Below are 144,179 nucleotides of genomic sequence, written 5' to 3' on the forward strand. Positions count from 1 at the left end.
CTATTAAAGCTACATCGTCCAGTTTTATGTGGCCAGCTGCTTTTATCAGGATGATAATATGCAAATATACATAGCTATATGTCCGTGGTAACAGCAAATACATATTGGACCTTTTTGAAAGGTCTTTTTGAAACTTTATTGTGCCATTTTCAGTCCCATGGTCTGTAGTGTTCTCGCATCCGTTCCTTGTGGATTTAGTTGCTTCAGCAGTCTCATCACTGTGTGTCGTTTAATACGTAGATTGTGTTTTTGCTGTACTTGCCACATAGTCCGATAGCGGAATAGTTGCCCTGGTCCATGCAGCTCTGTAAGGATGGCACGTCTCACCTCATCCAGTTGTGAATAGTTGTTCCTTCTGTACAACCGTGCTTCTCTCAAACGTGACTTCAAAGTGCGTATACTCATCCTGATGTTGTGATTGGTTGACAACATATCAACTACCACGTCGTATGTATGCCCTGCATCAAAATAATTCATTATAATAGCGAAAGTATCTTCGGGAGTACTCATGTTTTGAAAATAGGCGCTTTTCCGTGTTTTTCACCCCTCCTTCCTGTTAAAAGACAGGCGGTCTTTCTGTCCAATCAGGAGGTTCCGTCCTCTGCTAGATAGGCCCTACCTTTTCCGTTAGAAGTTAATGTCGTTGTGTTTCATGATTTGTTGAAGTGTTTTCGTATTTGCCGTTGTGTTTTCCTATTTGCCGTTGTGTTTTCCTATTTGCCGTTGTGTTTTCCTATTTGCAGTTGTGTTTTCCTATTTGCCGTTGTGTTTTCCTATTTGCCGTTGTGTTTTCCTATTTGCCGTTGTGTTTTCGTATTTGCCGTTGTGTTTTCCTATTTGCCGTTGTGTTTTCCTATTTGCCGTTGTGTTTTCGTATTTGCCGTTGTGTTTTCCTATTTGCCGTTGTGTTTTCCTATTTGCCGTTGTGTTTTCGTATTTGCCGTTGTGTTTTCCTATTTGCCGTTGTGTTTTTCTATTTGTTGTTGTGTTTTGCACTTCAGGGCCACCGTATACTAAGTTTACCTCCACCACAAATAGCGTCTTTGTATGGCGTTTGCCACTGTCCGTTTTAACCATAGACATAATAAAGAATAGACGCCGCATCGACCGCTACTGCCTACTGGCGTTGACGAGCCGTGGGACCGCCATCTTGGACCGGTCAGCTGCTCCACTCAATGTAATCTGTTTTGGCAGGTGAAACGACCTGTCAGCGCATTTCATTAATCATACCTCAGTGAATACCTTACTGATTTTCACGCGGGTTTTTTTGCTGCAAAGGTCATACATGTAGCTATGATACAGGACACATGGTTCAGCGTATTTTAATATTCATAGTTTTATATTCATCAAAACTGTGAACATAATCCCCAAAAAGGGAGAAAAACAGGAACATTTCCAGTTTGACTATCATTCTGATTGAAACACCTAATGTGTAAATAGTGGCAGTAAAGTCAGAAATATATATTTCTCTCTCTCTCATTTCACAGCCCCCATCCCAACATACTCACATGGGTCCCAGTCTAAAATAGCAGGATGAAATGAAAAGTGACTGTTTTTATTTAAACTACACATTTACTTTGTTGGGTGATCCGCCAAGCTTCACCAATGCCAGCTCCTAAGGTGTCGACAGTCACAGACATCGTCCGGGAGGAGATTGGAACGGAGGATGTTTTTCTGCTTGGGGAACACATTGAGGAGACTCAGTTTGGCATCGACAACCATCATTCTGACTTGTTGTCATTGGTTGTGTCTGTGTTTCTCAAAATAAGGCTGCACCACATTACCAAACTCACCACTCTTGAACTGCAGAAAGGGAGCACGAGGAAGAACTGTCCTCTTTCAGGGGTTTTAGAGCGTGTGCATGTGTGTGGTTCCACAACAATTCAAGACTTTAATCCTAAATTCCAGCATCCCAAAACTAATTCTAAGCTTTATCTGTACTTTAACCTTATCACACATAGTATCTTTATGTCATATCTGTCATCATTCTGACAAGATTAACACTGAATCTGAAAGCAATGGCTTAAAACTGCCTGAAAACAATGGTCTGTCACATTTTATGTGAATACTGCGGTAAGTGTTGTTGGGTCTGTAAATACCTGTTTGTTTGTGTTTCATGAACTCTAGCCTCATGGTGTGTGTCTCCAGGAATCCAAATGTTGGTCTCCTTTACCTTACACTAAGTTTGTGAGCTTGTGTATAATGAAGTTTATCTTTACATTATGTCCTTGTTATTGTCTTAGCCCTGATCCCTTTCCCTCTGGGTTCTAAAAAGCACTTGTAACTGTGTTTTGAAAATTGCTACATTAATTAAGTTTGCAAACTTTTCAAGGGAGTTTCAACAAAGTAAATGTGTAGTTTAAATAAAAACAGTCACTTTTCATTTCATCCTGCTATTTTAGACTGGGACCCATGTGAGTATGTTGGGATGGGGGCTGTGAAATGAGAGAGAGAGAAATATATATTTCTGACTTTACTGCCACTATTTACACATTAGGTGTTTCAATCAGAATGATAGTCAAACTGGAAATGTTCCTGTTTTTCTCCCCTTTTGGGGATTATGTTCACAGTTTTGATGAATATAAAACTATGAATATTAAAATACGCCGAACCATGTGTCCTGTATCATAGCTACATGTATGACCTTTGCAGCAAAAAAACCCGATGGAAAATCAGTAAGGTATTCACTGAGGTATGATTAATGAAATGCGCTGACAGGTCGTTTCACCTGCCAAAACAGATTACATTGAGTGGAGCAGCTGACCGGTCCAAGATGGCGGTCCCACGGCTCGTCAGCGCCAGTAGGCAGTAGCGGTCGATGCAGCGTCTATTCTTTATTATGTCTATGGTTTTAACAGCGTATTAGCCTGTAACAAGTATCTACTTGGTCTTATCCAAAAAAAACTGTAAAAAACCTTGGCGTTACCCTTGACCCTGACCTCTCATTTGAAGAACATATAAAATATGTCTCAAGAGTTGCTTATTTTCATCTTCGAAACATTGCAAAAATTTGAAACTTTCTATCAAAAACTGATGCAGGAAACTTAATCCATGCTTTCGATACTTCTAGACTAGATTACTGCAATGCTCTTCTCTCTGGTTATCCAGACAAATTAATAAATAAACTTAAATTAGTGCTGCACACAGTACCCCTTGATTTATTTGCATATAATCACTGTATAGAGTCTCCTTAACATTTCCTACAATACATTCACTGCGGCATATAGAACAGATTTTTTTTTATAGAGCAATATATACATGTGCTGGTCATAAAATTTGAATATCATCAAAAAGTTGATTTATTTCAGTAATTCGATTTAAAAAGTGAAACTTGTATAATGTATACATTCATTCCACACAGACTGATATATTTCAAGTGTTTATTTCTTTTAATTCTTATGATTATAACTGACAACTAATGAAAAACCCAAATTCAGTATCTCAGAAGATTTGAATATTGTGAAAAGGTTCAATATTGAAGACACCTGGTGCCACACTGTAATGAGCTAATTAACCCAAAACACCTGCAAAGGCCTTTAAAAGGTCTCTCTGTATAGTTCTGTAGGCAACACAATCATGGGGAAGACTGCTTGACAGAAGACTTGACAGCTGTCCAAAAGACGACCATTGACACTTTGCACAAGGAGGGCAAAACACAAAAGGTCATTGCTAAAGAGGCTGGCTGTTCACAGAGCTGTGTCCAAGCACATTAATAGAGAGGCGAAGGGAAGGAAAAGATGTGGTAGAAAAAAGTGTACAAGCAATAGGGATAACCGCACCCTGGAGAGGATTGTGAAACAAAACCCATTCAACAATGTGGGGGAGACTCACAAAGAGTGGACTGCAGCTGGAGTCAGTGCTTCAAGAACCACCACGCACAGACGTATGCAAGACATGGGTTTCAGCTGTCGCATTCTTTGTGTCAAGCCACTCTTGAACAAGACATAGCGTCAGAAGCGTCTTGCCTGGGCTAAATACAAAAATGACTGGACTGCTGCTGAGTTATGTTCTCTGATGAAAGTAAAATTTGCATTTCCTTTGGAAATCAAGGTCCCAGAGTCTGGAGGAAGAGAAGAGAGGCACAGAATCCATGTTGCTTGAAGTCCAGTGTAAAGTTTCCACAGTCAGTGATGGTTTGGGGTGCCATGTCATCTGCTGGTGTTGGTCCACTATGTTTTATGAGGTCCAAGGTCAACGCGGCCATCTACCAGGAAGTTTTAGAGCACTTCATGCTTCCTGCTGCTGACCAACTTTATGGAGATGCAGATTTCATTTTCCAACAGGACTTGGCACCTGCACACAGTGCCAAAGTTACCAGTACCTGGTTTAACCCTATAGATAATCTATGGGTTATTGTGAAGAGGAAGAGGCGATACGCCAAACCCAACAATGCAGAAGAGCTGAAGGCCACTATCAGAGCAACCTGGGCTCTCTTAACACCTGAGCAGTGCCACAGACTGATCGACTCCATGCCACGCCGCATTGCTGCTGTAATTCAGGCAAAAGGAGCCCCAACTAAGTATTGAGTGCTGTACATGCTCATACTTTTCATGTTCATACTTTTCAGTTGGCCAACATTTCTAAAAATATTTTTTTTGTATTGGTTTTAAGTAATATTCTAATTTTCCAAGATACTGAATTTGGGATTTTCATTAGTTGTCAGTTATAATCATCACAATTAAAATAAATAAACATTTGAAATATATCAGTATATGTGTAATGAATGAATATAATGTACAAGTTTCCCTTTTTGAATGGAATTACTGACATAAATCAACTTTTTGATGATATTCTAATTATATGACCAGCACCTGTATTTCATATCCATTGAGTTACATTGTGGCCAATGGGGTGGGCGGAGTAAAACACCAGCAACAATTGCAAATACACAGTGCCCTTTGATTTTTTTTGTATATAATTACTCTATCCACTCTCCTGAACATTTCCTTCAATACATTTACTGCGGCATATAGAATCTTTTTTTCTGTATGCATAAGTTATGTATTTCATATCCATTGAGTTGCATGGGATGAGCGAAGTAAAATGCCAGCAACAATTGCAAATACACAGTGCCCCTTGATTCTTTTGCACATAAACACTCTATATAGTGTCCTAAAAATGTCCTACATTACATTCACTGCGGCGTATAGAATCGTTTTTTCTGTATGAGTCAATATGTATTTCATATCCATTATTGTGGAAAAAGAGGGTGTGGAAATATTGTGTTGCTAGATGTAGCACACCATTCCCCATGATTAGAGAGGTTTGTCTTACTCTACACATTCTCCTGGACATTTCCTACACTGCTTTCTCTGTGGAATATTCAATAGTTTATGAGCTATGAGGCAATATGTATTCCACATTCTGTCATTGTCTGAATTTTACCCTTGGAACGTGTTTTAACACCCACTTTTTATCGAAATTACTCTTAAATATGAGCATATTTGAATTGATGTCAATGTTTTGAGAGGTAAATGTTCTCAAAAAATTAATAAACTCAATTTATCTCAGTTTTTAAGTAATTCGTTGGTCTCTTTTATTTTGAAAAATTCCAGATTTCCGTGACCCGGAAGTGTTTCTTTAATGTTGCTCACAAGACGCAGATCGCAGATTGATTACTTCAACAGCATGAAATAGAAAATAGCATCTAGGTTTACATCAAGCGTTTCTTCAAATGAGCGTTTTTGATTTGTTTCGTGGATTTTTTCGGGTACCTGGAGGTCACTATCGTGGAGAGGGTAGAAGGTACGAGATACTTGAAGACAGACAGGATTCAAAGAACTTTCAATAGCTGTGTGTTTGCTAAGCTACCTTGCTAAATGACATGTCACACCTGCTACATAAACGGTGTCTTGAAACCAATTAATCACATTCTTAGCTATACAGCTTCCCTCTACAAGTATTGTACTACCATAGAAGTTTGGTTAGAAACCTGTTATTTGCTTAAGGTCAATAGTTATCTCCTTACTCCTGGCTAGCTACTATTCAAATATTTACTTGAGAAGTTTGTTGATAGCCAGAGACACTGAACCATTGTCTGGTATTTTACTGTTGCCCGCATAAGGATTACACATGCCTTTGGCGTATCGGGGTTTTTGCTACAACTACTTTTCATAAATTGTATGTTTAATCTCCGTCTATATAGTGTGGAACTGTGCACAACTACGGTACCGGTGTCGAAAAATAGCCTAAACATCCAGTAACCAGTGAAGAGACAACTCCGTGGTTGGAATGTTAGCTATGGCTAGTTTAGGTAAATCAGAGTCGCAACCTGAAAAAAAAAAAAACGCTTCATTGTAAATACATTGCCACTTGAACGCATGATAGTGATGTCTCCTAATTTTCTCCTGCGTCACATTTCATGATCTCGCCCAGGGACCCCTTCTTCGATGGCATGACCCATGATGATGATGATGAAGAAGACGACGACGGAATGTACTTTGATCGTTTCCAGGGTGGCGTTGGCCAGACGGACCAGTTTGACGATCAGTGGAGGTTTGGGTTCAGTTTTGGCCCAAACGGAGTAAGGGTTCAGGAGCCAGAGGTCTTTGGTCATGTCTTCAGAGGGATGGAAGAAATCTTCTCACAGTTAGGCCGCTTGGATGGCCAGTTTGGACCAGGCCATTTTGGTAGGTGCACTTAAGTCAAATAAATCAATGTAGGTGGAGAATAGCCAGGGCAGGCTGACCTTATTTGAAATAGTTGTCAATGTCCAGTTATACTTGAATGTAAAATAGTTGGAAAATCAATCAATTTCTTAATTCCCTACAAATATAAACTCTTGATTTTAGATGGTTCAACCAATGCATTTAGATGTTGACCAATGCATTGTCAATTACCAATACACAACTGAGCACCATCTCTTTAATAGACTGATTATCTGATTACACACGTAATTCTTCTTGTTTCATATTGTGTTCAACCCTGTATTCATTTCTTATGACCTCTCAATCACGCCAGGTGTCCCTAGTGTTGAGGAGCCCATGGAAAGACCAGATGGAGGTGGGAGAGGATCCAGTGGAAATCCACTGAGGGACTTCATGTTAAAAAGCCCAGATGACTCCCACCGCATGCCGACTGGGCCCCCCTATGGACCATCAGGGGGTCCCAGGAATTATGACAGTCCTCCATCTGGTGGCTCTTGTTTCCCTAAAACCTGGACGCCCTTCTCCAAGGTTTTATTTCTTTTCATCCTAGCCCTGACTTTGCTGATGGCTGCTTCATTAAGATGTACTTAACTATTGCAAGGTCTTGAAGTTGAATGGTACAGATCACAAATGATATTGTCATTTGTATATAAATAATTCTGTTAATACATTAATTTACTGTATTTTGTTTAATTCTGAAGGAAAATGTGTATTAAGACATAAATTTGTCAATGTTTTATACCAACTGCCAATTTTTTTGCAGGACGGTGTAAGCGGAGCCCGGCCTAGAAGAGCAAATGTCTCTTACTGACTGAGGGATTGATTGACTGAGTGACTACCGCTTGTTAAATAGCGTAGTGGTTAGATATGCGGACTACAGATGAATAGGTCCCGTGTTTGACTCCCATCACAGTCAAAACACATTATGCCTTAGGGTTTGTTCAGGACAGACAAAAACTTTGCTATGCCCTGAACAAACCCTAGATTGTACCTTCAGTAGCTACATTATAAGAAGCCTAAAATAAAACCGTTCTCGTCTTTTCACTTGACGAAAAAGTCAGTTATCGTAACCTATTTTGATAGATTAGCTGATAATTAGCTGTTAAAACGGCCAGTGGCATTAGAGGATTTGTTCACAATAGACAAAAACTTCGCTGGTTACAACCTTCAGTAGCTACGTTAAAGGAAGCCTAAAATAAAACAGTTCTGGTGGATATTAGGATTTGTTCAAGATAGACAAACACTTTGCTGGCTACATGATTCTCTCTTTTCACTGGATGAAAAAGTCAGTTATCATCACCTACAGTGGAGAGAACAAGTATTTGATACACTGCCGATTTTGCAGGTTTTCCTACTTACAAAGCATGTAGAGGTCTGTAATTTCAGAAAACCACATTGTATGATTTAAAAAAAATTAATTAGCATTTTATTGCTTGACATATTTGATCGCCTACCAACCAGTAAGAATTCCGGCTCTCACAGACCTGTTCGTTTTTCTTTAAGAAGCCCTCCTGTTCTTGACTCATTACCTGTATTAACTGCACCTGTTTGAACTCATTACCTTTATAAAAGACACCTGTCCACACACTCAAACAGACCCCAACCTCTCCACAATGGCCAAGACCGGAGAGCTGTGTAAGGACATCAGGGATAAAAGGCTGGGACAACATTCTCAAAGAATACCATTAGTAACACACACTGCACGCAAGGTCCCCCTGCTCAAGCTAGCGCATGTCCAGACCCGTCTGAAGTTTGCCAATGACCATCTGGATGATCCAGAGGAGTAATGGGAGAAGGTCATGTGGTCTGATGAGACAAAAATAGAGCTTTTTGGTCTAAACTCCACTCGCCGTGTTTGGAGGAAGAAGAATGAGTACAACCCCAAGAACACCATCCCAACCGTGATGCATGGAGGTGGAAACATCATTCTTTGGGGATGCTTTTCTGCAAAGGGGACAGGATGACTGCACCGTATTGAGGGGAGGATGGATGGGGCCATGTATCGCGAGATCTTGGCCAACAACCTCCTTCACTCAGTATGAGCATTGAAGACGGGTCGTGGCTGGGTTTTCCAACATGACAACGACCTGAAACACACAGCCAGGGCAACTAAAGAGTGGCTCCATAAGAAGCATCTCAAGGTCCTGGAGGGGCCTAACCAGTCTCCAAACCTGAACCCAATAGAAAATCTTTGGAGGGAGCTGAGAGTCCATATTGCCCAGCGACAGCCCCGAAACCTGAAGGATCTGGAGAACGTCTGTATGGAGCAGTGGGCTAAAATCCCTGCTACAGTGTGTGCAAACCTGGTCAAAGACTACAGGAAACGTATGATCTCTGTAATTCCAAACAAAGGTATCTGTACCAAATATTAAGTTCTGCTATTCTGATGTATCAAATACTTATGTCATGCAATAAAATGCAAATTAATTACTTAATCATACAATGTGATTTTTTGGATTTTTGTTTTAGATTTCGTCACAAACAGTTGAAGAGTACCTATGATAAAAATTACAGACTTCTACATGCTTCGTAAGAGGGAAAACCAACAAAATCGGCAGTGTATCAAATATTTGTTCTCCCCACTGTATATTGATAGTTATTGTATAAATGTCATGGCTAATAAGCTGTTCAAACATAGATGATATTTGTGGTGGAGGTAAACTTAATAAGAAACGTTAGTCAGTTTAACACAAAGCTTAGTTGTGTCTAGTGAAATATTGAACCTCAGCGTGATGTTTGTGATCTAATATTGAAATGCTATACCAACTTTCGACAGATTTATAACTCTGTGGCGTAATGGTTAAAGACAGTCTCGTACATGGGAGACCTGGGTTCGAATTCAGGGAGGCCATCGACGATTATCGCTTTTTATTGCAGGCCGGCTGAACCAGGCTTGCCCGGTTTCTTGTTTTTAAACTTGGGTGAATGTCTTTCAATTTGTATTATATACAGTGCCTTGCGAATGTATTCGGCCCCCTTGAACTCTTCGACCTTTTGCCACATTTCAGGCTTCAAACATAAAGATATAAAACTGTAATTTTTGTGAAGAATCAACAACAAGTGGGACACAATCATGAAGTGGAACGAAATTTATTGTATATTTCAAACCTTTTTAACAAATAAAAAACTGAAAAATTGGGCGTGCAAAATTATTCAGCCCCCTTAAGTTAATACTTTGTAGCGCCACCTTTTGCTGCGATTACAGCTGTAAGTCGCTTGGGGTATGTCTCTATCAGTTTTGCACATCGAGAGACTGAAATCTTTGCCCATTCCTCCTGGCAAAACAGCTCGAGCTCAGTGAGGTTGGATGGAGAGCGTTTGTGAACAGCAGTTTTCAGTTCTTTCCACAGATTCTCGATTGGATTCAGGTCTGGACTTTGACTTGGCCATTCTAACACCTGGATATGTTTATTTGTGAACCATTCCATTGTAGATTTTGCTTTATGTTTTGGATCATTGTCTTGTTGGAAGACAAATCTCCGTCCCAGTCTTAGGTCTTTTGCAGACTCCATCAGGTTTTCTTCCAGAATGGTCCTGTATTTGGCTCCATCCATCTTCCCATCAATTTTAACCATCTTCCCTGTCCCTGCTGAAGAAAAGCAGGCCCAAACCATGATGCTGCCACCACCATGTTTGACAGTGGGGATGGTGTGTTCAGGGTGATGAGCTGTGTTGCTTTTACGCCAAAGATAGCGTTTTGCATTGTTGCCAAAAAGTTCGATTTTGGTTTCATCTGACCAGAACACCTTCTTCCACATGTTTGGTGTGTCTCCCAGGAGGCTTGTGGCAAACTTTAAACGACACTTTTTATGGATATCTTTAAGAAAAGGCTTTCTTCTTGCCACTCTTCCATAAAGGCCAGATTTGTGCAGTATACGACTGATTGTTGTCCTATGGACAGAGTCTCTCACCTCAGCTGTAGATCTCTGCAGTTCATCCAGAGTGATCATGGGCCTCTTGGCTGCATCTCTGATCAGTCTTCTCCTTGTATGAGCTGAAAGTTTAGAGGGACGGCCGGGTCTTCGTAGATTTGCAGTGGTCTGATACTCCTTCCATTTCAATATTATCGCTTGCACAGTGCTCCTTGGGATGTTTAAGGCTTGGGAAATCTTTTTGTATCCAAATCCGACTTTAAACTTCTCAACAACAGTATCTCGGACAGTTGCCTTGTTATTTCATGTGATTCTCCATTCTTTTCTCCAGTTCAGTGATATTTGGAAAGGAGGGCTACGAGGTGGTCAAGAGCAGGAGCCCAAAGCAGACCGAGGTACAGCCATGTTATTGTCAAATACCTAAATTGTATTTAGACCCACTATCCATAAATTGCTTTTTCGAGTTTGGCTCAGGTACAAGACTCATATTTTTAAGGAATTTAGCAGCAGGGGCTTGTTATCTTAGTAACTGTGACTTTAACAGTTAGTTGTCTTGTTTTCATAATTAATATTTTCCCAAACACTATATCCCAAGATATGGATTCGCAAGTCTCCTCTGAAGGGCTAGATCAGATTCTTACTCCACCTTCTACCACTCAGCCAAAGACTCGGTCCTTCTTCCAGTCGATCACTGTCACAAAAGTGGTGAAGCCTGATGGGGTAAGAGACATGTCTCCTTCAGACTGTAGAGTGCTTTTCTTTTTGTGTATATTGTTTGTGATTCTGGATTTTTTTAATATTATATGTGGTGCAGCTGTACATGTACTCACACCTGACTGCAAGATGGGACATGTTGGTTCAGTTTGTGCTATTTACCCGAAAATATACAAATAGACACATTACGAGCGATTTGTAAGTTTTTAGTGCATGTAGGAAATAGTTTGTAGGCTCGAGCTACTTTAAAAAAGTGTATACCAACTACACACCAACTGTCAAACAAGTGTGACGTAGGGAGAGTTATTTTTACTAAATAAAACATTTTAGTTTCAAAATGTTTCCTTTAAACAAGCAAAACAGAACCAAATTTGTACTTCATATTTGTGAGTATTTGTTTTTCACAGTGCAAACCTGGTTGTCTCATACTGCATTTTAGTAATAGAAAAACAACTTTGATTATTCTGTGTACTAAGACAGAATCAAAGGTCATATTGATGTGTGCTGTTGAGTTTTAACAGAAAAGTATGACCATCTGCAAGTCTTAAAATCTCTTAAGAAATTAAGTAGTGACTTATGTCAATAGTGACATTATAATGTAGAATACAATAATTGATAGAAACTCTACATTTATTGCAAAGCCAGTGATTGAGTAGAGAGACTGGCTACAGAAAAAAAATGCTTCCTCATCTCTTTGCTACACCAAAGGATTTGCAAGCAAACATTACTTTGGTTTTGTGGGGCAGTGCTTTAGTAAAACATTGATCATGATTAGTTCAATTTGAAAAGAGGATATCCAATCAGCAATGTGAATCGCCTGTATTATTTTGTCTCTTGCTGACCACTTCTGGACTCTGCTGTCAGCCAGGCTAGAAAAAGTAGTGTACTAGAGTCTGTGTATGACATAATTGGATGTCCTATTTGGATATTTTTGTTTAGAGTGTTGAGGAGAGGCGCACAGTCCGAGATGGCCAGGGGAACGAGGAGACCACTGTGACTCGTACAGGGGGGAGGGAGGAGGTACAGGATCAAGCTGTATCTTTACTACAGCCAGGTCAGTGTCCTTCTGTAAGGTTGACAACTTCAAATGGATGCCTCATTGACTATTGAATTCAGGATAAAAATCATATTAATTTACATACAGACTATGATTCAAATGTGAGAATGCCTTGACACTGAGGAGAACCGTACCGTATCTTGTGATTAAATGCAAAACCATATCAATGTCACATCCAACTTATTTTTTGAATCATTTTTAAATACTCCTTTTCCCCCAGGTGGCACTTCCCCCTCTCTGGACATGCAGGATGATCTTTCCTTGTTTTCCAAATTCTTTGGAGGCAAGATGTGAAAAAAAGCTGTGGATTAGGGGCTCAGGAACAGAATACAAAACTTGTATACATGTTATCTGTATTAGCATCTTGGTACATGAAAATAAAGTGATCCCTAGGTGGTTACGTGCTGTATATTTAGCGAGACATTCACTGTCAAGCCAAACCTAGCAAATAGTTGGAATGATGGAACAAAAAGACTGACATTCAGGCTAGGATGGACTAATATTGCCAAAAATCATGTGAGGATTCCTGTACGGTAGTGTGATTCTTAATTGACCAATTACTTTTAAGTTAGCACAGTGGGACATACTAAGTAGTTTGTCCCACTGTGAAAGCACTCAACTTGTAAGCGTTCAGGACATTGGGCCTCAGAAGATTCTCACTTCTCAATATGCATATTTAATTTTTGTAGTCCTTTTCAGTTTCTGAAATGTATATGTATGACTGAATAATAAAAAGGCTAATATTTACTGATATTACGCTGATAATACACTATACTGTTTTTTGGTTTAAATTATTTCTTACGCTTTATTGACGGGGTGATGATTTTCTGCTGAAAAAGCACTGGGCCACCTTTGAACCATTGTGGCAGCGGTACTTGGTGACAACTGCTGACGTAAAATGACCTTTATAAAATGTGACCAGAGGCAGCCCCTTTAGACCAACCCTATGCCACACAATTTGTTTTTCTTACCCCTGAGAAATATGGATGTAGCAGGCATACTGTTTTATAGTACTCCACTGCAAGGTTATTATAGTTTCTGATGTTTTATTAGTTTTTAATTTAATTTTGTTTTGACTTTTTGTTTTCAAATTCAGTTTAGTTTTAATTAGTTTTTAAAGTGGGTTTGCTAGTTTAGTTTATTTATTTTTGAAAATGCTTAGTTTTAGTTTAGTTTTTATTAGTTTTAGTGTTAGTTTTAGTCTTTTTTTTGTAATATGGGCTATTTGTCAGGGGCAATATTCAAAAAGGTCAGAAAAAGTATTGTGTAATAATAATTCAACAAAAACTATGTTGTTTAGGGGCAAAGTGTTATGATTTGTATATTTGGAGCAAGGCACAGATTCACAGATGTTAGCACTCAAAACCTGTGATAACCATGAATCATCATACATTTATGTCTAGCACTAGTTTTGTTATGGCCTTTGCCAAGAGCATAAATAGAACTAAAAATGCAGATGAAGTTTTTAGCCATCTGATCGCTATTTAGTAGATTTGCTTTAATGTTTAGAAAAAAGTATCTGAAAGGGATAGTTAAAAAAATTCCTTTGTTCATAATGTTACACAGAACTTTATTATATTAAATATGATTCACACCTTCACAAAATAAACACATTTAACACCCTAGAGGCCTACCAAATTCACACCCCATGGAAATTCCTTTAACGTTAACGTTACCTCTTACAAAATCCACTTTTCGAAAGTCTGTTTTCACATTGTAGAACAGACACTTTGCTTTTATAATTCCTTTATATTTGCAGTTTAGTCTCATTCCAGTAAAAAATCAATTTACAATGATAGACAGTAAGAGTAAAATACAGTATACAGTTAAAAACATGAAGTAACATAGAAAAAACAAGAGATACAATGGGATGGGGTGAAGCAATATAATACAGCCCCAGACATCATTGTCCAACTCTAGATTTGAACTTATTCAGAGATAAGTTGCTGAAATGTCATTTTGGTTTTGATACTGGGTGAGAGTTGAAGAGAAGTGAAGGGCAAGAGAACTGGAATGATATTTTTCTTCCCTATGTGCGTAGCTTAGGCACAGTCAACAAAATAAAATTGTAGGAGATAGTTTCCATCTGAAAGCTGGAGTGAGATCCAGAAACTTGTTCAAATAGTATTTTCTCTCTCTGTAAGAATATCGCTTCCTCTATTAGAAGGTACTTATCACACTACTAGTAGCCTCCTATGGAATTCAAATTTAATTTAAAGCAGTGTGAATGTTTTTATATGTAACTCTCATGGAATTCTACTGATAACCTGACCCTAAATAACTCTGAATAATAATAAAAAATATACAGTTGTATATCATTGTCACTATCAACCTTTTACCCTCAGATCACGGTAGTACAAAGGATGCTTTAACATCTTAAAGTTATTCTGTTTCCCCTTTCCAGTTTTCTTCAATAGTTCCCCCAATATGCCTGTTTTACCCTCTCTGTTCTATTTTCCCAAACAGGAATTGTTATTTGAGAAGAACTTGAAGCTTATCCATACCATTCCGTTGTTTCCTTCAGTTGGTGTTCACAGGCATGATCATGCTGTGCTTCATGCCCCTGGTTGACCACCTCTATATCAATTTTAGCATCTGTCCTCGAACAACCAGTGGACACGTAGAAGCTGCTTTGGCTGCAATCACAACTTTGATCTTGGGTATACTGTACATCTGGATTTGGAATTTTCTCATAATGTTTCTTATAGATCCTTTACAGAATTGTCGGATTGGATGTGGCACGTCGGTGAACTGACATCTTTAGGTCTCCCAACAGATATACAATGGGGTTAGGCTTTGGCCGGACCACTCAGGGACAGTCACAGACTTGTCTAGAGCTAGCAATGTGCGGTTTGTGAACGATTCATTCATTTTGAATGACTCATTGACTTGAGAGTAACAAGTATTTCTGGAAGTTGTTAAACTGAATCCGTCACGTGGCTGTCGGGGACAGTGCCTCTGGGATGGCAGACCGGGGTGGTGGTCCCTCTTTTTAAGAAGGGGGACCGGAGGGTGTGTTCCAACTATAGGGGGATCACACTTCTCAGCCTCCCTGGGAAAGTCTATGCCAGGGTACTGGAGAGGAGAATACGGCCGATAGTAGAACCTCGGATTCAGGAGGAACAGTGTGGTTTTCGTCCGGGCCGTGGAACACTGGACCAGCTCTATACCCTCTACGGGGTGCTGGAGGGTTCATGGGAGTTTGCCCAACCAATCCACAAGTGTGTTTTGTGGATTTGGAGAAGGCATTCGACTGTGTCCCTCGCGGCATCCTGTGGAGAGTGGTTCGGGAATATGGGGTCCTGGGTCCTTTGCTAAGGGCTGTCAGGTTCCTGTACGACCGAAGCAGGAGCTTGGTCCGCATTGCCGGCAGTAAGTCAGACTTGTTCCCAGTGCATGTTGGACTCGCCAGATCTGTTTGTAATTTTTATGGACAGAATTTCTAGGCGCAGCCAGGGGCCGGAGGGTGTCAGGTTTGGGGACCACACGATTTCGTGTCTGCTCTTTGCGGATTATGTTGTGGTTTTGGTCCCTTCAAGCCAGGACCTTCAGCATGCACTGGGACGGTTTGCAGCCGAGTGTGAAGCGGTGGGGATGAGAATCAGTACCTCCAATTTCGAGGCCATGGTCCTCAGTTGGAAAAGGGTGGCTTGCCCACTTCAGGTTGGTGGAGAGTGCTTGCCTCAAGTGGAGGAGTTTAAGTATCTAGGGGTCTTGTTCACGAGTGAGGGAAGGATGGAACGGGAGATTGACAGATCGGTGCAGCTTCTGCATTAATGCGGTCGATGTACCGGTCTGTCGTGGTGAAGAAAGAGCTGAGCCGCAAGGCTGAATCATTAGTTTGAACATCCGGCAGTGTAAATCTACATTATCACTGGTAACGTATACGGTCCCATAGCCCCAGGAAGACTTTTGATTAGAGGACGCTGATGATGGCTGAGCAGGGAGGGTTGTGTGGGCTATGCTGAACATACATTATACGGCCAAAAGTATGTGGACACCCCTATTAATTATTGAGTTCAGGTGTTTTAGCCACACCCATTGCTCACTGACATTTTGATGGACGAATCTGGGTGTGGTGGATCCCAGAAGAAAGCTATCTACTGGAATGCATATTGCCTACTGTAAAGTTTGGTGGAGGAGGGACAATGGTCTAGGGCTGTGTTTCAGGGTTTGGGCTAGGCCCCTTAGTTCCAGTGAAGGGTACATAGACATTTGAGACAATTGGATGCTTCTGAATTTGTGGCAACATTTTGGGGAAGGCCCTTTCCCATTGCAGCATGACAGTGCCCCTGTGCACAAAGCAGTGTCCATAAAAACATGGTTTGACAAAGTTGTTGCAGAGGAACTTGAGTGGCCTGCACAGAGCCCCGACTCCAACCCCATTGAACATTTTTGGGATGACTTGAAACGGTGATTGTGAGCCAGGCCTCCTCTTCCAAAATCAGGGCCTGACCTCACAAAAGTTCCCACAGAGACACTCTTTTCACAAAATCTTGTGAAAAGCCTTCCCAGAAGAGTGGCAGTTGTTACAACTGCAAAGGGGGGGCCAACCCCATATTAATGCCCATGGCTTTGGATATCAAACAAGCTCATATAGGTGTGATGGTCGAGTGTCTACATTCTTTTGTGTACAATCATTGATTGTATTGACGCTATGATGTGTGTGAAATATTGAGTGATTCATTCCATCCATCACATATTAACAAAATCCAACCCCCCAGTATCAGTATCATCCTTCCCTCAATCCTGACCCTGCCACTGAAAAATATCCCCACAGCATGATGCTTCCACCACTAAGCTTAAACGTAGTCATGTTATTAGCCAGGAAATGAGCAGGTACGCTGTTTTTGCCAGAGTACTGCTTTGGGTATTCAGCCCAAATAGCTAAATTCTCATCAGACCAGAAAATACTTTTCCTCATGCTCTTTGAGTCCTTCAGACCCTGTCATATTCCTTTAACTAAGGAGTGGCTTCCGACTAGCCACACTACCAAGGCCTGATTGATGAAGTGCAGCAGAGATGGTTGTCCTTCAGTCAGGTTATCCTATCTCTGCAGATAAACTCTGAAGTTCACCTGCCTGACCAAGGCCCTTCTTGTCCAGTTACTTTATTTGGCTGGACGGAAGAGTCTTGGTGATTCCAAATGTCTTCCATTACACAATGAAGCGCACTGAACTTTCAATGCTATAGCATTTTTTTAAATAACCTTATGTGCCTTGACAAAATTCTATCTTGAAAGTGAAGAATCATTAGATTTCATGGCATGGTTTTTTTAATAACCTCATGTGCCTCAACAAAATTCTATCTTGAAGGTGAAAAATCATTAGATTTCATGGCATGGTTTTTGCTTTGACATGCACTGTGAAGTTTAGGACCTTACTTAGCCAGGTATGTGCCCTCCTAAATCATTTTAACCTATTTAATTTGCCATAAATGGACTCCATCACAAAGATGATCATATGATACAATATATTCAGAATTTGGAGTGTCATGGCAAAGGGTCTGAATACTTATGTACATGACATTTTCTATTTTTCATATTCAATTGGGAAACATCTCGCTTTATCTTCATGGTGTACTGTATGTAGACTTATGGAAATTAATAATAATTATAAATGAAGTCTATAACAACAAAATATAGAGAAAGGGAAGGGGTTTGAATACTTTCTGAAGGCACTGTATACAGTATACATTTGTGCTCATAAGTTTGCATACGCTGGCAGAAATTGTGAAATTTTGGCATTGATTTTAAAATATGACTGATCATATTTAAGGATAGTGATCATAGTGCTCATATGAAGCCATTTATTATCACATCATTGTTTGGCTCCTTTTTAAATCATAATGATAAAACTGTGGCTTTTTAAATTGCAATTAGTGTCTGTGTATAAATAGTCAATGAGTTTGTTAGCTCTCACGTGGATGCACTGAGCAGGCTAGATACTGAGCCATGGGGATCAGAAAATAACTGTCAAAAGACCTGTGTAACAACATAATGGAACTTTATAAAGATGGAAAAGGAAATAAAAATATATCCAAAGCCTTGCAAATGCCAGTCAGTACTGTTCAACCACTAATTAAGAAGTGGAAAATTCTGGGATCTCTTGATACCAAGCCATGGTCAGGTAGACCAAGAAAGATTTCAGCCAATACTGCCAGAAGAATTGTTTAGATACAAAGAAAAACCCACAGATATCCTCTGGACAAACACAGTCTGCTCTGGAAAAAGACATTGTGATTGTTTCAAGGACCACAATACGATGATACTTAAAAAAAAAAGAGCTGCATAGTCGAGATGTCAGAAAGAATCTTTTACTGTGCCAGTGCCACAAAAATGGCCAGTTACAATATGGCCGACAACACCTTGACACGCCTCACACCTTCTGTCACACTGTAATTTGGAGTGATAGACCAAAATAGAGCATTATGGTCACAACCATAAGCGCTATGTTTGGAGAGTGGTCATAAAGGCCTATAGTGAACAGGATACCATCCCCACTATGAAGCATGGTGGTTGCTTACTGATGTTTTGAGGTGGTGTGACCTCTAAAAACATGGAGAATCGTGTGAAAATTTATGGCAAGATGAATGCAGCATGTTATCAAAAAATACTGGCAGACAATTTGCATTATTTTGAATGAAAGCTGTGCATGGGACGCTATTGGACTTTCCAGCACAACAATGACCCTAAGCACAAAGGCCAAGTTGACCCTCCAGTGGTTACAGCAGAAAAAGTTGAAGGTTCTGGAGTAGCCATCACAGTCTCCTGACCTTAATATCATCAAGCCATTCTGGAGAGATCTCAAACGTGCGGTTCAGGCAAGATGACCAAAGACTGCATGACCTGGAGGCATTTTGCCAAGACGAATGGGCAGCTATACCACCTGCAAGAATTCAGGGCCTCATAGACCACTATTACACAAGACTTAACACTGTCATTGATGCTAAAGGGGGCAATACACAGTATTAAGAACTAAGGGTATGCAGACTTTTGAACAGGGGTCATTTCATCTTTTTCTAAGTTGATATGTTTTGTTTTATAATTGTGCCATTCTGTTATGACCTACAGTTGAATGTGAATCTCACTCATGTTTTCTTTACAAATGGTACATATATTACCTATTCCCCAAGGATATGCAAACTTTTGAGCACAACTTTATGTAGATACAGTAACAATGGATAGGATGGGAAAAATTGATATGGCACCTCCATTTCCTTGAAATTCTATTGTTTGTATCACTTATCACATTCTTCACCTTCTAGCATTGATGAACCAGCAATTGGCATTCATGAGTTATCATACAGTAGTAACCACACAAAGAAACCCCAGTCATGCCATAAAACGAGTGACGCAGAGGATTGCCGTATGAAAGTGCAAACTTAGTCTTTGTGAACCTGTTAATAGTCAGCCGGAAAGCACAAGTTCCCTGTCTGAGTTTAGTAGTAATACTGATGAGTGAACACCACTGATTCGAAACACCTTCTTTCTAACATCAGAAACGCTGCAAGGATGGATCAACTGCTGAAGAAATGTCAGATAAGGAGCAATCTTCTCAGAGAATGTTTGGCTGAATGCCTTGGCGTCTACATCATGATAGTGAGTGCATGTTCAATATGAGGTAGCCTCATGTCTTATGTTGAGATTTTTAAAGGTAGGCCTATATTCGCCTACATTTGTCTCTATCGGAATGGTTAGAGACAGTTTATTTTTCCATAGTCCCTGCTGACTGTGCAGGAATAAATTATATTTCAAAGATGTGTTATTGTTAATGTGCATTTTTCTGATTTTTGTTAGTCTTATACTTTACCTCAGACGGATGGATTTGAAAAACACATGTTCAATCTAAGACTAACTTGAAATGCCAACATGACCTTAAATAGCCTGTTCTAATGGATTTATTTTGTCCTAAAGCATGCTCTGGGTTCTGTTTTGAATTCTAAGTGCTTGACAAAACCCATAACAGTGTAATTAGTTGATCATCACAATGGTTAACCAAAGACTTTGACCCCAAAGGAAGACAGAAACGGACAAGGAGTAAGCGAGTGTGTGGGAGGTCCTAGTAGATTAGATTGATGTGCGCAATCTGGATAAGAGATCCTTCATTATGAACAGAAAAGACATGGATGAATTCATTTCAACTGGAGTTTGATACAGGCCTACTAGATTACTTGGTTCATCCATGACAGTCTAAACTGTGAAAATATTGGACATTATAGTTCGAGCATTTTTGCCATAGTTTTGAAAACAGGGATGTGCACTGCTTCATATAGGTATAATTCCATGATATCAGCCTTGTTTTCTGTAATGTGATTGCAGCTGCTTGGATGTGGCTCTGTTGCCCAAGTAACAACCTCCAAGAACAGTAAAGGTCACTACCTGTCAATCAATCTGGGTTTCGCTCTTGGAACTACCTTTGGAATCTATGTTTCCCGTGGGGTGTCAGGTAAAGTCTCTGAATAAACATCTACGCATATGGATGAGGCCTAAAAGAGGCCAACGCCTGACAAAATATTCCATAATCAAATTACGATTAATTCTAATGAAATTCCAAAAGGTGAAAGTATAGCTGTGATGGGACTGTCCTGGTAGTAATTATAGATTTTTATACAGTACCCCAGACCAGTCTGTGAGGTGATTTGACCTCTGGAAAAAGAGCTACTGTATAAATATTGCAATGAGGGTTTCATTGATTTGACATGCCATGTTTCTATTACTCTCTTGAAGGGGCTCATCTGAACCCTGCAGTGTCTCTCAGCCTTTGCTTCCTGGGTAGGCATCCTTGGACACGTCTGCCGTTTTATGCTGTCTCTCAGATAATGGGGGCCTTCTTGGCTGCAGCTACCATAGGCCTGCAGTACCATGGTAACACAAAACAGAGAAAATAAGTAGAATACCAACATACAGAGTACCAATACTATCTAACTGTTCAGGTTGTTCCAGAAACAAACAATCCCATAAAACCCATGTGTTGGGGTACAGCTAGAATAACATGTACAAAAGCTTTCATTAGTTTCATACTCTGATTATATAGAGATGATCAGATTGCTGAGGACTTTGTTCTGTTCAATACTAAAAAAAAATTTATCACCCAATCAACTGCAAGGGAAGTTAAAGATTTCTATTTGAATCATCAAGCAAGTAGCATAATATGTTGTCTTTCCATTTACAGATGCTATACGGTACTACAGTGGTGGTCACCTGAGCGTAACCGGCCCCACTGCCACAGCAGGTATCTTTTCCACATACCCTGCTGACTACCTGAGCCTCTGGGGAGGCATCTTGGACCAGGTCAGGAACATGAAAATGTTCTAACTTATTCAAATACAGGATATACATTTATAACGGGAGGAATTGTTTAACTCATTTACTTAAGAATAATTAAAAAAAATACAAGTTGAATGACAACGCACTGGATACCACAAAATTACAGGCGGCCTGTGGCATCCATGAAGGAGAGGACAGGCTAATGTTAATGGCTGGAATTGTATTTCTAGAATGGTTTGAAACATCAACACATCTACAATGTGTTAATGTGTTGATCACATTCCATTCACTCCATTCTAATGAGCATTCCATCCAGCCATTCTAACCAATCCTATTCTCACCAGCCTCCTGTCGACAAAACTGAAATAAATTAAGTGGAAATTTGTATGAGTGCGAAAACATGCAAATTGAAATGCCTCAGACTTTAACAGTCAGTTCTTACTGATTGTTTCTCCATTGTGATTTTGCTTTGTTCTGTGATGGATAACCTGTTCACTTTCTCAAGGTGGTAGGTACAGCTGTTCTCATGGTTTGTATCCTGGCTCTGGGGGACAGCAGAAACAGTCCTGCACCGGCAGGTCTGGAGCCAGTTCTGGTGGGGGCAGTGGTGCTGGTGATTGGAATCTCCATGGGCTCAAACAGTGGTTACTCGCTCAACCCAGCCAGAGACATCGGGCCTAGGCTGTTCACGTACATCGCTGGCTGGGGGGACGAGGTGTTCAGGTAAACCAGTCCTGTTACACATTCTGCTGTACTTATTGAGCTAAAACTGATAGGATGTGAAGCTGGGAGATCTTGACTCGTAGAGAGTACTAAGACTCATTAATGATTGTAACTGTGATAATAGTGGAGTCTGAACTTTAGATATCAACAATAACTCCCGGGTTGCACTTCCTTTGTGTTTGTCTCTAAGGGCTGGATGTAATTGGTGGTGGGTGCCGTTGGTAGCTACTTGTGTTGGCGCTCTCGTGGGGACACTGATCTATGAGCTCCTCATTGAGGTCCACCACCCAGAGAACAGATTCATATCAGAGTCCTCGACCCAGGGAAAGGCCACTGTGAGCAACCAGGCAGTGGAGCTGAGCACAGTAAATGCAGAAAATAATTATCACAAGGACAGACCGGATGGCATCAAACTGTGAAAGAGAGAATGTTGGATTTTTAACAGATATATAGATCGTTTTCGTCCTCTGCCAGTCTGTAGATTTGTTGTCCCCAATGTCTATTGCTTGACCTCGTTCTTATGAACTGCCGTCTTTGTAAGTTTCAGGATGGAAGCAACCGGACGCTCACTGTATCCCTCTGCCAGTAAAGTCAGTATTGAACCCTTCTTTTCCTCACAAAGCTTTTCTTTTCAAGTCTTTTGTCATGCTGAATAGTTATTTCTTTATTCAACTTACCTTTGAGGTACTACTTGCACTGTTTTTGCCATCCAGCTGGTCCTATTGCAAGAGGATAGTGATGACCACAGCAGTGGTGTTTATACTTTTCCTCGTTAAATTAGATTTGGTTCAGGTAATCACCACCTCATTAAGTAAATGACGTGTGCCTGTGTTGGAATTTAACAGACACTAGAATGGAATGGCAGCCATACGTGAAGAAATGCTGATTTAAGCAAAATTAGGAGTGGTCTCTTAATATTTACCAGAGCTGTATGCATGCATGCATGCATATATATATATATATATACATATATGTAACTCCTCTTTTTGAGACACATTATGAATGACTGCTATGTCTATACATTTGTTTTACATAATGGAAACTTCCTTTGATACATTATTTTAAATAGGACAATAGTATAGACAAAGTTGTCCTTCACGCATTTATTTTGAAACGGCACAAAAAGTGTATGGCAATTCCGCAAGCAGACAACAATCATGATGTAGAATAAAACGTGGGTTCATTGTTTCGCTATATAAATATCAGCCAACCAAAAATAAAATAACATCCATACAAAAAGTCTTCATTCAAGTGAGAAAATGTTACTGAAACAGAAAAACAAAGGGGGATACAGCAAGCACTGATTCTGCAGTTAGAAAATAATCATATCAAAGAGAGAAATGTTCATACTCGTACACATTATTAAAACACAATACAACTCATTAAAATCTCCCCCTCTGCTTTTGTGAGTGACAATGTATAGCTAGCTACCTCCGATAAAAATGAAATGCTTAAAATTGGTTGGAAAAAGAACAACAAGCAGAAAAACATTTACAAGTACAAATACTATACTTATATTCACATTTTCATTACAAGTAACAAAACCCAAAAGCCTTCTTTTAGTGTATATTATACTATATTTACAGAGCAACATACACTAATAAACCGCATTTTCGACACTGGCAAGCATCTCGGAAGTCTCTCCTCCCATCCCGAGCTATAATGTCGGTGACAAAACCCTCCATTCAAAACAACACGGGTTACGATAACATAATTATGCAACCTTTTCTCCTACAGAAATGTGTAATGTAGAGAGATCAAAATCTCACCAGCCTGGGGTATCCATTACAAACTACTTTTACCATTTCATCTTTCTATAAGATTGGTGGCAAAATACTCACACAAACAACACCAATAATGTGTTTCATATAAATAAATAGGACAAAGTCATTATTACTTAAAATCAGTGTTATCAACTCTCCAAATACTCCCTTTTACTGCTTGTTTGAAGTGAAACCGGACAATGATTTGAAAACAGTACCTTCCCAGCCCGCCCTGAACAAGGGAAATAAACTAGGTCCAACAGGAAGAGAACTGTCGTTGTACAATCAGGTCTCTTTGTTGATGTATTTGGCGATGTATGAAGGATGTGAACAAGCACAAATAACAGATGGATACAAAAGGAAATGGATGTCGATGAGATAGTGTGGTTCACCCACAACGAACAATGATATTCGTGGCGGAAAAACACAAAGTCACTGAGAATTCTATGACAAACGTAGTGTTACAGCCGGAAACCAACAGCGACGCTGTGATCAGGTGACCTTCATGATTCCAGTCCTTTTTAACTGTTGGGCACGGCGATAATGAATGCGTGAATATTAAGGACGAATGTGGTCTCATCCGTCGGCATTCAGCCCCCCAAGAACGATCACCCCGAGGCCCCGCTCTGCTCTTTTATGACCGGGGTTCGGTGGCCCTGGTGTGATGTTTCCCGCGAGCTTCAGATATACTATCAACTCCGCTATCCCCCAAGTTTGAACTATTACTGGGTGTGGTGGGGCAATGCGTAAACCAATCCAGGATTACTGGGGCTTGTCTGTCTTTTGGGCGGCAATGAAGGCCATACCGTGGGTCCTCAGATGGGTGCTGAGGTCAGAGGCCCGGTCGAAGTGTCGGCTGCACACCCGGCAGCAAAGGCTCCCCTCCCCTTCCTCCCCCTTTTGGGGTGAAGAGGAGGGCGAGCCATCCACAGAGGAGGGAGGCGCGCGGGCCGGCCTACGCTCTGAATCCCCCTGGGGGTCCCTCACGCGGTGGGTGATGAAGCGGTGGCGTCCCAGCGAGCCAGCCGAGGCGAAGCACACGCCACACTGCAGGCACTGAAAGGAGGCGGCATCAGCACGGTGCTGCGGGATGTGGCGCTGGAATTCTGCGCCGTCCTCTGTGGCGAAGCCGCAGGGCACGCAGCGGAACACGCTGTCCTCCTCCTCGGTCTCGGCAAGCGCCGAAGCTCCTCGTGTTCTCTTTGAGGGGCCGGCACCGTCCTCCTCCTCCCGAGCCTCACCGCTCTCTGAGCCAGCCTTCTCCTCAATTCCAGCCACGGGGGGACCCACCTCTCCGTCCTGTTCAGAAGAGCTGCCTGGCCCTTCCCCCTGGGCTGACCGCTTCCTGGTCTGAGGAGGGCCCTGCTGGGGGGCCGAGGGGTGATGCGGAGGCAGAGAAAGTCAAAACTGTGATTTTTGGTAGTAAAACTTTTATAGGAAAATATTACTGAACAAAATTACAGCTAAAGCACGTTATGACTGAGGCTAAAGCGCATCACCAAAATTAGCACTTAAAGAAATGGATTCTAACAGACCTTTCCATCATTAGCTCTGACCCGGTGATGGACACGAATGTGTTTCTCCAGGATGAGTTGACTGCTGAAAGTCCGCTTGCCCTCTGTGCAATATCTGCATTTAAAAAACACTTACATTTACATTTAAATAGGAATCAAACATGAAGTTTATGTTCTCAGCACATAGCAAGGACCAGGAAGGTTGAATTGGACCCATACCTTGCTGGCTATTTTGTTGATAGGCTGTTCATTTATTTATTGTTTATTTATATGCTTTATTGGACAGGAAAATGATGAAAGAGTGAACAGGGAGTGTTTGTTTAAAGAGCAGTAGGTTGGATTTGAACCCAAGCTACAGCAGTTAATGTGTGCCTGAAATCATGGCTTAGACTGCTGAACAACCAGGTCAAGCAGTCCACTTCTATTTCATTCAGAGACACTTTTCTTATTTTGGCTTGTATCGTTTATTGCAGAGGCCACAAGTCTGTCACTCCAAACCAGTGGTTCTCAAAACTGGGGAATCAGCTGTTTTAAAGGGGTCATTCACAAGTAAAGTTTGAATTTAATTTAAAAGGCAACCAATAGCTTTATTAGACATATGTTATGTAAATGCATCACACTTTATCGCAACCTAATCACAGGCTACATCTGAACAGCAATTGTGGGTTTCCATTTTAAAAATAAGGCGTAGGGTAAAACATACAACTGGTGTTAGTGTTAGAATTGGGGTTACTTTTAGACTTTAGGGATTAGAGCTAGGTTAGGTTTAGTAACACAGCTCCGGAAAAAATTAAGAGACCACTGCACCTTTTACTTTCCTTTCCAAAAAAGTCAAAAGGGAAGGTTTTGAGCGAGGAACAGAAGGGTTAAAATGAAGAGACCCCCTACAAATTGAACGCTTCTGTTCCTCACTCAAAACTTTCCTTTTCAACTTTTTTGGAACGGAAAGAAAAAGGTGCAGTGGTCTCAATTATTTCTGGAGCTGTATATTTTAGGTTACTGAGGTTAAGGTTAAGATAAGGATTAGGGTCAAAATGGGATTTATTTTCTTCTGTGGTCCACACAAGGATATAAATAGAATCCTGTATTTGCTTGCCTGTGACAAACTGCAACTTAAGGAACGTAATGGCAGAATCTGAAAGATCAGGATAGGTTGTCATCTTGATCTCTTGCTCCTAAATATAATAAAACAAAATGACTCATTGAGTCATCCGTGTTATTTAGTCCGTTAGTGCCCTCAAAAAAAATAAAAATAAAAACAATCAGACAAGCTATAGTTGATTTTAAAATGACAGCAATTTTAATTGTGAACTACTATATGAATCAAATTTGACACTCTATTCTCACAATTGTGTGGTGTCGACCAAAGTCGAGTCAGCTTGCAACCGACCCCGACACGCCTAAAAAGCCTTTTCACAAGAAATGCCCTGGGACATGCACAGTCCATTGGAGACTCCTGTTCCAGATCTGCTGTGACACCCAGGGTCAGAATCCTGGTTTGGCGGTGCCTTGACACTACAACGAACAGCTATATATACCTGTTGTTCGTAGAGAGGCTGAATCTACATTTTTTATTGTTTTGTCACATGAACTATAAAAGCATTTGTAGTTTCACTCACTGGCAATGGAAGACTCTCTTGTTGCCCTCGTGGATGACTCGTACATGCCGCCGGAGGCTGGAAGAGGTGGAGAAGGAGCTCTGGCACAAGCGACACGGGAACTTCTTCAGAGCCTACAAACGTGGACAGAAAAGAGAATTGCTATGGACAGTCAGTGAGCCGTTAACTAACTCCTTCTAGTTCAATTCAAGAAGTGAATTTCAAAATGTTCCTCCTTGAAAAGTTCTGAAGCTTTTTGAACTGAATGGAATTGACTCCAGCACTGTTGTACACAGCCTCAATGTACCTTTCCATGTTCTGTCTTCATGTGAGAGGTGTAGTCGTCACTCTGCGCAAAGCTCTTCTGACATTGCTGGCAGCTCCATTCGGAAGGAGCTCCACGGTTGTTTTCGGTGGCGCTAGGCTGACTCTCAGGTTGCTCATAGTCTTCATCATCCTCTTCCTCGCCTCCCTCCTCCTCCTCATCGTCCTCTTCTTGGTCTCGGCCCCAGTCCTCCCCGTCTGAGTTCTCTGTTTTAGCAGAGGGCTTGGGTTTCGGGAGGGACGGCGTGGAGGGGTTGGTTGGGGCAGGGGTGGAGGCATCTAATTGGCCCTCCTGTCTGACTGACTGCCCTCTGTGAGCAGTCTGGATAAGAAGGTGAGAAGAAATCAAATCATATTACAAAGAGGTGAGAATGAAAGACCACATTGAGAAATGAGTAGATAGACATGAGGATTTTGGCTTACTTGTCATTTAGAGATGCTTTGATCCAGAGCTACTTACAAGAGAAATTAGTGTTTTATATCACCTACCTTTTAGTTACTGACTCAATGTTCTAACCCCAAAGCTACTGAAGTGCAATCATATATTTAATGAGTATAAACACAGATTACTTTATCAAAGCTAATGTGCAACCCAATTCATACTTTTAGAAAACCTAACCCTAACCCTAATGAGTATAAACACAGATTACTTTATCATAGCTAATGAGCAACCCTATTCATACTTTTAGAGTGTTATAGAATGTCATTCATTCATTAGGGACTTTTTATCGCACATTAATGCATACTTTTAAATGTGAGTGAAACCTATGAATAAAAGATAAATAATACATTAAAAAAATGTCTTGAAACACTAACTATTCCATTCATTCCGATGGGGGACAGACACCCAAAATGGCCGACCAATGGAGTCAAAGTAGTAATCTAGGGTTTGTATACACCAAATATTAGAAAGAATGTAACTAAACAAACCTTTATGTGTTCCATCATGGAACCTTTCTGCGCATATAGTTTGGTGCAGTCAGGACACTTGAAAACATGCACTTTCTGCTTGGCCAGGTGAGTGTCAAAGTGCATGTACAGTAAGGGTTTCTGAGTAAAAACTGTATCACACATCACACATTTGTAGATCATTCTGCAAATACAGAAGAGAGAAACAGTGGAAACATTTTAAATGTGCCAAAAACACCATTCAAAAATCCCCTAAACCAGTGTTTCCCATTCCAGGTCCTGTGGACACAAAGAAGGGCAAATGTTTTATTTGAAAAAACTAATAATAAGTAAGTGCCTTTGGCCAGGACCCATAAGACGTAACTCGGTACGTTCACTGTGCATCACTTACTTGGCCTGTCCATCGTTGAGGGCTGGGTGCTGGGTGTTGATATGTCCCTGTGCACTGGGGGCCGACTTGAAAGCCATAGGGCAGCTTGGACACTTGTGGAACACCTCGCAGTGGGCTGTCTGGATATGGGATTTGATAGAATTTAGACCCCCGAACACCACCTGACAACTGGAGCACCTGGGGAACAGTATTTAGAAAAAAATTACATTGTATTCACAAAGTCAAAGTTCAAACTTTATGAGGAAATCTGTGAATTCGACTAAATGATTTGTACCGAAAATATATTTTTTCACATGAGAGAAATAAGCTTTTTAAGAATAAGGAACGTTTCTGGGATCTTTTATCAAACTTTACATGTTGTGTTTATATTTTTGCTCAGTATAAAATTGGTTGGCTTAATTGGGGCGATGAATCTAACCCAGATGTATACTTCCTGTAAAAAGTTTTACATTTTGCATTTAGTGAGAGGAATTTTAATTAATTTGCACTGTTTTTGAAAGAGGCCAACCTGAAACTTGGCTAACTGAGTTATGACAGCGATTCTACTAACAGATCACGTACATATAAACAACAGAGTGCCAGGCTGCATCTTTAACCACATGAAAATACATTCACTAAAAGTGTTAGAAGAATATATAATGCCATTTGTGCTACTTTATGGTATTCAGACCTTGCATATTTGTTGCATGTTTACCGATCACTGAAGATGACACACATGATAAAATAAGCTACTAAGCTTTGCTAAGCTATCCCTTGGAAAGAGAAAAAAGATATTAGCATCGTCCTTTTGTTTGAAGATCTAACACTTTGTTGACATATTTCTAGGCACAGATACTGTTGACTCTTCACCTGTATCCAATGCGGCGAGCAAAATGCAGACAGGCCTCCTCCAGGTGGGTCTGGAAGCTGGCCTGTCGGGCAATGCCACCGCACTCTGGGCAAACATGGGGAGCCCTGTGCTTATGGATCCTCTGGTGAGCCAACACGCTGCATGAGTTGGGCAGCATCATGGGTGGCGAACACAGGGTACAGGTCTGGCCGGAATGAAAAGAGTGGTGACAAATTGCTGAACAGTTGACTAAAACATAAACAAGGCAGACAATTAAACACCAGGAGGAGGTTTAATCTCCATTTAGTGTACTCTTTAGTCCGGGAACTAGCTTAAATTAGGTCTGCCTCACTTGGTTGAACAGTACAGTTAGATCCAGAAATAATTGGACACTGATACAAGTTGTGTTATTTTGGCTGTTTACCAAAATATATTCAAGTTACAGTTTAATAATGAATATGTAGCCCCCTATTTTTCAAGGAACAAAAAGTATTTGTTCAATTACTCAAAAGCTGTTTCATGGACATGTGTGGGCTATTCCTTTGTTATTACTTAAACGATTAAGCAGGTAAAAGGTCTGGAGTTGATTCCAGGTGTGACATTCGCATTTGGAAGCTGTTGCAGTGAACCCAAAACATGCAGTCAAAGAAGCTCTCAATGCAAGTGAAACAGGCCATCCTTGAGCAGCAAAAACAAAAATCCATCAGAGAGATCGCAGGAACATTAGGAGTGAACAAATCAACAGTTTGGTACTTTCCAAGAAAAGAAGAATGCACTGGTGAGCTCTGCAACAAAAAAAAGGCCTGACTTCCATGGAAGACCACAGTGGTGGATGATCGTAGGATCCTTTCCATGGTAAAGAAAAACCCCTTCACAACATCCAAGAACACTCTCCAGGAGGTAGGCATATCATTATCCAAGTCTACCATAAAGAGAATACTTCCCCAGAGCAAATACAGAGGGTTCACCACTCATTCATAAACCTCAAGAATAGAAAGGCCAGATTAGACTTTGCCAAAAAACATCTAAAAAAGCCAGCCCAGTTCTAGAACAGCATTCTATGGAAGATTAACCTGTACCAGAATGACGGGAAGAAAAAAAGTATGGAGAAGGCTTGGAACGGCTCATGATCCGAAGCAAACCACATAATCTGTAAAACACAGTGGAGGCAATGGCCAAATCAATCATCCCATTTCAACCCGATCGAGAATGCATTTCACTTGCCAAAGACAAAACTTAAGGCAGAAAGATCCACAAACAAACAACAACAGAAGGCAGCTGCAGTAAAGGCCTGGCAAAGCATCACAAAGCAGGAAACCCAGCGTTTGGTGATGTCTATGTGTTCAAGCTGTCATTGCCTGCAAAGGATTCTCTACAAAGTATTAAAAAAATTAAATTAAATTTATGATTTTTTAAATTTGTCCAATTACATTTGAGCCCCTGAAATAAGGCGACTGTGTATGAAAATGGTTGCAATTCCTAACCGTTTCATACAATATTTTTGTTCAACCCCTTGAATTAAAGCTGAAAGTCTGCACTTCAATTGCACCTCGGTTGTTTCATTTCAAATTCATTGTGGTGGCATACAGAGCCAAACATTTTTAAATTGTGTCAGTGTCCAAATATTTCCAGATCAAACTTTATGTGCCTCTGTTGGTTGAACACTATGTAGCTCAGCTGGTTGAACACTATGTAGCTCAGCTGGTAGAACACTATGTAGCTCAGCTGGTAGAGCATTGCACTTGAAATGTCAGGGATGTGTGTTAGTTTCCCACAGGGAATTTATTTTTGAAAGTATTAAAATGAATACATTTGCAAATCCCTAGATAAGACTGTTTATTTAATTATGTAAATGTAATCACTGTTCAGGCACACAATCAAGGGACTCACTGAGTTAGGAGTAGCTCTGATCTGCTGGAAGTGGGCGACCAGCTCGGCCTTGCCAGAGAACTGGGCTTGGCACTCCGGACACTTGAAGTTTTGGTACTGCAGCACCTCACCCTTCTTGCAGGGGAGGGGCATCAGTGCCTGGGGACTTTGGGGGACCCGGCGGACAGATCTGGGCTGGGTTGTGGAGGGAGACTGGGTGTCCTTCAGTAGGGAGGATCCAGTTGACAGGGCAGGTGCCCCTGATGTGGTGGAGGGGGAAGAGGCTGGAGGAAGAGAGGAGATTGAAGGAGAGAGCATGCCTGGTCAACAAAGCGAAGCAAGAAAACAAAGCAAAGAAGACTGAAGTCAGTTGAACTTAGTTATAGGTGCCTTATACGTTTCAAATCATAAGTTGTGTCACATCAACAAGTAAGTACACCCCCTGGAAGTTATTTTTAAATACTTGGACACACATTTTTGAGCTAAATTCTAACCACATGCATTAAGATAATCTTATTTAACAAATCACATAAAAAAGGTTAACTTTGAAACCATTTATGCAATTAAAATAAACAAAAATCCAGTAGCCTCCAGTGTAGATAAAAACCCGGGGTGGTTTGATCTTAACCATATGGGTGTGCGTGGTAAAATCTTGGCAAGATCACAAGACCTTCTTGAGGCCCCCAGAAGAAAGATTATTGAAGTTTGATGAGACTGGGAAGGGTTAAAAAGCCATTTTCAACCAATACAAAGTAAATTATTCCACTGTCTGAATGATCTACAAATGTAGATTTTTAGAATTACAGTTCATCGACAATCTACATAGAACAGGTTATCATCATATAAGTTCCATATAGTATAAGAGAATTCCTTACGAGAATGTGAGGCCATCAGTCAAAAGGCGGAAGCAAACATGGAACTTGCAGCAAGACACACAAGAAAAACTAAAACAGAATGGCTCAACAAAAACAAATGGAGGGTATGTAATGTCTGAGTCAAAGCCTAGATTCTCAACACTATCGAAATGCTGTGAGAAGTGGCTAGTCCACGCAAGATAGTCCTTGAATATGACATAGATGAAGCAGTACTGTAACACAAGGCAAAACTCCCATCCAGTCCCGTCTGATAGACAGTAACAAAAAAAGGCTACATGAAATAATAGAAGAGAAACACCAGCTATCAAAGCTAGGTGTGTGCTTATTTTCTGTTGACTATAGATGAATAAATGATTGCCAAGTATAATCTTGCACTTAAATTTGGTAAATTATGTGAGATTTATCTATCAATAGTTAAAGTGAAGATTGGATATCCATATTTTCAAACATGTAAAAGAAAAAGGTTCCTGGATTCACTTACTCTTTCCCACATAACTGTAGGCCTTTTGTTAAAAGTAATGCACTATATAGTTAAAGCTTTTTTCAAAAACAATGCACTATATACAGTGGGGAGAACAAGTATTTGATACACTGCCGATTTTGCAGGTTTTCCCACTTACATGTAGAAGTCTGTAATTTTTATCATAGGTACACATCAGCTGTGAGTGATGGAGTCTAAAACATAAATCCAGAAAATCACATTGTATTGTTAAATAATTTATTAGCATTTTATTACAAGTATTTGATCACCTACCAACCAGCAAGAATTCCAGCTCTCACAGACCTGTTAGTTATTCCTTTAGAAGCCCTCCTGTTCTCCACTCATTACCTGTATTAACTGCACCTGTTTGAACCTCTCCACAATGGCCAAGACCAGAGAGCTGTGTAAGGACATCAGGGATAAAATTGTAGACCTGCACAAGGCTGGGATGGGCTACAGGACAATAGACAAGCAGCTTGGTGAGAAGGCAACAACTGTTGGCGCAATTATTTAAAAAATTCAAGATGACGGTCAATCTCCCTTGGTCTGGGGCTCCATGCAAGATCTCACCTCGTGGGGCATCAATGATCATGAGGAAGGTGAGGGATCAGCCCAGAACTACACGGCAGGACCTGGTCAATGACCTGAAGAGAGCTGGGACCACAGTCTCAAAGAAAGCCATTAGTAACACACTACACCATCATGGATTAAAATCCTGCAGCGCACGCAAGGTCCGCCTGCTCATGCCAACGCATGTCCAGGTCCGTCTGAAGTTTGCCAATGACCATCTGGATGATCCAGAGGAGGAATGGGAGAAGGACATGTGGTCAGATGAGACAAAAATAGAGCTTTTTGGTCAAAACTCCACTCGCCATGTTTGGAGGAAGAAGGATGATTACAACCCCAAGAACACCATCCCAACCGTGAAGCATGGAGGTAGAAACATCATTCTTTGGGGATGTTTTTCTGCAAAGGGGACAGGACGACTGCACCGTATTGAGAGGAGGATGGATGGGGCCATGTATTGCGAGATCTTGGCCAACAACCTCCTTCCCTCAGTTAAAGCATTGAAATGGGTCAGGGCTGGGTCTTCCAGCATGACAACGACCCGAAACACACAGCCAGGGCAACTAAGGAGTGGCTCCGTAAGAAGCATCTTAAGGTCCTGGAGTGGCATAGCCAGTCTCCAGACCTGAACCCAATAGAAAATCTATGGAGGGAGCTGAAAGTCTGTATTGCCCCGAAACCTGCGACAGCCCCGAAACCTGAAGGATCTGGAGAAGGTCTGCATGGAGGAGTGGGCCAAAATCCCTGCTGCAGTGTGTGCAAACCTGGTCAAGAACTACAGGAAACTTATGATCTCTGTAATTGCAAACAAAGGCTTCTGTAACAAATATTAAGTTCTGATTTTCTGATGTATCAAATACTTGTGTCATGCAATAAAATGCAAATTAATTACTTAATCTTACAATGTGATTTTCTGGATTTCTGTTTTAGATTCCGTCACTCACAGTTGAAGAGTACCTATGATAACAATTACAGACTTCTTCATGCTTTGTAAGTGGGAAAACCGGCAAAATCGGCAGTGTATCAAATACTTGTTCTCCCCACTGTATGTAGGGCTCTGGTCAAAACTATTAAAATATAAAGGGAACCAAGTGCCATTTAGGAAGAAGCGATAACCAGGTATCCAACTATTTTACGTAATAAGTAAATAAATGTTGGATAAAAGCTGTCACGACAGGCCAAACTGAAATGGCTAATTTGTCTGTAATTGTTCAAAACACAAAAAAACACTAAACAAGGTGGACACTTTTTGTGTAATGAAAATATTTATGCAAGTAATGAAGTAGCTTAGAAATTCCTTTAATAAGCAAATATTATAACAATATAATGTCGATCATATATCTAAGTCAACTTGGAGTCACAGAATGGCAATATGTTTTGTGATCCTCCAGCTATGACTTGGGAAAGCAAGCAGTTCATGAGGCAAAAGAACATGGTGATTAGTTTCCAATAAAATAATAATAATATTCTGGTGATATGTGTCCTGATTCTTTAAACTTGGTGCATATCCCAACTCACTACTTTCCAAGTGATTATTGATGCTTAAATGCCATTCACAATAATAATAATGAATACGTCTCAGACTGTTCCATAATAATGTGGATGGAAATATAGCCACTTCACAAAGAACGTTTCCGGAAGCGATGCCTTACCGGAAGTGCTGTCCTGCTGGCCAATCATCTGTTCCACAGTGACTGGTCTCATGACAAGGTGGGAGCACTGCATGACCAGCCCGCGTTCCTTGTGCTCCCTGGCATGGAGCAGCAAGCTGCACTTGTTGAAGAAGGCCAGCCGCTTGGCACAATGGTTGCAGGTTACCTCTATACGCAGTGAGCGCCGGTCATAGTGGCGAGCCAGGCTGCGCTCCAGGGCGAAGGCATCGCCACATTCCAGACAGCGATAGCCAGTGGCGGGCAAAGGGAGCCCCCACTCTGGGGGTGGAGGAGTTGATAGGTCAGGCTTATAGCTGGGTAGTAGATTTTTGCTGTTAAGGATTTTGTTGAAGGCCTCCACCAGGCTGGACTGGCTCCGGGAGATGACGGCACCCGTGTTGTTAACGATGGAGGCTGGCTTGTTTGGCTGGTGAGTGCCTGCTAGGACACTTGTGCTGCCTCCATTTGCTGTTTTAGCACCAACAGGACGTACGCTAATCCCACCAGTGGCTACTGAGAATTTAGGAGAAGAGGCTACAGAGGGAGTGGCAGGCAAGGCGGCTGATTTAGTGATGCTAACAGCAGTGGCAGATACCTTGGCCTTGTCCGAGGAGGCAGCCATCTTGTTCTGAGCCTTGGTTGCGGCAGCAAGCATAGCACTACTGGCTGCGAGCGTAGACACAGGAAGAGCATTGAGGCTCTTTGATTTCTGTGGCTGGGAGGCTGTCGTACGACCAGAAGGAGGGTCAGGTTTCCGGGCCCTGTTTGCTGGGACCTTGCGCACCCCTGTTGGAACTTTGCTTGGATCCAAACCCTTGACTCCAGCAGCACTAGGTTTAGGTGCGACCCTGGTAACCATTCTGGTGATTCCACCAGTGGAGGTCTTGATGGTCTTTATCCGCACTTTGAGGGGCCTTGACGGAGTCGCAGGCCCTCCTGGAGTTGAAGCACCACCTTCAGTGCTTGTAAGTTTAGACTTCCCATCATCCACCTCCATTTTGTCTTCTTCTGATCTAGCACCCTCTTCCTTTCCTGAATCGGCCTTGCCATCCGAAGCCATTTCAATTCCATTCCCAACTTCCATCTCTTCCTCCTCCTCCTTAGGCTCCTGTAAGGCTGAGGGGGGTGGTGTGGAAGCTACTGCTGGGCTGGAACACCTCTTGGTGGTTTGTGGTGCTGCCGACTTGGGCATCTCTGACACTGGGCTTTCAGGCGAGTCCCGCTCCTCTATAACGTGTTCTGGGTGTTTGTCGTCCCGTGGCGGACTCTTGCTTGAGCCATACGGGGGGTTTGAGCAGGTCACTTTAGTGCCCAAGGTACTGTCCCCTGGTTTTGGGTGGGCTGTCGATGAGGCAGTGGGATGGGTGGGGTCCGAGCTGGAAGCTGGGGACCTGAAACGACGGGTTAGTTTGGGTGGGGTGCGGGAAGGGGACTCTGGGGGTTCCTGAATCATCAACGGAGGCCCTATGTCTGGGTCTGAATCCTCATCCTCTGAGTCTTGGGGACTAAATGCTGCCGGGCCGGCATTAGGTGCCCCGTTAAAAGCCTGAGAGGAGTGTAGCGGTAGTGAGGACAGGATGGTTGTTGGTGATGTTAGAAGTGGCTTGGAAGTTGCAAGAAAAGAAGTGGGAAGCCCTGCTGACCCTCCTGGGACAGATGTAGAGGACGTAATTGACAAAGATAATGAAGGTTTGCCCTCGTCTCCATCTTCATGGCCTGCATCTTGTGGTGTGTGCTGCTGCTGGTGCTGCTGCTGTAGGAGCTGCATCTTTCTTGCCCTTCCTACTGGGTCTCCGGACCCCTGCACCATGAGAGGCTTCAGTCTTTTGAATATATTGCCACCCTGCTTGGCAGATTTAGTGGATCCAGCACTACCTCCTCCGCCCTCTGATGCTGTTTTTGGGGTGCAGGCGGACCATGGCTCCCCATTAGATTGGGTCTGGGTTAGGGGTGTGGAAACACTGGAGGCTCCAAACCCATTGTGGTTCTGTGGTTCAGATTCAGCCATGCCTGGGGCGCAGGCACCCAGTCGTGGGCCCACAGCAACCCCAGAAATGCCATCCATATTGTCCTGGTCTGCATCCGAATCCCCATCCCCTCCATCTAGGGTCTCGGGTCGCACACGGTTCTTTACAATAACACTGACAATAGGCGTGTCAGCATGGGGGTCCGGGGGACTAGGTGGTCTCAGAGATGTCCCTACACCCAGCCCACCTTCCGGCTTTCCTAGAGAAGCACCACCTGGTCCGTGTGGGCCCTCAGCCTCATCAGGAGCAGACTGGATGGCCTCTTTTGCATCAATGTCAGGAATGTCAAATGCTGCCAACAGGTCATCGAAATCTGGGGTCTTCATGTCCCCCATGCCGGGTCCAAATCCTATAGAGGGTTATAGGGTCACATTATAGTGCATTTTATTTGTGAAATTATAGTTAAATGATTACAATTTAAATTAAAAGCATTTAAGGCACACACATCTTGGCTTACAAACCTGCACAAATAATGAAGCAGTAACATTGCTGATGATGCTGATAACCACTATCCTTGCATACTGCTGTCAAGGTAGTGTAGCGAGTTAGCTAGCAAAACAGACCAATGAATGTCGGTGAACAGGATTTTTTTTTTCAGCAAGTTACGAATATCAAACCGACACGAACGTCTATTAACAGCGTACCAAAGCACTACAATATAGTAAACGTTGATAGGATCTAGCCTGCACGAACACAATGAAGTTTGACAGACAACCAGTTTTTGCTCCCATTATGCCAACTAGCTTATAATGCTAGTTAGCTACATTAGCTAGCAACAATAAAGCTAGCAGCGAAGGTTAGCTAAAAAATAGCTAATTTTGTTCACATCCATGTGAACTTCAAACTCAACTTTTGAGTCACATATGTATTAACCTGCAATAGATATAAAACTATGAAAAATGTAAGACCACAAACATCGCGAAGCTGTGCGTTTAGTCTCGGCTTCCCCTGGCATCATCACATTCAGAAAGGCTAGCTGACTGGTACTACTGTACTGAGACCAAGCCAAGGCATCGCGAGGGGTCATTTAGCGGAGGCCACTGCATATATTCATACGGGTTACCAAGGAAGAACCATACTATTCTCAATACAATGGTATTGTGTTGTTCACTGTCACCAAATAAATACTGTGACACCCGGTATAGCTTTTCTATTACCTATTTTGATTGTTACCTGGATCTGTGATTCCCGACTACCGTCGCTCGCTCCAGATGAAGTATTTGCTTCCCGTCACATGATGAATAGAGGTCCTATCAGATCATTTGAGTCAATTAAATTTTTATTACAGACTCTAAAAAAACAAATTGTAAAGGGATTTCGCCAAATACAAAACATACAATTTCTAAACGTGAACACTATTGTATAGCACTAGTAGACAAGGTTAATCAGAAAAACGAATTCTTACCACAATGTACCACAAATCCGTAAAGACAGCCTTCCTTTTCTAGCTGTATCGAGGACTGGGCAATCAATGACTCAGGAATACCAACAAGCTTCATCCATCTTTTTATTGCAATAGAAAAACAAAGGAGGATTCTCTAGTTTACAAGCTTGGGGACATGTCTTTAAATACCACTTAATACCAGTCAGTCAGTTAAGATGAATTAAATCAGAGTGAAAGAGAAACCAAAATAGACGCATATTCCATTTTGAGATCCTACGCTGATATAACAATCTTAACCAATGCCATTACATTTAAAGGCCAGTGGCATTTCAGTTTGGTCTTATGGGGTCCATTTGTGTGTGCCTGCGGGGTTTTTGTGGATGTTACCGACTGTCTCGTCATTTTTTACGTCATGTCATTATAGTGCCCCCTCAACCAGGTTCTTGTATGTAACCTTGGATAAGTCTGTCAATAGTTGTATCAGAAATGGCCCCCCTTCCCCAAAACAATGCTCAACTGTTTACCAAAGCCCTTTTCTGACAGCAGTACACTACTTCGTGTAGGTAATAGGGCACCATTTGGGACACATCCCTTGTGTGGTCAGTTTTATTTCTTCTTCTCTTCATCCTTCTTGCTGTCAGGCTTTGGTTGGCCAGTCTGTGAGGCCAGGGAGCCCATGGCATTTCGAATGGCCTCGTTGTTGGGGTCGACACCTGGCAGGTTCTCCAGGACACTTTGGAGGAACTCTGGGTCCTGCATCACATCGTAGTCATCCTCCTCCTAAGGAAGAGCCACAAGGCATGTCTTTCAAAGTGGTACTGATTATATATTCCCTTAATTGCTGTCAGCACCATTTCATAGGCAAACACTACTGGTATGCACAAGCACCTGACGATTATCTGAACGTCACTTTTAGCTCTGTATTGTCCATGATTCGCACTACCGACATATGTTCAGCACACACCCCGTCCACTCATATTTGAGCACACCCTGATCAAAAAGTCATCATGCTTCTATGCTGGTAGGTAGCAAATAAAGGTGAATCTGACTAATAGGGAGATCGAAAACATAAAACGAAATGAAATATTTAAATCAGGATAAATTGTTTTTGCATAACTCTAATCTTAACTGATTGAAACCACACATTGAATTGAACTATGGTTCCTAATTTGATTGATAATTCAAGTTACCTACTTTGGCTGTTTCTGTGTCCATGGGGGCACCTGTGTCCATTGCCATCCCATCTCCATACTCTGACCAAAGGGATGATATGTGGAGTGAAGGAGGATTCAAAATCAAATAATGCACAAGTGTGCGCTGTTCAGAAAACATTGTGTGGATAGTGACAACAGCTCACCTCCTCCTGCCAGAGACATCTGCATGGCGTAGGCAATCTGCTCCTCCTCAGTCATGTTGCTGAAGTCAGGCAGCACGGCAGTGCCACCCGTCTCAGGCTGAGACACTGACATCTTAAGTAGGGCCTCTTCAGATTCTGAGAGACAAATAAAAAACACACTGAATGATCTGGTCTCCTTTTGTATCCTATAAACTGAATCAAATATAGTCATATGCTATACCCCACACGACTGCATTTAACAGACCTTGTATGTGAAAAAGTGCAGGCACAGAAATAGTTGATCTAATAAAGAGTCCATAATTTTCCCAGACTCACTAAATGAAAATGTTCAGGTCGCAAAGAAAATATTGAAGTGCACATAAATTATGTGGGGGCAGTGAAGAAATGGTGTAGTCCAAAATTGTGACAGTTATAATGCTAGTAAGTAGTTATTTTAACAGTTCGATCATGGGGTATTACAAGGGAGAATCGTGCAAGATTACCACCCCACCAATAACTACTTGTTTTAACAACACATGGCCCACAACATACAGCCTCTGTAATTGTAGTTCAGAATGATACAGTAGGAACTGTATCATTCCTCTGCTGCGTTGTGGCAGAGAAAAACAACTAGTATTGGTGTATTGTATATATACCACAACCTCACTAGCATTATGCTTGAGTGTAATGCGTTTTAGGCAAAGTGACTTTCAAAGTTTCCTATATTTAGTGGGTTACTCAGTGGCTATTGTGAAATCTATGATCAATTTGAGCTGTGGACAATAATCTCATTGCCAGCCTCACCAAAAGTCAAGGATATTATTTGAACACAAAAGTGTACATACATGTTATGTAAAGAAATTCCATTATCTGTGGGTCTTTATGGTTGTTGAAGACTTATTAAAGGGGCAATATGTTACTGTACTACTAGCAGAAATCCAAGCAGAAATGACCAGTAGACATCTGCATTTTATCGCCGGTCTGTCTATCAGTTTACAGAGACTTGTTATCTCCTTATACTTGCTTTAGACACTCAGTATTTTCCTTCCCACCCAGGGTTTACGTTAGCCGGCAAATACCGGTATCAGGTGTAGTTGTCCAGCAGATGATGTCGACAACTATTTGTTCTCACCCCTAAATGAAATTTAGAAGCAAACGAGTTTCAGTAAATGATCGGTGCCTATAACTTTCCGCAGAGCTGTTAAACGGACATCATTCGCATGGTATTTGTTGACAACATTGGCCTCAAAATCCCTTATTCCAATTGGAAACATGATTTCGGAATCAAAATATTGTGTAATCGTTGTTTATAAAAATAATTTCGATCTGGCACATACTATTGCAATCAGGCAATCATGTAATAATTGCGACAGCCCTAGTTGTAGCCTATATGCTCAGTTTGGAAAGATTGGGAAGAGTTCATTCTGCTGCCTAATTTAAATAAAAAACGTTTGTTGGAACACAGTTTGTGTTTTGCTGTTTAAATATAGGCTATTATATGGCTATTTAAGTCCGGTAGCAGTTATATATAGCCGGAATTCAGGAATTTTAACAGCCATATTGTCCGTCAAAAAGTCCAGAGTAAACTCGGTTCCCACTCCAAACCATGCTGGACTAACAAATACAATTCCGGTTTTGTTTGGTAAGGGAAGACGAGGAGACTAGTTGTGTTATTGTTAAGAGGCAGGATTCTACACAGTGCCTATTAAAGCTTTGGTATAACTTTACAAGCCTTGAATACACTCACCTAAAGGATTATTAGGAACACCATACTAATACTGTGTTAGACCCCCTTTCGCCTTCAGAACTGCCTTAATTCTACGTGGCATTGATTCAACAAGGTGCTGAAAGCATTCTTTAGAAATGTTGGCCAATAGGATAGGATAGCATCTTGCAGTTGATGGAGATTCGTGGGATGCACATCCAGGGCACGAAGCTCCCGTTCCACCACATCCCAAAGACGCTCCGTTGGGTTGAGATCTGGTGACTGTGGGGGCCATTTCAGTAGTGAACTCATTGTCATGTTCAAGAAACCAATTTGAAATGATTTGAGCTTTGTGACATGGTGCATTATCCTGCTGGAAGTAGCCACCAGAGGATGGGTACATGGTGGTCATAAAGGGATGGACATGGTCAGAAACAATGCTCAGGTAGGCTGTGGCATTTAAACGATGCCCAATTGGCACTAAGGGGCCTAAAGTGTGCCAAGAAAACATCCCCCACACCATTACACCACCACCACCAGCCTGCACAGTGGTAACAAGGCATGATGGATCCATGTTCTCATTCTGTTTACGCCAAATTCTGACTCTACCATCTGAATGTCTCAACAGAAATCGAGACTCATCAGACCAGGCAACATTCTTCCAGTCTTCAACTGTCCAATTTTGGTGAGCTCGTGCAAATTCTAGCCTCTTTTTCCTATTTGTAGTGGAGATGAGTGGTACCCGATGGGATCTTCTGCTGTTGTAGCCCATCCGCCTCAAGGTTGTGCGTGTTGTGGCTTCACAAATGCTTTGCTGCATACCTCGGTTGTAACGAGTGGTTATTTCAGTCAAAGTTGCTCTTCTATCAGCTTGAATCAGTCGGCCCATTCTCCTCTGACATCAACAAGGCATTTTCGCCCACAGGACTGCCGCATACTGGATGTTTTTCCCTTTTCACACCATTCTTTGTAAACCCTAGAAATGGTTGTGCGTGAAAATTCCAGAAACTGAGCAGATTGTGAAATTCTCAGACCGGCCCGTCTGGCACCAACAACCATGCCCCGCTCAAAACTGCTTAAATCACCTTTCTTTCCCATTCTGACATTCAGTTTGGAGTTCAGGAGATTGTCTTGACCAGGACCACACCCCTAAATGCATTGAAGCAACTGCCATGTGATTGGTTGATTAGATAATTGCATTAATGAGAAATTGAACAGGTGTTCCTAATAATCCTTTAGGTGAGTGTATATACACTTATTGCTGACGGTTTGGAATAGAGTGCCTTTTACTTTAAGTTGAACAAAAGTTGATTCAAAAAAATAAAGACAGTGAATCAGCCATAACTATAAACATTTTTTAAATAAATTTAGCCAGTGTCGCAAAATCATACCCATCAAGTAATATGAGACTAGCCCGGCATGAACTTACCATCAGCTGTGGGTGTGGTGACATCGGCTGCTGAAGCAACAGCCACCCGACGAGCCTCCTCCTCCTGCCTTTGTCTCTGCTCCTCCATGGACACACGCAGAGCCTTAGTACAGAGGAACACAAGTTTAGAGTCTGAAGCAAGGGCGTGAATATGACCGGGACTTTGAGTTCACAAGAAGCAATTTATGAATTACATGTATGAAGAGCTCAATGTGTGAGAAAGAGTAAGATTCATCAAAATTAATGTTTGTAAATTCAGGCACATCCTTGACCATGCGAAAACACAGGGCCAAGTTGTGTCTGTCAAAAGTAGACAAAATTATTATTTATATATATTTAAAAAATGTGTGATTAAAAATATTTTATGGCATCCCATAAATATTCTCCCCCCAGTGTGAATTCATGCTCCATTTACTAAGTAAAGTAAATTATAGCCACTTAAGAGATAATAGAAAATAAAATTATGGCTGATAGTAAATTTGCCTGTCGTAGAGATATTTCTGCAGAAAGTACCAACTGGCTCAGCAGATATACTTTTGGAAATCGTATTTTAGGCAAAGAGAATACATAATTGCAAATGGATTATTTTCTGTTCTGTATTTGTAATTAATTTAGAACAATTTGTATATTTTATTTTCACTTTTACATTACGGACGGTAACAATAAAATGTCCGTGGCATGTGAAATGTCTTTTGAGAGCCTTGCATGTGAACAGAACAGCCTTCTACTCACTTCCTTCACATGTGAAATGTAATGCCCAAGCGTGCCGCACAAGCCCTGAAAAGTGAAGCCAAAACGTCTCGATCGCCCCCTGGTGAGTGGTCCCAGTATAGGTCATAAACCCCGCCCTCCCCATGTTATTCAATGGGACGCGAGACCAACTAAACAATTAAATTACCCTTCAAATATCTTTTTTCCGAAGCTGGTTTCTGTCATTTACTGTAGTTTGTATCATGCTAATGTAAATTCAAGAGTTTGTTTTTAAAATAAGTTTGTTTTTAGTTAGTTATTTAATGCTCTAAAAACGGTGGTGTGACTTCGTGATTCACAGCTGTGATTGACAGCTATCTGAGCCGAGGAGCCACTGAATCTTCGGAGGACTGAGGAGATTGGAACTTTACATTTAATCTCTAAATTTCTATAATTGATATAATTTCACACGGACATAACGGGTTGTTCTGCAGTACATTATGCTAACCGATCTGGCATTTCCAATCGATCTTTGAATTTTTTTCGGTAAGTTAAATTTATAAGCTATTTAATTAGTAAATAAATGTAATGGTCTAGCTAACGTTAGCTAAAAGACAACAAGCCTCGTTAATAGCCATGTTAATAGCTAGCAGGTGATCGTTAGCTATAAGTTACCAATTATTTTTGTATTAGGCCTATTCTAAATTAAGGTTAAACATGATGTAAGTTAGGCTATAACATATCGTCTAGGTTTAACAAGCAAAGTTTGTACTGTACTTGGACTTGCGATTGATTACGGTATGCGCATTCTGCGAGGGAGAGTGAGGGCGGGGCACAGGGGTGGGGCCGTTGATTTCGCGGCTTTACTTCCTTGTCGCTACTGCGCATAACTACTGCGCAGAACTGGTCCCAAGATCGCTATCTGCGCAGACGCAAGGCCAAGATGTCAGCGCCGTATCAGGACACTGGTGGCTTCATTTTTCACCAATGGAAAAGAGCGAAAGGGCGTCGTCCATTTATTTTACAGTCTATGGTAATGCCTAAGAGATGCTACTGAATTCGGTGGCAAGGTGCCAGGTGGACAACACGACTTGTTCATTCTGCAGAACAACATCCGTGACATGAGGTTACACAAGGTAGTTGTTGAGGATGGGTGGCCAATTGGTGATTGTTGACTATACTAAATCGAAGGACAAAAAATATTGCTAATGCTAAAAACAGTAATATCTTTATTGCAATGTTTTCATTTGAACTGGTTAAGCATGCAACAATGGTGTGTGCCAAAATCATTTTGGTATGGACTTAAATGTGACACTATAGACCCTGTATGTATGTTAATCTCAGAAAATGTTTGGGTTGTTATATGTCAAGCTACAACATTGTTTACTCCCTACAGGTTTTAAAGGAATTACTTTGACCATAAATGATTAATTGGGACATCATCATGTACACCCCTGCTTTAGGAAATCAAGTGAATTCTCACCAGGGCAAGCTCTGGATCAGCACTGGGATCCACGCCAAATTCAAAGTCGCTGGCACCCAGGCCCATCATGGAGCCTCCTTCTCCAGCCAGGATTGGAGAGGAGAGCAGGGCGTCAGCCAGACTGGGCCCCGGGGGAACAGTCACCAGGTGGGAGCCTGTCCCTTCCTTCCCATTCAAAGTGTTGATAAAGGCGGTCAGCTTCTCTGTGTTGACCTCCTGGAAAATGGGAGAGAGAGCATTCGAAAATATTGGACTTAGTATGTAGGGCCCAATCATTTCTGTGTTGCAAAGATCACAGACAATCACTGAATCCAGATAAATACAGAATTCAGTAACAAAAATAGAAGCCGGGTTTAGGGTCATAAAATATTGTTTGGATAAAGGGCGGGTGGGTTCCATGTTGAATGACATAGCTAGGCATAAGATTTCTTAATATAGGGACCTAAGTATGGTGTAACCATGGACTAAATGTGTATAGCTTGTAGTCAGTGGTTCACCCTTGGACTTGATTAGATTCTTAAAAGTCACTAGATACACTGCTCAAAAAAATAAGGGGAACTCCTAAATCACACATCGGATATCGATGAAGGAAATATATTAAAGATCAAAATCTTCACTGTACATTGTGTCATTTGTTGAGAACAAAATGAAGTAACAACGGTCAATTGAAACCAACATCACCAACCGATTGAAGGCTGGATTCAAACTCACACTGAAAATCAAAGTAAACAATTGATATCACAGGCTGTACCAACTTGTGTGAATTTGGATTCAATCTAGGCTCCCATCTAGATTCAACTTTAGGGTCATTGAACATTATGAATGCAATACAACAAAATGTAGTTAGCATCTAACCAGAAGTGCAAATTGTCAAGGGCAGGAAAGTATTAAGTAAAGTGTAGTGTAAGTGGAATGTATAGATATACAATAAAGGCAAATATGGTGCAAGTGGCAATTCTAAATGAGCAATGGAGGCAAACTGGGGAAATTAAGTATATGTACGTGCAAGTGGGAATTAACAGTTGTGCGATGTCAATGTCAACTTTATTTATAAAGCACATTTAAAACAACTTTCGTTGACCAAAGTGCTGTACAGGACAAAATAACAAAGTATACAAAATATATGAAATGTACAAGTAAAAAATTACATAGATACACATAAGACAGACAAAAATCGCAGCACAGACATTTAATGCCAACTCAGCTAAGATTAAAAGCCAGAGTAAAAAGGTGCGTCTTTAGCAATGACTTAAGTGTGTACAGTCTGGGCATTTTGAATATGTAGTGGTAGGCTTTTCCTGAGGATGGAACCACCCACCGGGAAAGCTCGATCCCCTCTAGTTTTCAGCCTGGCTTTTGGGACAACTAGAAGTAACTGGTTAGCTGACCTCAGTGCTCGGGCTGGAGAATGACGATGTAAAAGTTCAAGCATTCAAATCTTAAAATTAATCTTAAAACGAACAGGAAGCCAATGGAGGGAGGCCAAAATTGGCGTTACGAGCTCCCGTTTTATTATACCGGTTAAAAGTCAAGCTGCAGCATTTTGTAGTAACTGAAATCGATTTAGAGTTCTGATCTACCCCCAGGTACAAGGAATAACAGTAATCCAGCCGAGACATAATAAATGCATTGATAACTTTCTCAAAATCCCTTGGAGGAAGATAGACTCACCTTTGCCAAAAGTCTTGGCTGAAAGAAGATAGATTTCACAACTAGACTAATTTACTTATTGAGTTTGAAGGAGCTATCAAAGATAAAGCCAAGATTCTTAACAAACGGTCTACTATAAGAGGCTAGAGGGCCTAGGGTACCAAGAGGATCACCAAGCAAGTTACCTCATCCACACATAAGAATCTCTGTCTTACTTTCATTTAAAGTAAGAAAGTTTAGCTCCCACCAGATTTTGATGTCCATTAAGCAGTCTAAGATAGTCTTTAAATGTTGTTTTTAAATTGGCATATAAATTGGTACATCGTCGGCAAAACAATGAAAGGAGATAGTGTTTCTTAAAAATGGACACCAAGGGCAGCATATAAAGTGAAAAAAGGATGGGGCCTAAAATGGAGCCTTGGGGGACCCCACAGGTAAGAGGTGCCGTGGTTGATTAAAATTCGGCTAGGTGGGCCGAAAAACTTCTATCAGTCAGGTATGCCTCAAACCATTCCAGGACAGTTCCTTTGATGCCAATGGACTGTTCAAGGCGTTTCAAGAGAATCCTATGATCCACCGTGTCAAAGGTTGCAGACAGGTCCAGAAGCACCAGAAAAGCGGGCTCCCTGAGTCAACAGTTTCCAGAAGTTCATAAAAAACTCTTAAGAGTTCCGTTTCAGAACTATGGCATGGCTTGAAGCCAGACTGAAACTTTTCCTGGATATCATGATTTAAAAAAAAAAAAAAAAAAATTGGTTAAGAACTACTCTCTAGTATTTTAGAGAGAAATGGTAGCTTAGAGATGGGCCTAAAATTTTATCCAGGTTTCTTTTTTTTTTTTTTTCAGGTTTCTCTCTGGTCTTGGCCATTGTGGAGAGGTTGGACACTGTTTGATTGAGTGTGTGGACAGGTGTCTTATATACAGGTAACGAGTTCAAACAGGTGCAGTTAATACAGGTAATGAGTGGAGAACAGGAGGGCTTCTTAAAGAAAAACTAACAGGTCTGTGAGAGCCGGAATTCTTACTGGTTGGTAGGAGATCAAATACTTATGTCATGCAATAAAATGTTAATTAATTATTTAAAAATCATAATGTGATTTTCTGGATTTTTGTTTTAGATTCTGTCTCTCACAGTTGAAGTGTACCTATGATAAAAATTACAGACCTCTACATCCTTTGTAAGTAGGAAAACCTGCAAAATCGGCAGTGTATCAAATACTTGTTCTTCCCACTGTACATTCGCTGATCCATTTTTGCTAATAAAGTCAAATACCTTGTTTAGTATATTTTTATCCAGGCACTGCATTATTGTGATAGTGTTTTATTCTTAAAATATATAGCCTAAGAAATTACTGTGTATGACTGAATTTCCATTTGTTGAAAGAAGCATTATAAAAAGTGATGTTCTGACCACCCACAGGAGGGACCATAAGGGGCTGGTGCGAAGAGGATCGGGCGGCAGTCGAAGGCAGGGGCCTAGACAACCCGATCTCTGGACACGGAAACTAGCTCTAGGGACGTGGAATGTCACCTCGCTGGCGGGGAAGGAGCCTGAGCTAGTGCGTGAGGTTGAGAGGTTCCGATTAGAGGTAGTCGGGATCACCTCTACGCACGGCTTGGGCTCTGGAACCACACTCCTTGAGAGAGGATGGACTCTTCACCACTCTGGAGTTGCCCATGGTGAGAGGCGGCGGGCTGGTGTGGGTTTGCTTATAGCTCCCCAGCTCTGCCGCCATGTGTTGGAGTTTACCCCGGTGAACGAGAGGGTCGTTTCCCTGCGCCTACGGGTCGGGGATAGGTCTCTCACTGTTGTTTGTGCCTACGGGCCGAACGGCAGTGCAGAGTACCCAACCTTCTTGGAGTCTCTGGGAGGGGTGCTGGAAAGTGCTCCGACTGGGGACTCTATTGTTCTACTGGGGGACTTCAACGCCCACGTGGGCAACGACAGTGACACCTGGAGGGGCGTGATTGGGAGGAACGGCCCCCCTGATCTGAACCCGAGTGGTGTTCAGTTATTGGACTTCTGTGCTAGTCACAGTTTGTCCATAACGAACACCATGTTCAAGCATAAGGGTGTCCATCAGTGCACGTGGCACCAGGACACCCTAGGCCGCAGGTCGATGATCGACTTTGTTGTCGTCTCATCTGACCTGCGGCCGTATGTCTTGGACACTCGGGTGAAGAGAGGGGCGGAGCTGTCAACTGATCACCACCTGGTGGTGAGTTGGATCCGATGGCGGGGGAGAAAGCTGGACAGACTCGGCAGGCCCAAGCGTACTGTAAGGGTCTGCTGGGAACGTCTGGCCGAGTCTCCTGTCAGAGAGATCTTTAACTCCCACCTCCGGCAGAGCTTCGACTGGATCCCGAGGGAGGTTGGAGATATTGAGTCCGAGTGGACCATGTTCTCCACCGCCATTGTCGAAGCGGCCGCTCGGAGCTGTGGCCGTAAGGTCTCCGGTGCCTGTCGAGGCGGCAATCCCCGAACCCGGTGGTGGACACCGGAAGTAAGGGATGCCGTCAAGCTGAAGAAGGAGTCCTATCAGGCCTGGTTGGCTTGTGGGACTCCTGACGCAGCTGACGGGTACCGACAGGCCAAGCGGGCTGCAGCCCGGGTGGTTGTGGAGGCAAAAACTCGGGCCTGGGAGGAGTTCGGTGAGGCCATGGAGAAGGACTATCGGCTGGCCTCGAAGAGATTCTGGCAAACCATCCGGCGCCTCAGGAGAGGGAAACAGTGCCCTACCAACGCTGTTTACAGTAGAGGTGGGCAGCTGTTGACCTCAACTGAGGATGTCGTCGGGCGGTGGAAGGAATACTTCGAGGATCTCCTCAATCCCGCCGTCACGTCTTCCATTGAGGAAGCAGAGGATGAGGGCTCAGAGGTGGACTCGTCCATCACCCGGGCTGAAGTCACCGAGGTGGTTAAGAAACTCCTCGGTGGCAAGGCACCGGGGGTGGATGAGATCCGCCCTGAGTACCTCAAGTCTCTGGATGTTGTGGGGCTGTCTTGGCTGACACGCCTGTGCAACATCGCGTGGCAGTCGGGGACAGTGCCTCTGGGATGGCAGACCGGGGTGGTGGTCCCTCTTTATAAGAAGGGGGACCGGAGGGTGTGTTCCAACTATAGGGGGATCACACTTCTCAGCCTCCCCGGGAAAGTCTATGCCAGGGTTCTGGAGAGGAGAATATGGCCGATAGTAGAACCTCGGATTCAGGAGGAACAGTGTGGTTTTCGTCCAGGCCGCGGAACACTGGACCAGCTCTATACCCTCTACAGGGTCCCTCGACTGTGTCCCTCGTGGCATCCTGTGGAGGGTGCTTCGGGAATATGGGGTCCTGGGTCCTTTGCTAAGGGCTGTCAGGTCCCTGTACGACCGAAGCAGGAGCTTGGTCCGCATTGCCGGCAGTAAGTCAGACTTGTTCCCTGTGCATGTTGGACTCCGGCAGGGCTGCCCTTTGTCACCGGTTCTGTTCGTAATTTTTATGGACAGAATTTCTAGGCGCAGCCAGGGGCCGGAGGGTGTCAGGTTTGGGGACCACACGATTTCGTCTCTGCTCTTTGCGGATGATGTTGTCGTGTTGGCCCCTTCAAGCCAGGACCTTCAGCATGCACTTGGACGGTTTGCAGCCGAGTGTGAAGCGGTGGGGATGAAAATCAGTACCTCCAAATCCGAGGCCATGGTCATCAGTCGGAAAAGGGTGGCTTGCCCACTTCAGGTTGGTGGAGAGTGCCTGCCTCAAGTGGAGGAGTTTAAGTATCTAGGGGTCTTGTTCACGAGTGAGGGAAGGATGGAACGGGAGATTGACAGACGGATCGGTGCAGCTTCTGCAGTAATGCGGTCGATGTATCGGTCTGTCGTGGTGAAGAAAGAGCTGAGCCGTAAGGCGAAGCTCTCGATTTACCGGTCAATCTACGTTCCTACTCTCACCTATGGTCATGAGCTTTGGGTCATGACCGAAAGGACAAGATCCCGGATACAGGCGGCCGAAATGAGCTTTCTCCGCAGGGTGGCTGGGCGATCCCTTAGAGATAGGGTGAGAAGCTCGGTCACCCGGGAGGAGCTCAGAGTAGAGCCGCTGCTCCTCCACATCGAGAGGGGTCAGCTGAGGTGGCTTGGGCATCTGTTTCGGATGCCTCCAGGACGCCTTCCTGGGAAGGTGTTCCGGTCCCGTCCCACCGGGAAGAGACCCCGGGGAAGACCTAGGACACGCTGGAGGGACTATGTCTCCCGGCTGGCCTGGGAACGCCTCGGTGTCCCCCCGGAAGAGCTGGAGGAAGTGTCTGGGGAGAGGGAAGTCTGGGCATCCCTGCTTAGACTGCTGCCCCCGCGACCCGGCCCCGGATTAAGCGGAAGATGATGCGATGCGATGCGATGTTCTGACAAATTATATGCCAGGTTATGCAGTAAGAAATATGTCAAAGCATCGGTATTGTCATCGACCGACTGTGTTTACAAAAATCAGTAAAGTATTTTCTTATCGGTGTTCCTTCTACAGATAGGTAGGTCGCCATGATGAAATGAGGGCCATGGTCTTACGATAGGTGCAATTTTTTACTTCAAACATTACTCAAAACAACTGAAGATGTCTACTGGTCGTTTTGCTTTATGCTAGTTGCAGAGTAAAAAAAAGTATCTATGGCCCCTTCAACATGCAAAACAACAGTATGACAGGCAGAAGCCTCAATAATAACATTGTGGTACTAAATACACAGGACTGCTTACTTTTGCTGGGCTCATCAAAGTACTAGCATATTGAAACAATTCTTACCTCTTCCCCAAAATTTATAATATCCACATTGACCTTCTCTTTCTTCAAGCGCTTGGCCATTTTGACAAGCTGTGAGGAGAATGATGAAGACGGAAGGCAAGACAGAAACATCAGTATCCATGTTGACAAGTGTCATGTGTATTGTAAGCAATATACATATTATTTATATATAAATATTACATATACATACACATATATTGTGTATATATAGTAAACAATCTAAGCAAGTTGATTCAGCCCAGACCAATTCTCTAATACAAATTATATTAGTACTTAGAAATTTTGGTCATTTGGATATTTTATTTTGAATTAAAAATCTATGTTTAAGGTGACATTGGTTTGTCTTGGTAATTTGTGCAAATTTTCTTTTAAATAAGTTGCTTGCATACTTATACATCCCAATATAATATTTGGAAGAGCAACCTTTCACTACAACAGCCTTAAGTCTTGTGGGATATGTTTGCACCTGCTTTGCACACAGTTTGGCCCATTATTCTTGACTGATTTGCTCCCGATTGTTCACTATGGTCACATAATTCTTGTGGACTGCTATTTTTAAATAGTGCCAAAGATTCTAAATCCGATATAGATTGTGTGTACTGAGACATGCAAAGTGCTCGCTTTGTGCCACACGTGGAACTTTCTGTCCAAGACTCAAAGCGCTTTCTTGGTCTCATCGGTTCACCAAACCCTTTCCCACATCACAGCTAGGTCATTCTCAAACTTTCAGGCAAACTCCAAATGTGCTTTTAGACGGTAGATTTTAAGTGAAGGCTTCTTTTTCATATTTTACAGCAATGTTATATTTTATTTAAAACATTAAAGAGAACATGTGAAAGTACTAATTATAATTCAGTAATGAGTGGGGGTCTGAATAATTTTGCAATACAGTGTATGTTTATATTCAAATAAAAAACCTTTTGACAGTTCCTGAGCTATATTTTACATGCATTTTAAATTACTGTATGTGTGAATATTACTATTAAGAGAAAAAAATGAAAATACTTTGTTAGGCTAGTATCTCCAATAATCAGAACACAAAAAGGGGAAAAACTCACATCCTTGTCACTGTCCTCCACAGGGCTGCCCACAAAGGCAATGATCCTCATCTTGTGGTTTTTCCCTTGCCTGTGCTTTAGGGCCAGCTACATAAGACAAATGGAAAGAAACCCACTCTGCATAAAACTTGAATATTTACAATCAGAATACTAGACTGATCTGTTGTACATTCCTTACCACAGAACATTATTATATTATTTTGTTGAGTTTACATGACATTCAACAAGAGACAGACACTTACATGGGCTACCCGGATCCCAGTGCAGAAGCAGATCTTTCCTTTTGGCTGGATAGCGTGTAGTTTGGACAAGATGCGGCCTGTGTCCGGGGTCAATGTGGTCAAGACCTCACAGTTACTGCAGTCAAACATAAAGAGTCCAACCAAACAGCATTAAAACATGGACTGTCTGTCAGTTAAGGTGCAATTTGGCAACTTGTAATTTTACAGACCACCCAGTTCAAATCGTTTTAAAAACTGATTGTTCATTTGAAACAATAGCTTATACATAACACACAAAAACACAAGCTTACTTAGCCATCGAAATGAGGCCCACGTTGTTCTCGGGGTTTGCTCGAGTTTTTGAGTGGCATACGATATTGACAGCATCTTGCTGTGCTTGTAGTCTGGTGGGCAAGAAGTCTCCATTGCGCATATATTCACTATTGTCCACACTAGAGATGAGATAGGTAAAAATGAGTCTGATTGAATAACAGGATTATGTTCCAACCACCCCTTCTCAGTGGTGAATGTGTAAAATATTAAAAGGGTAATACGAAATTGATAAAACAATTATGTAAACCTCAAGCTAACATTAGCTAAATCGAATTCCATGTCAGGCCTATCTCGATAGATGGTGGAAGAGGACAGTTTGGATGGCTGTTGAAATATATGTATGATAAGCAGCCCAACGGTACGGTAATGAATCAAACAAACAGGACCGTCTGTAGCGAGTGATAACTATTCACAGGGCCAAGGCACGGGCACCGACTAACCAAGCACTCACCGTTAGAATTGTGTACACCCAGTAATATAAAGAAGAAATGTGAATAACTTACAATCTAAGAATGTTAGCTGAGGTAGCTAACTATAACGAATGTCAGTTTATTGTCGTCGGTTTCTAGCCAGCTACGATATCACAGAAAGCGGTGTTGTATTTAGCGTTGAAGCTAAGATATACTGTACATGAGATGCATAGCTAATTCCATTGTCTACCAATTGTTAAATGAGTACCATTCGAGTGTTACTAATTTAAACTAAATTACAGGTGTTATAATGAAAGGTGTTAACGAATTTTGCCCTTGGTTTTGCGGGTCACAGACGTCGTTAGCCTAAGCAGCTACCGTACCGTAGCTAATGACTCAGCCAGGACTGCTAGTGAGCTCGAGCTGGTCAGTAAAACAATCTCCCTATTACACTGGATCAATGTACAAAATACCCAAGTAGCTACACTACTGCGTGGAATTATTCTACCCTTAACTGTACAACAAAATATATTAATCATAAATCAATGTGTGTAATTCTTACCAGACCATAGTACTTTCGAGACCCATTTTGTAAACTTTCTGGTCGCTCTCTAACGACAACGTAAGAAAGTTGCTGTCTATTGGACAGAAGATGTCAACAACAGGAAATATGATTGGCTGATATAACCTCATATGAAACTGGTGTTTTCTGCTGACACAAATTGGTTATCACTGAACAAAGCATATTCATCTTAACATATCCAGTATTAACGACAACCAAATTACATAACGGAAGTACAAGGCAAAACTGTTTCATTATTTCTCTTTAATGAATTCAAGTAGGAATAAAAACAGGACCTCCAAAACATGGTGAAAAATAGGCAACTGAGACCAGATGAAAGGCATATCTGTGATAGCTATATACACACGCACACAGTTCATACAAAGTAAAAAAGCAATTATACCAGATTGTAGAACGTGGACAATAAAAAAAATGGAAGATGTTACAGATGTAACAATCTGTATAAAAAAGCACAGAAATAAACAGAGAAAAGGTCTGACAGTTTGAATGTTAGTTACAGTTACATTAAGAGAAATGCAATTCACCCCATCAGATCTCTTACTCAATATTGCATACAATCCCTGCGGTACATAATACATTTTTGGAGTAGGCATAAACAGACATAAATAATGAACTAATAAATATGGCTATTTACGAACTTGGTTCAACATAGGCTGTGTGTCATAGTTGCTTCACAGGTTTATAATGCGAGGCGTATGTACACAAATAGCTAGCTAACTTCAATATAGGGACCATGAATTGTCTGGCGGAATGACAAATAATATTACGTTATATTTATATTAATGGAGATTATTGGAGTTGATCATGCTGGTTGGAAAATAACATAATTGTATTACTTTGAGATTTTAAGTTGATGATAGTAAACTCCAGAATGTACACAACATTAATGAAAAAGGTTAAAACTAAAAGGACAAGGCCCTTTTATAGAGCCTGGTGTGGCTCACCCTCCTAATTTTCAAATCACAGAAACTGTTATTCCTCTTCTAGTCCCATCAAATATTACCTTATTAAACAAACCAGGTTAAGCTGTCCCAGCCAGTTGTGCGCTTATTCATTTTGACAACAAAGCACAAGGACACCGCTGCAATAGGTATACTTCATTACAATACCTTAAGTTGCTGCTTCTCTTGGATTGGTAGAATAGAGTAATGCTTGGCATGTCCTGCAAACCAAAACCAAATCCGATGATTTCAGGTGGGTTGTGTTTTGTTTCACTGCAACATTTTCCATCTTTACACACCAAAGGACCCTTTACATTTCAACTGACTGAACAACAACAAAAAGGCCAATTGTGCCTTATAGGGTTAGGGTTAGACTGGACACCAGGCAATGGTCTTTTAACCATTCAGGTTTCAGGGCTTCTCTAGAGGTAGATACCTGTTCAAAATTACACATTTATCATTGTGGGATCACAAATATTATTTTGGAACCAGAAGACAAGGACATTTAGGTTGGGACAAGAACATTTGGTTGATTCCTGTATATAAAAAATGTTCTGGTTCTCTTGAGAATTTCTGCTTCCAGACTGGAAACCAATTTCTTGTTGACCCCTAATCCCTTACCCTAAGGCACTTGAGGTGATCTGAAACTGATTGGAAAATGTAGTATGGTGAATCTCCAAGTCTATCTGAAAGCCAGATGGAGCTACAAGCCATCTCAACAAGTGCATAGGGCTTAGGGGTTGAATTGGGATTGAGCTTGTGTCCCTTTCCGGCCTCTAATGTCAAATTCCACAAAATATTACTTAGGACCCGTTTACATGGCCTGTCTCTATTAACTTCCCACACATGGTACATTTTACCCACTCCAGCATACATTGGTGTGCAACATTCACAGTAAGGTCATGTAGAAAGGCCAAAAATCCAATATTTCACAGAAGAAAATAAAATGTAAATAAATGTCATTAAAACCGTACTCTGAACACAAATAGTAGCACTATCATAGCACCACATCAGTAATAAAAATAACAATATATAGTATATGCCCAAATTAATGACACCAGCGTAATATGGAATATCCCCAGGAATCCATTTCACAGGGAGGTTGAAAGAGTCACAAAAAAGACAAACAGTCTTGGTGCCATTTGGTCACGCCTGTTGTGAAGGCTTGTTTGGTCTGTTCTTATCACATAAAGCAAACTGTTGATGTTACATTCTAAGTCTACCTTTCCCACGAAAAGAACAATACTAAGTGGTGTCCTTGTTAGAGATGCGTTAGTCTCGGCAGAGGCAAGTTGTGCCATAGCCACAACTTAGATCTATTTATCTAATACACCTCAATCTGTGGTCTAGTAGCAAAGGCACCAATTCATTTGCGAAAATATTACTACCCAATCCTGTGCAAGGTCTGGAAAAGTTAAAACCACCTCAATGCAATTTTGAAGTATGGTCCTTGTATGGGAGAATCTTGGAATGCACTCGTCATTCAATCTTTTTCCCCCACTCGGTCTTCCTTCTTTATCTTGGTTGTGTTATCCTTTTGTGGCGTCTCTTACGAAAGGCCTCTGAAAAAGCTTTAAGCTTTATATCTCAATCTCATCTCCACCTATCGACTTCCTTTGACCTTCTTATATTCCTGACATAAGTCCATTTCTGTCCTTTACAGCAAGTTGTTCACTGCAGAAGAAGATTAATCATATCTTTTTAAACCACAATCAAAAAAATCTAGTCAGTTTAATAAACTAAAGACCAATAAAAACTAAAATACATAATTTTCAGAAAATGTACTTTTTTGATGAATGTAATCATTTTGATAGAGAATTTTAAGAATGCAAAATTGAGTTTGTATGTAATTAATATCGTATATAGAACTATTTTAGCTATTACACCTCAAGTTTTAAACACTACTTACTAGCTTGCCCTTTATATAGTGACATGTTGGTTGTAATTTAAGATCATGTTTTATCAGAATCATAATATTAATGAAAAAACATTTCCAAAATGTAGATGTGTGATCAATAAAAAATGCATAATTAAAAAAACAAAAAAATCTGTCACAGTTTTTACGGTATTAATAGGGGAAAGCAGAATCTAGTGGTAAAGAACAATGTGCCAATAAACGAAAGGCTGCTGGTTCTAAAACATAAAATGTCATTTGTTTTTTGGATTTAGGCTTTGCCAGGTTGAATAAGCGAGTACTTACATAACAGCTGCTTGTCTGAGGGACTATGTCATCGAGTGAAATTATGTCATCTCCATCGACACACTCATCAGCCAATGTCACCAATGCCACAGCTTCAGTACTGAGGACAGGAGATAGTTATTTCTGGGAGAATTGTATAATTAAGGGTGTATCCAGGTAACCAAAAATAAAAACATGTTGCAAGATTGCCCCATTTAAACTGCAAAGCTCTTCCAAAAACACAATATTCTTAAAAAGTGATTTCACCCTGTCTAAAAGGAACAACATCCTGTTATAGACACGCCACCCCTAATCACAATCAAAGTACGGTTCAGGTGTGCAGAGCACCCTCTGTCTATTTTTATGGGCGGGAATCAGCTGTCACTCTTATTATGTGACTATTGTTCCCATTAAAAACAGGTGCTTTCATGTGGATATGGAAATAACATCCCATAAGTTTAGGATTGTTTAAAAAAGCTGGGCAGGTTGCCTGTTATTTTGTCTATCATGAATAGAAGACACATTTTGAAAAAGGTGATTATTGGGCACTTGTCAGGAGCATTAGTGACACAGACTGCTTAACGTGCATATGTTTCACAATATGCCATTTGGCAGTCAGCAGATTGCAACCCAGTTGAATGAGATTACCGAAGACGCAGGAGAAAGCGTTTTCCACCACCATCAACGAAACACAACACTATGGAGTTTGAGAAACTAGGATGTTGAATCCCGCCAACAGAGTTCCAGAGACACTTCTGGAATTCATGCTGATGTTAATTGAAGCTGTTCTGGTGGGACAACACCCTATTAAGACAAATTAAGTTGGTGTATACAGTCGTGGCCAAAAGTTGAGACTTACACAAATATACATTTTCACAAATTCTTATGATGGCAATTTGCATATACTCCAGAATGTTATGAAGAGTGATCAGATGAATTGCAATTCATTGCAAAATCCCTCTTCGGCATGAAAATTAACTTAAGCCCAAAAAACATTTCCAGTGCATTTCAGCCCTGCCACAAAAGGACCGGCTGACATCATGTAAGTGATCCTTTCGTTTACAGAGGTGAGTGTTGACAAGGCCAAGGCTGGAGATCACTATCATGCTGATTGAGTTAGAATAACAGACTGGAAGCTTTAAAAGGAGGGTGGTGCTTGAAATCAATGTTCTTCCTCTGTTAACCATTGTTACCTGCAAGGAAACGTGCCGTCATCATTGCTTTGCATAAAAAGAGCTTCGCAGGCAAGGATATTGCTGCCAGTAAGATTGCACCTAAATCAACCATTCATCAGATCCTCAAGAACTTCAAGGAGAGAGGTTCAATTGTTGTGAAGAAGGCTTCAGGGCGCCACCGGTGCAGAGCTTGCTCAGGAATGGCAGCAGGCAGGTGTGAGTGCATCTGCACGCACAGTGAGTCGAAGACCTTTGGAGGATGGCCTGATGTCAAGAGGGGCAGCGAAGAAGCCACTTCTCTCCAGGAAAAACATCAGGGACAAACTGATATTCTGCAAAAGGTACAGGGATTGGAGAGCTGAGGACTGGGGTAAAGTCATTTTCTCTGATGAATCTCCTTTTCGATTGTTTGGAGCATCCAGAAAAAAGCTTGTCCGGAGAAGACAAGGGGAGCGCTACCATCAGTCCTGTGTCATGCCAACAGTAAAGCATCCTGAGACCATTCATGTGTGGGGTTGCTTCTAAGCCAAGGGAGTCATCTCACTCACAATGTTGCCTTAGAACACAGCCATGAATAAAGAATGGTACCAAAACATCCTGCGAGAGCAACTTCTCCCAACCATCCAAGAACAGTTTGGTGATGAACAATGTCTTTTCCAGCATGATGGAGCACACTGCCATAAGACAAAAGTGGTAACTAAATGGCTCGGGGAACAGAATATCAATATTTTGGGTCCATGGCCAGGAAAATCCCCAGACCTTAATCCCATTGAGAACTTGTGGTCAATTCTCAAGAGGCGGGTGGACAAACAAAACACACTAATACTGACAAACTCCAAGCATGGATTATGCAAGAATGGGCTGCCATCAGTCAGGATTTGGCACAGAAGTTAATTGACAGCGTGCCATGGCATATTGCAGAGGTCTTGAAAAATAAGGCTCAACACTGTGAATATAGACTCTTTGCAAAAACTTAATGTAATTGTCAATAAAAGCATTTGACACTGAAGCAGCAGACTTTTTGTGTCAGTCTCAAAACCTTTGGCCACGACTGTACAGTGAAAATATCAGAGAGAGAATGCACTGGCTTGTCTTACCTCTTGGGGCCGATAGGGTCCTGCTCTGTGCTCGCTGCCTTGTGAACCTCTACTCCTACTGACCTATAAGAAAACAGTTTAATGATGACATGACTCCATGATCTGAAATTCAACACTACTGTTGTTTGCTACTTGGGGTTTAAAGCCGGGTCTCTCTGTAAAAGCACTTTGTGACAACTGCTGTTGTAAAAAGGGCTTTATAAATACATTTTATTGATTGATGACTCAAAAAGTAAAAACAACAATTTCGATTTACAATGGTTAGATGCTCCACCCTCCCCCGTACTGCAAACAAACAAAGTTTAAGATCACAGCTCAGTGAAATTCACACTTACCTGACCGAAGGAGATGTTGTAACGAGCCCCAAGCTACCCAAAGAGGAATTGGAGAGGGTGGTATCGCCTGACTTGGTGGTGACCTCATCGTGTGTGGGGGTCTTGGGTAGCAGATCTGGGCGTTCTGACTGCACGCCTAAAAATCAACGCGGGGTGGAAAAACATGATTTTCTTTTTTCAAGAGGGCGCAAACCGCTGGTCAACTGCAACTTCCAATGAACATTAACAACCAAGCCAGTCGCCATTTCCAGCCATATACTTTGGTCCCTTCCAAAAGACCCCTTCCCCGCTCTCATCCTTCTCCCAGTGCTCACCGCTGTCTCCCTCTGTCTCTGTGCTGTGGGAGTGTGGGAGTCCGAGGCTGTTGCTACTACTGAGCTGGGCGAACAGAGAGGGTCCGGCACCTGCCGCGTTGGCCCTCCGTACACCTCCCAGGGTCCCGCGGCTCTTCTTCGATGGAGACGTCTTCACTGCAGGAAGGAAAGGAAGGGGTGGTGAGGACGGCTACTCTGATATGGGGGGAGACCTGGGGTAGTGTTCGGGTGAGACAAAAACAACAGAGTAACACCAGAAGTGCTTACGTGGAATCTTCTTGAAGACAGTATTGCACATGAACTTCTGAAAGCGGTCCGCATAGAAACCTGGCCTGTGCACTGAAACCGTATCCTGAAAGAGAGGGATGATTGGTTTAAATGTCATTTTGGTAGAGGATTGTGATCGCCAAAGGATAGTGTCTCCAAACTCTTACCCCGTCATGGACCAGAGCTTTCCAGGAGTGCTCGATCTTCTTTGCAAACCTGATATAGATATAGACCAGAAATGGAATGAGTAATACACCTATGTAAACACTGAATTGAGGTCTCTCACTGAACCTTAAACACAGAGCTTTTTTTTTTAACCCAAAGTAAAGTTAAAAACACTGTAGCTTTCAAAATTTGGAGGATTACTTCTAGGAACACAGCTGCACCAAAACTGAGATTCCTCAGTGGAACAGCTAAATATTTAACAGTACATGCTAGTACACTTGTGCCGCTGAGCACTGAAGTACAGGTTGTCTGCCCTTAGAGCAGGTTACCTGTAGGACTGCAGAATGTCGATGATGCCAATGTACACCAGCATCCTCTCCCCCTTGGCGGTGCGTGCGGGAATACCTCCCATCCTGAAAAGAAATAAGAGAATAATAAAAAATACAATTAAATCCTTTTGACATTATAGGCTGATTTACGACCAATAGAAAACAGCACACACTGGTCCTCGGTGTCCAGGGCTCTCGTGCCGTGTGCGTTTCCTTGGATGGCCTCAATGGCGGTGCAGTAGAGAGACTTCTGGCCCTGCGGTGGGGCCGGTCTCTTTTGGTCAGCCGCTCCAGTTGCCTCTTCCCCAGCCCGTTCCCGAGCCGCCTGCTCCAGGTTGTGGATCCCTACCAGCATGCTGTAGTCCATGATCTTAAAGCTCTGCAGTAGCTTCATGAGACGAGGCGAGACAAACAGTGTACTAGTTAAGGCTCATATTTCTAAAATAAAAATCTACTCAATACATGTCTAGAATGTAGATGCGCAAGTGCTATGTTAATGCAGCATTCAAAAACAGATGGGACGGCAACATCTTACAAACATCATTACACATCAGCCAAACCCCACTTTTTCTCACCAGACAGTCTCTCTGGATGGTCTTGCTCAGAGCGTTGTAGTTATCCGGGTCCAGCAGCAGGCCGTCGGGCAGGTCCTGGATGAAGTCCAGGTCCTTAAACGTGGGGACTTCCTTTTCTCGCTCCTTGGCCGAGGCTCGCCTCTTATAGGTGGAGCCCTTCATGTCGTACTTGAGGTGCATGCGCACGGCACACGGGAGCAGGTTGTTCATGACGGCAATGCGGATGTTCTTCCCCCCTGCCTGGACGCAGTAAAGACCGTAGAACTTTGGAAGCAGGGTCCGCTTGTTCTGGTTCAGGTTCTAGAAAAGCAGGGGGCCAAGTTGATATAATGTAAGTATATTACATCAAATAAGTAATATACTTACTTAAGCAATAGTATGTTGATGGTGTATATCAAAGCAATTTACTTCCAAACCCATGAGTGTAAAACACAGAGCAGCATACAAATTAAGAGGCCTGGAGGAAAGGGCTTTGGATTATTACTTTTTAAGTTACTTCACCAAAAGAGCCCACGGAAAGGGCTTTTTCCAATTAAGATTTGATATTTAACCCAAACCTCAGAACAGAAGTGCAGTGAGCACCCATGGAGATAAAATAGTTTTCTGAATACCTCAGTTACAGAATGAGGAATTTCTCACCTTGCTGCCTATGGGATTTGGTCTAGCAAATGTTTTTGATACTAGACAGATGAGCTAATTGCTAGGCAACACACAAACAAGTGCACACACACAAACACTTACCATGAAGTAGCCAGGCAATAGTTTCTGTAAGAACTCTGCCTCTTTGTGCTGAACAGTCTTGATGATGAACTCATCGTCGCTGGAGACGTAGAACAGAGATCCACTAGCTCCGGAGTTGGACAGCTCAATCAGTTCCTCGTTACACAGTGAATACTGCAACCCGAACAATGCTTGGTTCAACAAACTTTCACTTCAAGTGTAGACATTCCTGCCTATTGTCTCTCTATCCTGAACTCTCAGCTTCTCCTAACACATTTTGGTAATATATCAGAAGCTTAAACCACAGTGTCTTACAAAAGGGATACATTACATGTTCAAGGACATACTGGCAGAGTTAGTGTTTTTAGCTTGGAAGATCAAATCAGAGACCTTTCAGTTAATGGCCCAACGCACTAACTGCTAGGCTACCTGCCACCCTTCTCTCCTTTTCTCAAGTAGCTTCCAGTAACAGAGGACAACCAGAGAGGGAGTAGTACCAGGTAATCATCTGGCCGGATACCAAACATCTCCCTGAAGTAGCGGAAGGCAATGGGGGCATAGGTCTTAAACCTGAAGTCGCTGTAGTGGTGGGCAGGGGTCAGGTTACTGCCCTCGCTGAGGAAGTAGAGAGAGGAGGGTGGTTAATGAGGCAGATTGATGACAACTCAAAACTTACAGTAACATTTTAGTAACAAGATGATGCCCTTTTACTACATAACCGCCCAGAAATATCTTGTTTACATTAGGTATTACTATGCACATACATTGTTTTGGTCATTTAACACGCTTATCCAGAGCAACTAACAACATGCTTAATCTCAAGACAGTGAGGGTAACCACACAAACCAAAAGTACTAAGTACACTTCATTTAATTAATTAGCTATTTGCAAAGTCAGTGCTACAAAGGGAAAAAGCAAGTTACATGGTAAGATGGATGTAGCTATAACAATGGTCTGAAGGCAATTGGAGTCCGGCCAAAAAAAGCCAGCAACTTCAGGTTGAATTTGAGGCAGTAAAAAAAAGAAAAAAATTACAACTGCACCATTGATCATTTTCTTTTTATTCAAAGTGCACACCTTTAACTTCCCCCAGTTCTCCCTTAATATACAATAAAGATACAAAAAATATACAGTATATACTTCTATTTCTATAACACATTTAGTGGATGAGCACCTCTGTGAAAATCATAATTTAGGCAGCAGTATGCCTCTGCTGAAATTGCTGAGATCAAAAGACAACCCCAGAGCATGAAAAAAGAAAATGTACATTGCAAAAATATCTTATGAAAAAATACACCCATCAGCCCTGGTAACAGATACTTTTTTTAGTACCTGCTCCGACGACGTTCCAAGCGAGCTGAGGTGATACCAAAAGGAGATGTGAACACAGATAGAGCTGCAAAAACTAAAACAACCAAATTGTGGGCATAATGTCATGGTTGATCGGTGTACTTCTGTAAAGGACATCTCCATGATTTAACTCCACTACATTTGCCAGGCCAAACTATTATCATGACCGAGATGTTGCAGACTGTGTGCGCACTGGTTATTCAGTGGAGAAATTCATCAATATGTATGCTCTGTTGGGTGCTATAATTTTTATGACGATTAATTTGAACAGAGAAACAAAAAGGGTACTACAAGCAGATGTTAAGGGGTTATTTGTTCAATGTTAAGGGGTTAATGAAACGTTTCCTATTACACTGACTTTGTCATAAGCCCTTTGGTTTAGAAAGACTGACTGACCAGTAAGACCAACTTTCAAACACAAAAGGAGAAATCAACCTTTTCTCTGGTGGGCCATCGTACCTAGCACCCAGACAAGTAAAAGAACATAGTGATGTCAAAACTGTTACAACTTGTAAATGTATTTACAATCCTTGTAACACTGTTGTTGAGTGGCTTCTTTGTCCTGCTTCACCCCGTGGCATTGAATATCAGAACTCTCCCCAAAAATCCCTATTGCTTTATTTAGAACTCATTCTCTATAAACACACATACACACCTGGGGAAAAAAATACTCTCCACCACTTCAAAGTCCTGCATGAGCACATCTCTCTCAGGCTTATGGCTCAGGCTACCCACTGTGTGGGTGATGCCCAACTGGATGGCACCTTTGAGGGCAGACGAGGTAGTCTGGAGGAGAACAGAGAGAGAATTGTAAAAATAAAAAAATACTCAAACCAGGTACCTATCAACAGCACACTGTTGGAAGTTAGAGGTAAGCTAAAGAGACTGTTTCCAAGTTTAAACAGACACACATTTCAAACTCAGTAGGCAAGTGTTCTTCTTCCTAATATAACCTGGGATGTGTATAAGGGCAGTAAGGTCCAAAGTTTTATCACCATATATTTAGAAGGTATTTAGTTAGTTGCAACCTGTGTTCACAAAGCAATGTGCGGCTGCGTCAAACTACTGTATATGAAGACATATTCAGAATTAAAGCACTCCTGTATATTTTAATGTTGAATATTTTTGCACAAATAAATAGGGTACTCACACAAGTACTCAACTACTAACTTAATTTTGAATATTACATGCCCATCTAAAGTGTATGCCTCATATAGCATGGCTTCAGCCATTCAGGATTTGAACAACCCAGTTTATAAGTACAACTAAGGATACTTGTTTGAACATAGAAAAGCACATATCACAGCTTGCTGAGTTAAGGCACTGTTTGACATCTGCTTTTTCATTTTTGGGAAGAAATAATTAATAAAAATCCATTTGAACCAATTCCACTTTTTACTGATCTGACATGGCCATATACATTTTGTTGACCTAATTCTTTTGCATAACTGAACTGAATGTAATAACTTTCTATTTAAACAGTTTTCAATATTGAAGATATTGGAACTTAGACCCTTTTAACAACATTAAATAGCAATGCCGATACATATTGGGAAAATACAGTAAGTCCCTTCAGCAAAAACTAGGCATGTGATCAACTAAATTCCCAGAAAGGGTATACATTCATTTTCTTATCACCAATTGGTTAAGATCACAAAAGTCAAAGTTAATTGGCATGTTTAGCTTGTTGTCACCCAATCACAACGTCACTGGCAACAGATACATTTTAGGAACTTGAGGACAGCCTATCTGGCTAATCAATTGTAGACTGAACTAAAAGGAAAGCTTTTCTATTTGTGTGTCCAGAGGGACTACATAAAATGTACTAATGCAATCAAATACATTTTGTTTGACATATCCAAGACTAATCTCCACCAAAGCCCCATGCCCCTACTATTTATTATAAGAAAAATATTACATTTGTAATGATTTTTTATATACATATAATTAATAAGTCATGTAATTAAATTGGCATTTAAAGGGTAAAAATCCTAACAATGATTAAATGTTTGGTAGTTTTAAACAACTTAAAAATGCGCTCAAGTGATTTATGAAAATATATTTTTGTACCATGATTTAATAGGTGTCCAGAGGGAGTATCTGGCAATACATCAAAAATATTAATGCAATCAAATAAACAAAATTGCTAATCTTTGACATATCCAATACTCTAATCACCACCAAAGATTAAAGGGTTAAAACCCGGGAAATTATTGAATGTTGATTTATGAAAAACATTTAATATCAGTTTATAGTACGTGTACATTATTGTCCACCAAGGTGTCCAAAGGGGAGTAAATTTGAGGAGGGCACAAAGGTTAAGTGTATCCACCGTCAACCCTAGAAACACTTGCCTCTGCAAAGTCTGCAACTACCAGTTTTACTAGTGTCCGTTTCAAGTAATTCAAGACTGCTGACCCTAGTGTTTTGTATTGAGTTCACTGGGCATATCCAGCGTGTTTCTGGTCTGCTCAACCGGTTTAACACATTATGACAATCTGTTTAGTAGCATCGGCTCATTACATAGACTCACTGTTGGCGATATAAAAATCTGTATTTTTCAGCCTGTATCTGACAGATTTTGGATTGCCAGTATTGGATCCATGCATCCCTAACCGCAAGAACTGCTGAACGGGATGGTCTAAGGAAGGATCATTCTCTAATCAAGATCAATCTATTTTCTACATATATTCCCACAGGAATGTGCTGTAATGTGACAGGCCATGCATGTCTCAATCTGAAATTTGGATTTTTCACAATTAATTTGACAAGCTGACCAAAGGAATAGTCTAGCTCATTTATGCTATGACAGCGTTGGCTGATGTTATGGCCTTCTTAGGTCAGGAAAATATTGTGGACAACAATTTACAAGTGCATCACTTTGTTCTAGTTGTCATTTGGCTCAATTATGTGGGTCTCCAACTCCAATTTAACATTTGTTAGGAATAACATATACAAAAGATACAACTAACATTTTACTCCCACACTTAAGCCAGTATCTTCAAACTGGAGAGGTGCTTGGAGGGCAATAAGGGATAATACACCCCTGATCAGATAAACATTCCTGGAAAAATGCTCACTGCTTTTATCAGCAGCACTTTATATCATATTGTACTTTACACTTTAAAATAATATATATCAGTCAGCAGAATAAACATGCAATAAGCAGTTTAGTCTAATAATTTTCTAAAGATTAAGCATGTGAATTGGTTTTAAAGCTTTCTATAAAATGGGACTGATGTAAATAGTAGGAAACCCTGGACATGGTATAAAATGACAGTGTGACAAGCCCGTGACTAGCGCTGTGACAGCGGAAATGGTTGCCTCTGACCTTCTTGTAGGTGGTCTCGCCAGTGGGGTCAAGACCGCGGTGGCCAATTGTCTTCTTTATAGTTTGAGATGAACTAGAGGACCCCACACCCTGCAAGCAGAAGACAGAGCTATAGAGAGTGCAGATAAAATGTTTCTACCATTAGATTTGTATATTCTGCATATTGTATATACACTCACCTAAAGGATTATTAGGAACACCATACTAATACTGTGTTAGACCCCCTTTCACCTTCAGAAATGCCTTAATTCTACGTGGCATTGATTCAACAAGGTGCTGAAAGCATTCTTTAGAAATGTTGGCCCATATTGATAGGATAGCATCTTGCAGTTGATGGAGATTTGTGGGATGCACATCCAGGGCATGAAGCTCCCGTTCCACCACATCCCAAAGATGCTCTATTGGGTTGAGATCTGGTGACTGTGGGGGCCATTTCAGTACAGTGAACTCATTGTCATGTTCAAGAAACCAATTCGAAATGATTCAAGCTTTGTGACATGGTGCATTATCCTGCTGGAAGTAGCCATCAGAGGATGGTTACATGGTGGTCATAAAGGGATGGACATGGTCAGAAACAATGCTCAGGTAGGCTGTGGCATTTAAACGATGCCCAATTGGCACTAAGGGGCCTAAAGTGTGCCAAGAAAACATCCTCCACACCATTACACCACCACCACCAGCCTGCACAGTGGTAACAAGGCATGATGGATCCATGTTCTCATTCTGTTTTATGCCAAATTCTGACTCTACCATCTGAATGTCTCAACAGAAATCGAGACTCATCAGACCAGGCAACATTCTTCCAGTCTTCAACTCTCCAATTTTGGTGATCTCGTGCAAATTGTAGCCTCTTTTTCCTATGTGTAGTGGAGATGAGTGGTACCCGGTGGGATCTTCTGCTGTTGTAGCCCATCCGCCTCAAGGTTGTGCGTGTTGTGGCTTCACAAATGCTTTGCTGCATACCTTGGTTGTAACGAGTGGTTATTTCAGTCAAAGTTGCTCTTCTATCAGCTTGAATCAGTCGGCCCATTCTCCTCTGACCTCTAGCATCAACAAGGCATTTTCACCCACAGGACTGCCGCATACTGGATGTTTTTCCCTTTTCACACCATTCTTTGTAAACCCTAGAAATGGTTGTGCGTGAAAATCCCAGTAACTGAGCAGATTGTGAAATACTCAAACCGGCCCGCCTGGCACCAACAACCATGCCCCGCACAAAATTGCTTAAATCACCTTTCTTTCCCATTCTGACATTCACTTTGGAGTTCAGGAGATTGTCTTGACCAGGACCACACCCCTAAATGCATTGAAGCAACTGCCATGTGATTGGTTGTTTAGATAATTACATTAATGAGAAATTGAACAGGTGTTCTTAATAATCCTTTAGGTGAGTATATGTGTTGGCTTCTCACCTCCGATGAAGCCATTTTCCGATTTCCAGTAGAGCCTACAAATAAAGCAAAGGTAAAAAAATAAATTTAAAAAAAGGGACATTTCAGAGAAGTTCTATACCAAACAGCACTATGCAAACATCACAGAGCTTCTGCCAGGATTTATTACTGCATGGTGGCATTGCCATTCCAAACCAGTAACCACAAAATCATCAGTCCGTAATATTCAAAGTCATCAAGATGACAAAGGCAATGCCAGACGATTATATTTGTAAATGTGAATTCCAAACTATGTGGGGCAGCCCAAGGACTAGGCTATGGTGAGTACATGAGAGATATCATCCTTAAACGAATGATTCAATGGTGAACACCATGCAAAAACTAAAAATAATTTGTTTACTTGTTCTGGGCCCGGTTTCCTGATAGTGATACAACATAGGCATTTTAAAGCATCTCTTTCCTGCAACAACCCAAAGCAGTGACATAAGTTTCCTTAAAAACTCCACACAGAGAGAATGGCTGCCAAACACAGTTAGGTCCGGAAATTATTGGACAGTGACAAGTTTTGTTATTTTGGCTGTTTAGCAAAACATATTCAAGTTACAGTTAGATAATGAATACGGGCTAAAAGTGCAGTCTCTCAACTTTAATTTGAGGGTATTCACATCCAAATTGGAGGAAGGGTTTAGGAATTACAACTCTAATATGTAGCCCCATCTTTTTCAAGGGACCAAAAGTAATTTGATTCTTTGGACAGATGAAACTAAGATCAACCTGTACCAGAATGATGGGAAGAAAAAAGTAAGAAGGCTTGGAACGGTTTATGATCCGAAGCACACCACATCTGTAAAACATGGTGAAGGCAGTGTGATGGCAAGGGCATGCATGGCTTCCAATGGAACTGGGTCACAATTGTATTTTGATGATGTGACAGAAGCAGCCAGAGGAATTCAGAAGTGTATAGGGATATACTGTCTGCTCAGATTCCGCAAAGTTCATTGGATGGTGGTGCACTTTACAGATGGACAAGAACAAAATATATGGCGAAAAGAGTTTTTTTAAGGCAAAGAAGTGGAATATTCTGCAATGGCCGTGTCAATGACCTGATCTCAACCCGATTGAGCACGCATTTCACTTGCTGAAGACAAAACTTAAGGCAGCATTTGGTGATGTCCATGCATTCCAAACCTCAAGCAGTCATTGCCGGCAAAGGATTCTCGACTAAGTACAACAAATTGACATTATATTTATGATTGTGTTAATTTGTCCAATCACATTTGAGGCCCTGATACAGGGGACTGTGTATGAAAATTGTTGCAATCGCTAAATGTTTAATACAATATTTTTGATCAACCCCATGGATTAAAGCTGAAAGTCTGCACTTAAATTGCATCTTGGTTGTTTCATTTGAAATCCATTGTGGTGGCGTACAGGGCCAAAATTAAGAAAATGGTCAGTGTCCAAATATTTCTGGACTTAACTGTACATTTATAGATACTAATAGGATAGAAAGCTGGTCTAATAGGATAGAAACTGGTCTATGATCAGCTTTTACATTTCAAATAATATTCCAAAATCCCTCCAAAACACTGATGACAGATCAGCTCTGTCATCAAGTGTGGCAGCAAATCTTGAGGTTGTGTATTGTAAATGCTTACACCAAGATTATAATAATAATTCACTAAATCCAGATGTGGTACACAAGGCAATTAACATGAAATATACTAAGGCAAGTATTAACATTTTTAAATGTTACAAATTGTACAAAAAAAAACTATTGCATTAACATAATTGAGTTAAACATTATTGAATTAAGTAGGTTCAGGCTATATAGCCTATATGCACATTCAATCACTGTGGTTTTGTAGTTAAAAAAATATTTTATCCTCTGCTTGTTTGTAACAACAGCAAAGGCATTTGGAGATTATATTAGTCATTTGAACCTTGTTGTGAAGTTTCACAGAGACATAAAACCATATATTGATTGAATGTACACCTGGGATTTTCCATACATAAATGTCAGTAAAAAAAAATGACAATAGATTTCTAACGCAACTTAAGTAATGACAGGTTTGGAAACCGCTTTGGAATTTAACAAAGCTCTTATAAAACATTTTAACAACTAACTTAGCCTTGAGTCGCTTTTGGTAATGGCACGTTGTGTTTGCTTATCCAAATTTATAATTTTAAAAGGCTAATTGATCATTAGAAAACCCTTTTGCAATTATGTTAGCAGAGCTGAAAACTTGTGGTGATTAAATAAGCAATAAAACTGGCCTTCTTTGGACTAGTTGAGTATCTGGAGCATCAGCCCCAAGGTTTACACTGCTATATTATTGTGCTAGGGGTGTAGGGTCAGTTCTCTTTCTCCGTTGTAAATCCTTGTTATTCGAAGGAATGCGCTCTCAAAATTTTCCTCATCTCCTGCTCTGTGGAAACTTAGGAAGACCTGAGGTCTTGGACTACAACTCGGGAGTTCAAGGCTCGAAAGACTCATAGACATCCCTGCCCAAAGTCCTCGAGGTTGCAGATCAAGACGATACCTGACGATTCCAGCTGCCACCCCACCCCCCTGGATTGACCCGGTCCTTGTCTCTCGTCATGCTTCTGACATGGATTATGTTTTATAGACTCTGGACACTGCCCACATGCATTTATTAATTACTACAATGTTTACTGTTAAAAAGTTTACCAGGCACAGGCAGAAGAGGACTGGCTACCCCTCAGGGCCTGGTTCCCCTCTCTCTCATCCTAGTCCCTTGCAGGGAGTTTTTCCTAGCCACTGTGTATTAACGCTGTTGTTGCTTGTTTTTGTAAAAGCACTTTGTGACAACTGCTGATGTAAAAAGGGCTTTATAAAATACATTTGATTTTGATCAGCAATTGTGGGTTTGATTACAAGCTCAAAATGTCCAGAAACAAAGAATGTTTTTCTGAAACTTTTCAGTGTATTCTTGTTCTGAGAACTGAAGCCTATTCCATGCAAGAAATTGTCAAGAAACTGAAGATCTCATAACACTGTGTACTACTCCCTTCACAGAACAGCGGAAACTGGCTCTAACCAAAATAAAAAAGGGGCGCGAGGCACAACTGAGCAAGAGGACACACAGATTAGTGTCTAGTTTGAGAAATATCTGCACTGTTGTGGGAGCAGCTTGACCGTATGGTACGCAAGTGCCATCAAGCCAATCCAACTCGTGGGAGGTGCTTCAGGAAGCATGGGGTGAAATCTCTTCATATTACCTCAACAAATTGACAACTAGAAAGGCTGTAATTGCTGCAAATGAAGGATTTGTTGACGAAAGCCAAGTTTGAAGGACACAATTATTATTTCAATTAAATCTCTCTAACCATGTCAATGACTATATATTTCCTATTCATTGTCCTATAGATCCTATTCTAACAAATTTAATGTATGTTTTCATGGAAAACAAGGACATTTCTAAGTGATCCCAAACATCTAAACAGTGATGTAAGTGGCTCACTCATTCTATTTTGTAATTTCCTGTTGACAGACAAAACAGAAAGTAAATGTATTTGCCTGTTGCGCAGTATGTTGTTAATTATAACATTTACATGAATTTGCCCGTGGAGCCGTGTCTTGTCAATCAAAAGCAAACACTGCATGCATCATGAACACCTGAGTTTCAGTGTTGTTACCTGAAAAACGCAACTGAAAAGAGTAGGTGATCCAGACTACAACAACTATCAGCACTGCCAGTATACCCGTTTTCACACTGACACACTCCCATACCTCTTTGAGAGGAAAGTCTCCTCCAGAACTTAGTCTGCACGTCTGTGGGATGTCACCAGGGAGTTAAATGTTCATGGTCACTTTTGCCATTTGGTAACACTACTGAGCCCTGAACCTTGACTACACTCTGGCCAAGATAACGTGTACCCGGCAAAAAGTCGGTTCTGTCAAAGTTGTCTATTACAGCCAATTGTTCCACATACTACACGATCGAGTTCCAAATAGATCTCTTGTAAACGTACACTATCGAAAGATATGAGAGTTACACTAACCTGAGGAACTCGTTGGACCTGACGAAACCGTTCCGGCTGTGGCCATTTCTCAAATGTCCACTGTTCTTCCACAAGCTCGCTAGCTGTCGAGATGTCAAGGTACAATCTGGCCAAAGCGAATTTTCTAGCGGGTTTCTTTCCCCCACAAGTGAACCAAAACAGTCAAAGCCAAACAAGTCGTCCAGAGTGACTAGGGCAAATGTTTGCTTTACCCACGCTGTTGGTTGTTTTGCTGCCGTGTGCGAAGCCGAAGGTTCGTAAATATACTCCTTACTCTCCTGCCAAAACACAAGAAAACATAGTTAAAGTACGTCCCCAGGTAAACTAAACTCCAAGGCAATCTGTACTGTCTGTAGACGTCTTGATGACAGAATCACAAATCCTGTATGGTCATTGCTAGTCAACAATAACACCAACTAGTGTTAGCTAGTAATTAGCTAACTTAACTTGGCTAGCTTTAGTTTACATCAAATGTAACTAATACACAGCACGGCTAACTTGACCATAAATGTTCACGTTTTCTTGATAACTACCTGCTCTGGCAGACAACCTCAAACTTTTCGGTACAGTATCGTTTTTAACACTTTACTAACCTAGCCTATTGCAAACGATAGCGGAGTGCTACTACTAGCTAGCAAGCTAATGTTAGCGCGCTCATCTTGATAACAATGGATTTTTCCGTTTACCAAGTTAGCTATTAATGGCTGTCTATCTGGGCATCATCTCAAATTTGCTGGTGTTGGGAGTCCTCTTGTTTCGGTTGGTTTCCCTGGAGAATGTACAGCTTGGGCTCCTACCCCAGCTGCATTACGATTGAAACACACTGCCCCGAACCCACTGCCAGCCAGCGGTGAATTATGACACCACCGCCGGGAAAATCCAAGGCCGAGAAACAAGACCGACAACAATCCAATGATAATGTTATGTCCCGCCTCCTTTCAACTCAATTGAAAAGTGTAGTTAAATTACATAATAGAAAACATTTCTTGAAGAAAATTGCAGATTCCTTATCAATAAACAGTACCTAACGCAGCTATCTATTAGTTATCTAACAACTTGGTGTAAGGAACTTTCATCAGCGTCTTGTGAGCAACATTAAAGAAACACTTCCGGGCACTAAAATCTGGAATTTTTCAAAATAAAAGAGACCAACGAATTACTTAAAAACTGAGATAAATTGAGTTTATAAATTTTTTGAGAACATGTACCTCTCAAAACATTGACAACAATTCAAATATGATCATATTTACGAGTAATTTCAATAAAAAGTGGGTGTTAAAACACATTCCAAGGGTAAAATGCAGACAATGCCAATGACAGAATATGGAATGCGTATTGCCTCATAACTCATAAACTATTGAATATTCCACAGAGAAAGCAGTGTAGGAAATGTCCAGGAGAATGTGTAGAGTAAGACAAACCTGTCTAATCATGGGGAACGGTGTGCTACATTTAGCAACACAATATTTCCACACCCTCTTTTTCCACAATGTAACTCAATGCATATGAAATATATATTGGCCTATAGAAAAAAAACTATTCTATACACCGCAGTGAATGTATTGTAGGAAATATTCAGGAGACTCTATAGAGTGATTATGTACAAAGAAATCAAGGGGCACTGTGTGTTTGCAATTGTTGCTGGTGTTTTACTCCACCTATTCCATTGGCCACAATGTAACTCCATGGATATGAAATATATATTGCCCTATACATATTTTTTTTTCTATAAGCCTCAGTGAATGTATTCTAGGAAATGTCAAGGAGACTCTATAGATTGATAATATGCAAAGAAATCAAGGGGCACTGTGTATTTGCAATTGTTGCTGGTGTTTTACTCCGCCCACCCTATTGGCCACAATGCAACTCAATGGATATGAAATATATATTGGGCTATAAAAAAAAAACTATTCTATATGCCGCAGTGAATGTAATATAGGAAATGTTCAGGACACTCTATAAAGTAAATATAGGCAAAATAATGAAGGGGCACTGTGTATTTGCAATTGTTGCTGCCATTTTTCATATCCATTGAGTTACATTGTGGCCAATGGGATGGGCGGAGTAAAATGCCTGCAACAATTGCAAATACACAGTACCCCTTGATTGTTTCACATATAATCACTCTATAGACTCTTCTGAACATTTCCTACAATACATTCACTGCGGCGTATAGAATAGTTTTTTACATAGCGTAATATGTATTTCATTTCACTGAGTTAAATTGTGGCCAAAGGTATGGGTGGAGTAAAACACCAGCAACAATTGCAAATACACAGTGCCCCTTGATTTTTTTTTTGCATATAATCACTGTATAACTGTATACAGTCTCCTTGACATTTCCTACAATACATTCACTGCGGCGTATAGAACCGTTTTTTTATAGGGCAATATGTGTTTCATATCCATTGAGTTACATTGTGGCCAATGGTATGGGCAGAGTAAAGTGCAACAATTGTAAATACACAGTGCCCCTTGATTTTTTTTTAGCATATAATTACTCTATCCACTTTCCTACAATACATTTTTACAATATACACTACGCAAAGTGGCAAAATAGATTCATTAAATATTATTAAAATCGCGTTTTACCGCGGATTTTTATTCTGCAGGCAAAATCCGAAAAACGGAAGTCTTATTGTTTCTACGGAATCTCTAATGTTGCCAGCATGACGCTACTGCAGGTGTGTCCCTCATCAAACATTTTCAGTTTCTTGTAACAAAACCGCCACTAGGTTGTAAGGAGATCTTTGTACTAGCTCTTTGCTGCACTTGGCATCTGTAAGGTGGAATCAGCTTATTCTATGACAGACCCTGCCCATCGTGAAGAAAGTTCAGATAACTGTTTTGAAAGAGTATCTGAGCAGTTCCATTGCCAGATGTTCATGAAAGAGGTGTGATGAAAATGTCAGGTCTTTTGCAATTCATTCCATTCATTGGCGGTGGAGAACTGAAAAATGGCCAAAGGAAGTGTATGTTTTGGAGGTACCATTTTCATCTGTACAAACAATAGTACATCAATATAAACACCAAGGAACCATGCAGCCATCGACCGCTCAAGAAGGAGATGGGTTCTGTCTCCTAGAGATGAACGTACTTTGGTGTGAAAAGTGCAAATCCAGAACAACAGCAAAGGACCATGTGAAGATGTTGGAGGAAACAGGTACAAAAGTATTTATATCCACAGTAAAATGAGTCTTATATCAACATAACTTGAAAGGCTGATTAGCAAGAAAGAAGCCACTGCTCCAAAATCACCATAAAAAAAGCCAGAATATGGTTTGCAACTGCACATGGGGACAAAGTTCATACTTTTTGTAGAAATGTCCTCTGGTCTGATGAAACAAAAATGGAACTGTTTGGCCATAATGAACATTGTTATGTTTGGAGAAAAAAAGGGGAAGCTTGCAAGCCAAAGAACACCATCCCAACCGTGAAGCACGGCGTGGCAGCATCATGTTGTGGCGGCGTTTTGCTGCAGGAGGGACTGGGGCACTTCAAAATAGATTTCATCATGAGGAAGAAAACTTTTGTGGATATTTTGAAGTAGAAAAAGGGTTGCAAAATATTAAGCACAATGTTCTTCAGTGGCAAGAAATGACCCAGTCCAAATGTAATTTAAATAGAGTATGTGTATAGATCAACAGAAGAGAGAAAACAGGAAGAACAAGCATGAAAATACATGATGCATTCAGACAATCTGTTTTTAAAGCAGAAAAATTATAGATTTGTATGTCATGTAACTAATAAAGGTTTAGTCAGTACGTTAAGGCTGGTCTGAATGGATAGCAACTTTAATTGCAAATTAGGCCCTATGGGCAAAGCCAGAAATTATATCTGATGCAGACAATTTGTTCATATCAATCACACAACATCCTGTCACTCCTGCTTGTACTAGTTATGCATCGAATGTTGGTCACCTATTACCTTATGGGCAACAACCATGACACAATCTATGATAGTTTACATTTTGTTATCATCCTGCCCAATATATTGTTGTTTTATGTGTTTTAAGCATTGCATTTTTGATAATAATTTGTGTAATGGTTATACCATACATATTACTGCACTAAATTATCTGTTAGTTTTGACTCACAGAGTTGCTAAACAAATAGTAAATTATTTTGGAAGGCTTGGCTAGCTGTTGTAGGCTTGTTTGCAGTCTTTTGAATGATGCATCCATAGCACACAAAGCACAAGTAGGATTCCACGCCAGCTTTTATATCTCCACCTGCCTGGGATTCTTGAATGTGGACCATGGTGTGAGGTCTGAGAAGATGTAGCTAGACCATTCCTCTATAGAGAATCTTTCTATTTCCTTGAAATACTTCTAGATACTTGAAATGCAGTCTTTGCACATGGACTGTCCTCTTCAATTCAAACCACAGGCTTTCAATGGGAATTCAGACTGGAGACTGATATAGTGTTGTGGAATTACTGATACCAAACAAAGGACTCCTTAATAACACCTGAATTACTAAGTGTAACCAAGTTCTTTGGAGAGATTGGTTGCTAGCCAAATATCTCTAAATGAGTAAAGACAATTTTCCTCTTCTATAGCATGCACAGCAGCTTAGAACACACTCAGCAACATTGTAAATCCAACGTTACAGGCAGTAAAATATAACAATGCAGAAGACCTTGAGAATTAACACTAGATCTCTCTCTTAACAGTTACTCCCTACACTGCAAAAAAAACCAAAAACATTTTTACTATATTTGAGGAGATATTTGCATGAAATGAGTGAAATAATTTGCTACTGGTACAAGACAAATTATTTGATATTCAAGGCATAGTTTCTAAAACCAAGCAGTATTATCCAATACAACTTTAGCTTGTTAAGAAAAATTTATCTTTTTTAAGGATGGTTAGATTTTTAACCTGAAAACAAGATATATATTGTTGATAAGACATAAATTCACACCCAATGTCATTTACATGTGGTCACCATATTAGAACCACAACCTCTCCCACAAGTTTTAGTAACTTGAAAATGAAACAAGGGACAATTCATAAGGGTTAGTACAAAAACATGTGATCTGTCTTATATATTTACTGAACATAATTCCAAGATGTTAAAAGTTAATGAGTAAGGACTGAAAACAGGGTACAGCCTATGTACCTCCATAAAGAACATTTCTCCCACAATGCCCATTAGAAAATGTTGTCCTCAATTTACAATTTCTTTCTGGAATCAAATGTGTGCTTGGGAACATTGATTTGTAGGGAAATCTACTTGTGGCCAAGCTGCAGCCCCCTTACAGACACAGACAGGTTTTTGTCTGAAATGTCCTGGAACCTGTTAGATTTCACAATGCTGTTGACCTTAAAAAAAGCCCCAGGCACAGTACAAGCAATCAAGAGCCACCATCATATTTTACAGTAGGTTCCAATTGGAAATTGGGTCTCTATGTAGACGTGGTGCCAACTGTGGCGGCTCCTGATTAGTATTGTATTAGGTGCAGTGCCAAATGGTGATAGAAATGTATGTTAACAGATTAGTTTATACATCCACTATAACACTAAAATGGTTTCTATGCTGACAGTATTCCACAGACCTGCATAGGAACTCAAATGACGGCATGAACACAAGGTTCATGATATAAAATAGCCTTTGCAAACCATTTGGAATTTAATGAATTAAATTACAATAGATTTAGACTGAAAATTATATCTCAATATAATATACTGAAAATTATTAAAAAGATAAAAACAAAAGGAAACAAACAAAAAATATTGATTTAGCATGAACAACAAAAATATTTAACCTTAAAAATAAACTGAATAAGAGTTTTAGTTGTGCAATCTATTGTCACGGTCGAGGTAAAGGATGTGAGGCACAGAGCGGATTGAGGTAGCCCTGACTTTAACCCTTGTGTGGTGTTCATATTTTTGTTTGTGGGTCTAGTGGACCCACTGCATTTCTGGGTTTTTATTCAACACAATCAAACAATTTAATGTTAAAATACTCAACATATGTTTACTTCATCCCAATTACAAGCAATATAAACAGCATATATGGTTAATATTTTCCCTTTACCTTTGTTAAATCACATTTATGAATTAAAGTGCTAAGAAAATCAATTATAATCAAGATATGAGTGGAAAGAAATTCAACAAATTTACAAAGGTTTTTCATAACTATTGATTTTTATTTATTTGAACTTTATTAGAAATGTTACCCATTCAGGTCAGTTTGCACAACACAAGCTGAACACATACAGTAACCATGTCAGTCTAGACAACACATGAGGGCCAGAGTTTTACTGTGTGTGTGTTGCATATGTACTTCTTTCACTTGATGCATGTATATTGTGTTTTTCTGTCCATCTTGGGTCCACACACTTCGCAGTGCTTCTTTTTGCTGAAGCTTGCCGCAACTTAGAGTAATGAAAAAATCAGGAATTTTACTAACACCTCTCTGTCTCGCAAGGCATGAGTGTCAGACATATAATGCCATAGCATCATACACTTACTTCAGGCTCTGCAGATGGTGGTTCTGTAGGTCGGGTGGATGGGGCACCAGCATTCTCCTCATGATGGCTGCAGAGGCTGGGGTTCTTGGAACATGTTGTCTTCTCTGGATTTTAGGTCTCACCAGTGCCTTTCCCAGTTCCTCAAGAAAGAGGCGTCTCCTCTGGAGTTTCCCTCTGTCCCACTCTGGGTTAAGTGCCATCCAGATGACAAAGGCGTTGTACGCTGTGATGTACAATACGTCAAAGAACATCACCAGTGGCCAGCCTCCTCCTTTTGCAGCTGTAGGCAGTCACTAGCTTGTCCATGTTGTCCCCCCATTCTTTTGTGGCTTTATAATCCATGATGATGCCTTTTTTTGATGCTCCTGGCCACAGATTCTCCCATCCCTGTGCATTCATATTCTTGCCTTTCTTTGACACATAGGATACCAGGGACGTGTCTGCCATGTACACAAACTCGGAAGACTTGAAAGGCCTGTTCTTTGTAGTCAGTAGTTGGGGTGGGAGCTCAGACTTGTTTTTCCATATCATTCCAACCATGGTCAGCGTCCTCTTTAGGAGCTCCTTTCCCAGGTTGTGTGAGGTAAAAAAATTGTGGCATGTGATGTTGTGTCCACTGAGTCCCTGAGTCATGGGAGGACAACTCTCATTCCTTGATTTTTCTCAGGGGCTCCTCGATCAGGTTTCCCTGTGTAGACTTGTAAGTTCCAAGCATTTGAGGAAGTGGCATCACAGGCAGCCAAGATCTTTATACTATATTCTGCCGGTTTAAATGGTATATACTGCCTAAAGGGGCAGCCGCCCCTAAATGGCATTAGCTCCTCATCAGTGTTGACATTAGACCCAGGGTTGTAAAAGAGGGGGAGGCGGTGCACGCACTTGTCCCACACTGTCCTGATGGCAGCTAGCTTGTCTCTCTGCCGTCGAGCAGGTCTGTCGTCTCGGTTATCAAAGCGGATAATCCGGTGTGTTCCAGAGACATTGTTGCATGGAAAGGTTATCTGCCAGTTTCTGCATCCCACAGGGATTCTGTTTATTCTGTAGGCATCTCCTTCCACCTCTCTCCAAAAACACACCTTCCTTCAAAATTTGTGCAAACTGCAATCATTTTCTGGATGGAACATGTCCTGCACATGAGTTACTGCCATCTGTGTTGGCCCTGGTTGCATCCTTTTCGGTAGTAAATGTAGGGTATATTGTGTCACTTTGGTGATTTAGCAGGGCTTCCAGATTGATTTGACAGGTGGGCGGGACATCCGGTTTGCAGGGTGGGACTTCCAGTGTGACGTATGGACTCCCTGTATGACGTGTGTTAGGGCTGGACTTCTGGAATGACGTATGCATGTGTGGTTTGGAATCTGAGAAGATAATGGAACATTCACCGAATGACATCTGTGCTGTAATTTTCCAATAAACGTGAGCGAACCTTTCCCTTGATTTGATACAGGTTCTACATTATTTGACCACTATACAAAACTGCCGATTTCCAACACTGGTGACTTTGTAATTTCTGATTACATTGATGTGTCCATGTTTGATGTTTTACAACAATTGATGAGCACCCTGGACAAGTGTTAAAACAGATGCGAGATGTTTGATGTTTAACAATGGGGTCTTAGGGTTCCGGAATGTTAGATTCCCAGGCAGTAAATAAGTTATATCAGTGGGAAAATGTTTGGTGTTTTACAAAAGGGCACCAGGGCTCAGCAATCTTATAACCCCCAGGCATTTTATGTTCTGACAAATCCGGTGAATGGTGTACACACTGGAAATTTTGTGTGCGCAATAAGCTTTGATAACGAGATGTGGTGTTCAGCCGGAGATGGTTGTGTCGCTGCTTTTTTCTGAAAGTTTAGGCAACCGAAATATAATGACTACACTTTTATAGCACACAACTCTAAAGGTTTCGATGCTGTACCTTGCTAACAATGGTATTGGCATGACACTTATTGCTAATGGTAGCAAGCTCATGATTTTTACAGATAGCACATTCAATCAGAGATACATTGATAGTCATTGCTTCCTACCGATGAAGCTGACAGCCTTGCCACGTGCTATGGGTTTTAAGGATTTGAAGTTTAACATCAATGAAAATGAGAACAATGTTGGCCCACCGCATTACTACAATGTGAAAACCATGATGGCTAAAGAAAAAGATGAGTTTTTGCAATGGTACCCAACTGTTTTCGCAGACCCCTTTGTCATGCAGGATGAAATAAAGGCTTACTGCGTGAATGATGTGATCATCTTGAGAGAGGGTTGTATGCGCTACAGACTCGAGTTTCTGGAGTGTGGTGGTGTTGACCTATTCTGATCAATTACGATTGATTCGGCTTGCATGAAAGTCTTTTGTAACAGATTCCTCACCAAGGACACCATTGCATTGGTCCCCTCAGACAACTACAACCGTTGTCATAAGACATTCTCAAACAGCTCAATCCAATGGCTTGCATATATGGCCTCTGATGAGAATATATCAATACAGCACGCCCTGAACAGGGGTGAAGTGAATATCGGTGCATACTATGTTGATGGATATGCTGAACGCGATGGGGTGTGCAAAGTCTATGAATTTCTGGCATGGTCACCCAAAGTGCACTGAAAAAACGTGAAAAGTGGGTTGTCAGATTTACACATGTGCTTTACACAAATGTGTTTTTTTTCTCCTCTCAACGCAATTTCATTATCTTCAGTTCAGTTAATCGGTGCAAAACCAGATCTACTTGTTTGAATCATGTCAGGCGAGCGACAACCAATACATTTTATTCACAATTCATGAGAAATTCACACGGGAGAAGAACGTTCCAGACTGATCATTGGCGGGGAAAGCACTTCGTATTTTATCCAGAATCTTTTTGGAGGTAAGCATGGTGGTTGATGTCATTTTAAATTTTTTACTATGGTTGCACTCCAATATTGAAACGTAGTCAGTATTTATTACTGTTCGATATCCACATTCTGTGGTCTGAACATAATGTAATGTAAGCTAAGATTAACAAAGATAGACGATGTTGCATCCTAGCTTGTCTCTTTTCTGACGCAAAATCAAACAACATTTCCTACTACAGGCTGGTTGGGTAAATGCTTCACAATATTTAGCTATATTGGTATTCGAAATTACTGTTCCAAGAACTGACTTACGCTTTTCTGAGGGATAGTGTGGATTAGTTGGTTAATATGCTATAGCCTTTTAGCATTAATGAATGTGTGAAACATGCTAACTAGCTCAGTTTGCTGTTCAGAACGCTTAGCTAACTAGCTAACTAGTAGCTACAGTACTAGTTAGCTAGTCAGTTATTTTCCTTGGCTTGGTAAATTCTAGCTTCGACCACATGTCGAGCATAGGTAAATTCTAACCAATTGACCAATAACTAACCAGCTAAATATGAGAAGGCATTTACCTTGTAGGCAAAATGTATACGTGTATGTCTAGTAATTTTGTATAAACTAAAATTTAACAATTTTTTAACTAAAAGTCTATATATCGTGTCAATATAGTGAGTTTTTATTATTAGCTAGTTGGCTACGTGAATCAATTTAAAGTTGTTTTAAAGACTTAGTAGCGTTTAGTGGCAATGGGTGTTTTTCTCTGTATTTCTAACGCCTAACTAGCTACTGTAGATCATCAACCATTTGAAAATATTTTATTATCTTGATATTATGGCAGTTAGCTAAGATATGTTTTAGGAAAATGGCAACACCTTGTTTTTCTTTTACAATGTCTGATTTGCTACACATAGCAATTTAATATATTTTTTAGTTATGGTTAACCCTAACTGGGTGCCAAGGTTAAAATTATGTTGTCTTACAGGTCCATTGGGTTTGACTACTAGTATACCCACGCTACTCAGTCAACCCATTCAAAGGCTATTGTGTTGGAGGGTATTATTTTTATCAGAGGACGTTTGAATGCCATCTTTGTACAAAATACAATTTAAATATGTTGTTTTTATTAGTGTCAGTTTCTTGTTTATGATTTTCTGGTCCTCTTTTTCTTTCAGTGTGAATGTGGAAGTGTAAAGTGTATGCACAACTTGTGTCAAGTAGGTTCTGTCTTTTGCAGCATTACAATTTAAAACCCCCACATTATGGTCATAGTGTCCGTTACCCATGTACATACGTTAACTGTCCTTGCAAATTTTTGTCCTGGAATGCCATAATTGTGCAACAAAGTAAGGTCCACTCCACAGAGGTGAATCAAAATTGCACAAAGGTAGCAATATTTAGTTGTGATCTATGTTCTTGTAATGATTTAACGTCAGAAAATGATTATTTCGTACACATCAACAGCCATCTCAAGAGTAATGAGACAATCACTTGTATGTTTCTAGGCTGTACTTTTCAGACAAACGTTTATGGTACCTTCAAGTCACACAAAAATAGAAAACATTACACTCACACGTGATTGGATTTTAAACCTGAAGTAGTCAAAACTGCTAGAGTATATTTACCATTAGATGAATCCCTTGCAAATAGTCAAGAAGAGGAATGTGTTGGAGATGATGCTTGTGCTTCTTCTGATTGGCATTCTACCACTGAGGGCTTAGCAAGGGCTATTGAGTAAAGATTTGCAGCAACTTTACTTAAATTGGAGCACTTGATCCATGTGCCAAGCTCAGCGGTTGATTCGTTTTTAGGTGAATTTCACCATTTGATTGGTTCTGCCCCTACCCCTTTATCTAGTGACTTTGTTAGTGACAGCTTTCATCAACATAACCTCCAAGTTGATCAATCAATCATTCAAGAAATTGCTATTACAGTTTGTTCTAATAATCCTGTTCAAAAGTCTATTGAAAAAGGGGGCCCCCTTAGCACTGCTTATCAGCGTAAGCAGTATTACAAAAAGCACTTTTGTGTTGTAGAGCCAATTGAATACATACTCAATGCTAAAAAGAGAGACACTTTCCAGTATGTCCCAATATTGAAGTCCTTACAGCAGCTTTTAAATAGACAGGAAATTGTTGAGAATCATAGAGGACAGCAGCATATTAAAATTGGACCATAATATCAATATAAGTCCTCTAGAGATGGTTCACATTTAAGGAGAACAGTTTTCTTTCTGGAGAAGAGCTAAGGATACTCTTAAGTGTTTATGTAGATGATTTTGAGACTTGTAATCCCCTTGGCACCTCTCGGAAAAACCACAAGCTTTGTGCTGTTTATTGGGTGTTGGCTAACCTGCCACCTGGGTCACATTCATCTTTATCATCCATCTATTTAGCAGTTCTGTGCAAGAGCGACGATGTAAAAACCTATGATTACAATAAGGTCTTACAACCTCTTCTACAAGATCTATGAACGCTGGAGGAACTTGCCGTTTACATCCCTCTTATTGGTGCCTCTGTCAGGGGTACAGTGCAAAGTGTAGTGGCTGTTAATCTCGGAGCTCATGGCATAGCCGGGTTCATTGTGAGTTTCTCAGGAGATTACTATTGTAGGTTTTGCACAGGAAAGAGTTGCGATATTTAGTTACATAACTTTGCATCTGTTGTTTTCAGCCTGAGAACAAAAGAGCTTCATGAGGCTCATGTAAAATAAGCTCAGGAAACTTCTACAAATGTAGAAGAAAGACTGTGTAGGAACCTATTGCTTTTTCACGTCATCTCTGGGTATCTTCCAGGTGTAGCCCATGATATTTGTCTTGTAGCCCAAGGTATTGTCCCAGTTGAGCTGGCTCACTGCTTATCATTACATATATCAAAACTTTTTTCATTAAATTACCTGAATAAAGCTATTTTATTCAATAAAGCGGACAGACAAGACAAACAGACCTCACATAGTAACGCAAAGGTTCTCTATTAGAAAATCAGTAGGTGGAAATGCGCATGAGAACTGGTGCTGACTAAGATTCTTACCATTTTTGATCGGCCCCCTTATACCTGAAGATGAGCCAGCGTGGCTTGTGCTTATGAATCTGAAAGACATAATTGAACTGATTGTTGCCCCTGTACACAGTGATGAGTCTATTTCTTATCTGGAAAGTAAAAAAATTGAGCACAGGCACAGACACAAAGAGTTGTTCCCTGTTTTTAGGCTTCTTCCAAAGCACCATTATCTGGAACACTACCCACAGATGATTAGGTTTTTTGGTCGTCTTGTAAGGCTGTGGACGATGTGGTGTGATAGCTTTGAGGAAGGAGAAGTAGGAGGCCAAGGCGATGCATATTGTTTGTTTAATTGTAGCAAAGCGTAACAGTGCTCTTACAAACGGAGAGTGACAATAACACACAAAGACAGGGAAAGCAGAGGGAACATATATACTGGGGAGAACCAGGTGCACTAAACAAGACACAGGTGAAATGTATAATGAGATGGGCGGTGATGTCACTGCCCACTTCCTGGTTTACACGTTCCACCTGCCCATTGGACTGGGGATGGTAGCCCGAGGTCAGGCTGACCAAGACCCCCAGGTGCTGCATAAAGGCCTTCCACACCCTGGACGTGAACTGGGGGCCCCAGTCAGACACAATGTCCTCGGGCACCCCATAGTGCGGGAAGACATGTGTGAATAGGGCCTCCGCGGTCTGTAGGGCAGTAGGAAGGCTGGGCAGAGGCAAGAGGCGGCAGGACTTCGAGAACCGATCCACAACGACCAGGATGGTGGTATGGCCCTGTGAAGGGGGAAGGTCAGTGAGGAAGTCAACTGACAGGTGGGACCATGGTCGTTGTGGAATGGGTAAGGGGTGCAACTTACCCATCGGCAGGTGTCGGGTTGCCTTTTCTCTGGGTGCACACCAAGCAGGAAGAGACATACACCCTTACGTCCTTGGCTAAAGTGGGCCAACAGTACTTACCGGCCAGGGCGCGCACCGCACCGATACCAGGATGACCGGAGGAGGGAGACGTATGCGTCCAGCAGATGAGGCGGTCGCGGACAGACGGCGGGACAGACGGCGGGACAGACGGCGGGACAGACGGCGGGACAGACGGCGGGACAGACGGCGGCACATACGTACGACCCTCAGGGCATGTGTGCGGAGAGGGCTCGTCACGCTGCACTCTAGCGATGTCTGCGTCCAGTTCCCACACCACCGGCGCCACGATGCACGACGCCAGGAGCACGGGAGCACCATCCACTGGCCTCTCCTCCGTGTCATGCTGGCGGGACAGCGCGTCGGCCCTGACGTTCTTGCTCCCCGGCCTGTATGTAAGAGTAAAAACGAGTGAAGAACATAGCCCACCTTGCCTGGCGAGGGGTCAGGCAAGGTGTATGTACTCCAGGTTTCGGTGGTCTGTCCAGATGAGGAAAGGATGTTTAGCCCCCTCTAAACAGTGCCGCCACACAGACAGGGCTCGAACCACGGCCAACAGCTCACGATCACCTATGTCATAGTTCCGCTCTGCCGCACTGAGCTTCTGGGAGAAAAAGGCACAGGGACGGAGCGTGTTACGACTCCCCGTCCGTTGGGAGAGGATGACACCGAGCCCACAGTCGGACGCGTCCACCTCCACGATGAACTGGAGCGACGGGTCGGGATGGGCCAGGACCGGAGCGGTGGTGAAACGATGTTTTAGTTCCACAATGCCCGCTCCGCCGGTGTGGCGGTAATACAGTGGCCTTAGCTTTGGAAAAAACCGCAGCCAAGTCCCTGTATTCTGGGGGAATTTGCACGGCGGGAGCACTGTCTGGACTCTCCACCGAGGTCAAGCCAACGGAAACACCCAAACACCTACCTTGACACTTCCGCAACCACCCCGAAAGACCCTGACTAGACCAGGAGATAACGGGGTCATGTAGGGACAACCAGGGGAAACCCAAAACGACAGGGTACGTGGGCGAGTCGATAACATGAAAGGAGAGGGTTTCACTGTGACGGCTGCCGGTAACCATAAGGAGAGGGATAGTGCATTGGGTGACCAAGCCCGACCCTAGTGTCCGGCTGTCCAAAGCTCTCACGGGTAGGGGCTTGGTAAGGACTTGATGGGGAATGTGCGAACATAGAGCGAAGGACATATCCATGAAATTCCCAGCTGCACCTGAATCTACCAGCGCCTTACACTGGGAAAGCAATGGAAAACGGGGAACTCAACAGGGACAGTGGACAGAGAGAGGGGAGAGGCAAGTGGTGAATGGGCATGTGCTACCTGGGGTGACGCGGAAGTGCCATGCCTGTCGCCTCTCGACTTGGGGAGGGAGGTGTGATGTGGTGCGGTGGTACGGCCTCGTCTCCTTTTGGAGGCACTCCACACCTGTCCTCCCCGACCTCTGCCCGGGAGTGCAGCCGCCCCCAGGTCCATGGGGACGGTGGTGTCAGGTTGACAGGGCGGAACGGGCGGGCCTCTTCCGGGACGTCCTCGGGCAGCCAGCAGGTTGTCAAGACGGATGGATATGTCTACCAGTTGGTCGAGGGAGAGGGACATGTCCCGACAAGCCAGCTCCCTCTGGACGTCCTCGCGAAGACTGCATCGATAGTGGTCAATGAGAGCCCGCTCGTTCCACCCCGATCCCGCTGCCAGGGTCCAGAACTCCAGTGCGAACTCCTGCGCCAATCTTGTTCCTTGCCGTAGATGGAACAGCCGTTCACCCGCCTCTCTCCCTTCGTGAGGATGGTCGAACACGGTTCGGAAGCGGCGGATGAACTCGGCGTAGCTGCCCTGGGTGGGCTGCTCGATGTTCCAAATGGCGGTGGCCCACTCCAGGGCTTTCCCGGACAGGCAGGAGACGAGCAAGGAGATCTTCTGGGCATCTGTCGGCGCAGGATGCATCGCCTGGAGCGCGATGTCCACTTGCAGCAGGAAACCCTGGCAGCGGTCCGCCGTCCCGTCGTAGTCCCTGGGCAGCGGAATGTGCATTGCCCCCATGCTGGGCAACTCAACCTGGGGGGGCGGAAAGACGGCCGGTGCTGTGGGGTTCTGCTGGCTCAGCTCTAGGCACTGTACCGCTTTCAACACAGTTTCCATTGCGGCGCCTAGGCCGGCCAGAATAGTAGAGTGTACCTTGACTGCTTCCGCAACACCGGCCTCGCTTTCGGCTCCTTGTTGCTCATATTTTGTTGAGGTGTGTTATTCTGTGATGGCTTTGAGGAAGGAGAAGTAGGAGGCCAAGGCGATGCGTATTGTTTGTTTAATTGTAGCAAAGCGTAACAGTGCTCTTACAAACGGAGAGCGACAATAACACACAAAGACAGGGGAAGCAGAGGGAACATATATACTGGGGGGAATGATGAGGATGAGAACCAGGTGCACTAAACAAGACACAGGTGAAATGTATAATGAGATGGGCGGTGATGTCAGAAGGCCGGTGACGTTGAACGCTGGAGCCTGTCTGCTGCAGGGGGAGGAGAGGCAGCAGAGGGCGCAGTTGTCACATGTGGTTTGAGGCCAAACATAGCTTCTTAGGGAATCTTAGTTGTCCATGAATCCGAAAGTGGATTGCCAGATTTTGGTGAAATTATCCAAATCTGCATTTTGCATAAGAGTGTGTTCCTCATTGGGAAGGAACTGTGTGGTTGGTATAGAGAATATTGTAGAGCCTTTGAAGTTACTCCACATCCCACAAGAGATGTCACTCTAGTTGCACTCAGTGAACTGGCTCACAGTTATCCACTGGTTGACTACATAATTGGATCAGTCCACATGGTGACTTTGAAATGGCATATCCAATAAGACATTAAGTATGTTCCACTTAAATATCTGTTAAAGGGGTGGTTCATCAGAACATGCGTTTAAACCAGTAAGAAAACTTTCTAATGCATTTGCCTTCACCACAGACAGAAATTGTGAATTTTTTATTTTATTTAAGGATAGTGATCATATGAAGCCATTTATTATCACACTGTTGTTTGGCTCCTTTTTAAATCATAATGATAACAGAAATCACCCAAACGGCCCTGATCAAAAGTGTACATACCCTTGAAAGTTTGGCCTTGTTACAGACACACACATGTGTCAATTAAAGGTGAATTTCCCACAAGGTGAATTTCCCACACCTGTGGCTTTTTTTTTTTTGCGCCCAGTGTGTGAGTTGAATGCATAAAGGGCATAGCCGTGTAAGAATTCAGACCTGTAAATAGCAAGTTATATGTCGTGGAGCTCTGCCCTCTAGAGGGGCTTTAGCTCCTAGTGGTTTACCCTGACCGCGTCCGCAGCCGTACTGAAAACTCATTATGCAAGATGCAACAGCCAATCAGGGCACGCCTGCTCCTATATAGGTGCCCAAAGAACGCCCTCCCTTTTTATTCAACAAACACTTGCTGAGTGTCTACTGATTACTCTGTTTTGGTTCAGCCTGAGAATTTTTGCCGTCAACTTTCTTCAGCTCTCAATATAAAGAAGTATTTTGTTGCCGCTTGCCGTTGCGCCAACCTGTCTCCGGATCAGGACTCTCACCGTTCGTGTGTTTCCTGCCTGGGACCGCCCCACTCTCGTGAGGGTCTCACCAACCCCCCGGCTTGCTCCTCCTGTGCTGCTTTGTCCCTCTCTACACGTGTAGGAGGGCTTATTCGGTGATGCCGTTTACACTGCCATAGCTTCCTTCAAGAAGTCTGTCTAAGGAACCCAGAACGTCCTGTCTAGGCGTGGAGCGGGCTGCGAGTGGCAACATTGCCCTCACGGCCCAGCCTCTTCCTCCATCGGCAGTGTAAGGGCCGAGTCTGATGGCGTCGCAGATTCGGCCCGACTATCTTTTCATTTCAATAAACAAGCTAAACATTACTCTGGTGTAAGTTGTGCTTTTGTTTTGACTCAGTCAATGTCTGAGCCTGTTAAGTCACTTGTAAGTTTTACATGCCCTAGTATGCCTCCATCAGTGGCTATTAGAGACTCAGTGAATGCTCTCTCTGTCTCTCTGTCTGTCCCGTTGGATATGAGCAGTGGCGCGAATGAGTGGCTTTTCCCTCATTCTCACCCTGCAGCCTGCAGGTCTTCTAATGTGCTTGCTTGTGCACGCTCTATTCCTTTCCCTATGCAGTGTAAAGGTAAGAGTTATGTTAGCTATGTTCAGGGTAGAGAGTGTTCTCAGGAAGTTACCGAGCTACCGAGAGTCCTGAGAGTTCACTTGATGTTACAGATGTAACCGTGGTGGCTTCTCATCCCGCTCGCTATGACGAGATCAAACGGCAGGTAACGACGCCGGCTCTCGCATCCGTTTCGCTACCTGTTCCTACTGATCACCTCATTCCTGTCTCCTCTACTCGGCGTCTCCTTAAAAACGCTGCCCCACTCAGGGTGCAACGTCCGCATATCCAAATGCCGGGCTCCTCTCTCTCCCGCCGTTTGCGGGCTACAGAGCGTCCTGAGAGTTCACTTGATGTTACAGATGTAACAGTGGTGGCTTCTCATCCCGCTCTCTATGACGAGATCAAGCAGCAGGTAAATGTCACCGGCTCTTGCCTCCGTCTTGCTACCTGTTCTTTCTGATCCCCCCAGTCCAGTCTGCACTATATGGCGTTTCCTTAGCAATGCGTCCCCACTCTGGGTGCAACTTCTGCTCAGGTTCCTTTGAGTGAAAGCGTGGTACGAATTGGGCAGCGGGATGGCTCAGTGGTTAGCACGCTCAGCTCTTGTTCTATAGACCCGGATTCGCCTCCCGATATAGCTCTAAATTTGTCTCCTGTTTTTTCTAATCCCTTTCTATCCCTTCCCTCTATCTCTTTTCTCTCGGGTCGAGCTCGGTGGTGGTAAGGGCAGAGACGGAATTTGAACTTTTCCTGACCAGCGCCCCCCAACTTCATGCTCTTCCTCTCTCAGAGCGTTATTGGGAGTGGCGTCATCACTATACCATGTCAGCCTTGGCTCGATCGAACAATCAGACTGGGTTATCTGGTTCAGTTTCGCTCAGCTCCACCCCCCTTCTCCGGGATAGTGGAGATGGTGATGTCATCACCCGACAGAGCGTCCGCTCTACTGTCAGAGGTGACGGAATTGTTGAGAAAAGGAGCGATCTCCGAGGTCTCGGAGGATCTCAGATAGGACATTTTTTACTCCTGTTACTTCCTGGTTCCCAAAAGAACCGGAGGAGTTAGGCTGATCTTGGATTTGCGCAATCTGAATGCACACATAGCCAAACGACTGTTCCGTATGCTCACCACCGGTCGCCTGCTAGAAGCCTCCGCTCCACTCATATAACCGGAGTTACATTCCCGGTAACAAACGGCTTGGTCCTTTAGGTGTTTTCCTGAAGCTAAGCCCAATTGGTAACATTCACGCACTGCTGACCCTGTTGTGTAATTTGGTTGGAATGGTTTGCTAGGAAATTGCTGACCGTCTACATACATAGCCATAAACTCCAAATTATAATGTTTGTAATTAAATAGATTTTTTGTGTGACTTCTGTAATTGTCCAACCAATTTAACAACTATTCTTTTTGGCAGAGGTCCTAAAAATAGGTTTTCCTGTTTGCAAACGCGACTCCTTGCCGGTAAACTAAATGTCTTCATACGCACTCTTTCAATTGGGTACTTGGCAGTGGTTGAGAGTAGCGCGTGAGTTTCACAGCTGGTGAAACAGACACTTTCTTGACAAATAGTGACGCAGATAATATATGCAAACGATAACGCACATCCCCTGCCCCCATAAGACAGAACTCGTCTTTACCGCGCACCATCCTAAACTTTATGTCAACGCCATTTAACATGAGTTTCTCTTGAAAAAAAATATCGCTATGAACAGGGCCAAACATTTCAAATGTATCTGCTGAATAGGCAGCCCTTTTTGCTGCAGGGTCCGTAAAATCCATGTGACCATGCGGCGTAAAACAAACCAGCTGAAAACTGTCTTTAATGTATCACATCCATAATTCAGAATGCTCACAATAACGTCTCTGTAGGGGTATGTGTATGTTAGTTGATAACCCCAACACGTGCTCCGGCATCAATATTAGTTCAGTCCGGTTTAGTGACTTTTACACGTAGGTATAACAAAGTATTGTTTAGATCAACGTTGTCTTCGCCACTTCCTGCAATAAAGAACTCCAGAGGGGCTGCATCTGATATTGCTGATAGGGTTGGTATTTCAATGTATGTATTTTTCTCAATAGATATCTGTGTGAAAGGAACTGTGAATAAATCCAACTCTGTTTTCATACATTCACCAGACATACGGTGTAGGAGTGCCATCTTTCTAAAATATATTCTTAATCAACTTTGCAGTGTTCCCTTTGAATGCCTTCTTTTACCGTGGCTCTTGTTTTTGTCTCATTCTTGCATTTTTTACTCCTCCTACCAAGTGGTCTCTTTCTAACACCTCGAGTCAATCCTGATCTGTCCTGCTGTTTTATTTGTAGTGACATAACACTGTTGACAACGTTGCTAACTATATTCCTAGCCACATTCTTCAGATGTGGTTTTGCTATTGAGAACCCACTCTTCAACCAAGGTATTGCCATCCGGAAAAGCCCTCGGAAAAGGCCCCCTAGACCAGCCCCATACATTGCAGCGCTACCATGATACCCCGGTAAACTGTTACCGGCCTGTGTTGTATAGTATTCAACATACCTTTGAGGATCATCGTAGAGTTTCTGAGGCTGCATCTTATAGCCTAAAACATTGTTTGATGGGTCTGAAGTGTAATTTTGCAATCACCTTCCCCACTACGAATGAAAGCAGCTGGTTTTGATCAGGTTTTACTTCAATACAGATCTCATCCAACTGACTCTTACTAAGAGGTACGTAGTGTGGCTTGTCGTACGTCACTGTGACAACTTTGTTCTTTTTCCCTGCAATATGTACAGTTCGCAACAGTGGGTCATGACTGTCACCAACTTGTTGATAATCAATTATGTCAGAATATCTGTGGGGAATGGGGCGTACCACCGTTCGCCTGGTTTTAAGCCTAATATCTGTTCCAGTATTGCACTAAATTTCTAACTAAAATGGGGCGCGCCTTTTAGAAACATTCTATTTTTAAATTCATCAAACCCCACCCATACACCATGTGGTTTTTTATAACTCTGCTACTAGTTTTCCTATGCTGCTGTAATAACCGGTGTTGAGTTCATACTTCCATGTTTTGTTGTATTTCGAGTCATGTAGTTCAAATGCGTTTTCACCCGATGTAAAAGTCTTCCACGTATGCGGGAAGATACTTCCCAATCACCTTTCAAATCTATACCTTTGGCAAATTTTGTGGTATGTCTCCAACTCAAATGTCTCGATGAGTTACTGGGCAGCGTTATGTAGAAACCGCCGTCACCCATGCTAATTGCAGTCAATGTGACGTGATCCTGAAAATCCTGTAGTTTTATCCAGTTTCTAGGTCAAGGACTTGTTCCGATGGTATCCAGCTGTTGAATTTCTCAGGCCAACAAAGCCATTTCACAAAACTCATTCTCTTCCCTTTCTGTACTTTCTCATCCAGACCTGCTTACACTAAAAGTTTTATACTTAGCCATGATTATTTTCAGTAATTCCTGTTCATAAAAGGTCCCAAGTATCACATCACCATCGTAATCTTTTATTCTATATACAGGAGGTACCTGAGGAATGCATTCTGTTATTGAAATATATTCATCTGTGTACCCTTTTTCATAGCCTTTTTTAAATGCTCCTCTCAACTTTGAGAGTCTCACAGTATCCCCAACCCGGAACTTGTAACTTTGATACCATTTCTCATTATTGTTGTACCATACAGGTTCTTGAGAACTAGTCTAACATTTTCTTCACAAACGTCAGCAGGCTTCATCTTAATAGACCGATGGTAGCTATGATTGTATCCATGAACTAAATCTTGAATTACCTCAACATAGCGATGAGTGTTGGCAGCTGTGAGAAACCTCCACATTCGTGATTTAATTGTTTTATTAAATATCTCAATGATAGTCGCTTCGACATCATTTCCTGTAGCAAAATGTTTTATGTTGTACTTGTTCTTTAACATTTCAAGAAAAAAAATCCCTTGTTTTTGTGGTGTTCTTTCTTTTTTTAATGTCTACAAATGCTCGCTTTACCTCAATATCACTATTTATCAGCACACAAATCCATGCGTATTTGCAATACATCTATGCATGTTAACATAGGTTTCATGTTATCGTTTTTTTCATGTCTCTACCCACATAAGAATCATAACCAATGTTGCTTTGATGATCTTTAAAACGTTTGGTGCAAGGCGTTTGTCCATTTTGTGATAACTCTTGTTAGCATTTGAAAGGTATCACAGATTAAGAGGTCCTAGCTTATCACCAAACCGGTCAATCCAATGGTAGTTTCTTGTTGGGTATGCCGGTGGAATCGAGCTGTCCGGGTCCGGGGTTCCGTAGAAGGCTTCAGCATTTTCAGCCATGGCATCACACAACCAGTCCTCAGCCTTGGTTTCTCCAATCTCCGGTTGGTCGTAATATTGAGACATGTTTCTTAAATTCTTCCGACTGCTTGATATTCACAGGCGATCTGTCTGTTTTTATGCTGTGTTGAGGACTGTATTAGCTTAAGGTGGGGTTTCAGGGTCTTACATCAGTCGAACAGTCCGCAGTCGCAGTCACAATCTAACCTGCTGACATTTTCCGGAAATAGTTCCAGAGTCATACTTCTTCATTCCCTCAACAACTTTAAACAGTACATCTACCGTATTATGTGTCCCCTGTTTTGGCTCCAAATAAAACACTTTTCGAAAGGTGTTCCATAAACTGGCATTAAACACCATTTGATCAGTCACACCAAGCTTAAACTCCTGGCCTTCGGGTAATTCATAAAATGCAACTTCCAGTGTCTTTGGGTTGAAAATGTATCCACCGATCCGACCGTCGTCCAACTTCCATTCCCTTGCCAACATATCCTGGTGTAGTTGACGGATTCAGGTTAAACTCTGCATCAGTTTCTTCTGGGCTGGCATGTTGATTGCGTCTCTGTTGTCCATTTGTAATTTCTTGCCGACTCGCTGAGCTGCGGTTAAGCTGTCAGCTTTCAATGGTGTTTCACCCAAAACACTGATTGCTGCACAATCCACCATGGTTTATAATGTGTATGTAAGTTTACTCAGGCAATACTGAATGACCATCACCGATGTCTGCGTGGTTTAAATACACGGACCATGGCAATCATCTCATAAAACAAAGAAGGTTAGCACCCACCGGTTGTAGGACATCTGTTGTAGCACTTATTGGAACATAAAATGCCGGAGGTTATAGCATTGATGAACCCTGGTGCTGTCACGGTCGTGGGATGGAAAGGACACAGGCGCAGAGTAATTGGAGGCATTAACTAACACCTGCCTCCAATTGGGGAAACCAAAAAAAGGAGTAGAGGTGGCTAAAGGCCACCTCCTGTCCTGTCCTGGCTATGCCCCGAGCCCAGCGCAGAGATGGCTAGGGGCACAGCCGGGACGTGACAGTACCCCCCCCCAAAGGCGCGGGCACCCGACCGCAAGACCGGGACGACCACACCCGGACCGGCGGAGGCTCAGCGCCCGGAGCCGCCGGCACAGGCCGGGGAGGCGGAGCCGCAGGGACAGGCCGGGGAGGCAGAGGGTCAGGAGACGGGAGAGCCGGCGGAGGGACAGGAGCCGGCAGGAGAGCCGACGGCGGGTCGACAGCCGGCGGAGGAGCAGGAGCCGGGGGAGCCGGCAGAGGGTCGACAGCCGGCGGAGGAGCAGGAGCCGGGGGAGCCGGCGGAGGGTCGACAGCCGGCGGAGGAGCAGGAGCCGGGGGAGCCGGCGGAGGGTCGACAGCCGGCGGAGGAGCAGGAGCCGGTGGAGGAATAGGAGACGGGGAAACCGGCGGAGGGTCAGGAGCCGGCGGAAGAGCCGGCGGAGGAGCAGGAGACGTGGGAGCCGGCGGAGGGTCCGGAGCCGGCGGAAGAGCCGGCGGAGGAGCAGGAGACGGGGAAATCGGCGGAGGGTCAGGAGCCGGCGGAAGGGCCGGCGGAGGGTCCGGAGCCGGCGTAAGAGCCGGCGGAGGAGTAGGAGCCGGCGTAAGAGCCGGCGGAGGAGTAGGAGCCGGGGGAGCCGGCGGAGGAATAGGAGACAGGGGAGCCGGTGGAGGAACAGGAGCCGGCAGAGGAATAGGAGACGGGGGAGCCGGCGGGGGAATAGGAGCCGGCGGCAGGTCGGCAGCCGGCGGAGGAGCAGGAGCCGGGGGAGCCGGCGGAGGAATAGGAGACAGGGGAGCCGGTGGAGGAACAGGAGCCGGCAGAGGAATAGGAGACGGGGGAGCCGGCGGGGGAATAGGAGCCGGCGGCAGGTCGGCAGCCGGCGGAGGAGCAGGAGCCGGGGGAGCCGGCGGAGGGTTGACGGCCGGCGGGGGAGCAGGAGACGGGGGAGCCGGGACAGGCGAGGGCGCCGCTGAGTCCGGGACAGGCGAGGGCGCCGCTGAGGCCGGGACAGGCGAGGGCGCCGCTGAGGCCGGGACAGGCGAGGGCGCCGCTGAGGCCGGGACAGGCGAGGGCGCCGCTGAGGCCGGGACAGGCGAGGGCGCCGTGGGACGATGCGGGGGCTCCTGGGCAGGTGAAGGCGCTGCGGGACAAGGCGGCCAGTCAACCGCGGGATCGGGCGGCGGCGGCCAGTCATCCGCGGGCTCGGGCGGCGGCGGCCAGTCATCCGCGGCCTCGGGCGGCGGCGGCCAGTCATCCGCTGGCTCGGGCGGCGGCGGCCAGTCATCCGCGGGCCCGGGCGGCGGCGGCCAGTCATCCGTGGGCCTGGGCGGCGCCGGCCAGTCATCCGCGGGCCCGGGCGGCGGCCAGTCCACGGCGGGTCCTGGCGGCGGCGAAAACAGGGCAGCGGGAGGAGCTGGCGGCTGAGGCCACTGGGCAGCGGGTGGAGCTGGCGGCTGAGGCCACTGGGCAGCGGGAGGAGCTGGCGGCTGAGGCCACTGGGCAGCGGGAGGAGCTGGCGGCTGAGGCCACTGGGCAGCGGGTGGAGCTGGCGGCTGAGGCCACTGGGCAGCGGGAGGAGCTGGCGGCTGCGGCCACTGGGCAGCGGGTGGAGCTGGCGGCTGAGGCCACTGGGCAGCGGGAGGAGCTGGCGGCTGCGGCCACTGGGCAGCGGGAGGAGCTGGCGGCTGAGGCCACTGGGCAGCGGGTGGAGCTGGCGGCTGAGGCCACTGGGCACCGGGAGGAGCTGGCGGCTGCGGCCACTGGGCAGCGGGAGGAGCTGGCGGCTGCGGCCACTGGGCAGCGGGAGGAGCTGGCGGCTGCGGCCACTGGGCAGCGGGAGGAGCTGGCGGCTGAGGCCACTGGGCAGCGGGGGGCGCTGGCGGCTGAGGCCACTGGGCAGCGGGGGGCGCTGGTTGCGGCTCCCGGGCAGCAGGGGGCGCTGGCGGCGCTGGCTGCGGCTCCCAGGCAGCGGGGGGCGCTGGCTGCGGTTCCCAAGCAGCAGGGGGTGCTGGCGGCGCTGGCTGCGGCTCCCAGGCAGCAGGGGGCGCTGGCTGCGGCTCCCAGGCAGCAGGGGGTGCTGGCTGCGGCTCCCACGCAGCAGGGGGCGCTGGCTGCGGTTCCCAAGCAGCAGGGGGTGCTGGCGGCGGTTCCCAAGCAGCAGGGGGTGCTGGCGGCGCTGGCTGCGGCTCCCAGGCAGCGGGGGGCGCTGGCGGCGCTGGCTGCGGCTCCCAGGCAGCAGGGGGCGCTGGCTGCGGCTCCCAGGCAGCAGGGGGCGCTGGCGACGCTGGCTGCGGCTCCCAGGCAGCGGGGGGCGCTGGCTGCGGCTCCCAGGCAGCAGGGGGCGCTGGCGGCGCTGGCTGCGGCTCCCAGGCAGCGGGGAGCGCTGGCTGCGGCTCCCGGGCAGCGGGGGGCGCTGGCTGCGGTTCCCAAGCAGCAGGGGGTGCTGGCGGCGCTGGCTGCGGCTCCCTGGCAGCAGGGGGCGCTGGCTGCGGCTCCCAGGCAGCAGGGGGTGCTGGCTGCGGCTCCCAGGCAGCAGGGGGCGCTGGCTGCGGTTCCCAAGCAGCAGGGGGTGCTGGCGGCGGTTCCCAAGCAGCAGGGGGTGCTGGCGGCGCTGGCTGCGGCTCCCAGGCAGCGGGGGGCGCTGGCGGCGCTGGCTGCGGCTCCCAGGCAGCAGGGGGCGCTGGCTGCGGCTCCCAGGCAGCAGGGGGCGCTGGCGACGCTGGCTGCGGCTCCCAGGCAGCGGGGGGCGCTGGCTGCGGCTCCCAGGCAGCAGGGGGCGCTGGCGGCGCTGGCTGCGGCTCCCAGGCAGCGGGGAGCGCTGGCTGCGGCTCCCGGGCAGCAGGGGGCGCTGACGGCGCTGGCTGCGGCTCCCGGGCAGCGGGGAGCGCTGGCTGCGGCTCCCGGGCAGCAGGGGGCGCTGACGGCGCTGGCTGCGGCTCCCGGGCAGCGGGGGGCACAGGCTGCGGCTCCCGGGCAGCGGGGGGCGCTGGCTGCGGCTCCCGGGCAGCGGGGGGCGCTGGCTGCGAGAACCGGTACGGCGGGTCCCGATAGCCCCACCAGTCCTCACATCTCCCTACATCAGGGAAAGCCCTCATAGGCCCCACCGGCGTTGTTGCCCGACGCCTAGGAGCTGGCACCGGGCAGGGCTGGGGCACCTGGACTACCCCACACGTGAGCACGGGTGGCACGGCCGCGTCCTTCCACTCCGCCTGCCCCCACAGCACCCCGCCAAGAAATTCTTGGGGCGGACACACGGAGGTTTGCTTACGTCGCCTCCGTCGACGTCTCCCCCGGGGTGGATGCTGTGGAGGCCTGGTGTGCCGCAGAGGACAGTAGGGGTTCTCCTCCTCCTCGGTGTCGCTGTCCGGCCAACCGAGGAGTTCCCCTACCGTCCATTTCTGCTGTGTCTCTTGGTGGTGGTTCATTCTGTCACGGTCATGGGATGGAAAGGACACAGGCGCAGAGTAGAGGTATGGAAGGTAATCCATGTTTAATCAAACAAAAGAAAGAAGGACTCCAACAAACAAAAAGGCAGCAACCAGTGACGTGGGTCTTCCTTACACAGGATACACAAAACCAAAATGAACCACGCCTTGGGGCCTAACAAACTAAACTTAAATAGGGTCCCCAATTGGAGGCAATAACTAACACCTGCCTCCAATTGGGGAAACCAAAAAAAGGAGTAGAGGTGGCTAAAGGCCACCTCCTGTCCTGTCCTGGCTATGCCCCGAGCCCAGCGCAGAGATGGCTAGGGGCACAGCCGGGACGTGACAGGTGCCCTTTTGTTAAACACCAAACATCTTGCCGCTGATATTACACTTATTTACTGCCTGGTAATTTAACATTCCAGAACCCTAAGATCCATTTGTTAAACATCAAACATATCACACCTGTTATAACACTCGTCTGGGGTGCTTAACAGTTGTTGTAAAACATCAAACATGTTAAACACATCAATACAACATAAATAACAAAGTCACCGGACATGCATACGTCATTCCAGAAGTCCAGCCCTAACACACGTCACACAGGAAGTCCATACGTCACACAGGAAGTCCATACGTCACACCGGAAGTCCCACCCTGCAAACCAGATGTCCCGCCCACCTGTCAAATGTATCTGGACACAATATACCCTATATTTACTACTCTTATCACATTGGCAGCCATGCGGGGTGGCTCATTTCTTGGGCAAGAAGATTTGAAGCATTTTTTGACATCCATATTTCTTCACTTGCTATGTGCTGACGGGCTGGTCCTGGGGCTGGCTGCTGACGGGCTGGTCCTGGGGCTGGCTGCTGACAAGCTGGTCCTGTGGCTGGCTGCTGACAGGCTGGTCCTGTGGTTCGTCTTCATTTTGGAACTAGCTGATGCTCAAACTCATCCTCTTCTTCAAAGTTACTGTCAGACTTCCGAATTTTCAGAAATGTGATCCTCACATTCTGAAACCTTATCCTCTACATCATGATCAAAAGCTTCTCTCTTTTCCAAAATCAATTGCAAGACATTTCTCTAGTGAGAGCATGCAGTAATATGCTTCCTGTGCCCCGCTTGGCCCCCTGAAACGCTGCTTGCAGCTTTAATTATATTTCTGTTTTGTATGATTCATATATAATATAATTGATTCAGAAATAATGTTTCTAAATGCCTATGACAAGAAGGATCATCCATTTGAGTCAAAATGTTGTGGGTTTGCAAGACTCAAATACCTGAATATTTCTGCCAAATCGAGTCAAATAAGATAAATTACTGTGGGATCAGTATTAAGGTTTTTGCATATTTTTAGTCTTGATAGTGTATACCAAGAAGTGTACACTATGTTACAATATAAATATCCTTGACTGAGTTATATGGATTTGTATGCAAGTCCACTCCCCCATAAATGTTTATTTGGACAATAGTAGCCATTTTGTTTTTGGTATGAATTTCCATTGATGCACCATATCAAGTTTTTGCAGACTGGTCATTCGGCGCCAGAGGAGTAGTGTTTTAAATGTTACAACATTTTTAAACGTATGGGTTTCTTGTACCATGAAAGGAGGGATATATGTAAGAAACATGGGTTTCTTCCTGTCATGAAAGGAGGGTTATTTGTAACATATTTCAAGATTCAGTTTAGGTGATGGGCGTGACCTTGTATTTTGAACCAGTTAGATCATCAGAGTTCATCTATAAATACTGGATCTCTATGTCAAGACATTTCTTCCAGATGAGAACTACAAACACTCTCACACACTGTACCTCTTTATGTTATAATTTTGATGAAAAATGTGCAACATTTTAGACAAAGGCCTCAGTCAGGCATAAAGAAGTATTTGGTTTCCCAATTCAGAATTGCCAGTATGAAACTGTACATCAGGGGATGCTGGAGAGAGGGCTGTAAAATAAGTCAGATTAGGGAAGCTCAATCATGGAAATACAGGTAGTAGCTTTGGCTGCCCTATGGATAGCCAAACTGGTAGTTATGGATGAGGTTAAAGCTGATGCCACTGGAAAGGACTTGCAGAGTATTATTGGAGCTGGGTGGAATGGGCACTTTAGACTCAATGGGCAAGACTGGCAGCTAGGACTTGGGGGCCAGAATATCCTCTGGGACTTTTTTCTTTCAATCTTGATTATTACGGCTTACAGCTCATGGAAATCAAAAATCCGGTATGTCAAAATATTAGAATAAAGAATATTAGAATAAACAATACAGAAATGTCGACCTGAGAAGAGCTCTATTCAGGTAATTAACTCAAAACACCTGCAAAGGTTTCCTAAGTATTTTAATTTATGCACTCAATAAATGGTTGGGGCTCCTTTTGCACAAATGACTGCATCAATGCGGCGTGGCATGGAGGCAATCAGCCTTTGGCACTGCTGAGGTGTTATAGAAGCCCAGGTTGCTTTGATAGCTCATTTTCCTCTTTACAATACCCCATAGTATTGGGGTTCAGGTCAGGTGAGTTGGCTGGCCAATCAAGCACAGTAATACCATGGGCAGCAAACCTGTTACCATTCGTTGTGGCCCTGTGGGCAGGTGCCAAATCCTGCTGGAAAAGGAAATCAGCATCTCCATCTCCATAAAACTTGTCAGCAGATGGAGGCATGAAGAGCTCTAAAATCTCCTGGTAGACAGCTGAATTGGCTCTGGAATTGACAAAACACTGTTAACCAAAACCAGCAGATGAAATTTCACACTGCACTTAGAGCAACTTGGATTCTGTGCCTTTCTACTCTACCTCCAGACTCTGGAACCTTGATTTCTAAATGAAATGCAAAATTGACATAGAGGACTTTGGACCACTGAGCAACGGTCCAGTACCCGGTTTCCCGATAACGTGGCACTTATGACGGTTTAACGACGCACGTAGCCTTAAGATGGACTTGGTTACTGCAGACTTATGCCTTTTTCCCCAAACATCACGGCCATTTGGAATGGAATAAGGGCATGCCTACCTTTTGAAAAGTAGCCTATTCATTGCATTTCGATATAGCTTGATTACTTATCAGAAACATATAATATTGCTGGGGGTATTCTGATACTATTTAGGCATTAATATGAAAACACAAAACTCGAAGAAGTAGTGAAATGTTGGATGGACAAAAATTTTGTATTCAACCAATGGGGTGGACTTCAGCCAATCAAAAGCATATCTCCGGAGATCGATCACGTGACATCCAATTATCAGTTCCTCCGGTAGCTATATAAAATAGTGATGGGAAGTTTGACTCTTTCTACTGACTCAGATCTTGTCGAGTCATTCAGTAAAAAGTTTGATTATTTTGAGTAATTTCGTTCATTTTAGTCAAATAGTCCTAAATATCTGTTACAAACATGTCTTTATTATGCTATTGTCTTGGTCTATTTTTCTTTGCGAACGTAAAACTAACAGTGTATTCCTTAGTTGGGTAGAACTCTGCTGCCAGTCGTTCAAATGAACGAAAGAACCATTCAATTGAACAATAAAACTGACCCAGTCAGTCGTTCACAAGTCTTTTTACTTGTTTTCATCTTTTTTTCATGGCATCTGTAATCAACTCACTATATTAATTATTATAGTCTGTATTCAATTATAAGTTTTCAACATGTCTTTATGATGTTCCTGCCTTGATCTATTTTTCTCTGCGAATGCACATAGAAGTTGATCGGATAACTGTGCTGGAGGACCGGGTGTGAAGCAAGTGATCATTTTGTAGTAATCCGCTGTCAAACTTTTGAATGAACGATACAATTGAACGAGCCACTATAAAAAAGGACTTGTGAGTCCAGAGTCACTAAAAAGATTTGTTCAAAACTTTTTCCTCAGTTGATCAATTGCGTGAATTAACGAGCGATGTGACGTATGAGGTACCATTTAAGGCAAAAATATGTCCACTGTTATGTCTTTGTTTTTGGTCAAATTGTCGATGTCGTTGTGCATGTCGTCTGTTTTGTCGTTAAAATTTGCATTTGGTGTTGCATTTCCTGTACGTTTATGTCATTGGCCTTGTTGACTACGCATTCGCAGTCGTTACCACCAGCATTTGTTTAAATCATTGTCCATTCCCGTGTCATTACTCCTGGTTTTACTCTGTCCATGAGCTCCGTCACTTTTTGATCACGTGACGTGCACTACATGTCTTTGGATTTACCAACTCTGAAAGGGTTTTTGATTTACAGTTAAAACTTTAAACGATTTGTTACACTATACTCTTAACTTCGGTTGGATTATACTTTATTTTAACTATGTGTCACTGAACAATTAGTATGAACTGTTAATATATACAATCAGTATTTGGTTTAGTGCATTAATGATCGCTGTACACACAACCCTGCTACATGCAAAATGAGTCTCAGGGACAGACACATCCTGTACCACACAACAAACCATATAAAACAATTCTGCATACTATTTCAATAAAAAATGCCATGTGATAATTTGTATCCCACAGAAATCCTGCATATCAGTCTTAATAATCTTGTCAATAGTTGTGGATTGCATAAGCCTTCACTCCCTTTAACATTTCATTATGAGTGTGAACTTGAATATCCTACAAATGTTAGAAATAACAATATAGCTGTGGCATATTCATTCAGATTCTTTGTTTAGGCAAGCTTACAATTTTTCAGGAGTCATGTAACCGGTGTAGGTGCGTGAAACAAGGAGCCAACGCAGGGAGGTAGTTCAGATAGCAATAGATATATTAACAAAAGCACGCGTAACTCTCAGGCGCACAGGCGCAAAACAAGCGTGCAGACAGCTCAGACACAAACGTACACCGCACATAGAACAATACCACACAAAGACAGCCAGAAACACAGGAACTTATATATGCGATCTAATGAGGGAATGGACACCAGGTGTGTGCAATAACAAGACAGGACAGTGCCGTGGGAGGAGGAGCAGCGTGGCTAGAAGGCCGGCGATGACGCGCGCCGAACACCATGTCGGGAGGGGTGGCGCGCGTCCTCCATGCGCGTCCTCGTTACAAGTCAATCTTAGCCAAGTTACATATTCAATTATAGGACTACCAACTTCTTTGTCCCCCATATGCAATACTTGTATGGGAACTTTAATAGTAAGCCAAGATTCAACTAAGTCACATAAAGGGAAGTAATTGGGAGACTTTAAGACATTTAGTTTGTCTTTAAGCATGGTGAAGTTCCTCCGACCCGGAGGACGCCGCGCAGGACGATCAGGGCGCCGACGATGGAAGTCGGCGAGGAGCTCCGGATCAAGAACATCCACCGCCGGCACCCAGCAACGCTCCTCCGGGCCGTACCCCTCCCACTCCACCAGGTACTGCAGGCCCCCCCCCCGGCGCCTCGAGTCGAGGATGGAACGGACAGAGTACGCCGGGCCCCCCTCGATGTCCAGAGGGGGCGGAGGGACCTCCCGCACCTCAGGTTGCTGGAGGGGACCAGCCACCACCGGCCTGAGGAGAGACACATGGAACGAGGCATTAATCCTGTAATCAGGGGGAAGTTGTAACTTGTAGGTTACCTCGTTCACTCTCCTCAGGACTTTGAACGGCCCCACAAACCGCGGGCCCAGCTTCCGGCAGGGCAGGCGGAGAGGGAGGTTCCGGGTCGAGAGCCAGACCCGGTCGCCCACTGTGTAGACCGGGGCGTCGCTGCGCCGGCGGTCGGCAGCAGACTTCTGGCGAGCACCGGCGCGCCGGATGTGCCGATGAGCTACGGACCAGGTGTCCTCGGCGCGCCGGAACCAGTCGTCCACCACCGGAGCCCCGGTCTCGGGCTGGCTCTGCCATGGTGCCAAGACCGGCTGGTACCCCAGGACGCACTGGAAAGGGGTCAAGGAAGTGGAGGAGTGGCGGAGTGAATTCTGAGCATACTCTGCCCAGGGCAGGAACTCCGCCCACTCCCCCGGCCGGTCCTGGCAATAAGACCGTAGGAACCTCCCCAGGTCTTGGTTCACACGCTCCACCTGCCCATTAGCTTCGGGGTGGAACCCGGAGGTGAGGCTGACCGAGACCCCCAACCGGCCCATAAAGGCCTTCCAGACCCGAGACGTGAACTGAGGGCCCCGGTCAGAAACAATGTCCTCCGGCACCCACGTCCCACAGAACCGGCGCCACAATGCACGAGGCGGGCAGAATCGGTGTCTCATCTACCCGCCTCACACCCGCGTCACACAACCGCGTTTTTCGTACCCGGCACATATGACAGCGTGAAATCAAACCGGGTGAAAAACAACGCCCACCTGGCCTGACGAGGGTTCAGTCTCCTCGCCGCCCGGATATACTCCAGGTTTCGGTGGTCGGTCCAGACTACAAACGGGTGTCTCGCTCCATCGAGCCAATGTCTCCAAACAGTCAAGGCGCTAAACACAGCCAACAGCTCCCTATCACCGACGCCATAGTTGCGCTCTGCCTCACTGAGCTTCCGCGAGTAAAAAGCGCAGGGGCGACGCTTAGGAGGGGTACCTGATAGTTGGGACAACACAGCACCTATCCCAACCTCAGAGGCATCCACCTCCACTATGAACGGCAGTGACGGGTCGGGGTGAGCCAAAACCGGGGCAGAGGTGAACATTCTCTTAAGGGTGCGAAATGCCTCGTCTGCCTCGGCCGTCCAGGTGATCTGGCTCGGCCCACCCTTCAATAAGGAAGTGATAGGAGCTGCTACCTTGCCGAAGCCCCGTATAAACCTACGGTAGAAATTGGCAAACCCAATAAACTGCTGCACCGCCTTAACCGTGGTAGGAACGGGCCAATTACGCACGGCTGACACACGATCAACTTCCATTTCCACCCCATCGGCGGAAATTCGAAACCCGAGGAAGGAGACGGCTCGCTGGAAGAACGCGCACTTCTCTGCTTTAGCGTACAAGCCATGCTCCAACAGCCGCCTCAGCACCCTGCGAACGAGAGACACATGCTCAGCACGCGTAGCGGAATACACGAGGATGTCGTCAATGTAAACCACAACTCCGCGCCCCAGCATGTCCCTAAACACATCGTTCACAAAGGACTGAAACACTGCCGGGGCATTCATTAACCCATACGGCATCACCAGGTATTCGTAGTGACCCGTGGTGGTGCTGAAGGCGGTTTTCCACTCGTCTCCCTCTCGGATTCTCACCAAATTGTACGCACTCCGGAGGTCCAGTTTCGTGAAGAAGCGCGCCCCATGCATTGACTCAATATATTGGGAAATCAGGGGGATAGGATATGAGTACCGGATCGTCAGTTTGTTTAACGCCCTGTAGTCAATGCACGGACGCAAACCCCCATCCTTCTTCCTCACGAAAAAGAAACTCGAGGAGGCGGGCGAGGTGGAACAGCGGATCTGCCCCTGCCGCAGGGATTCGGCTACATAGGTCTCCATCGCTGCCGTCTCAGCCTGCGACAGGGGATACACATGACAATAAGGCGGCACAGCGTCCCCCTTTAGATTTATAGCACAATCCCCGGGCCGATGTGGTGGCAAACGACTTGCCATGGCCTTAGAAAAGACCAGCGCTAAATCGGCATATTCCGGGGGTATGCGCACTGTGGAGACATTGTCTGGACTTTCCACCGAGGTCGCACCTACGGAAACACCTAGGCACCTCTCCTGACACCCCTGAGACCACCCCGTCAATACTCTCTGCGACCAGGAAATAGTCGGGTTGTGTACCGACAACCAGGGAAGACCCAGCACCACAGGGAAAGCAGGTGAGTGGATAACATGGAATTCGATGAGTTCAGTGTGGGCGTGCTGTACGGTCATCATGATAGGGACCGTGACGTGCTTAACGAGACCAGTGCCTAGTGGTTTGCTGTCTAAGCCCGTAATGGACCTAGGTTGAGACAATGGCACCAGCGGAATGCGCAGTTTCCGTGCGTAACCGCTGTCCATAAAATTCCCAGCTGCGCCTGAGTCTACGAGCGCCTTACACTGAGAGTTAGCAGGAAAATCAGGGAAGGCCACCAAAAGTGTCATGTGCTTCGCAGAGAGCCCTGACAGTGTGTGTGGTCTACTCACCTGACTCAGTGTAGGGGTGTCAGGCTTCCTCCGCTCGACCCTCTCTCGTTGGAAACAGTAGGAGGCAGAGTGTCCCTTCCTCCCACAAAAGGAACACTCCCTAGACCGCACCGTCTCCCTACGTGCGGCGCCTCCCACTTCCATGGGTTCAGGTCCGGCGACGGGGTGTGCCGGAGGAGGCTGATCATTCCCGGTGCGTCCGCGGGTGGCTAGCAGATTGTCTAGCCGGATCGCCATGTCGACGAGCTGGTCGAATGTCAACATGGCGTCCCGGCATGCCAGCTCCCTACGGACATCAGACCGTAAGTGGCACCTCATTAGATGGACAGGACAGTGCCGTGGGAGGAGGAGCGGCTACTTGCGCAAGTTATCAAGGCAGTTATCACAAACGAGCTGTTCGATTATAGAGGTTTTACTGACACCAATAACGATTTTATGACAACTAATCTTTTGTCTAAATTACAATATTTGTGGATGTGGTTAAAGTTATTTGCTGGCTAATAACAATAAGCTTTGAGTGAGACCTATGGCAACTAACGTTACAGTTTAGCTGCTAACCAGCAAAGTTGCACATGCTTGTCAATCCGATTGGTTCCTTTGTTGCTTGAAGGACAGCAATATGTCCTGACCTACAGGTTCAGCCAGGACCACTTGGAGCTTCTCTTCAACTCCATCAGAGTATCTGGTAGGGTTCATAATTTATATTTACCAGCCGCAACACTAAGTGACTTGTATTGTTTTCAGTTTGTCGGTCCGTATGTTTTTTTACTTTTGGTAACATGTGTTTTCTGCAGACATACACCCTAACCCTAAGACATACACAATACCTGGAAGTGTCGCAAACCAGTTTGAGTATTTAGAAAAATGCCTGTGTTTGTCTATTTGTTTGCAGAACTTATCATCACTGATACAGTCTGAATTGTATGATAATGTCATTCAACCTATTTTATGTGGAAATATCATTCAGGGGTGGCTAGTTCTAATTAGTCTTTTTTTGTAAAAATGTTTTAAGCATAAAACATTTTAAAGCATGTATTGAATATCTGTGTACAATTCTTTTATCTTTTTTTTCCCTTAAACGAATAACAACCGTAATGCCAGCCAGTTCAAGTACATCTTTAGGATGTAAAGCTGATGGCCCAGTGTGGGGTTGTTAAACCATGCAGAGGCAATGTGACGGCACAGGATGACACAGAGTCCCTACCAGTTGTCATCGACACCTCTACAAGCCTGTCAGCTGTAGATGTGTCCTCTGCAGCAGGAGGAGAAGATCTTCCATCCCCGTTTGCTGACATTCCTGCCCTAGTACATGATCACAGCTACCTTCCCGTCCACTTCGATGGTCTTGTGGACAACGCTCTCATGTAAATTTCAGGTGAAGGCTAACTGAAAGTCGATTTTCCCTATAACCAAAAGTGCCAATAGTCACAATCTGGGGAAAAACAATCTCATGATTGTCCAAAAAAGGAAGTGTTCCCTTAATTTCCCCATGCTTATGAATGATTATTGTTATTAGTTATGATATTACTAACAAAAATTTCAGGATTTGTTGTGCAACAGGCTCTGAAGAAGCTGTCGTGTGATGTCTGCCGTGCAAGCCTGGTGACATGCTGCATCTGCCATCAAGGACCAGAGCTACCACATGCTGAATTTAAAAAACAATGGAGGTCTGGTGATTCCATCAGAGGGAACCATGAGTGTCATCAGGGCAGCAGAGTGGGTCATTCGGCAGTCATCAGGCAGTACCAGACGATCACAGCCCATCAAACTGCTTGAGGTTGTTTACATTGTCTGAATAAGGATCGGTTCAGAGGATATTTGTGTTGGGATAGACATCCACCACCATAGGCTGTTAAAAATATTTCTGTCCCTGTTTTTTAATTTAAGGCTGCACCACATCGCCAGAATTACAATCCTCAGCTTACAGAGCAACAACATGTGACAGAAACTTAATAAAACTGTCCTTTTCAAAGGGCATTAGCCCAATGTATGTGTTTTCAAGGTACTGTCCTCTTTTACTTCAACAGTAGTGTAGTGCTCTCTACAGCATTTATTTATTTGTGTATATATAAATGATTTATTTGTAAAGGGGAATCATGTACCTATTTTTTGTGTGCAAATAAATGTCACTCTTATAATAGTTTAAAAATAGAGACTTGTGTAATTATTCCATATTTTTTGTAGTCATTCTATATCAGTACCCCTGAGATACAATCCAAATAGTCTACAAGTAACATCAGTGTTAACTTTCATTTGATTTGATTTCATTATGCTTCTACACGAAGAGGTTCCCCCACAGTAAGCATTTTATTGTCAGCATTTTGTCTGACAAAGTCCTATGGGGAGTTTCCATAGGGCATTTTACAATACGCATGACCATACCTTGGCAAACAATGGTCTAAAGTACTCAATTTCATTCTATATTGATCTGCTTTTGCACACAGCTTCACAAGACCTGGTGCTAGGGCTCAGTTGTTTCTAAAGTCATATCAAGTGACCTAGAGGGCTGAAATGTGGTCAGTTCAGAGATGCTTGTTATCTGGCATGAAGAAAAAACATGTAGTAATTAAAATTATTTTATAATAGTAATTTTATTATAATAGTACAAAAGTGTATATGTTTTGTTGCCATTCTGTAGCCTATTTATTGATTTAACATGCATACCTTGTTTGTATATTCATTACACCTATCTGGTTCTGTTCAAGGATATTTTCATATGGAAGTCCATGGTTTTAATGGTTCATATGTATGCAGTGTCATAACTTTATCTCTGACGTTTATAACAAACCAAACCGTTTGAAAATCGGTAGAAAGATTTGCAAGTTATGGTTATTTAAAAGTACATGCACCATAAAACACAATGTTACAAGTGAGCGAGCGGCCTGTGGCAAGATGGCCACCATGTGCGGACGTCGACCTCCATTAGCCTTTAGCGCGGACAAGGTATCTAGCCTTTATATATGATGTCTATGGAATCAGCTGTGCTTGGCTGGGGCTACAATGAAAATGTGTACTGTTGAGGGTACTTGAGGACCGTAGTTGGGAACAACTGCACTACAGAATTAGAGAACTTGTATAAATGGTGATTTTTCTAGGTTTAGAATACTTATGGAGTGGGAAGGGGTTGTGTACAGCTTTTATCCATGACAATGTGTCTTAGTTAAAATGTATTTTTTATCTAGTTGATGATAAATTTGTGTGGGATGGGAGTCATTTCGCAGGCACCAGGTGTGTGTGTCTGTGTGTGTGTGTGTGTAACGATTATTAATGCAAAGACAGTTTAGCTCCATGACACGTCCTAGTAAAAATAAAGTGTAATCAACAAAAGTTAAGAGCATACTGTAACAAATCTTTTGAACTGTAAAAAAACGCTTTCAGTAAATCCAAAGACATTTAGAGCACTTCACGTGATCAAAAAGTGAGTGAGGTCAGGTGATGGACTATTTAGGAGTCGACAATGATTAAAAAAAAATGCCTGTTGTTACGACAGAGCAGTAACGACCGCAAATCCGAAGTAACTCCAATGACATAAAATTCCAAGAAATGCAATACCAAATGCACATTGTAACAGACCACAATGCAGACGGCGTGCACAACGACATCGACCTTTGAACAAAAACATAGACATAACAGTGGACATATTTTTGGCTTAAATGGTACCTCATAGGGCAGGAGGCTGGGCATACGATAGTTACTGCTGCGAGTGAGCTTATTCAGAGAAAATGCAAATATGCCTACGGGTGACTTGAATATACTAAGTTATTATTCATCTGCCGACTTTCGACCAATAGGTCGGAACGTATCCCGGTCTTAAGTCGAAGACCGGGATACAAAATATGTATCCCGTACTACAAAATATGCAAACATTTTAGTGTTTGTGTGTGCTAGTGTGAGCTACAAGTGCATGCATGTGTGTGGTGTAAGGATAGATGCGTGAGTGTGATCCGTGTGTGACACATACACAAGTACTTCACATCCTAAGGATTAATTAATGGTTAATTAGAGCTACAATATTAAGAAACTGGCAGCATATGTGTCTTTCACTCTTTCTCAATGTTTTCTTCCTACTTCCACTGCATTTGACTGTGGTGCAGAAGCTGGGCAGTCTGCACTGGGCCTTGCAACATTATCAGGGCTCAACGTTAACATTTTTCATGCCAGTGGGTTTGAAACCTACTGGCCGCAAAAATGTTTTTACTGTCCCTCTTTCCAAAAGTTGTAGTTTATCAGCGTTACAACATGCACTCACCTAAAGGATTATTAAGAACACCTGTTCAATTTCTCATTAATGCAATTATCTAATCAACCAATCACATGGCAGTTGCTTCAATGCATTTAGGGGTGTGGTCCTGGTCAAGACAATCTCCTGAACTCCAAACTGAATGTCAGAATGGGAAAGAAAGGTGATTTAGGCAATTTTGAGCGTGTCATGGTTGTTGGTGCTAGACGGGCCGGTCTGAGTATTTCGCAATCTGCTCAGTTATTGGGATTTTCACAACCATTTCTAGGGTTTACAAAGAATGGTGTGAAAAGGGAAAAACATCCAGTATGCGGCAGTCCTGTGGGTGAAAATGCCTTGTTGATGCTAGAGGTCAGAGGAGAATGGCCCGACTGATTCAAGCTGATAGAAGAGCAACTTTGACTGAAATAACCACTCGTTACAACTGAGGTATGCAGCAAAGCATTTGTGAAGCCACAACACGCACAACCTTGAGGCGGATGGGCTACAACAGCAGAAGACCCCACCGGGTACCCCTCATCTCCACTACAAATAGGAAAAAGAGGCTAGAATTTGCGCGAGCTCACCAAAATTGGAGAGTTGAAGACTGGAAGAATGTTGCCTGGTCTGATGAGTCTCGATTTCTGTTGAGACATTCAGATGGTAGAGTCAGAATTTGGCATAAACAGAATGAGAACATGGATCATCATGCCTTGTTACCACTGTGCAGGCTGGTGGTGGTGGTGTAATGGTGTGGGGGATGTTTTCTTGGCACACTTTAGGCCCCTTAGTGCCAATTGGGCATCGTTTAAATGCCACGGCCTACCTGAGCATTGTTTCTGACCATGTCCATCCCTTTATGACCACCATGTATCCATCCTCTGATGGCTACTTCAAGCAGGATAATGCACCATGTCTCAAAGCTCAAATCATTTCAAATTGGTTTCTTGAACATGACAATGAGTTCACTGTACTGAAATGGCCCCCACAGTCACCAGATCTCAACCCAATGGAGCATCTTTGGGATGTGGTGGAATGGGAGCTTCGTGCCCTGGATGTGCATCCCACAAATCTCCATCAACTGCAAGATGCTATCCTGTCAATATGGGCCAACATTTCTAAAGAATGCTTTCAGCACCTTGTTGAATCAATGCCACGTAGAATTAAGGCAGTTCTGAAGGCAAAAGGGGGTCAAACACAGTATTAGTATGGTGTTCCTAATAATCCTTTAGGTGAGTGTATAATCAACATACTTTTGTTACGTAACATGTTTAATTCTGGATATATAAAAAAAATGTTTCATCACATTTCTAATTACGTTGTGCTCATAAGTTTGCATACCTTGGCAGATATAGTGACATTTTGGCATTGATTTAGAAAATATGACTGATCATGCAAAAAAAAGTGTCTTTTATTTAAGGATAGTGATCATATGAAGCCATTTATTAACACAGTTTTTTGCCTCCTTTTTAAGTCATAATGATAACAGAAATCACCCAAATGGCCCTGATCTAAAGTTTTCATACCCTTGAATGTTTGACCTCACAAGGTGACACACGGTGACACACACAAGTGAAAATGGCAGTTAAAGGTGAATTTCCCTGTGGCTTGTTAAATTCCACTGGTTAAGCATGTTTCCACTGATGCTTTACCCCGGTACCATGGCTATACTGGTGATTTATGCTAATGTTGCCTCCAGACTTTTTTGTTTCCACTATACATTTGGTACCAAGGACTTAAGGAGTGGCTCACGTGGGGAGGGAGGAGTGAACTATCGATGCGATTTGGTTTTCCGATTATGAAAATTAAAAGGCGATACTTTTCTGGTAGAAAAATATACAATAATGCCATGCTCAGTTTGTTTACATTATGGCGTTTGAACTTAAGTAATAAAACAAATTTCTTCCTCAAACTCCTGCCACCGGCTACTTCTCCACCTACACCTACTGCACCTACACCAGTTTAATAAGTATTTTGTCAAAACTATCTACCTTTAATAGAAACATTTGGGAGAATTCTGAGGTAATTTTGTTGTTATAGGTTCTGTATATTGGCTACGTCTCAGTCTCAGCGTATCACCTTCGGTCGTTCCAACTCTTTCCATTCTGAGTCTTTGTTTCCCTATACTGTTGCTTCATTTTCTTCATTTTATCAGGGATCTGTTTGTTAGTTCGGATGAAAACCATTACGAGAATCCTAAAGCAAACGATACACATCGCCATTTCGGATAGAACATCATGCCGCATTTTCACAGCAGTCCAAAAGTCCGGGGCTTGGCACCAAGTGAGAGCCAGGCTACTCGGCTATGGACTAGTGGCCGACTGGCCCGGGCCCGTGTCAGTGGAAACAGAAAAAAATCTGAACTTTAGGGTAAAACACCAGTGTTTAGCACCAGTGGAAACGTGGCATTAGTGTCTGTGTATGAATAGTCAATTAGTATGTTAGCTCTCACGTGGATGCACTGAGCAGGCTAGACACTGAGCCATGGGGAGCAGAAAAGAACTGTCAAAATACCTGCGTAACAAGGCAATGGAACTTGATAAAGATGGAAAAGGATATAAAAAGACATCCAAAGCCTTGCAAATACCAGTCAGTGCTTTTCAATCACTTGATCCCAAGCCAAGGTCAGGTAGACCACGAAAGATTTCAGCCAAAACTGCCAGAAGAATTGTTTGGGATACAAAGAAAAACCCACAGGTTACCTCAGGAGAAATACAGGCTGCTCTGGAAAAAGACTATGTGGTTGTTTCAAGGAGCACAATAAGACGATATTTCAACAAAAACGAGCTACATGGTTGAGTTGCCAGAAAGAAACCTTTACTGCACCAATGCCACAAAAATGCCTGGTTACAGTATGCCTGACAACACCTTGACACGCCTCACAGCTTCTGGCACACTGTAATTTGGAGTGACGAGACCAAAATAGAGATTTATGGTCACAACCATAAGCGCTATGTTTTGAGAGGGGTCAACAAGGCCTATAGTGAACAGAATACTTTCCTCACTATGAAGCATGGTGGTGGCTCACTGATGTTTTGGGGGTGTGTGAGCTCTAAAGGCACAGGGAATCTTGTGGAAATTGATGGCAAGATGAATACACCATGTCAGAAAATACTGGAAGACAATTTGCATTCTTCTGCACGAAAGCTGCGCATGGGACGCTCTTGGACTTTCCAGCACAACAATGACCCTAAGCACAAGGCCAAGTTAACCTTCCAGTGGTTACAGCAGAAAAAGGTGAAGGTTCTGGAGTGGCCATCACAGTCTCCTGACCTTAATATCATCGAGCCACTCTGGGGAGATCTCAGACGTACGGTTCATGCTAAACAAACCAAAGACTTTGCCTGACCTGGAGGCATTTTGCCAAGATGAATGGGAAGCTATACCACCTGCAATAATTTGGGGCCCCATAGACAACTATTACAAAAGACTGCATGCTGTCATTGATGCTAAAGGGGGCAATACACAGTATTAAGAACTAAGGGAATGCAGACTTTTGAACAGGGGTCAGTTAAATGTTTTGTTTGTTGCCATGTTTTGTTTTATGATTGTGCCATTCTGTTATGACCTACAGTTGAATGTGAATCCCATAAGAAATAAAATACGTTTTGCCTGCAAAATGGTAAATATATTACTAATTCTCCAATGGTATGCAAACTTTTGAGCACAACTGTACATGCTCATTTTGAATTTGATGCCAGCAACCCATTTAAAAAAAGCTGGGACAGAGGCATGTTTAACACTGTGTTGCATCACCTCTTCTTTTAACAATAATGGTAATGGTACGTGCACACTGTCCGCTTGCTAGAGCTACAAAGAAACACCGTCTCATTCATTTTAAAAGAGAGCCAGCGAATTGTGGCTGCGGCGGACAGAGCAACTCTCAGAGATAAAATCTCCCGGCGACAGTGGAGAGGTGAGATCTGTTCAACTTTATGCTAATTTCCAGCCAGCGGACAGTGACAGAGTTAGACGACTACCAATGGCAGGGCAGATGTTCTCTGCATTTTGAAGTCCCTTCTCTTTTCTAGTTGCTAGCTAAAATAAATTGACGAGAGACAATCTTATAATTGTTGTGTCTGTTTTCCCCATTATTTATAATACTTCTCTGGCTTCATTCAAAGATATAATTCAAAAAAATGGATGCATGGAAGTTATCGGAGATCGCAGGGATCACGGGTGAGTGATACATGCATAACGTTAAACGAAGTAAATTGCTATTTTAACATTGACAAATCATTGACATGGCAACGTCGTTAATACGTTTTCAGTAGTGGAGTCACGCAAATACTAAAAACGTATTAATATTTACAGAGACGGATGTTTCCCCCATACTGGTTGACTGGTAGTTGCTGGCATATATTAGGAAGATACGCCCTGCCCGAGCGGTTTGGGATCTCCTGGGCATATATTTTAAGAAACTTAGTTTCAACATTTGTCTTTGTAATTTTTTAAATTTGAATATAGGGTTTAAATTATTTGGATATCATTGCATTCTGTTTTCATTAACATTTTACGCAGCGTCACAACTTTTTGGGAAACGTGGTTGTATGAAGACAACATATCAAATGTTGAAACTAAGACATTTTATTGTCTCTTGATATATGGCCACTTTGAATTTGATGCCAGCAACACGTTTCAATGAAATTGGGACAGGGGCAACAAAAGAGTGGAATACTTTTGTAATGCTAAAAAAGTAAACCTGGTAAAATATTTTTACCTGGTAAAACTAATTAGGTAAATTGGCAACAGGTCATTAACATGATTGGATGGACTGCGGCAAAGTGGAAAACTGTTCTCTGCTCTGATGAATCAAAATTGTAAATTATTTTTGGGAATAATGGACGCCGTGTCCTCTGGACTAAAGAGGAAAAAGACCATCCGGCTTGTTATCAACGCACAGTTCAAAAGCTATATATGCTGCCACCCAGACATCCATGTCTTTTGCAGGTAAGGCCTTGTTCATTTCAACAAGACAATGCCAAACCACATGCTGCATGTATTACAACAGCATGGCTCCTTAGTAAAAGAGTCTGTGTGCTTAACTGGCGTGCCTGCAGTTGTTGCAGATAATTATTTTCCACTTCTCAGGTTCGAGTGTTGAGTCCACTTGCTTCTAATTTCTCAAATATAAATACTCCAGGAAACCAGTACTTAAATTCTAGTGGTTTATTACAAGTTTGTAGGTGATACACAGACTAAGTACACTCATGTGCATTTTCTAGGTATGACAAAGACACACATTTTGAGGGCCCCCTTATATTTTCTTCTAACATCTGCTTCTCATCTTAATGATCCAAGTCCTAGGAACATAGGACACATAAGCTAAAGAATGCCCGTATTTGGGCCTGGGCCAAAAGGAGAACAAGGATTTGCAGGCAAAAGTTCTGACGGAGAGCTATAGCTGAAGTCCCCACATTTTTACCTATGTTTCCACAACTCCTAGACAACTTGTTTGTAAACAGGGTTGCAGTATCTACCTTTGTGGAGACAACCGCATTGCGAGAGAGGCACACATTGGTCTCCGATTAGAAGGAAGCCAGTGTCACAGATATCCCTCTTTGCACTGAGTTCCACAGCCAGTTGGTGCTCACAGGATCTGGCACATGGCCTGATTGCCCTGGGAACAAACTCTGTGGAGGCCATTTGCAGGGCTTTTGGCATCTATGAAAACTGACAGCTGCAAATTGTAGATTCATTTTCACTTAGAAAAACAATACAAAATCTAGAGTTGAAAGAACTTTTTAACCAAAAATGTACCATACCATAGAATTGATCTGACCTCCAGCAGTAGACTGTGGCCACTTTTCCTTGCAAACAGGCAGTAAGCCCTGGTACAGTCAGACATCATCAAGAATTACTTGGAAAAAACCCATCGGGTCAACTTCAGAGTGACAATCCCAAGGGAACTGTGGGATCAAGGATTAGGCCACAGTAATAGTTTTTTTATGTACAGATGATTGATGCCACAGCCGGAACAAGAGCCTTTGCTCATTCAAACAACCGTAAATCTCTGCCAATCTCCAGCTCTACCCAAAATCCTCTACAGTGCAGGATGGGTTTCCGTTCTTCATTGACATGTCGTCATCCGGATTCTGGTTGAAATTGCCACACATGGCGCATATTGAACTCTTGGACGTGTTTGAGATAGTGATGCAATGCTGTTCCAGTCGGAGGACACTTGCAGACCATAGTCTGTTTTCACATCGCAAAGTCAATCTCTTTTAAATTTGCAGTCAAATGTTACAGGAATTTCACCATTCACCTTTAGAGGAAAACAAAAAAAGAACAGGAATGGTGGTTCATTGTTAACCTGCTCTCTCTCAATCTCTCTCTCTCTTTTTCACATTACATCAAGGATATATTCTCTGCAAAAGTACAGACAGATTCTGGATGAAAACCTGGGCCTCCAAAATGAAAATGACCCAAAGTACAGAGCCAACACAATGTAGGAGCAGCTTCAAGTCCATGTCCTTGAGTGGCCCAGCCAAGAGGCCGGACTTGAACCCGATTGAACATCTCTGGAGAAACCTGACGATAGATGTACAGTGACATTCCCCATCCAACTTGAAAGCGCTTGAGGATCTGAAGTCAAGAACACTTAAGGCTGTAATCGCTGTCAAAGGTGCTTCAACAAACTACTGAGTGAATACTAAACATACATTTTTTTTTTTTATACATTTCTAAGAACCTATTTTTGCTTTGTCATTATGGGGTATTGTGGTTAGACTGATGAGTAAAACAAATCTGTCTAATACATTTTAGAATAAAGCTGTAAAGTAACAAAATGTTAAGGGGTCTGTGACGCTCTACTCAGGCTTGGATCCGCAACTTCACTCCTGCATTCATGAACTCACCACACGCTCAACTACGCCCGAACACACCCTAGTCATCAGATCCCAATCACCCTCATTCTGTTTTGGTTATTTAGTTCAGTTCAGTTCTCCCTAGCCCTTGTGAGGTATTGTTTGTCTTTTGTCATTCATACTGAGCCTTTGGTTTTCACTACTTCTGAGTGCTACTATTGTATTGATCTCCCGTGTTTGACCCCAGCCTTGTTATCTTCTCGACTCCGTCCTGGCCCTGTGATTCTGTATTGTTTTACCTCGCGTTGTTTTGGACCTTCGGTTTTGACCCTCGCCCGTCTGATTGTGCCTTTTGCCTCGCCCTTGTCTGGTGTTCATTCTACAATAAATCCACTCAAGCTTCGCGTCTGGAACCAGTCTACCTCTGCCTTCACTCATTCATTACAGGGTCTGAATACTTGTATGATATATGACAGATATGATTGCTGACATCATCCATGAGGCCATGGAGCAACTAATCCCCAACAAAACGGTCACCACAATAGGTGACAACAAAGTATGTTAGAAAAGGTCAGGAGAAATTCTGCCCTTTCCGACAGCTAAAAAATAACAATTGTGCAGTTTGCCCGGTTCAGATATATTCAAGCAGGCAGGGAAGCAAGCTAGAAGGAGACATATCATTAGTCTTACAAAGCATCTCACCATGAGCTGCAAAAGATAAGAGGTTTGTCAACTCCCCCTCTGAAAGAGCTGCTACATTTCATAGCGCTGTCATCATTTAACCCAAAACACACATCATTGCACGGGACAAAGAAAAAGTGTTTTGCAAGGCTTTTGCACATAAATGCTACCTAAAATGTATCATATTTTGCTCCATGAATCAACAATCTGCTTTATTAAGACTTTCACCCATGGACATCAAAAGGTCATGAGTCACTATTATCCACTGTGTAATGGATTATAGACTGAGCTGGATCCCTTGCATATTCACCTCAGCCTGCTGAACAAGAATGTCTTGAAAAAAGCATGTCCACAATTCAACACCTCCAGTCTCCACCACAAATAACTGGCTGCTGCAACTACAGCCCAGTACAAAATGCAAGAATCACCACTGCCCCATTGACTCCAAGCTGTATTCCACCCACTATTCATCAATTGCATTACAACATGTCTAGGCACAAACATGCCAGACCATTCTTTTAATACAGAAAAAAATATTTTATATTATTACCGGTATATTTGTCTCTGTGTTATACTGGCTGCACTACGCTACGCCGACAACCCATAGAACCAGTGGTAATTTAGGTAAATTCACTTTGACAATGAAGAATTTCTTCTCCTTCCCCTCCCAAACAATTGCATTATTGACCCACCATGATTGAATGTACGGATAGCTGTCTATACTTTTGTACGCTTTCATTTTGGTAGCAGTGTAAGGGGATGGATTCCCCAAAACAAGGTATATAACTATGTACACATCCCCAAAGTTCAGCTTTGGCAGGGATTTAGCTGTTTTTAACCATGTAAATAACACAGCAGGTGCTGTATATGGGTCACAACTGCCTAAGACTTGCAGTGTGTTTGCATACCTTTGTTTTTTGTGTTATCTAAACATTCACAGGCTGTAGAAGTAGTACATTTTACCGGCTTGTGCAGGAGCTCCATAGAATTCCCAGTGTTAGCCGCCATTTTCCAACAATGTTATGCCTGCCAGGCTGTCAGATGTGATGGTAATTTCATTGATCAGAACATTTAAAGGAGTAAGTACAGAGACAAAATAATTTTGGCACAATTTAATAGTTTATATGCAAACAGAGGCACGTCAAACACTTACAAAATAATAATCTGAAGTAAATACATGAACAGTTCGTATTTATTACAGTTAAAAGGGGAGTGGTAAGAGACTTCCGGCGGTATTCCGAAGCGTATGGCCGCATAATCCCGCACTCCCGCTCGGTCGGAGTTTATTCCCCAATTTGAATAATAATAAGATTATAATTTTTGATAATCAGTGATGGAAGGGGAAAAGTGCAGGAAAGGCAAGGGAAAGCAGTCTATGAGAGCGGAGAAGAGTGAGAAGATAACGACTGAGGGCGTCATGGCCGAGGATCAAGGAGAGCGTGATGGCGCACGTGGACAAAATGCTTTAACAGCCGTGGATATGGAAGTTAACATAACCGCCATCCGCACAGATATAAAGATGATGTCAATGGAGATGAAGACTGAACTGAGTAACTTTCGAGATAGAATCAGAGACGACTTGAAAAAGGAGCTGGCGGACATTCGTGAGGAAATTCATCAGAAGCTTAACGAGGTCGCAACCGATCTAAAAACGACTACTGATAGAGTGAGTGAGGCCGAGGCTCGGATAGCCGAATCTGAAGAGTGGTCCGTGGACTTTAGAGAGGCACTGAGCCAGTCACTACGAGCTCAGGAAAGTTTGCAGTTAAAGCTTACAGACTTGGAAGCACGCTCAAGGCATAACAATGTTCGCATTTATGGGATCCCGGAGGGAACTGAGGGAAACAATATCTTCCAATTCATAGAGAACTTTATTAAAAAAGAGCTGGAATCCCTTGCTGATGTGGACCTTGGACTTCAACGATGCCACAGAGCGCTCGGTCCAAAACCGCCTAGAGAAGCGCAAGCCAGATCGGTAATTGTCTACTTTCAGCAGTTCAAAATTAAAGAGATGGTTCTTCATTCTGTGTGGAAGAAAAAGGAGATTTACCACAGCGACAGGAGGATCTATTTTGATCACGAACTACCCTGCAGAAACGCTAGCTAAAAGGAAGGCGTATACGCAGATCAGGAGGGTTCTTAAAGAAAAAGGAATACGGTTTCATACACCGCCGCCAGCGAAACTGCAAGTCTTTTTTGACAGTGGATCGAATTACTTATGAAAACGCAGCGGAAGCAGCAGAGGACCTGAAGAAGAGGGGATTCACGATTGAGCGGGAGAAAACTGCTGAGGCTGCGGATAAAGCACGGAAGGTCTCCTGGCAGCGATCAACAAACGCGAACACGGCGAATCGGCAGACCCGCCAGGAACGGATCAAGGAGAAGCTGCAGAGTTTTCACCGCCCAAGATAGATCTAACGTTAGAGCTATTAAGGTAATCGATTCGGGTGACAACAGACCGTTAACTGACTGCATTATAAGAGTAAAAAATATCGAGTAAGTGAGGCCGTTGTCTGGTTATGGACACTAATGCTTTAATGACATTAGCTCCAAGGGACAAGGTTTAATGCCCTCAATGTGGAAGTAAAGACTAGGTTAAGTTACCTATGGTCATTTTTATTTAAGTTTGTAACGTCCCCACAAGTCGTTTATTCTTTATTCATTATATTTTTCCTATTGAATTCCTATTGCTGATTCTTTAGTCCTGTCAAATTTAACTGATTAGAATCACCCTTAGCCTTTAGTGAAAATATAGCTGACCGACAAGTACGGGTAATACATCTGTTTTTGACTTTTCTAAGTGCATATACAGTACATCCTTTAGTGTGCTATAGGTTGCACTGAAGGGGGGCTCTGGTGATTAGTTGCTGGACTTTCCCCCCCACATCACGAAGTAGTTATTACTTCACAATGGAGGTCTACCTGTGTTTTTTTATTTGCTCGTCTTTTTGTTGTTGTTGTTGTCTTCTGATTTTGTTATACAGTTCTAATATAGTTCAGGTTTGGTCACCAATAATGTGGTTGCTGTGGTCTAAATGCAATGTCAGGAATATAGGGTGATTACCCTTAATGTAAATGGTTTAAACAATCCAATTAAGAGAAGCAAGGCTATTGCAAAGATGAAAAAGGAAAAGTTACACATATTTTGGCCGGAGACTCATTTCAACAGTGCAGAACACGAAAAACAAAACAAAACTAGGGTTTAAAAATGTATTTTACTCATCCTATAAGAAAGGAAAAAGAAGAGGGGTAGCTATACTAATTTCTAATATTTTCTTTTTCAAGTGGTTTCTGAAATTTCTGATAAAGAGGGCCGTTATGTTTTAGTTAAGGGATTTTTAGATCAGAAAGAAGTTACACTAGTTAACGTGTATATAGCCCCTGAGCAGGACTTTTGATGGAGATGGGACTGATTGATGTGTGGAGGGACTTCCACCCAGCAGACAAACAATTTACATTCTACTCTGCAAGTCAAGATGTTTACTCAAGAATTGACTATTTTTCTATTTGTAAATCAGACAGGCACAGAATTATAGATTGCAAGATAGGAGTCAGAGATATCTCTGATCACTCAGCTGTCTACTTGACCCTGCATTTAGATAATAAAAGGAAGGATATGTTGTGGCGACTTAATACAAGCATTTTAAATGATAGTACATGTAAGGAATATGTCCAAAAAGAACTGGGGGATTATATGGATAACAACGATAACGGGGAAGTATCACCAAGCGTCCTGTGGGATGCTTTAAAATCAGTGATCAGGGGAAAACTCATAGCTCTCACATCATATAGGAAAAAGGAAAGAAGTAAAAAGCTGCTTGAACTACAAAACAATTTGAACCTTTTAGAGAGAGAACATGTTGAGAAGAAGAAACCATATATATTAAATCAAATAAACAATGTTAAAAAGAAAATAAATAAATTATACGAGGAAGAATTAGAGAAAAAAGCTACATTTATTAAACAGAGATATTATGAAAATGGTCCTAAGGCTTTGAAGCTGCTGGCATGGAGGTTAAGGAAGCAACAGGCTGAGAATACAATATATGAAATTAGGGATCCCAAAACCAGAAAGAATTGCCATAAGCAAGAAGATATTAATAATATTTTAGAAAATTACTATAAAAATCTATACAAGGAACCACATATAAACAGCTCAGAGGAAATACATTTCTTTTTAGAATCACTTGACTTACCTTCCATAGGTGAAGTACAAAATAAAGCCCTAATGGCAGAGATTACAAAAGAAGAAATAGTAAAAGCAATTTCTAGATTAAAAGTTAATAAAGCGCCGGGAACAGATGGCTTTCCAGCCGAGTGGTATAAGGTTTTCAAAGACCAATTAGTTCCTATACTATTTAATTGCTTTAACTATACACTTAAAGGAGGTGAACCACCAATAACATGGAGTGAGGCAATAATTTCAGTTATTCCTAAAGAGGGAAAAGACAAAAGGAGTGTAGTTCATTTAGGCCAATTTCTGTATTAAACATGGATTATAAATTATATGCATCGATATTAGCTAAAAGACTGGAAGATATAATACCAGAATTAGTGGACTCAGACCAGACTGGATTTGTACGTGACAGACAGACACAAGATAATATTAGGCGGGTAATGCATGTAATTGATCATATAGCTAAAGAAAACATCAGTGCAGTAGTAATTAGTTTAGACGCAGAGAAGGCATTTGACTCGGTTCGCTGGGAGTACCTGTATTTGGCATTGAGAAGATTTGGTTTTAAAGATGAGTTTATTAGATGTATCAAAATGTTGTATTCATCACCAAAGGCTAGAATAAGAATCAATGGGCATCTTACTCAGAGTATTAATCTGGAAAGAGGCTGCCGCCATGGATGCCCTCTCAGCCCTGCTGTCACACCCTGATGTGTTTCACCTGTTGTTTGGTCCCCGCCCCTCACCAGGTGTTCCCGGTTCCCTATTAGCCCCGTGTATTTAAACCCTGTTCTCTGTTTGGCAGTTGCCAGATCGTCTTGTCCCGTACAGTCGTTTCTAGCGTTCTATGTGTTCATCAGCCAGTCTACCTGTCCTTCTATTCCCCGGTTACGACCCTTGCCTGTTTTCCGGATTACGAGCCTGCCTGCCCTCTCCTGTACCTTCGACCATCCGAACGCCCGAGAACGAACACTGCCTGTCCCCCACCACGAGCCTGCCTGCCCTATCCTGTACCTTCGACCATCTGACCGCCCGACAACAAACCCTGCCTGTCCCCTACCACGAGCCTGCCTGCCCACTCCTGTACCTTCGACCATCTGAACGCCCGATAACGAACCCTGCCTGTCCACCACTACGAGCCTGCCCACTGCCTGGTTGTTCAATAAATACTTTGGACCGCCCTCCTCTGCCTCTGTGTCCGCATTTGGGTCCCCACCCGTTCATCGTTGTGATACCTGCCCTTTTTGCTTTATTTATTGAGCCCATAGCACAGTCAGTTAGAGATGAGCAGGAGATAAAAGGTATTACGTTTCAAGGCTTTGAGCAGAAGATTTATCTGTACGCAGACGATGTTTTGTTGTTTGTTACTGCTCCAGAGGTTAGTATCCCTAGGTTGATGTCCATCTTAGAAAAATTCTGCACTTACTCGGGATATAAATTAAATGTTCAAAAAACACAAACCTTAAGTTATAACTACACCCCTCAGAATTATATACGGAGTAGATTAAAATTTAAGTGGAATTCATCAAGTATTAAGTACTTGGGGATTATAATAACAAAGGATATTTCTAAACTGCTTGATAGCAATTATGGTCCTATAAGTAAGAACATTAAATCCGACATAGGTAGGTGGTCCCAACTGCCCCTAGAGATGCATAACAGGATAGATACAGTTAAAATGAACATTCTCCCTCGACTCTTATATCTCTTCCAATCCCTACCAGTCGAGGTGCCTTTAAAACAATTTAATGAATGGGATAAGTGGATTTCAAGATTCGTATGGGGGGGGGTAGGAGGCCAAGAATTCAATTCAAAACATTGCAGCTACCGAAAGAGAAGGGGGGCAGATCACTGCCATGTTTATCAGACTATTTCAAAGCAGCCCAGCTAAGACCTTTAGCATGCTGCTGTAACCCAGAGTATACAGCAAAGTGGAAGGACTTGGAGACCTCTCAGCTGTCTGTACCATTGCAATCAGTGCTGGGTAGCAAACCTTTATATGAACAGTATTCTAAAAGGTTGAATCAATGGACTAAGGTTCCTTTAAGAATCTGGTTTAAAGAATGCACATCTCCGTTACTTGAGAGACAATCTAGATTACTAAAATGGATTGCTTTTGACCCCGACTTTAAACCAGCAAGGGCTGATGGGAGGTTTCAGCTCTGGTATAGGCTTGGCATCACATCTTTTAGTTCAATTTCATCAAAAGGAGAATTAGATAGCTTTCAGGAAATTTCAGATAATTATGGTTTGGGAAAACTTCATTTTTTTAGGTACTTACAAACTCGGACTTATTTTAATAAAGAAATACGATACATGGAGAAGCATGACACCAATTTAATTGATCTATTTATCGACATGTACAAAATAAAGATAATAGGAAACTTGTTTCAAAATTCAGAATTATATTAAATTCATTAAAAAGCATTCAACAAATAAGATTAGATTAAAATGGGAAAAAGAATCTGGTCTAGGTATTTCCGAGGAAGACTGAATATCTGTTCTGTACAGGCGACTTCTACCAGCTCGGGTATGTGGAGAGAATTCTGTTGGCGGAATCTTGTTAGATACTTTGTAACCCCCAAGTTAAAAGCTATTCAGTCCTGCGAGAAGGGAAGTGGTCTATGTTGGAGGAAATGTGGGGAACAACTGGCAGACCATTTTCATGTATTCTGGAGCTGCCCAGCCATTCAGTCATATTGGCAGGAGGTAATACAAGTAATACATTTTATTTTCGGTGATGGGATTGACTGCTCATTTTATACAATTTACCTGGGCAACTTAGCAGCTCATTTGATGAAGAAAGACAAGTACCTTTTAAAGATATTATTAGCAACCAGCAAGAAAGCTGTAACACGAAAGTGGTTACAATCTGAACCCCCAACAAAGGCTGAATGGCTGGACATTATGACCAGTGTCCAAGATATGGAGAGGATGACTTTCGCTTTAAATTTACAGATGAACAAGTATTTACAGTATTGGGATAAATGGATTGTGTTTATGACTTTATGACTTGTTTATAGACCAATGTATCATCTGTTTAATGTAATAATGTATAAGTGACTAAACGATTGTTCTGTTTTGTTTAGATGTGATTGTATGTTGTTATGACTGTTTTGTTTTGTTTTTGTTTTGTTTATTTTCAAAAGAAAAAGAATAAAAAATGAAGTATAAAAAAAAAGGGGGGGAGTGGTAAGATCTGTCTTGTCAATAAAACACATTCCCTTTGTTCTATTGCTACCTAGGCTTCACACAAATGGCAAGCTGTCCTCCCCCACATGGGTAACCTCTTCAACTCTAAGAGGTCTAACAGAATCCGGACAGACAATAGATGCCCTGATGAGTTATACAGATTAATGTGTAACCTTATAATCTGCCGATACCAGTCAATGATGCCCCTAGGCAATACCAGACCTCTCCTACATTCCTAAGAAACAAAGGACAGATACCCTTCTTGGTTTAAGCAGAGGAACATGGTCAGAGTACCTAGTGATGCTCTGATATTTATACAGACTTGTATCACAATCAAAGAAAATAGTTACATACCAGGCAATAGAAAAACAGACATTTCTCAAATGTACCTTAGTTCAAAATTTCCATAACACAGAGCAACCATGTGACTGAAAATTATGAATAAGCCAAAGGTGATGAGAAAAATAAAACCAACAGCATAACACCAGTCAAACTTGCAAAGTTTCTCGAATAGTAAGGCTTTACCGCTGCTAGACAAAGCCCCTGCTTTTGATTCCCTGCTGATTTTGTACATTTGCCCACTGACAAATGATAAGTCTATAATTGTAAGGGTAGGTTCATTTGAACAGTGAGAGACAACAACAAAATCCAGAAAAACGCATTTCAAAAATTTTATAAATTGATTTGCATTTTAATGAAATAAGTATTTGATCCCCTCTCAATCAGTGTCTGGGGAGAGGGAGGTCTGGGCATCCCTGCTTAGACTGCTGCCCCCGCGACCCGGCCCCGGATAAGCGGAAGATGATGGATGGATGGTGTCACTACAGAATAGAAAATGCAGCTGGTTCGAGATGTGTTTGAACGTTCAACTTTAAATTTTCAGGACGCTTCCTGTGAAAACGAATACCTGTTTCAGCGGGAAAAGGTTGAGTCTTCAGCTAAAAGACAGTGAAAGACTGCGGTGCCATGCTAGCTACGTAGTCTTTAAATACATTAACAAAATTCCTGTGGTGAGACGACTAAACTATATTAATCGGAAATACTGGTTAATTAAATTAATACACCGTACATTTTATTATTTATTATTGTTTGAAGCAAATCCATGTGTCAATTCACATACAATTACCTGAGATACATGTGGTGCTCAAATTAATTGGCTCAGAATCTGCGCTGCCTCTTTGCAATATTAAAACTATTTTCTAAATATCATTATAAATCAAATATTTTCTTACCTATCACACAATTCTTTAAAAGACAATACAAACGTACCATTGAAATGGACACTAATCTCCTCAGTCGATTTTCAAACTGAAAAGAGGTGTAGAGGATTGTGGGAAATACACTTAAACGCTTAACACTGAAAAATCACTATCTTAATTCACGCAATTTTACACTTATAGATAAAAATATACTCAAGTTTTAACACTGGGCAACAACAAAAATTTTACACTGGAAATGTTGCACCGGTAAATTTGCTGTGTACAAAAACTCAGTTTGTGTTGCCGAACACGGCCATTGTAGGCAAACCCGCACATACTCCAGTAAGTTAACACCAAGTCAACAAACAAACATCTTAATTACCGTCATAGCGCCGTTAAACACCACTTTAGGCAATCAGATGTTGTCAACCCTGATTTTCCTTAATAACCCAGAGTTAAATCTGAGTAGGTTGAACACCCTTCGTAGTATACCCCTCAGATGTATTCTGTGGCAGCCGCGGATTTAGTAATGACAACGCAAATGTTACTCCTCCAAAAGGTTACGCCTTTTAACCTTGTCACTGGTTACACGTCACCATTCATCATGTTATAACTATTCTGGTTCCAATAATAAAATTTGTGATACAGATAAAGATAAACTAGTTCAGATAGTTTTTTACGTTTAACAACCAAATACATTGTTTGATACTTCCGGTCCGGTAGAAACCCTGTTCTCGTTAGTTATCAGGTCTTTGCCGCGACATCACGTCATTTCATTTTATCTATTAACGACAAACTCACCCGCTTACATACACCAGCCACCGTTTATCTTAATATTTCTATTAATCTTTTTAAAACAACATTTAACACACATAATATAAGTCCATAATACAGCATACAAAAATCTGTATTCACAACATGCTTCAATACCCAGATGTCTCACACACACACGCATGCACAAACGCGCGCAGACATGTATTTACAAACTCACAAACACTGCAGTTGGTTATAAAACATTTCTACCAATGTGTAGAAAACATTCTCATGTTAATACTCATTTTACATTTTGAGAAAACGTGCTTGCAACCATTCGGTTTACCTGAAATAACTTATCTTAAGCAGTCAACGAATAAGCATTTTGTAACGTTTTGCCAAATAATGCAACTCGAAAGTTAATGGTGACTTAAAAAACCTATTTTGATTTCACAAATCATCATTGCTCATAATCATCAAATCATCAAGTCAACAGTTTTATTTTTAACAATATTTTGACTCCAACCGCAATATATTCAACCTAGCCATAACGTCTGACCCTGGGTTAGTTTGTTACTTCAAAACACCCTACTGATGTAAGCTTTACATAGTACTATGATGAATTACATCAACCAGAATATGCAATGTCTGTACTAAGAGGCATTTTGATGTTATAACACAATACAATGGGAAGATCTGATCTTAAGACCTGTTCTCTGTTAAGATAATACGAGCAGAGTCCCAACCCCCTCTTTATATCTTACACCAAAACATTCTATACTGGTTAAAAGTCACACATTGCAACTCCATGTTACATAAGCTTTGTAAAATGTGAAATGTCAACACCCAATGGTTATAAACCATCTAATACGTACTCATCTGCTTTAGCACATATGGTAACATGAATTGTCTGGGAATTTAACATTCCTGAACGCTGGTGCCTTATTGTTAAACACCAAACATCTCACAATGTATCGTAACATATTTTGCCTAGGGAATTTAACATTCCCAAACCCTGGCACCCTATTGTTAAACATCAAACTTATTGCTACTTATCATAACATTGAATGTCTGGGGATAAGAATCCTGATCCCTGGAGCCCCATTGTTAAACATCAAAGAAAACATAAAATACAAACCACACCCCCCCCATACCATGTTTCATCCCCTGGACATGCATACGTCATACTGGAAGTTACAATCCCTAACATACATCACACAGGAAGTACCACCCTGAGCATACTTCACACCGGAAGTTCCACCCCTGAGCATACGTCATACCGGAAGTCCCACCCCAGCATACGTCACACAGGATGTCCCACCTACCAAACAGGCAGTCCCGCCCAAACTGTCAATCAATCATCCAAAGTGACAGAATACACCTTATATTAACTACTGACATTATATGAACATACAAAACTAAATAAAGGTGACCAATTATTTTCCAAGTCTGATTTTCTATTTTATTTGTTCCAGATGAAAATGTATGACACCCTCAAAACTGTAAATAAAACTAAAAGACTCTCTAAAATATTTTGGTTAAGGTGAACATCAATTAAGTGGATAAGAATGCTACTAAACAAATGCAAACACTATGCCTGCCATGATACATTTTTTGTATAACTCTTGCCTCTGGTTATATAAGGTAAGCAACTTTCATGTCATTGGCATTGTGCCCCCTTGGACCTGTGGTCATGCCTAACAATATCCATATGCCCTGGTTCTACTCAGGTGTATCACCAGCTGGCTTTCCAGTTGAAACTTGCATATTCCAGGTAAAAATACTTCTTTTACCATATGCCACATATATTTGTATCCCATATTTAGCAGGCTTTTGAAGCATACATTCTGTTGAAAGCCCCCACATTGAAAGAAAGAACCCTCACAGAAACCCAGCCTCTGCAAACATCATGTTGCTTGGTGCAGGCAAATAATTCCTCTACACTTTACTCATTATGGCTTAAGCATAATTTATTTTATAAAAAAAGGTGATAAAAAGAGAGGTCCCAGGACTCTCCCTCCAAAAAAGACTGAAAGACCAGCACAACATGCCACATAATGCAAAAATCTGCTTTTGAAGTTAAAGAATATTAAAAATCTCTCACCTCCCTCTCTTTCTCCTACTTACATAAAACAAGCAGTTTTCCTATTTGCCCATAGGCATGAGGTGTCCATTAAAGCAGAAGGTGCCCATAGGCCTAGTGGAGAAATGGCTGGCAAGGCATAAAATAATTTGGCCGTGTGTCACGTGTGTTTTGGGTATACATTTTTGTTTAATCAGTTGTTATCATTTTTGCAATTATTCACTACTAACAATTTTGAACATCATTGCAATCAGATCAAGATCAAAGAGATGTCGGTTACTCTCCACTTTGGCTAAAGGTATGAAAGGAAAATAGACAGAAGCTAACAGATATACAGTTCATTTATTAAATCAAACCTTTGTCATTTCGTTTTCAGCTTGTCTGCTATTTCCGTAAAGCATTTCTGTATGTTGTGTTTTTGTTCACAAATAACTAGCTATCCTCCTAAGTTTAAGGAATAATTGGATCAACTCCAAATTTACAGCAAGTACTCATTTGTCCATCTCATCCATGACATTTAAAGTGACCTTTAAAGGTTTTAACTAAAACATAAATGGTGACAGCACTTCCTGTTCTTCATCAAGATTGGTGGCATCTGTGTACATCCTTACTACATCGTTTCTATGTTTCTCAATGGGGGTGTGGACTTACGGCAAGCTGTTTTAACTATTTTAATTAAAAAAAAAACATACTAGTAACTATTTTAAAGTTACTAGTACTTATTCTTTAGTTACTAGTAACTATTCCAATAGTTACTACTATCTATTCCACATTTACAAGTAACTATTCATTAGATACTAGTAATTATTCATTAGTTACTAGTAACTATTAAAATAGTTACTAGTATCTATTTTAGTTTTACTAGTCAATGTTTTTTTAGTACCTATTATTTAGTAACTATTCAGATGAAAGATATCCCCAAACCAAAAAGAACTAATAACATTTACAACGTGATATCTACACTCACCTAAAGGATTATTAGGAACACCATACTAATACTGTGTTTGACCCCCTTTCGCCTTCAGAACTGCCTTAATTCTACGTGGCATTGATTCAACAAGGTGCTGAAAGCATTCTTTAGAAATGTTGGCCCATATTGATAGGATAGCATCTTGCAGTCGATGGAGATTTGTGGGATGCACATCCAGGGCACGAACCTCCCATTGCACCACATCCCAAAGATGCTCTATTGGGTTGAGATCTGGTGACTGTGGTGCACAGTGGTAACAAGGCATGATGGATCCATGTTCTCATTCTCCATCCATCCATCATCTTCCGCTTATCCGGGGCCGGGTCGCGAGGGCAGCAGTCTATTCTGTTCTCATTCTGTTTACGCCAAATTCTGACTACCATCTGAATGTCTCAACAGAAATCGAGACTCATCAGACCAGGCAACATTCTTCCAGTCTTCAACGATCCAATTTTGGTGAGCTTGTGCAAATTGTAGCCTCTTTTTCCTATTTGTAGTGGAGATGAGTGGTACCCGGTGGGGTCTTCTGCTGTTGTAGCCCATCCGCCTCAAGGTTGTGCGTGTTGTGGCTTTACAAATGCTTTGCTGCATACCTCGGTTGTAACGAGTGGTTATTTCAGTCAAAGTTGCTCTTCTATCAGCTTGAATCAGTCAGCCCATTCTCCTCTGACCTCTAGCATCAACAAGCCATTTTCACCTACAGGACTGCCGCATACTGGATGTTTTTCCCTTTTCACACCATTCTTTGTAAACCCTAGAAATGGTTGCGCGTGAAAATCCCAGTAACTGAGCAGATTGTGAAATACTCAGACCGGCCCGTCTGGCACCAACAACCATGCCACACTCAAAATTGCTTAAATCACCTTTCTTTCCCAGTGTATGTTGTATGCAAAATAGCTGTAAAATAATAACATGTATCTTGCAGCCTTTTCGTTTACAAAAAACTATCACACATGATCCCTTGTGGTGAAATGTTACAGCAGTTGTCATATAGTGTGTGTGCCTTTTTAAACTTTTAGGGCTGAATGAATTCTTTGCTCACATTGCTAAATACATTTTCCTTTTGTTGAAAAGAAAATGGACAGGGTTCAGATTGACTTGGCTTAAGTGAACTCGTTTACCCAACTGCAGCTTGTGTTGTGTGGCTGTACAGCAAAATCGTTATATATATATATTTTTAAATGACTCTATCAGAGATGATCACATGAAGCTCGTGCAAAATGCCAATCTAAATGCCTTTGGCCGGGCTGCAACCGGCAATGACTGCTCATACGAACGCTACCGTCAGATGACTTTTATTGGGTGAAATGGTCTTTTCATAATATACAACATTATATCACATGCATAGGCTGCATAGTGCAATAAAGAAAGCTACAACAAACATGAATACATACAATTAAAGTTGACTGTAGCTTCATGTACAGTGGGCCCATGTACAGTAATAATATTAATGAATTAGCAGTGATTGTGTGCAGTGGATAATTATGAGTGATTGTGTGCAGTGGATAATATGAACACAATGCAATGCTTGACTGTCAGTTTCAGGCAAGACGGGATGAAAGCAATGAGGATGTCCTCTATGAAGATCCTGTAGAACTGGACCAACACAGAGCAGGAGATGAGGCATTTATTTTGTCTGATGCAGTAAGAATATGTGCTATGAGCCATTACAAATTGTAAGTTTCATTCAACCCTAAAATCGAAATAAATTTGACGGGTTTAACATCCTAGAATTATACAGTGACCAATAGTGACCACATTTGAGAAATCCCCAGAACAAAATCATTATCAGTTCTTGCAACAGGGTTTAAAGTATCAGAACAACTGCCATTTGGCTTGGAATGCAAGTCCTCGCATTCCATGGAAGTCTTTGCATTCCACACCTACACAGGAACATCATGATGCAAGATTGTCCACCTCTCTCAGACAGGTGGTATCTGAGAGGTCAACTAGTCTAAAACAGTACTTCCTGTCTTGTCAGTAGTTGGTAATCTAGAGATCTGGCAGCATTCATCTGGGATATCTTGTCCTGGAGGAGTTTTCAGATTATGAATGGGCTCCATACAGATGAAAGAGGAATGGGACTGATAATTTACCATGTGCAGATCTTGTTCTGCCATACAGCCCAAACAAAACTTTACTAACTTCAAATGGAAAGGTATTGTCCTGAGAATTCCATAAACATGCTCTTCCATGAACTTGCTTATATATGTTTCATTCAGTTGGTTTGTTTTTGGCCATATTGTAGTATAAGGGTTTGATCTATGAGTAATCCATGTTATCTCCTAATTTATCATGAAAAGACAAGTCCACTTGAGTCCACCAAGTGTAGTTTATTCTCCCTCCAACCTCATAAATAACAAACATGGACTGGTACCATTTTACTCTTGTCAATCAAAGACTTGATAAGACCAACTGGAGAGGAAGCATGACATCTGATCGTGGTCAAAATACTAAAACGTTGTTGCACATCTACTAGGTAGAAAACAAATGCAGTCAGAATAGGCAATACAAGCTACATTAAAACTTCAAGAACATATCTTTCTCCCCCTTACATAATATTCATTGTATTGGAGAAATCACATGGTTCATACGTTTGTTTATCAGTGTTGAATGGTAAGGTTTATAAGTTGATCAAAACACTGTTCCCTTGTTCCTCCTGTTTGGTCCGTTGTAAACTATACTAATTTGCTTGTTCTGCCTCAGTGCTGTCTTCATCCTGTTAAGAAAGAAGAAGAATCTTATCTCCTATATTTTCTGGTGCCTTCTCCCCTTCAGCTCCTGGTTCAACAGAGGAAAGTGTGAGGCTGAGGAGAAGGAGCAATTGTGGAAAGACAAAGGAGAGACAAGATAAAAAACTCATATTCAGCCAGTAGTTTACAAACAGGGTTTCAGGTTGTCTGGTGGAGATGCTTTGATAGAGGTGGGGGTGTCTACATTATAAACCACAGTCCAACTAAATTATTGTAGGTGTGTGATGTTAGTGCCCAATCTGTCCTAAAAGAGTTGGACCTACTGTGCCAGCTTGATATTTTAATTCCATATCACCAAGAAAACATCCTATGCATATGTCCAAGTGCAATAGTGATCATCTATTGTGCTTCAAAGCAGGAAGCATAGCCTCTGGAGGAAGCAGAGAAGAACAACAATAGTCTAAAAAGACAGACACAACTTTAATACTGCTAGCTAAACATCTACAGCTCTGGAAAAAGTTGAGACCTGTCAGGGAAATTTCTGAAACCTGATGCATTCTTACTGAGTAAAGGACTGAGTCCCAATGTTTAGATAAATAGAGGAGTGTGGGAGAGGGAATCTGGTTTTTGTTCTAGGGGGCATTCTTGATTGGTCACAGTAGATAATAGGGTTAATCATCTACCTATCAGTAGGTTGCCCAGATACTTTAATTCTGTCAGGACTCAGCCCTCCTGAGCTGTGTCTGTCATTACATCTCCCCAAGTACCAGTCTCCTTGTTCCCGGCACTCCACGAAGGCACCCATAATCACCACTGATCCTGAGCACCTGCACCAGTCTACACACCTGGGGGGCTGATTGCCACTCTCCCTATAAATAGGAGAGTTCTGCTTTCAGTCCCTGCCGGATTATTGTACAGCCACGTAATTATTACAGTGTTCTCTACCTAATTAAGCAAGCTATCCTATTTCCTGAGTATCCTATTTTTGTTATCTTCTGCTCACCGTGTTTTTCCCCCCATTCATTTCCAGCCCCTTGTTCCGAGACCCGTCCTGTACCTCCCTCCCAACCACCTTCCTGCCTTCCCGTTATCGACCTTCGCCTGGACTGACTCCCCGCTCTGTTGACTGAATCCTGCCTGACCTTCTGACCATTCTTGCCTCCCGGACTTCGTACCACTGCTACCCACTATCCACCCTCCAACAATACATTCATACCCACCTACGTACTTCTTACGTGTCTCCGCTATCATCTCAGACCACTACAATAACCATCATCATTGTCCTTTTACCCCGGTGTCTGTATCTGCTTCTGGATCTTACCTCTGTCCTAAGTCCCAGGAGTCGTGACAAATTCCCCCTTAAGGGTTGAGAAAGTTAACCAGATGGGGGAAGACAACATGTCCCTTGTGTCAAGCCCAGGACATGTGATAGAACAAAGGGGCATGTGTTTTCTTGACATGGGACAGATGTGTAGCATCTTACCACACCCCTTTTTCCCTCCTTGTATACTGATGATTTTCCTGTACTAATTTAGAGATTATTCATTGTTACCTGTGTACATAGGCGCCGATACCGTGGGTGCTCCGGGGCTCGAGCACCCACGGAAAATAGCGAGCACCCACGAAAATACCGAGCACGAGCACCCACGTGTGCCAGTCCGCCAGTAGGCTACATTCATTTAAAATTAAACTTGCCGTTGGTGATATGTAAAGCGTCTGTCACACTGTGATTGGTCACTGTCACTAACATCGACATAACCAGTTGCCTGCTCCGGGTGCTCCCTATCCACCAATCACAGCATTTCTCAGATGAAAACGCTTCTTTTTTTAGTGACCCCACTCCCATCCCCCACTATACAGTGCCGTGCGACGTTCGTGTATGTGCGTACTGCTTTCTGTAATCAATCCGTACTGTAATCAAACTAAAATGGACAGATTTGTTATTTAAAAACCAAAACCTATTAATAATTATGCGAGTGTATTGACATCCACCACAAGTGCCCTGTCAGAAGCACATAACAGCGAGGCTAGAAGCAGCGAGACTAGGAGCAGCGAAGCTAGAAGCAGCGAGACTAGGAGCAGCGAAGCTAGGAGCAGCGAGGCTAGGAGTTGCAGTGAAGATGGACGACGACATAAGGGAAGGACATATCAGGCTAGTTGGAAAGAAACATTCTCATGGATAACTTATGACTCCATTAAAATCTGTACTACAGCTATATATAGGTGTATATATAGGTATATATAGGTGTATATATAGGTGTGTATATATAGGTATATATAGGTGTGTATATATATATATATATATATATATATATATAAATGGTTTGCGCCTATGAGCACCCACGGAGGAAAACATAAATCGGCGCCTATGCCTGTGTATTCTCTCCTTGCAACTGTTTATTGTGCATTTGAGTTTTCCTCTGTCTTACCCCAATTTCGTAAATAATTTTGACTAGAAATTGCCATCACAATTTGGGGTGCTCGTCCGGGATCCTAATCCTGCTCGGTTCGAGTCTTTTTCCAAACAGGTTAACCGTGCACGGGCAGAGAGAGATCTCTGGAATTCTATTATCCCCCGAGATCTCTTTCATTCTACAGTAAGGTTGGATCTTTTTAAATTATATTTACTGGGTAACTAGGGATCATGGTTGAGGTCGGCAGTAAACCATTGATTGTCCCTCATAATTACGTTGGACCGGCTGAAATAATGAAGGATAAGTATGGTGTTTGGACTTGTGAACAATTGTATCTTTGGGAATCTTTGGGTTTTCCGAAAAATGGCAGCTTTAGCCAAAGACAGTTGCATGGGTTGAAAGAGAAGTTGGAGGAATACAAGCAGGGCAAAATTAAGAAAATACAAAAAGAGGCAATGAGATTTAGATTTAGGCAGAGTAGTGTAGGGACTACTGACCAATGTGTTCTGGTTTGTCCTACTAAGGTGGATGTGGACCTTGACTGCCCTCTGTCTGGCCGTCCTCCGTCATATGCTGCTGCCTCACTACGAATGTCCGCAGCAGATCCTGAACCACGAGTAGAAATGTTGCCAAAGATGTCGCAAGATAGTCTCCCTCCTGCCCGAAAGTTTTATCCTTCACTCGTGGCCAACCTTGGTGCGACATCCCCAATTTCTTGGAGGACCAGGAGCGTCACATCGTCTGGGAAGCCTGAAGGTCATTTCCCGATGGTAGAAGTTACTAATCCATCTGCTGGAGGTGAAGACCCTGCGCCCCCAACTATTTTCGTCTACTGCCCATGGTCGCCCGCTGACCTGAAAGACGTGGCCGCCTCATTACCCAACCCAGATAAAGAAGGAGGGGAGGAATTCAAACGTGTATTTCTCCAGATGCTTGATCAATATAAACCAAATATAGTTGAAGTAGAAATGGTAATGATGAAAGCATTACAGTTAAGGTGGGGTAGGGTGAAAGGAGACTGGCCCGTGCATAATTGCCCGTATAATTGGGACATTGGTTCTCAATACAGTTTAACAATCATGGCGCTGTGTGGACGGATAGGTGTTTTTTTTCCCGAGACGGATGAACTGGTAGAGAATTTCTGACTGCAAACAGAAACAGGGAGAAAAAGTTACGGACTATCATAATAGATTTGAGAAAGAATTCGAAATTCACAGCGGAATGAGCCGCAAGCCAGATGGAGGTAATGATTCTCCCTGGGAACAGCAGTGTAAGATGAGGCTGATTGCAGGTCTGCTCCCAGACGTACAAAAACATGTGAAGGAGCATTGCCTGGCCTTGGATGAGGGCCGTATGGAACTCGTATGGCCGTATGTCAAGCATGCTGGAAAAGTCTACCAGAACCAAGAAAACAAGACAAAACAAGACAAAGGGGACCGGGAAATGAAACTACAGATGGCCCAACTAGGTTTCTACAGCGGCTACAACCAAGGAGGTCGACGACGCGGTAGAGCTGGAGGATGAACACGGACTCAAGGCAGAGGCCGAAACAATGCGGACAAAGGTTATCTTCGTTGTGGGTCGCTTGAACATTGGGTTCGCGGATGTCCTGAAAAGGATACAAGAGAAGAGGGCCAAAGGAATAGAGAGAATTTTAATTCCAGTGGATTTACAGTGAACAATCCACGAGGAGCTCGTAAAAACGGGAACAACCAAGAGGAAGGATATTGACGGTCAGATGGGGCAGGAAGGGACACATCTACCGGTAAGATCGATCCATTACATGACCCCGCATATATTGATGTTAGGCAGACACTTAATGTACAAGCATTTAGAGAACACGTAGAGTACCAAGTTAAACCCACAATGTTTCTTACAATTAATGGTAAACAGATTGAATTTTTGGTTGATTCTGGAGCGGGATATTCTGTCCTTAGAGCCCAGGAATGGGATCCGCTTCCGAAATTGAGTGGTAGAACCATAATTATAGTAGGGGCTAGTGGAGGACAGACCACTGAGCGATTCACTATCCCTCTGTTGGTTGTAGACGACGAGGGCAAGCATTACCCAAAACATTCATTTCTGTTTTCCAATTGTTGTCCAGTTAATTTGTTAGCTAGGGATTTGATGACACAGTTAGGGATAACTCTAGAATGTTCAGACAAAGGCATGCAAATTAAACGTACTGTTTTGCAAGCAGTTCAAAATGGTGCGCAGCCTGTTGATTATTGTTATTCGTGGGATTTAGAAAATACAGGGCCTAGAGCTGTTTCACATGAGTTGGTAAATAAAGCGATGAATAGAGTAGAAACAGGTACGGCCCAGTTTATGGAAATGGGCGACTTGCGTTGTTCAGCTAAGTTTTCAGAAAGTCAGGAGGTTGGTTTTGAGAAAGTGTGGTTTGAAAATGGTAAATGTGATATTTTGAGGGGTGAATATGTATACTGGTCTTCGGAAGGGTTTTGTGCATGGTCTGTGCGAAATGTGAGAGAGATGTCTCGCTTTTTTGATATTGAGGACTCGGACCCCCATGTCCCGCTTGCTAAGTATTTGTTTGGCACGTGGGCAAGTTTGGGTCCTTGGGTGAGGGGGTGAAATGAAGTAGTGGACTGGGTCCCTTGCCACATTTTCCGTGGCAGCCCAGGCCTATAGAGAGAGGTTTGGGTGCACCGTTTTGGGTAAACGGGAAGTACATCTTGTGCCGCATGACGACTGGGTCCGTCAGGTCTGTGCAGTCCAGGTGGCTGCTACAGATCCTAGGTTAGCGGAAGTTCCACCCTCCTTGTGGGAACAGCATAAATATGATGTTGGGCTAATGAGTAATGCACAGCCCCTTGTGGTTACGCCTAGAGGACCCCATAGACCATGCCAGGCTCAATACCCACTGAAGGCAGAGGCTATTGAGGGGATAGCTCCCGTTTTTAAAGCATCGTTAAAAAAAATTCCAAACAGTCCGTGTCACACTCCTATTTTTCCAGTTAAGAAAGCCAAAGTGGTTGGACAACCTGTAGCTTGCCGATTTGTACAGGATCTTAAAAAAGTTAAGGAGGCTGTATATGCACGTGCACCGATTGTACCTGATCCATATACAATCATGACTCAAGTTCCGAGCAATAGTCAATTTTTCTCAGTGGTCGACTTAGCCAACGCATCCCTGTGCACAAGGATTCACAATTTTGGTTCGCATTTTAATTCTCTGGCCAATTGTACACATGGACCAGATTGCCTCAAGGTTATTGTGAATCTCCTGCCGTGTTTGCATCTGGGCTAAAAGATAACTTGGAAGGGTTCCAATTTAAACATGGCAGTACCCTTATTCAATACGTTGATGATCTTCTTGTCTGTTCTCCAGATAAAGATACATGTGAAAAGGACACTGTACTGTTGCTGCAGTATTTGGCCTCGCAAGGTCATAAAGCCAGTTTACATAAGCTACAGCTAGTCCAGAAGGATGGGATTTTTCTGGGCCATAAACTAACGCCAGAGGGTAAAAGTCTCAGTGCAGACAGGATAGAAGCCATTGTTGGCATCCCAAAACCTCTCACTAAAACCCAACTTCTGTCCTTTCTGGGCATGACAGGTTTCTGTAGACAATGGGTTCCTGAATATGCTCGTTTGGTACAGCCCTTACAGGACATGGCCCACGGCCAGAAGCTCGCGTCACATGATAGGGTAGTGTGGACCCCAGAGGGAGATGCTTCTTTCAGTTCCTTAAAATAGGCCTTTGCTACATCTCCCACTTTAGGGCTCTCTGATCCTAAGAAGAAGTTTGTTCAAGCAGTTTGTGAAAAGAATGGTTATATGTCCTCAGTCTTAATGCAAAAACATGGTGATGAGTTGAGGCCAATTGCGTACTTCTCTTCTAAACTGGATGCTGTAGCACAAGGCCTTCCCTATTGTCTGAAGGCTGTGGCAGTGGCAGCAGATGCTGTTTTGCGGTCACGGCCTCTGGTGTGTTATCACCCGCTTGAGCTACAAGTTCCTCACTCTGTTGCCTCTATTTTGTTGGAACACAAGACTAGTCATCTGTCAGGTGCTAGGTTTCTGCATTATCATAACGTTCTACTGTCTTTACCCCATGTCACTGTTGTAAGGAGTCCTGTTTTGAACCCGGCCACTTTCCTCCCCACAGAGGTGGATGGTGAGCCGCATGACTGCCTTTCTGTTATTAACCAACAGTGTACCCCTTGTGATGACTTGTCTGATGAACCTCTACCGAATAGTGATCTTGTTTTTTATGTTGATGGGTCTGCTGGTAAATCTCCAATTTCTGCTGTCAATAATGTGGGTTTTGCCATTGTGACTGATCATGATGTGGTTGAGGGTCACCGACTGCCACAACATCTTTCTGCTCAGGCTGCGGAGCTGTTTGCTCTCACTCGAGCTTGCATTCTTTCTGAGGGTCAAAGTGTTACCATTTACACAGACAGTAGATATGCTTTTGGTGTTGTTCATGACTTTGGTACATTGTGGAAAATGAGGGGGTTTATTACTTCTTCTGGTGCACGGATCCAACATGGCCACCTTATTCGTAACCTTTTGGAAGCTGTTTTGTTACCTAAGGAAGTGGCCATTTGTAAATGTGAGGCCCATACTACAGGCAGAGATGTTGTTTCTCTTGGTAATCGCAGGGCGGATGCAGCTGCTAAAGCCGCCGCTCAGGCCCCCCCTCATTCTGCTTTGCAGATGTCCCATCTGGTATTGGACTCACCTGAATACAGGAGGGAGCACTATGTTCTCCTCACCCCATTTACCCAACCATGTGAATAGGTGGAGATGTTATGATGATGTTTATTGTACTGTTAACTTTTCCAAACCTCTAGGAGTAATCCAGGATTACTGGTGTTTCAGTACCGATGAGGTTGACGTCCCTTGCAGATCACCTGACTACCCCAAAGGTAGACCCGCTCGCTATGATATGTCCCTTAACAGTTGCACATACTACTGTAGTTCCTACTCCTGCACCACGTCATCCTGAACCAAGTAGAGTAAGGAGAGCACTGTTAGAGCCAGACAACATAGCCCTTAGGATAATGGTTGACTATGCAAAGCACAAGAACATGACTGATTGCTGGATCTGTCAACACATACCTACATCTTCACGTTCCCCTATGTTAACCCCTATCCCATTTTCAGTAGCAGACTGGCAGGCATATGGTTGGACGGATGTGGCAGCACAAATGACGCTGCCAGATAAGGACTGTTATACCCCGTCAGCCATTCCTGACCAGCCGGGTGGGGCTAACTTAGATTTGGTCTATATGGTGATAGTAGAATTTAACATTCACCGTCGTCCTGTGGGGGTGAATATATCCAAATTATTTAGGCTAACCTACACCGAGAGAGTAGGAGAACGTGGCTTCATTGTAAGGACGCAAATGATCCTGGTGCAGACAGACTGTCGCACTGAGGAGGATGAAGTCAGATCAGGTATGACCTGTAATCCCTTACCCTCAGGTTTCTCTATTCATATTGATGCAGTGGTTAACTATATCCCATGGGAGAGATACATGAATTTAGATTCAGTGACCATCAATTTACATAATTGTTCTACTCCAGCTATACCTGAGAAACTTAGGTTGCGTGATTGTGCCCAGATTTGGTCACCAATACCTGTTTATGAATTGCATAATGTCTCGCTCTGTATTACAGGTGCTTCAGGAGCCACACAGAGTTTAGGACAAAGTGATTGCTCCACCACAACTCAAACCGACTTCGCGGCTCTGGGGGCTTTGCCGGAGCAGGTCTATATAGTCTGTGGTGGGAAAGCATACAGTTGCATTCCTAGAGACGCAGGTGGTGTATGCTACATGGCATACTTGGTCCCTTTGATTAAGCGAGCCGAACACAGGGAAATGGCAGCCTTATATCAGTCCCGATTTCGCCATAAGCGAACACTTACTAGAACTCAATGTATATTCAGTGTACTGATCCCAGGATATGGCACATACACCTCACAGGAAGAGATAATGGCCCAGTCCGCAGTGTTGGAAAAACACATGAATTTGACAACTGACATAATTGCAGCAATAGGCACAGAGCTGAGTGAAACCCTTTCAGTTGCTCTGCAGCATAGAATGGCCCTAGATATGATTTTGGCTTCCCAGGGCGGTGTCCGTAAGGTGGTGGGATCTGAGTGTTGTACGTACATTTCAGATGCATCATAAAAGGTAATTAATTTAGTCCAAGAAACTAATAAAGGAATAGAAGAGCTCCATGCAGTTCATGGATGGGACCCATTCTCAGGGTTATCTTCTATGGTTGGTCCCTGGGGGATGACAATATACAAGTTATTGACTACTGCCTTAGCCGCTATTGCCATTTTGGTTGTTTGTGGTATATTTTTGTCTTGTTTAATAAAAATAAAAAAATCTAAATTTGCAACACAGGTAAGGGTCCTGAAGCATGTAAATGAGGATGCAGATGTTTCAGAGATGTTCCAGTTCCCAAATTACTGGGATGATGATATCATAAAAGATCATGTTGTTCAAGAGCATTGTTTGTAGTAGTTTGGAGTTCAATGATTGATGTTAAATGGTCTGATTGGTAAAATGTTGTATGTTAGTATTACATGACATTTCATGATATAGGGCGGATTGTCAGGGACATTTCTGAAACCTGATGCATTCTTACTCAGTAGGTTGCCCAGATGCTTTAATTCCCCCTTAAGGGTTGAGAAAGTTAACCAGATGGGGGAAGACAACATGTCCCTTGTGTCAAGCCCAGGACATGTGATAGAACAAAGGGCATGTGTTTTCTTGACATGGGACAGATGGGTAACATCTTACCACTCCCCTTTTTCCCTCCTTATATACTGATGATTTTCCTGTACTATTTTAGAGATTATTCATTGTTACTTTGTAACCTGTGTATTCTCTCCTTGCAAGAATAAACTGTTTATTGTGCATTTGAGTTTCCTCTGTCTTACCCCAATTTCGTAAATCGTTTGGACTTTAGAAATTGCCATCACAGACCACTCCTAATTTTTCTTAAATCAGCATCTCTACATGTATGGCAGCCATTCCATTTCAGTGTCTGTTAAATTCCAACATAGGCAGACATCATTTTACTTAATGAGGTACTGATTAGGTGATTACCTGAACCAAATCTAATTTAACGAGGAAAACCACTGCTGTGTTCATCACTATCCTCTTGCAATAGGACCAGCTGGATGGCATTAACAGTGCAAGTAGTACCTCAAAGGTAATTTGAATAGAAAAATAACTATTCAGCATGACAAAAGAGTTGAAAAGAAAAGCTTTGAGTGAGGAAAAGAAGGGTTCAATTCAGGCAGAGGAATACAATGAATGGCAAACAGCAGAGGAATGGAGTAAGGTCATCTTCTCTGACGAGTCAAATTGTCAGCTTTGCCCAACACCTGGTCGTCTAATGGTTTTGGCCTACAAGCCACAGTGTCTCGCACCCATTGTGAAATTTGGTGGAGGATCGGTGATGATCTAGAGATGTTTCAGCAAGGCTGGAATCAGGCAGATTTGTCTTTTTGAAGGATGCATGAATCAGGCCAAGTACAAGCTTATCCTGGAAGAACACCTGCTTCCTTCTGCTCTGACAATGTTCCCCAACATGAGAACTCTGAGAATTGTTTTTTCCAGCAGGACAATGCTCCATGCCACACAGCCAGGTCAATCAAGGTGTGGATAGAGGGCCACCAGATCAGGACCCTGTCATGGCCAGCCCAATCTCCAGACCTGAATCCCATTGAAAACCTCTGGAATTTGATCAAGAAAAAAGATGGATGGTCATAAGCCATCAAACAAAGCCGAGCTACTTGCATTTTTGAGCCAGGAGTGGCATAAAGTCACCCAACAGCAATGTAACAGACTGGTGGAGAGCAATCCAAGACACATGAAAGCTGTAATTAAAAATCAGGGTTATTCCAACAAATATTGATTTCTGAACTCTTCTAAGTTACAACATTAGTATTTTGTTGTAGAAAAATTAATCCGAATTTGGTTTCTTTTCATTATTTCAGGTCTGCAAATAATATCTTTTTGGTTATTTTGACCAGTTGTTTGGTCTACAAATAAATATTAAATATTTTTATTTGGAACTTGGGAGTAATGTTGTCAGTAGTTAATAGAATAAAAATGTTTTCATTTTACTCAAACACATACCATGAATAGTAAAACCGGAGGAACAAAATTTTTTGCAGTGGTCTCTTTTTTCCAGAGATGTATGTTAAGCTTGCCTTATATCTTGATAGATTGCTACCTTAACGAATAATTACTTGTCGGACGTCACACATAGCTCGTTATTATGCTATAGACAGCTATCTTAAATCTAACCTTGCTATTGTAAGGCAAACAGCTTGTTTGCCTTACAATATCAGTTGTTAAATAGAACTGGTTGTGAACGCTAATAAAGTTAGTGAAACTAGTCAACAAAGCGTATCAATTAAACTCACCATTCTGTTGTGTTCCCCCAACTTTAACGTAGGCTGGTAAGTAGTATTCTAGCTAGCAATGCCCACCTGA

The 144,179-nt window shown here is 42.8% G+C and overlaps 5 protein-coding genes across 12 annotated transcripts; 2 read left to right on the top strand and 3 right to left on the bottom strand.

Annotated features, from left to right (window-relative positions):
• The first annotated feature begins 5,573 nt into the window (after positions 1-5,573).
• On the top strand, positions 5,574-13,062 carry hax1 (HCLS1 associated protein X-1). 2 transcript variants are annotated; one of them, XM_020050012.3, is made up of 8 exons: positions 5,652-5,745; positions 6,146-6,253; positions 6,376-6,629; positions 6,961-7,175; positions 10,851-10,914; positions 11,115-11,239; positions 12,173-12,287; positions 12,511-13,062. In XM_020050012.3, exons 3-8 carry the CDS (start codon positions 6,395-6,397, stop codon positions 12,582-12,584), a joined length of 828 nt encoding a protein of 275 aa, XP_019905571.2. In that variant the 5' UTR covers positions 5,652-5,745; positions 6,146-6,253; positions 6,376-6,394; the 3' UTR covers positions 12,585-13,062. The 2 variants fall into 2 exon arrangements, with proteins under 2 accessions (XP_010866255.2, XP_019905571.2); XM_010867953.4 differs by lacking the exon at positions 6,146-6,253 and having other exon boundaries at positions 5,574-5,745.
• A 6,389-nt stretch (positions 13,063-19,451) lies between these two features.
• On the top strand, positions 19,452-22,806 carry aqp10b (aquaporin 10b). Of its 2 annotated transcripts, none has more exons than XM_010867952.3 (6): positions 19,452-19,890; positions 20,611-20,737; positions 21,019-21,156; positions 21,464-21,582; positions 22,064-22,281; positions 22,472-22,806. In XM_010867952.3, the coding sequence occupies exons 1-6, from the start codon at positions 19,804-19,806 to the stop codon at positions 22,698-22,700; spliced, it is 918 nt and encodes a 305-aa protein (XP_010866254.1). In that variant the 5' UTR covers positions 19,452-19,803; the 3' UTR covers positions 22,701-22,806. The 2 variants fall into 2 exon arrangements, with proteins under 2 accessions (XP_010866254.1, XP_019905710.1); XM_020050151.2 differs by having other exon boundaries at positions 21,019-21,063.
• A 563-nt stretch (positions 22,807-23,369) lies between these two features.
• znf687b (zinc finger protein 687b) lies at positions 23,370-38,346 on the bottom strand. Of its 6 annotated transcripts, none has more exons than XM_020050192.2 (10): positions 38,254-38,345; positions 35,054-37,429; positions 31,500-31,762; positions 29,630-29,814; positions 28,781-28,957; positions 28,411-28,573; positions 27,464-27,802; positions 27,178-27,290; positions 25,580-25,673; positions 23,370-25,409 (listed from the first exon to the last, which is right to left on the bottom strand). In XM_020050192.2, exons 2-10 carry the CDS (start codon positions 37,413-37,415, stop codon positions 24,807-24,809), a joined length of 4,299 nt encoding a protein of 1,432 aa, XP_019905751.2. In that variant the 5' UTR covers positions 37,416-37,429; positions 38,254-38,345; the 3' UTR covers positions 23,370-24,806. The 6 variants fall into 6 exon arrangements, 5 of the variants coding, with proteins under 5 accessions (XP_019905751.2, XP_019905750.2, XP_010866247.2 ...); XM_020050191.2 differs by having other exon boundaries at positions 23,370-25,406; positions 31,500-31,798; XM_010867945.3 differs by having other exon boundaries at positions 31,500-31,798.
• Positions 38,347-38,570: 224 nt separating this feature from the next.
• Positions 38,571-54,215, bottom strand: LOC105008611 (26S proteasome non-ATPase regulatory subunit 4-like). The gene is made up of 10 exons (XM_010867951.3): positions 54,110-54,215; positions 53,116-53,256; positions 52,826-52,940; positions 52,584-52,670; positions 51,526-51,594; positions 45,108-45,323; positions 42,935-43,037; positions 39,822-39,956; positions 39,659-39,717; positions 38,571-39,244 (listed from the first exon to the last, which is right to left on the bottom strand). Exons 1-10 carry the CDS (start codon positions 54,133-54,135, stop codon positions 39,071-39,073), a joined length of 1,125 nt encoding a protein of 374 aa, XP_010866253.1. The 5' UTR covers positions 54,136-54,215; the 3' UTR covers positions 38,571-39,070.
• Positions 54,216-54,353: 138 nt separating this feature from the next.
• Positions 54,354-73,424, bottom strand: LOC105008609 (phosphatidylinositol 4-phosphate 5-kinase type-1 alpha). Its single transcript, XM_010867943.3, has 17 exons — positions 73,012-73,424; positions 72,326-72,603; positions 68,321-68,355; positions 66,909-66,998; positions 64,233-64,363; positions 62,725-62,842; positions 62,249-62,401; positions 61,508-61,807; positions 61,106-61,320; positions 60,933-61,016; positions 60,606-60,654; positions 60,439-60,523; positions 60,172-60,327; positions 59,858-59,993; positions 59,523-59,585; positions 57,272-57,371; positions 54,354-56,745 (listed from the first exon to the last, which is right to left on the bottom strand). The coding sequence occupies exons 2-17, from the start codon at positions 72,369-72,371 to the stop codon at positions 56,743-56,745; spliced, it is 1,764 nt and encodes a 587-aa protein (XP_010866245.2). The 5' UTR covers positions 72,372-72,603; positions 73,012-73,424; the 3' UTR covers positions 54,354-56,742.
• Between the last annotated feature and the right edge of the window lie 70,755 nt (positions 73,425-144,179).

The sequence above is a fragment of the Esox lucius genome, chromosome 10, assembly GCF_011004845.1.
Source record: "Esox lucius isolate fEsoLuc1 chromosome 10, fEsoLuc1.pri, whole genome shotgun sequence".
In the NCBI taxonomy this organism is placed as follows: Eukaryota; Metazoa; Chordata; class Actinopteri; order Esociformes; family Esocidae; genus Esox; species Esox lucius.

Excerpts from the sequence above, each read along its gene's own strand:
- hax1 (XM_010867953.4), top strand. The coding sequence starts at position 5,675 with ATGAGCGTTTTTGATTTGTTTCGTGGATTTTTTCGGGTACCTGGAGGT. Across the intron at positions 5,746-6,375 it reads TATCGTGGAGAGGGTAGAAG|GGACCCCTTCTTCGATGGCA; the intron begins GTACGAGATACT and ends GATCTCGCCCAG. Across the intron at positions 10,915-11,114 it reads GGAGCCCAAAGCAGACCGAG|ATATGGATTCGCAAGTCTCC; the intron begins GTACAGCCATGT and ends CTATATCCCAAG.
- aqp10b (XM_010867952.3), top strand. The coding sequence starts at position 19,804 with ATGGATCAACTGCTGAAGAAATGTCAGATAAGGAGCAATCTTCTCAGA. Across the intron at positions 19,891-20,610 it reads TTGGCGTCTACATCATGATA|CTGCTTGGATGTGGCTCTGT; the intron begins GTGAGTGCATGT and ends ATGTGATTGCAG. Across the intron at positions 20,738-21,018 it reads TGTTTCCCGTGGGGTGTCAG|GGGCTCATCTGAACCCTGCA; the intron begins GTAAAGTCTCTG and ends ACTCTCTTGAAG.
- znf687b (XM_010867945.3), bottom strand. The coding sequence starts at position 37,415 with ATGGGGGACATGAAGACCCCAGATTTCGATGACCTGTTGGCAGCATTT. Across the intron at positions 27,291-27,463 it reads TGAAGACAGAACATGGAAAG|GCTCTGAAGAAGTTCCCGTG; the intron begins GTACATTGAGGC and ends CCACGTTTGTAG. Across the intron at positions 25,674-27,177 it reads AAGAGAGTCTTCCATTGCCA|ATATTGCACAGAGGGCAAGC; the intron begins GTGAGTGAAACT and ends TTTTAAATGCAG.
- LOC105008611 (XM_010867951.3), bottom strand. The coding sequence starts at position 54,135 with ATGGGTCTCGAAAGTACTATGGTCTG. Across the intron at positions 39,957-42,934 it reads CACCACACCCACAGCTGATG|AATCTGAAGAGGCCCTACTT; the intron begins GTAAGTTCATGC and ends TTTGTCTCTCAG. Across the intron at positions 39,245-39,658 it reads TGGACACAGAAACAGCCAAA|GAGGAGGATGACTACGATGT; the intron begins GTAGGTAACTTG and ends GCTCTTCCTTAG.
- LOC105008609 (XM_010867943.3), bottom strand. The coding sequence starts at position 72,371 with ATGGCCACAGCCGGAACGGTTTCGTCAGGTCCAACGAGTTCCTCAG. Across the intron at positions 66,999-68,320 it reads GGAAAATGGCTTCATCGGAG|GGTGTGGGGTCCTCTAGTTC; the intron begins GTGAGAAGCCAA and ends TTCTGCTTGCAG. Across the intron at positions 57,372-59,522 it reads GACCCTATCGGCCCCAAGAG|TACTGAAGCTGTGGCATTGG; the intron begins GTAAGACAAGCC and ends TCCTGTCCTCAG.